The sequence below is a fragment of the Pinus tabuliformis genome, chromosome Q (assembly GCF_031772625.1).
Source record: "Pinus tabuliformis cultivar Carrire ecotype Pingquan chromosome Q, CPIR1, whole genome shotgun sequence".
In the NCBI taxonomy this organism is placed as follows: Eukaryota; Viridiplantae; Streptophyta; class Pinopsida; order Pinales; family Pinaceae; genus Pinus; species Pinus tabuliformis.
Window position 1 is genome coordinate 115,658,672 of NC_142296.1, and position 144,179 is coordinate 115,802,850.

The 144,179-nt window shown below is 38.6% G+C and overlaps 1 pseudogene; it reads left to right on the forward strand.

Moving 5' to 3' along the window:
* The first annotated feature begins 12,710 nt into the window (after positions 1-12,710).
* LOC149218505 (AAA-ATPase ASD, mitochondrial pseudogene) lies at positions 12,711-15,024 on the forward strand (annotated as a pseudogene).
* The last annotated feature ends 129,155 nt before the right edge of the window (positions 15,025-144,179 follow it).

Sequence of the window (144,179 nt, forward strand, 5' to 3'; positions counted from 1 at the left end):
AAGGGACAATTTTTTTTCGAGAGAAAAGCCATCGATACCATACAAACTGATTTGGTTCCAAATATAAAGTTGCAATGCGTACCTTTTGTGTGATTTGCACAGTACGAAGATTGAAATATTGCTCCATCCATAGTATCCATGTTACGGGATCCTTGCCATCAAACTTCCTCATATCGATCTTTGGAACATGGTGCATCTTCAATCCAATGTTAGAGTCTATGAAATCATGATTAACATTTAATTTGTTCTCATCATGAGTTTCCTTTACTATCATTTCACCATTAGTAAGTATTTCTTGTAGCAACTTTGTCAAATTTGTCTTCAAATCTTCCATGTTGCCTTTAAGTTTTTCTTATATACCATCCATCTTCGCTTCCAGGTCTTTCTTTAAACCATCCATCTTAGCTTCCACTCCATCCATCTTAGCTTCCACGCCTTTCTTTAAACCATCCATCTTAGCTTCTGTTACTTTTTGTGAGAGTGAATTTTGTTGCACTTGGTCTCGTAATTTTGATATATCATGTTGCATTTCTTCCTCTTCTTCATGAGTCATTGTAGAGCTTTCAGGTTGCTTACTAGGTGCTTCCATTTTATTTCTTTAAGACATCAATTAATGATAATTATGCTTCACTATGCCCTTTGAATTCCTTCAAACTAATTTTTAAAACCAAACTTATGCAAAATTTTAAAAGAACTACACACTTTTTTTCACTTTGTAGGAGCTCGATATTGAATCTGTTGTATTTCTATAATTTCAGATCTCCAAAATTTAAAATTATGTGTTGCAGTAGCCCTTGGAGTCCTCTTTCCAACCCCGTAAGTCTTATCAATATTGGATTCTCCAAGGGACAGTTATGTCAAATCTCCCACGATGACCTGATTATAGACTGGTTCAATAGAGCGAACTTGTATGAAGTTCCATGTGTCACTGTTTTGATCTTAGGACCAAAAATCGATACAAAAAAAAGCTACAGGCTGTCCTCTTTCTGTAACGTTTTACAAAATTTTAATCTGATGCTCAGAGAGAAATTTATGATGATTTTCCCAAGGTCACCTATTTGGGATGTAATTCGGGAGTCGGCAAAAGCCCTAAATTCCTTGGACCATATCGCCGAAAATATAGTGACACAAGATTTGAAATGTAGGCCTGAGCTTCATTAATATTTTGTCTCAAATGGATTTTAATTTTAGTGTCTAAACCTTCATAGAAATCCAATTATAGCAAAAATTCCATAATAACATATTTGATATGGAATTTGGATCTTGAAAAAACCCTAAATTCCTCAAATCATATCTCCGCAAATATAGCGAGCAAAGATTTGAAATCAGGACCTGAGGTTCAGAACGTTTTCTTCTCAAATGGGTTTTTGTTTTAGCTTTTGAAACTTCGTAGACAAAAAAGTATATCAAAAATTCCACGATGGCCTGTTTGAAGCAGCTAAACCCTAGAATCCAAAGCTCTGATACCAAACGTTATGGAACCAGCTCACAAAAAGATAGAAAATATAGATTAATTACTTCAAAATCAGCCTCTTTGAGGGGGAAACCTCCTTTACATTAAACAAATAAACAATTCTTTGATGATACAAATGACAAGACCTCCTTTCTATATATAGGAGTCTAAGGGGTCCTAATACAATCAGAGCCTACATAACAATAATATTGTAGGGGCCAACAATAACAATAGTGGGCTTCTATGGGACATAATAATAACAACATGGGGACTATATGGGCATAATAATACATTAAGGGGGTTTCACTAATCATAATAAGGGGTTACACTAGTAGTATAGGGACTTAACATGATTGCTTATTATGTCATTTTGATGACGTTGATTCCTTGCATGATGTGATGTTCATAATATCAAGTATGTGACTAACTAATCACATCATTCCTTGTAAGGTTACATCAGAAATTTTATGTTAATATGCTACAATAGTGGTTGTTAATGGTTATGTAATTTACTATTCCATTACTAAAGTTACTCTATGTAATGATGAAGATTATATCTAATGGTTAATGAAGAATCTAGAATAGTAATTTGGATAGTTACTTGTGGGTAAATTGTGTAAAAAAAATCCAACTCCATACATTTTCATGCGAGGTTACTGAGGATGTTACAAGTGGTATCAAAGTTGAAGGTTGTAGCACTAACGCCTTTTGAGAATTGGTAAGCGGAAAAGAAATTCAAGGTATGATACTAGTGGGCGACCACTAAGGTATTATTCTAAAAGATTACATATTGATACATGCAGTAGACTCCTTTTGACCTTAGATGCATGATGCATGTTTATAACCTCATTGAAGAGTAGTAAGTAATAAAGATTGTTGCAAAAATATGTTCATGCCGTTTGAATATTGATGATCATAAAAGACAATAAAACCTCTATTTCACCTATGAACAATCCTGAGTACTCACTAGTGAAAGTGAAAATTGACTACTAACCTTTGCAAATATGAAAATATTAATGATACATTTAATGAACATGACTAAAGTTTCAATGCACTACTTTTAATGCATGAATGCAAAATATGGGGAATTTCCTTGAAGAGGACAATAGATTGTTTTAAAAGGACTTTCAAAGAACCTCTTTAGATGTTAAAAATAAACAATGAGTCAAGTAGTGAGACTTGACTATAATAGCTAGTTGTTGATTTAGTCTTGGCATCGTTGCATTAAGATGGTTGGTAGCATTGATTATTTAGTGTTGCATGACTAACTATTAAAACTTATATGCATGAATTGGATTTTATTAAATCTTGTTGCAAGTTGTAAAAAAGTGATTATGGTGGTTACTTCATGTGTTGGTCTATTGGTAACAGTACACAGTGGGAAATTGGAAATGTTTGGACTGTTACCCTAACTATTATTGACATTTACACATTAATGAATATTTTTATATACATTTATGCATAACAGTATTGTATGCATGAAACTAAAATGATTGGGAAAGTGAATACTTGTTTAAACAATGCAATTTATGAGTAACGTTGTTGATGGGATTAAGCAGGGGTAGCTTAATGGAAATATGAGAACCTATGAAGGTAAACGTTGCAATGCAAATTGCAACCATAAATGAGAAATTATAATGTTATGATATGCATGATTATGTTATTTGAAAAATCATAATGTACACCACCTGTATATTAGTTATGTTTCATGTCAATCTAGATATTGTGTACACATGCTGAGGGTCAACTATGAATGTATGATGTACAAAAAAGAAAAAAAAAACTTTATTGATAATTTGCATATGGTTCATTATGTAAATTACTGTGGGAAAGAGTGTTAAGAGGTAATCTCACATGTTAGATAGTTGTGAAAGGCCAAGAGGCCTTAGGTTGATGGTGGTTGCCTGCCCAGAGGGGTTGATGGCACTTTCCTGGCTAGATTTCTTCTCCTTAGAGATAAATGATCTCAGTACGGGAGAACAATTGGCCAAAATGGTGAGAGGGGAAAAATCCTGAGGAAAATCTGTTGATTTTTGGGGCCTGTTGGAGGAGGGCCAAAATTCCTCATAGACGAGACGTTGTCGGTGGAATAGGCAGGACATTGCTAAGAGGAATCTTATATTGGACCCTGTGTAGTCATTGGAATTCCTGAGCTAATTGGCCATTGGAATTCCATAATGGACCCAGTATGGTCTCAGTCATAGAAATGTCTAGATTTTAAAATGGCTCGATCTGGTTGTGGAAACTAGTTCCGATTGGTTGGGAGGAGCATTCTTTTTCCCACTGTCATTCTCATAAAGGAACAAGTTAACTAATCAGTTATGTGTTGTATTAAAATGAATTATCTATATGATTCTGTAAATATTTATGTAAATCTTGACAGAAAAGGAGACTAGTGCTTGGAAAGGAATTACTGGAGGTATAAGTTCTTTTATTGTATTGCTAATCTTTTCAGTGTCTTAGCAGGGGCTAGGACAGTATGAAGTTGGTGAATTTATTGATCATTTAGATTATTAGAGAGTTAGGTTTTCTCTGAGTAATTTTAGAACCATTGTGTGGATGTATTTAGTGGGAGCTAAGACAATGTGCACATGGTGTAGTGATTTATCATTTTGATGATTAGAGCGTTGGTGCTCTATAAATACTTGTAGAAGTACTGCGATTGAAATATCACCTGACATTACATAATTGATTGATAGTTAAAAGTATTTCATTTCATTTAAAGTGTTGTGACTAATATGATTATCTTGGATTTGTTAGTCATATATTACAGGTTGCTTGCCATGGAGTGTGGATGGGTTATCAAAACATTCTTAGAAAACTTGCATAAAAGTGACCATGACTTTCAAGAGTAATTGGTAAGTAATGGTAAGTTGATATAGAGAAATTTTTTTTTTTATATTTTTTTTTTGTATTTTATGAATTTGAATAATGAGTATGTGATGGAAAGTGGAACTTGCATATTTTTGCAGTTGTAAATGCTTATGACTATTGATAAACATTAGTTTTTTTTGGCTTATGGATATTGCCCAAAAATAAGATCCTTCATTTTAAAGGATTTTTTTTCTCTTTTAATCGTTTATATCATTATATCATGAGTAAAATTTAATGATAAACACCGAGGATGATGTTTACTTCAAGGGGGGAGTATGTAATATCCCTATAAACTGCATTTATGTTGACATTCACAATGGAAAAGATTATTTTTACCATGTTTAACGAAATGGTTGAAAACAAGAACCATTATGATTTAGTTGGCAACTAATTTGAATCAAATAAAGAAAATGATAACTCATTGGGATAAAGAAAGTTTTACAGGTTCTTTAAATTCATTCTTAAATTGGAAAAACAACTTTCATCTTCATCTACTAGAGTTTTCATCATGTGAAGTCTCAAGGCATTGATCATCACAACTTTGGTGAGGAATGTTGTGGCTCCAACGAAAGGTATTCCTGAACATGAGGTATGCACATGGGACTTCATGGTTATTGCGCAAAAAAGATAAGTAACCATGACTTTCTTTGGAAAGAAATTGCATGTGTTTTGTGCAAGGAATTATAGGTTACTTTATTAATTTGAATTATTTGTCTAGACTCTTGAATGTTGCAGGGATTTTTGTGTAGAGGAATTAATTATTTCATTGGAAGGTTCTGCATGGTTTCTATGCAATAATTTATAAAAACATGCATGACAACTTTACATATCAAAATTAAAGAAACCATGATTTTTTTATTAAAAAAATATATTGCAGGGACATTGTTTCTCTTGAAAAGAGAATGCACATGAATCATGCAAATAAAAAGATTTAAGAAGTCATGCTACTTTTCATAAAGAATGCATGTTAACTTTCCATGGTAAAATAAAAAGAAACCATATTTCTTTTTTGAAAGAAAATTGCATGGTAAAAGATAAAGAATTCATATTACTTTACTGAAAGAAAAATTGCATGGTAAAAGATAAATTAGGGATGTTGTTTTTTGGGAAAGAAAACACAAGTGAAACCTGCACACAAAATATTAAAGAAATCATGATATTTTTCATGAAAAAATGTATGTAAACTTTTCTAGTGAAAAGAGAAAGAAAATAAATTATATCATTAAAGAAAAGATTGCCAGAAAATTATGAGAGAAAATTAGATTATTAACTTTCTTGGAGATATTAGCATGATTGCTATATACTCTTAATAGAAATATGTGCTCAATGATAATATCCATTATACTGGAATTCTTGAAATAAATTTCTATGTTAATTCTTGAAAAGAAAATATTAATTGCATGCATCATTGTATTGGATTTCGAAGTGAAATGCCTTATACATTATCAGATTCTTGGAAAAGATAGATTAATTTTCTTGGAAGGGTTTCATGATCTATATGCATATATTACCCATGTTGTTTTTTTAAAGAATGCAAGGATTTGAGTGAAAAAAGACTTGCATAGGATTTTTGAGCATGAATTGATGAAAAATAAATATTTTTTTCTTAAAAGATGCATATGAAACTTGTTCATAAAATAACAAGAATGCATTCGTGTTTCTTAAAAGAATATGAATTACATGCACAAAAACCATAGTAATGTGTTGGTTTCCTTGGAATCTCTCTCTCTCTCTCTCTCTCTCTCTCTCTCTCTATATATATATATATATATATATATATATATATATAATGTTGGTATAGTCTTTGGAAAAGAAGACATGTATTTGTATGCTTTATTGCATTAGTTTTATGGAAAAGAAAACATGTTTTTGCATGCCCTATTATGCTATATTTCCTTGAAAAGGAAACATGTGTTTGCATGCTCTATTCTGTTAAGCATTCTTTTGGAAAGTATATGCATTTACATGCATAGGAACAACATTCGTTGTGTTAGCTTTATTTACGTATTTTCATGCACCAAAAGTAATACTTGAAGGGCTAGTTATTTTGATAAAGTTGATGTAATTCGCATGCACGAAGATCATAACTTATGCGTTAGTTTCCTTTAAATGAATGTGTGGACAGTTGTAGTGCTTTGTCTTTCAAGAATGTGTGCTTATGCGAGGGGAATATTAGTTAATGTGGTATTTGTTTATAGAAATGCATTAATAGTTATACGCTTATAACTAATTCATATGTAGTGTTGTTAATGGAAAGATGTCGTGATATTTTGTTTGCATTTCATGAATGTACATGAATAAATGGGGAAGCACCACTAGTATAGATTTATAGATTGGTTTGATTAATACTTGATTTAATAATGATATCAAAGGTTGCTAACAATAGAAGTTGCATAAAAAGGTTGCGACATATAAAGATAGATTAAGTTACCATTATGGCAGACAATAAGTTAGTGCTCTATGTAGATTGAAGGAATCCCAATTGTAGGATAATCCATTGATGAAAAGAACCAGGCCCTAAAGACACAATGCTCAAGGGTTTGTGGATAAATGATATCTTGATGATTGTAATAGCTTATAACAAGTTATGTTGTTTTTGAGATGATATTCTTTGTAATATTTTATGAAAATGGTCAAAGGATGGACTCCTTTATAGCCATTGATGAGGGGTGAATACCCTCATGAACATTTAATAATAAAATTAAACGTTTTTTGGTTTTGTCCCTACTGGGTTTCAGGGTATATCGGTGTTCAAAGATGTGATTGTTTATTGTGTCATTTTGATGAGGTTGATTCCTTGCATGGTGTGATGTTCATAATATCAAGTATGTGACTAACTAATCCGGTTAAAGGTGTTGTATCCCCCAGAGAAAGCCTTGGATTGCTTCAAGACCAGTGCCTGGGCACATCTAAAATGGTGTGTCTCAAAAGATTTGGATATGTTGGAGACATCACCTATGGTTCTATAGGTTTATATGTATATAGGAAATAGGTTGGTTCCTTAATCCAAAGGAATGAGACATGGATTTCAAATACCTTTTCACAAATTCAGATCCCGAAAATAATCATCAAAAGAGTGGAAGGCAAGAGCTTCTAGGTCTTACAGCTTAATAATATTCTACAGAGTGGGTGAAAGAGAATACTAGAGGAGAGAAACTCATCACACAGAGCTTAAGACCTCAAGAATTCAATGTTGAACACAAAGAGCTCGAGGCCATAAGGATTTCTACGTTATTTGGGTTACAAGAGGAAATGAGGTTTAAAGGGAGAACTGAAGGTTATGATTCATATGTTGCACATTTAAAGATATAATCGCAATGATCCTCACATGCTTATACATAAACAATGTCAAGACAAATGAATTTGTGGGATAGTAACAGGCATTTGCATTAACATACAACTTACCAACGAATCTATAAGAGAGCTTGAAACATATCTAGCAACAATAACTTGTATTAAAGAATCACTCTAGGGCTTCCATGAAGTAGGGTAGGGCTAGTAAAGGTTTGGTTAGTTCCTCTCCCTCCACAACATCCATCAAGAATGAGATAGGGAACATGTTGGAGGATTTCAAGAGTGCAATGTTGCATACCTTTTCATTGCAAATGGATATCATGCAAATCAAAAGAAATGAGGAGGAAGTATAAAGGTCACTAGCTATTTTCTGCCCTAGATGCACCAAAAGACATCATAGGAATGAATTCCCATTGAATGTCATAAAAGTCTACCTAGTCTATGAAGAAAATCATGCAACACAAAAATGTCCTTCTTTTCCAGGACTAAAAGTTTATACCAAGGGGAAAAAGGTGGGTCAGAGCAAATTTGCTTCATTAATCAAAGAAGACCTCAAGGACCTCGACCATATCAACAAGGCATGCAAGGTGCACACTACTCTTATTACAATCCAAATCAGAATGCACCTTTGCAACCTTGGTACTCTTCCACTCATCCATCCTAGCCCACACCTCCTTCTTGGCCTTATGCTCGTCCATATCCTCTTCAACCTATCAACCATCCTTTTTAGCCATATCGACCCCAATCTTCTCAATGGGGCAACCCATCACAAGGGTGGGGGCCTTAACTCAACCAACCTCCCGCTTTAATGCCTCTACCCCAACCTTAACCACAACTCACTCATCCTACACCTAAGCAACCTCAAATGGTTGCTCAACCCAATATGAACCCAAACAACATGCAAGAACAATAGGTCTATAGTGGAGAGACATCCTATCCTGCTTATTCTTGAAGATAACCACCCACCTTCTCCACCTGAAGAGCTTGAAGAAGATAAGGAAGAGAGTGTTCCTCAAGTCAATCCAACTCATTTTACTGAGAGGTTGATCCACCCGCTAACACACACCAAAAGAGGTTGAACTTATGGGAGAATTGAAGAAATTGTGTGTTAAGATACCCCTTCTCTAGGCCAATAAAGATAATCATATATGAATTCCCCTCTGATTTTTTTCTATTAGTGCCAAATCAGGTCCAACGCCATACTGATGCAAATTTTTATCTCTAGAATCCCAACAATTCAATTGTACGTTTTGAGAATTGAAATGAGGTAAGAAGGTAATGAAGGTATTTAGGATGGTAGTTTTAAGGTTTCTATAGGTTAGATTTAAAAAATAAATAAAAAAAATCTGATTTTTTACCTAGGCCACACTGGCAAGCTGAGGTGTCTACTTGACAATGACTTGTTCAAGTCAACACCTAACTTGATTTTTTCAATGAAGTAGGGCCTAACTTGGTCGAAGCACTTACAATTTTACACACACAAATATACATGAAACCACAAACATTCTTAATACAACTAATCAATGGTCAATCAATGTGCCCCTTGATGTTATGAGAAAATTGTTGGGGGCACTTACATGTGGAATAGAGAGGAAATTTTCTTAAGGCATGCAGTATAGGCTAAAAATGATTGCAAGCTTACCTGATGAAGTTAGAAAAAAATCTCCTTGAAATCAGTTGCATAAGCAAAGCTAGCAAAAAGTTTGTCTTGATGATTATCAAACTTAAGATATAATCAATGCATGAAATGAAGACACATCATTAGAGAAATTTTTGAGGTCTAAAATGGGCATCCTAAAGGATATTATAAATAATAGTGGAAATAATAAAATAAGATTAGATTACCTCATTAAGTTTTGGAGGAAAAAGGAAAAAAACTATTTTTTAAACTCATATTTTCAACTTATCTCCCCATGATTTTACTCAAATTTCGAGCGAGAGAACTCATTGGATGAAAAACTTAATCTAAATCCAAGGAGTACCCATGTTGCATACTTTTGATGGACCCTACTGCACGAAAAATGTGAAATACATGAAAAATGTGACTGCAATCACGTTTTTCATGTATATCACATTTTTTGTGTAGTAGTGTCCATCAAAACTATGCAACATTGGTAGTCCTTGGATGCAAAATTAAATTCTGCATATAATGAGTGTTCCCGCTTGAAATTTGAGTAAAATCATAAGGAGATAAGTTGAAAAATAAGTAGTTTTTTTTTCCCATCTTTTTACTCCAAAAATGGTGAATCATCCCCCATGGTTGACATCATCATATTGAATCCTATTGGTTCTTATAAGGTTGATTTTTGTTGTACATTTTTGTTTTGAGACCCATTTTTTACCTCAAAATTTATCTAATGAAAGTGACATTATAGAAAAAGAAACAGTTCAATAATTTGTCACTGTAGTATAAAAGTGTTTTCCTTGAACCAAAGGGTTTCCCCCAATAAGAACAATTCAACATGAGATTGACCTCATGCCTAAGTCTTATGGCTAAACATTGATCTATATAGAACATTACTATTGTAAAGTTAGAAAATTAAGTAGCAAGTGAAAGACATCCTTAACCAACACTTCATCAAACCTAGTGCCTCTCCTTGTGGATCAACTATGCTTATAGCACCATAAAAGGATTAACTTTGTGAATGAATGGAAATCCAAGATTTAACAAAACTACAATAAAAAGTAGGTATCCTCTGTGAGGATTGATCATCTGCTTGTTCATCTTTAGGATGTATAACACACCACTAAATTGGATATTTTTACGGTAGACAAAAGATACTTTAAGGATGTACTAATTTCTTTGGAATGTGCTACTTAGATATCTGGAGCAATAGTTGGGAAACATTTATGTACTTACCTGAGAATATTTCGGAAGAGAGTTAAATGGTATAATGAGCGGGTGATGCTACTCAATTCGTAAGGCTCAAATCTGTGTCCTGAACAACTCGAGGTGCTCGTTTGCAGTTGTTTCTCCTCCTAGTTTGAGCAAAGTGAAGCTAGATATGAATATGACCAAATTCAAAAGCGGATATGAATCTGGAATCAAGATGCCCCTGTTACTGGTTTCAACTACATGAAAAAAACCCATGAAAGCCCCTTATTGCCACTAATGATCGACCTCCTCCTGTCAATAGTCAACTTCCTCCAAAAAAAACCATTTGAAACCCTTTGTAGTCATTTACAATCTCTCTTTCACGTATTTAAATCTTGTAAAAACAATTAACTCAATCTATGATACATCATTTGTTTTTCATAGTTTCATTTAAAATTATAATAATAGAAAAATGACCTAAAGTGTTTCATATTCTTGTTATACATAGCTCAATGTTCTTGTCCACTCAACATTTGAAAATGATGTGTATTGTTTCTTTCAAAAAACATGAAGATTGTGTAAGGATGTGTTGTTTCTTTCAAAAAATATGAAAATGACAATAATACTACTTTATTCAAAAAATGTAAAATGGATTTTATTATGAGTATTTTACTTTATCAGTGTAAAAGTATTTATAACACTACCATGATTAACTATGAGTTTTTATCTGTCGCTAAGAATGTGACAAGTAAGTACCTTTAACTCAAGTAATGTTGTCTCAAATTGCACTTTATGATGTTCTTATTACTGGTTTAGGGGCAATCGCTAATTATAAGTTGTTAGCACTTCAGAGAATGAGTGGTAAGTAAGTAGACTATAACGAAAATAAGAATTTCAAAATTCACTATTTCTTTGCTACTCTAATTTCAAAATTAAAAAACAAGCATACTTCAAGTGCACGTAAAATTGGAATACTTCAAGTGCACGTAAAATTCACGACAGACGAAATGAATTTAATGAAATATCTCAATAATTTAATGAAATATCCAAACAAAATGGGAGGAAAATGACAATTAAATCGATGTCCAAAGGAAATTTCCCTTTAAATTCTGGGTTCTTTCTTATTCTGCTGGAACAATAAAAGTCTGTGTATGTCGGTAAAATTTATTCTTTTTATTATTTTTATTTAAATTAATAATAATTTAAAAAGTATACATTTAAATTTAAAAAATAAAATGATTTATTCATTAAAAATATATTTTAAATAATATAATTACAGTTTCACTTAAAATTATATTATTATATTTAAACAAAAACAATAAACACATATTTTAAATAATATAATTACAATTTCACTTAAAATTATATTATTATATTTAAACAATAAAAACAACTTTAACCGGCCTGGAGTATGCCGTAAAACTGCTTTTGCTTGGCTAAGAGCTTGTCTTCCTCGGACGTAAGGAAACAGGTTAACGGCCCAAGACCCAGAGGCATCTGGCAGGAGTGAGAGCCTGCTCCCGATTACGGACCACCAGCAGGGTTATGCCAGGTGGCGTGGTTTTCCTATTTAACAGTGATGAGTCAAACCCAGCGTTCGCGGATAGCAGCCAGAGATGGCTGTCCTCACTGTTGGTTTGACACCTGAGTTGATAGGTTTTACCACCTTCGGAAAAAAAAAAAAAAAACCAAACTTTAAGTACACAATTTATTATTTCGTTTTTGAAATTGTGATACTCTCTCTTTTGACTGAACCAAAAAGGGCGTTGGCCGGAAATTGGAACCCAATCTCACTTCTGAGTTTTCTTATATACTGACTTTGTAGGACAATAGCATGCTTGTGAACTGAACGACGGGGTGGTCGAATTTGATTAGGCCCCTCTTTAAATAAAGACGTCCACTTGTGAGAGCCGTCCATTTCTTAAACTGAGAGCCGTCCACTTGTGAGAGCCGTCCATTTCTTAAACTGAGAGTCGTCCACTTGTGAGAGCCGTCCATTTATAATTTGGCTTTGCTTTTAGCTGTGTATTTGCGTGTTATAAAATGGTCCATAAATCTTAGTGGGACCACGCATGACAGAAGTGGTGATCATTTTCAACACAATTGTGTGAATGGTTTATTTTATAAAATATAAAAATGGTGGGACCAAGCATGACAGAACTGCTGATCATTTTCAACAAAGTGTGTGAATATTAAAATAAAATATAAAAATAGTGGGACCAAGCATGACAAAACCACATGGTAGTAATTAACCAATGAAAATGAATCCATGGTGAAAGAAGAAATTTCAATGCAGTTTCTGAGCTCTTTTATATTCCACTAACCAATGAAAATGAATCCATGGTCCAAGAAGAAATTTCAATGCACTTTCTGAGCTCTTTTATATTCCACTAACCAATGAAAATGAATCCATGGTCCAAGAAGAAATTTCAATGCACTTTCTGAGCTCTTAGCTCTTTTATATTCCACTCGAAGGCTATTCAAAATGGCCAGGCGGAGTTCATCTGATTAAGAGGCTCGAGTTGGTTGGCGTTTAATATCTCTTTTGGGGGTTTCCTGGTTTCCGGAAAATGGAGATCTGGTCGAATTTGGGGTCGATCATGGCTTCTGTGATATTCATACGTACCATAGCCAAGCAATACCTGCCTCCAGAATTCTACGATATGTTTTCAAAATGGATGCGCAAGGTCATAGGGATACTGTCTTCTTACATCTCAGTTGTGATAGAGGAAAACGATGGCATAAAGGTGAGCGAAGTTTATGAGGCAGTGCAGACTTACCTGAGCGTAAGGTCGTCTTCTGCTGCAAAGAGATTAAAACTGAAGAAGCCTCAGAATAAGAAGGAGTTTACGTTCAGCATGGATAGAAACGAGCAGATCGAAGATGAATATGAGGGCATCAAACTGTGGTGGGTGTTCCACAGCAGCGAGCGCAAACAGCAGCTGATGTTCCGCTGGAACTCTTCCGATGAGAAACGCTCTTACGAATTGACGTTTCACAAGAAACACAAGCAAAAGATATTCGATGAGTATCTTCCCCGCATCATGGACGAAGCCAAAGCGCTGGAGATTAGAAGCCGCTACAGAAAGATTTACATCAATCAATCCAGTTACCAGGACTATGAATATCGAAAGAGGCCGTGGACACCTGTTGTATTCGATCATCCAGCCACTTTCGATACTCTGGCTCTGGAAGCAGATCTGAAGCAGGACATTGTGGAAGACCTCCAAAGATTCTCGAGGAGAGAGATGTACTACAGGCAAGTTGGGAGGGCGTGGAAACGAGGTTATTTGCTCTATGGCCCCCCTGGAACGGGCAAGTCGAGCATGATTGCAGCCATGGCTAACTTTCTGGATTACGACATCTACGACCTGGAGCTGACCCAAGTGAAGAACAACACGGAACTGAGGAAGCTTCTCATCGCCACCACCAACAAATCGATAATCGTGATAGAAGACATCGACTGTTCTCTCGATCTCTCGGACCGCAAGAAGAAGAAGAAGAAGGCGGCAGAGACAGATGAGGAGAAGGACAAAAAAGCGTTGGAGCCGGATGAGAAGGAAAACGAGGAGAGCAAAGTGACCCTTTCCGGGGTTTTGAACTTCACAGACGGTTTGTGGTCGTGTTGCGGAAGCGAGAGATTGTTCGTCTTCACCACCAACCACATCGACAGGCTCGACCCGGCGCTTCTCCGTTCTGGTCGCATGGACAAACACATTCTCCTCTCATTCTGCACTTTTGGGGCATTCAAGATTCTCGCCAGCACCTATCTCTCCATTGCAGACCACGAGCTCTTTCCCGACATCCAAGATTTAATGGAGGCCGCTCAGATGACACCTGCGGATGTAACCGAACATCTCATGAAGAACGCTGACCATCCCACCACTGCCCTCCGGGACCTAATTCAAGCTCTTCGCGAGGCCAAAAAAAGGATAGCTAGTGGCCCTTTGAAGGGCATATCAGAAGAAAATGCTTCTGCAACAGAGGACCAAGTGTAATGTCAGCAAAGTAGGTGAGCACATCAATATTTGCTTCGAATTCGGATATCCAGTAGAGGTTATCAACAGCAGGGCAGAATTCTTCAGAAGATACTTGCAATTCTCATATTTATTACTTGAAGTCAAATTCATATTGTACTCCGTTTTTCTCTGTTTTACTTTCGACTGAATTACAATTTATGGATGCATGGGGATTAATTTATGCACCGACCAACATCGCAGGTCGAAAATTAATCCCAAATCATCCCTAGATTGTGGCCTTAGCCAAAATGCTCAAGATAATCCTGTCCTCGGGCAGTAAGCGTTAATGGAGTCCCACCTCCACATCTTTAGAGCCTCCAAAAGATAAGTGGTCGGACTCCTGTAGCCTTCCTAATATCTATCTTCGGTGGAGTCCGTGAGTGAACATATATTATACACGTGATCTACTGTTGGAGGCATGGTCAACCTCACCTTGAGTTCGACCACATTACTTCCTTCGAGATTTATTTGTTTCGTAGAGCCACCTAAAGTAAAGATGTGACAGGATATGTATTCTGTATTTATTTATTGTACTTTTTTTTACATGTGAATAAAGTCTTTTTTAACCAAGTTAAATCAAATTATTGTACTTTTTTAAGATGTGAATAAAGTCTTTTTTAACCAAGTTAAATTTTGATTTGATTTAACTTTTGTATTTGCCGTCAAAGATTAAATATTTATAGATATTATATGAATGTAGGATGAAAATCGAGGGGATCTTAATAATTTATTAAAATGGTTGAGTAATCTAACGATTATTAATATTTAAAAATGGTATTGAAATTAAAATTTTTCAAATTATATTAACAAAAATTAAATTAATCATTTAACCATTATAAATATTTTTATAATAATCAACCTTCTCATTTGCTTTATTTTTCCCCACTCTCTCGAATCTTACACTCTTGAAAACTATTATATGCTTTATTTTTTCCCACACTCTCGAATCTTACACTCTTGAAAACTATAATATTCATGGATTGATTTTTTTTAATAAATATAAAATATGTACGGATCGTGTGTGATAATGTTTTTTTATTTTATAGGGGAAATGTGGGTAGGTTGTGATGAGGTTACGAGAGTAAATAATTTTTAGATAAAGAAAAAGATATTATTATTTAAAATTTAAATTAATAATATTTAAATTATTTATTTTTAAATTCAATTTAATTTTAAATTTAGCTGAAAATTATATTTAAAGTTAGAATTTCATTTGCCTCGAATAAGGTGACGTTTTTGGAAGAACAATGTGGGTTGCTAGAGGGGTGATAGGATGCAACTACTCCATCTAGCACATTGGCTGGGTAACATGGCATCTCACCTTTAGGGAGTTTTAATAGCACACACTGGAGATGTCAGTCTGCAAAACATGGCCTAAGCAAATTGTCCTTAGGAGGAGGCAAACGAGCTCGCCAAGAAACCTAAGTGCATGATGGGCGTTATTTTGTGCTTCAAATATGATGGAGAACACATGATGATGATTGACGCTATGTGATTTATTTCACTAGTTTCAATCCCACTTCTTCACCCCTGTGAGAATCACTCGATGAAATGAGTGTTAAGTGGACTATTCAAAAATCATGAGAAATTAGTCAGTTACGACTACCTCTCATGGAAATGGTCATAGATGAATGACTTACTTAACATAGTTGAATCCCAAAAAATGATATCTAATAGGAGATATCCTTCATTGTTAATAGAGGAAAGGAGACCTAAATAAGCTTTCATAGAGTGTGGCTTCTATAGAAAAGATGTATAACCAGAGAGGAGTGACCCATAATTTAGAAAAGTACTTACATATAAACAATTCAAAATTAAAAAACCATAATTGGGGAATAGAAATAACACAATGAAGATGGAGAAACCCCAAGGCCTTTGCTACCCAAGCTAGGACGAGGTTGACCACTCTTGCAACCTCAAGACAATAACTTCCATCATCCAACAGAGGAAATTAAATTTGATATTGATTTTCATATCACCAAGAACCAAAATATAGCTATTAATCAATGTAATCACTCCAAGAATGGAGTGACAGAGAATAATCAAACTTGTAAATTCCCACGAGGGGCACTGAGGATGTGACCAACCATTTCTCCCATTCTCTCCTAAATGAGCTCATTCCCACCATCTCATTATAATTAAATGTCACCTCAAGTGCCCAAATCTTGGCTTCCCATAGCTCTAAATCATCTAGCTTATGCCACAGGGGGCTTCACTCAATCAAACTCTGACATAGCACATGCATTCATGACATCCTAAAAAATACCCTTAATTTTACTACATATTGGAAAAAAACTCTAAAAATTACATTATTTAACCCCTTACCAATACAAACCCAATACACCTTCCAAATTTTAAAATCCCATACTTTCACTACATACTATAGGTATCAATTTTTTCATCAACATTTTTTATTCCCCTTTATATTTTTTCATTAACTTTGAGCTTCGTTTTTTATACTTGCCAATATAAAAACCCTTTACCCCCTATTATATGGTCAATATATTATGTCAATTTTTCCTCAATATATATCCCTCAATATGAATGCATGTGGTATGCTATTGCTGCCCCAGTGAAGCCCCCATGGCTTATGCCAAAGGTTAGCTAAGATCATTATGTTTAGGTTGCACAGAGGAACCTTGCACTCCCAGCTACACGGATTCATTTCTACACCAATATTCTTTTCATCCCATCCTCTGCAAAACTTCAAATTTCCATGCACAACCATGCACTAATGTAATCTACATAGAGACTCGCTATCCTTTTCCTCACTAAACCGGGAGGAATGTGGACAGTGCAAGTGGCAACCTCTCAAAAAGATTGACCTCCTTCATCATCAATTTTTGCTAATTTTCCTACGAAACACCCTTTTCTAGAGAGAGGCTTATTCTGCGATAGGGTGATAGCTTCTCTTCTCATTTATAAATAATGACCCCCCTCAATACTAATTTCCTTGTTTTCCATGTGATCCCCATGTCATTATTGTGTCAGAGAGTATAATAACAATTAAACTCTTTAACTGCCCAAGAAGAGATTTGATGCAAAGGAAAATTAAATTGAGGTGTATGCCTCTAGGGTTAGTGTCATTCTGAAGGTGGCCTATAATAATTTTTGAATCACTGACAATTGTTATCTTTGTAATTCCTTTATCTCGGTCCAAATAAAGGACTTGAAAGAGACCATATACTTCTGCTTGGTTTTTTGGGGGACACTCCAAACTCCAAGTAAAACAAAAATCCATTTGTCATTCTGGGTAAAAAAAATATAGCTTTCTCCCCACCTCTACCCACTTACAACCCCTATATAGTAAAAACATATTATAGACCTCACCAAAAATACTGCAAAGAATTACCAATTACATAATAAATCTTTAGTTAAAAAGTTACATATCTTTATAACTTAATATTAGAACTAATATTTAAAATTAGTAAATTATAAATTTTTAAATAAAATTTTAAAAATATGATAACTTAATAATATATTATTAACAAAAATAAAACATATTATACTAACATAAAAAATTAAAATAATAATAAGATTTTAAATTTCTTTATTAACGAATTACTTTTTTGTATCAAGTAAGAGTGGAACCTTCCATTAATCTAAACAAAAAACATATTGTACGCTTCTTTAATGGAGCTGAGCAAGGCAAACACCAGCTCTATGAAACTTCAACAGACAACTCGGATGGCAAAACCCCAAACCGAATTCTAATCAAGACTACAAAAAAACTAGGACAAGATAATCCGCCTTACAAAGAGTGTAAAGAATCCGAAATAAACCCAAATAGTTCGCTCTATATGACCAACGAATTAAAAAACCTCCTTATCAACCCTTGATGTTGGGCCCACTGATTTGAAGGCCCAAAACTATGCCACAAATGACCCAAGCAACATCCTTAACTTTCGTTTAACTATCAAACCCAAAGACCGTGCGATCCCGCCCTCGAAGATCTAACGTCCCTGATTTGATTTTGGGCCTAAACCTCGCCCACACTTTAACCTGTCTTGCGGACCCGAAGAGAATATATGCCGCTGCACTAAACTATTTTGGGTCCGAATGACGAATTAACCGTCGATCAATTTCTCTGCCTGAAATCCATAGGATCGGGGAGTTCCAAAGTGATCACGCCAACAAGCCCACGTTTTAACCTGTCTTATGGACCCGAAGAGTTTATAAGCCACCATACAATAATTTTTTGGGTTCGTTTGGAGAATTATTTCTCATGCAGCTTTCTGCCCAAAATCTATGGGATGAGGGATTTCTTACGAGATCTCAACAACTTGGTCACTCTTTACCATTTCTTACAGACCCGAAAATTAGATAGGCCACCGCTTTATAATAATTTAGTTCCAATTGGAAGATTAACCTTCGTGCATTTCTCCGCCCGAAATGCATAGGATGAAGGATTTTAGGGCAATCTATGGTAAGACGCCTACCAACCTGCTCGCAATTTATCACTTGCTTCTACCCTATGATTGGTCCACTACCTATTGTTTCCATTGGTCTTCTCTCTATTCATTTCTCATTCTTTGAAAGTGCTCCTTGTCTTCGATAACCTGCCTGTGGTAGTCCTCATGCAATTGCCCTAAAGGCATCCTCATCCAGGCATATTTTCTGTTGTTTTTTGAACATAGTACTCCTTCGTTCGCCAGACGATCCCCTAACGTGTTAGCTGTTCTGCAAATGTGAAAAAATTGGAGTGTTCTCAGGGCTCTCATGTGGGATTGAATACGTTGATAGACCTGCAATAACCGCCAGTGTTTTGACACTTTTTCTGGTGTTGTCCCATTTCATATCTTCTTGACCAACTTAATTATCATTTCAGAGTCTGCTTCTACAATAAAATTGTGTAAATCTGACTGAGTCAATATTTATAGGCATTGCTCTAAGGCCATGAGTTTCGCCATATTGTTAGTGGCATTCCCCAAATGATTGTGAAAGATGATTTGTATGTATCCTTTCTCATCTCTTATGACTCTGCCATAACCAGGCACTCCAGGGTTTCCTTTAGAGGCTCCATCTATATTGAATTTCATAAAACCATGTGGAGGAGGTTGCCAGAAATCCTTACCCGCCGTTATATAGCTTGTGTTCTTTCTTATGCCCTGGGGGATCAACAACTGGAGACCCAATTGCACAAGTATATGTGCATCCTTGTTTAGAGGAGGGTTTTCGGGGGGTTGCTTAAGACAGGTACTTACAGTTTCTTTGAGCTGTCTTATAATCTGATCTATGATGCTCTGTGTCGAGCCAATTCTATTCTTGAAAATTCTATTATTGCGTTCTTTCCAGACATCCCAGATAAAGAAACCTAGAATTAGAGTCCATGCTTTGTTGACTATTTCATTTTCTGAGAAATCTTTCCGCCAATTATTTAAAGTGCCAGTAATGCTGGATGTTCCCTGTCAATTTTCCTGAAGATTGAGGCTACCCAATTCCACAAGGTAGAGGTGAATGAGCAGAGGTTGAGTAGGTGATCCATCATTTCTTCTTGTAGACCACACAACTGGCATCTAGATGGACCAACTAGATCTCTTTTTCGAAGATTCTCCCAAGTAAGAATCTCTTTATGATGCACCAACCACATGAACAATTCAATTTTCATCCAGTGTGAGTTCTGCCATAGGTCCTTCCATATCTTATCAGGGTTTGGAAAGTCAAGCCCAATGGAAATTCTTTTGGCTTCTTTGAGGTTGAAGTTTCCTTCATTGTTTCTTCCCCATCTTAGTTGGTCAGACAATGTTGATGTTAATATCTTTCTTTGTTCCAAGATGACTGCAAGAGCTTCTGCTTGAGCCTTCAAAGGGGTTTCTTCACTGTATCCTAGGTTCTTCCATGTTCTCCATTTATCCTTGTATATTGTTTGATCCCAGAAATCACTTACTTTGAGTAAACCTTTATTGTCAGTGTCATCCTTAAGATTGGCTAATTCTTCTCTACACAGGTTAGGTTCTTGCTGCCAGTTATCCTCCCAAAACCATGCTAGGTTTCCATCTCTGATCTCCCAGAAACTGTGCTTCTGAATTATGGCTCTATTCTTCCAAGCACTGTTCCAAATGTGGGAGCCATTGATGTGCCTAGAAATCCGAATATGATCCCTTTCTTGCCAATTTTTTGCATACTTATGTTTCCAAAGCGTGGTCCATGGGGTTGCCGACTCCTTTAGCCATCTCCACCAAATTTTTTCCCCCAAGACTTTGCTAAGGGTTTTAGGGTCATGAAGTCCCAGACCCCCATGGTTCTTAAGTTTACATAGCTTATCCCAAGCTACCAAAGCCCATTTATTTTTCTCTTCCCCTTTGCCCCAAAGAAAATCTCTTTGAATGTTTCTAATGAGTTGCAAAACTCCTTTAGGAGCAGGAAGAGCTGAAAACATGAAGGTGGGAATAGTTTGCAGGACAACCTTTGTAAGCACTAGTTGTCTAGCTAAATTCAAAGATCTGCTTGTCCATTTCCTGATTCCATCCTGCATTCTATTAGTCACTAGCTCCCAAATTTCCTTGCTTAGAGGTTTATCAGTGAGAGGTATTCCCAGATATTTGGATGGTAACTGATCTCTTTGAAAGCCAAGAATTCTGGAGAGGTTTCTATGAATAGCAATGTCAGTATCAAAAAAGAAATTTTTTGATTTGGTGAGGTTTACCTTTGTACCAGCGGCCATAGCAAAGTCGTTTAGGATTTGTTTGAATGCTTTAGCTTCCTTGACCGTGGGTCTACCTTGCAGCATAGTGTCATCCACAAATTGTTCATGAGTCCAAGCACCCCCATTCGGGGTGAGTTTGAGACCCTGGATTCTTCCTTCTATGTTGGCAGATTTAATGGCTCTGCCTAATCCTTCCATCATGAGAATAAAGAGGAAGGGGGAGACCGGATCTCCTTGTTAGAGGCCTCTCGAAGGCCTAAAGGTTCTGGATGGAGAGCCATTAAGCGGGATTGAAAAATTAGCTGTAGTAACCAGGGCCATTATCCATCTTATCCAGTTGTTATCAAAGCCGTATGCTATTAGTACTTCCCTTATGTACGACTAGTTGAGCTTGTCATAAGCTTTCGCTAGGTCAAGCTGTATGATCATCCCCGCTTGCTTATTGCTCTTAAGAGAATGAACCACCTCGTGAGCTTGAATTATGTTGTTTAGAATCTGCCTTCCTTCCACATAACCAGTTTTCCCCTCAGACACAAGCATTGGAAGTAGGGGCTTGAGTCTGTTTGCAATTACTTTGGAAATAATTTTGTACACCACATTGCATAAAGTTATGGGTCTAAATTTGTATGGTGTCATAGCTTTTTCCTCCTTTGGAATCAAAGCTATGAAAGAATTATTAAGCACCCTCAAAACGGTTTTGGATCTTCTCGAGTCCTCCACAGCTTCAAGGATATATTGTTTGACTATTTCCCAACATGCTTTGAAGAAGTCAACATTGAACCCATTTGATCCTAGAGCTTTCCCAGTTGCATTTATTTAATAACTTTAGTAACTTCCTCTTCAGTCACTAGCCTGTTAAGATTGTAATTGTCTTCCCTGTTTAAAAGCTTTGGAATATACTTTGTGAATTTCTTGATAAATTGTGATCTGAATATACTGTTGTTTTTTGAACATAGTACTCCTTCGTTCGCCAGACGATCCACTAACGTGTTAGCTGTTTCGCGAACATGAACAAATTGGAGTGTTCTCAGGGTTCTCAGGTGGGATTGAATGCATTGATAGACTTGCAATAACTGCCAGTGTTTTGACACTTTTTCTGGTGTTGTCCATTGCATATCTTCTTGACCAAGTTAATTATCATTTCAGAGTCTTCTTCTACAGTAACATTGTGTAAATATGACTCAATCAATATTTCTAGGCATTGCTCTAAGGCCATGAGTTCCGCCATATTGTTAGTGGCATTCCCCAAATGACTGTGAAAGATGATTTGTATGTATCCTTGCTCATCTCTTATGACTCTGCCATAACCAGGCACTCTAGGGTTTCCTTTAGAGGCTCCATCTATATTGAATTTCATAAAACCATGTGGAGGAGGTTGCCAAAAATCCTTACCCGTTGTTGTATAGCTTGTGTTCTTTCTTATTCCCTGGGGGATCAACAACTGGAGACCCAATTGTACCAGTATATGTGCATCCTTGTTTAGAGGAGGGTTTTCGGGGGGTTGCTTAAGACAGGTACTTACAGTTTCTTTAAGCTGTCTTATAATCTGATCTATGATGCTCTATGTCGAGCCAATTATGTTCTTGAAAATTTTGTTATTCCGTTCTTTCCAGACATCCAAGATCAAAAAACCCGGAATTAGAGTCCATGTTTTGTTGACTATTTCATTTTCTGAGAAATCTTTCCGCCAATTCTTTAAAGTGCCAGTAATGCTAGAAGTTCCCTGTCAATTTGCTTGAAGATTGAGGCTACCCAATTCCACAAGGTAGAGGTGAATGAGCAGAGGTTGAGTAGGTGATCCATCATTTCCTCTTGTAGACCACACAATTGGCGTCTAGATGGACGAACTAGACCTATTTTCCGAAGATTTTCCCAACTAAGGATCTTTTTATGATGCACCAACCACATGAATAGTTTAATTTTCATCCAGTGTGAGTTTTGCCATAGCTCCTTCCATATCTTATCAGGGTTTGGAAAGTCAAGCCCAATGGAAATTCTTTTGGCTTCTTTGAGGTTGAAGTTGCCTTCATTGTTTCTTCCCCATCTTAGTTGGTCAGACAATGCTGATGTTAATATCTTTCTTTGTTCCAAGATGACTGCAAGAGCTTCTGCTTGGGCCTTCAAAGGGGTTTCTTCACTGTATCCTAGGTTCTTCCATGTTCTCCATTTATCCTTGTCTCTTGTTTGATCCCAGAAATCACTTACTCTGAGTAAACCTTTATTGTCAATGTCATCCTTAAGATTGGCTAGTTATTCTCTACACAAGTTAGGTTCCTGCTGCCAGTTATCCTCCCAAAACCATGCTAGGTTTCCATCTCTGATCTCTCAGAAACTGTGCTTCTGAACTATGGCTCTATTCTTCCAAGCATTGTTCCAAATGTGGGAGCCTTTGATGTGCCTAGACATCCAAATATTATGCCTTTCTTGCCAATTGTTTCCATACTTCTGTTTCCAGAGCTTGGCCCATCGGGTTTCCAACTCCTTTAGCCATCTCCACCAAAGTTTTTCCCCCAAGACTTTGCTAAGGGTTTTAGGGTCATGAAGTCCCAGACCCCCATGGTTCTTAGGTTTACATAGCTTATCCCAAGCTACCAAAGCCCATTTATTTTTCTCTTCCCCTTTGCCCTAAAGAAAATCTCTTTGAATGTTTCTAATTAGTTGCAAAACTCCTTTAGGAGCAGGAAGAGCTAAAAACATGAAGGTGGGAATAGTTTGCAGGACAGCCTTTATAAGCACTAGTTGTCTAGCTAAATTGAAAGATCTGCTTGTCCATTTCCTGATTCCATCCTGCATTCTATTAGTCACTGGCTCCCAAATTTCCTTGCTCATAGGTTTATCAGTGAGAGGTATTCCCAGATATTTGGATGGTAACTGATTTCTTTGAAAGTCGAGAATTCTGGAGAGGTTTCTCTAAATAGCAATGTCAATATTAAAAAAGAAAAATTTTGATTTGGTGAGGTTTACCTCTGTATCAGCTTCCATAGCAAAGTCGTTTAGGATTTGCTTGAACGCTTTAGCTTCCTTGACCATGGGTCTACCTTGTAGCATAGTGTCATCCACAAATTGTTGATGAGTCCAGGCATCCCCATTCGAGGTGAGTTTGAGACCCTGGATTCTTCCTTCTATGTTGGCGGATATAATGGCTCTGCCTAATCCTTCCATCATGAGAATAAAGAGGAAGGGGGAGAGCGGATCTCCTTGTCAGAGGCCTCTCGAAGGCCTAAAGTTTCTGGATGGAGAGCCATTAAGTAGGATTGAAAAATTAGCTATAGTAACCAGGGCCATTATCCATCTTATCCAGTTGTTGTCGAAGCCGTATGCTATTAGTACTTCCCTTATGTAGGACTAGTTTAGTTTGTCATAAGCTTTTGCTAGGTCAAGATGTATGATCATCCCCGCTTGCTTATTGCCCTTAAGAGAATGAACCACCTCGTGAGCTTGAATTATGTTGTTTAGAATCTGCCTTCCTTCCACATAACCAGTTTTCTCCTCAGACACAAGCGTTGGAAGTAGGGGCTTGAGTCTGTTTGCAATTACTTTGGAAATAATTTTGTACACCACATTGCATAAAGCTATGGGTCTAAATCTGTATGGTGTCATAGATTTTTCCTCCTTTGGAATCAAAGCTATGAAAGAAGTATTAAGTGCCCTCAAAATGGTTTTGGATCTTCTTAAGTCCTCCACAACTTCAAGGATATATTGTTTGACTATTTCCCAACATGCTTTGAAGAAGTCAACATTGAACCCATCCGATCCCGGAGCTTTCCCATTTTGCATTTCTTTAATAACTTTAGTAACTTCCTCTTCAGTCACTAGCCTGTTAAGATTGTAATTGTCTTCCCTGTTTAAAAGCTTTGGAATATACTTTGTGAATTTCTTGATAAATTGTGATCTGTCTCTGAGAGGCTCCTCTGCTATGCTTTGGAAATGTTGTACGAGAGCACATTCCATTTCTTTGTGGGTGCTGAGCTCTTTCCCTTGACTGTCTCTAAGTTTTGAAATCCTGTTATGTGCTCTGTTATCCATGGTTGACTTGTGAAAAAACTTGTTTCGGTCCCCTTCTTTAAGCCATTGCACTCTCAATTTTTGCCTCCAGAAGATCTCCTCTCGCTGGCATCTCTCATCCCATTCTGGTTGAAGAGTGTCAACATGCATTTTTCTTTCCTCGATAAAGCCATCTGTGATAAGGATCTGATTGATTCCTTGATGTTTTTGTTCAACCTCTCTTTTATCTTTGAAAATGTTGCCAAACTCCTTTTTGTTCCATTCTTTAAGCCTGAGTTTGATGTGTTTCAGTCTCAGTTTTAGGAGAAACATATTAGTTCCTTGAACGGGAAAATCTTCCATCCACCATTTACCAATATTACTAATGAAGTTAGGGTGAGTGAGCTAGATATTTTCAAACCTGAAAGGTCTGTTCCTCGGAGTACCTATAAAAGAAGCTTCAAGTTGGATAGGCCAGTGATCTGAGCCTCCAAAAGGAAGGATTGATGCAGTCAAGTCAGGGCTAGTGAGAAAGAGGTCCTCTGAGATTATAAATCTATCTAGTTTAGAGGCAACTTGAGAAGCCCCTCCCCTCTTATTGTTCCATGTGAAAGTACCATTTATTGTCTCTGTTTCCACTAGCCTCATGTCGATTAGGAAGTTCTGGAAGGCAATGGAGTCTCTACCTAGTATTCTGGTCCTGCCTTTTTTTTTGTAAGAGATATGATCATATTAAAATCCCCTCCCAGAATCTAGGGCATAACAGGATCTCTCCCTCTCAACTCCTCCAGTGAGGTGAGAAGCCTAAGTTTATCTTCTAGTTTTTGAGGACCATAGATATTTGTGATCATATATATTTCCTTATCACCCAAAGGTTGGATCACCATTGAAAGGTAGCTCTTGGATGCCTCAGCATCCAGGATTCCAATTTTTTGGGGAATCCAGTCTGCCGTGTTGTTTGCTTTCACTTCTAGATACTCATACTTAATGAGCCATTAGCTATGTATCTCTCTAATTTTATCTATTGAATATTTTGTCTCTTGGATAAACAACATGTTTGGTTTTTCTTCTTTTATTCTATTGCTAAGATTTCTTTGTTTCCTTTTGCTTCCTAGACCCCTAATGTTCTAGGTTGTGAGCTTCATTATGAAATATTTGTAAATGAGTAACTAGTAAGATATTTCATCTTACCTGAGTTAATCATGAGTGTCCCAAACTCTGTCAGCAACTCATTTTGTCTTTTCCTTCCTCTTTTCCCGCCTGGGTTCTTGGAAGAGTGTCCTAATGTTGCCTCCGTTGTTTTAACCCCTATATTTTCCTGGTTGTCATGGTTTCTTTGATTCCAGAACCCTTTGCTTGAGATCTCCAGAGGAAGAGCTATTATACTCTGTCAAACTCCTCTTGTGGTAGAGAATCAACCCCTTTGGTGGTTCCCTGCTCCAAGAACTTTTCTAGATCGAGATTCTCCCTCTCAAGAATCTCCTGTAGTTCATGGTCCTCTGTTCCAACTTCACTTGGGGTCATCTCATGGTCCCTGCCAAGTTCCATGATGTTTAGCATATCTTCCTTTAGTTTTCTGTTCTCAGGTACATCCTCCATGCTAGCATCTTTTTCCTTCTCTACAGGATTATCCTCCAATGCTTGGTTCATCGCATTGTTCCCATCTTCTTCTTCTAAAATCTTGAAACTGCGACGACTTGGGTGTTTATCCTCGCTAGTTTTCCTTTAGTACTTTTTTCCTCCTTTCCCTTTGCCTCCCGTCTTGGTAAAACCTTCGGGGTATTTGCCTTTGTTGGTTTTCATATTGTCCTCCAATTTGTTTAAACGACAATCTCTAATGAGGTGCTCGTGCTCATGACATTTGCGGCATCCGAATGGGACATGTTCATAGTCCACCACCTGCACCCATTCTTCATCATAAACTTCTAGAATGATTTCATCCGGAAGTGCTCCTGATAGGTCCATTTTTACACATATGCGCGCAAAGGAGGTGTATTTTCCGCGCAGAGTCGCCTCTGATATTTTTAAAAAATAACCTAATTTATTGCCTATGGCCTTTAAGGATTTAGGAAGCCAGTAATCTAAAGGTAGGGAGTAGATTCGTATCCATACCGGTACTGATGTGAATGTTTCTTGTTCCAGGACAAAATTCATCACCCATGGTCGCATGTAGAGGCTAGCCGCAGCATATAAGTATGGTCCTCCTTCGAACACTCAGTCTTTGTCCTCTAGGTTTGTGAATACCACTGTGAAGAAAGCCTTGGACCCAAGATCGAGGGTTATTTCCCCTTTAGGTTTCAATTGGTTTCTTATCCACACCTGCAACGCCTTCTCCATTGACCATATCCCCATGAATTTACATATAACTGTGTATGTCGCCATGTGATCCTTGTGCTCTTGTAGCACCAGATTATTTAAAACAACTCGGGGTTTAATGGCTGACCTGAGTTTGCAGAGTTTTGTCACACTCATGTTCTCAGCTTTCTGACTACTGCCTTCTGTTCTCTTCTGTCCTCTAACCTCCTCATGATTCTTTTCCTGCTCATGAGAACTGTTGTTTTCCGGATTTTCTGTGTTGATCCTCTCCATCCCTGCCTCCATTGGCTTTTTGAAGTGATTTGAACCCGCTTTCTTGTTCCTGTTCGCCACTACATGGCCGTAGGAGGGAGTAGAACTCCCCCCTCCTCGTCCTTCCATGGTTACCAGCAATCCCCTATTGGTCCAAACCCTCGTTCTGTGCTTTCCCCTGCAGCATCGTAACATCTCTCGTTTACAACCCTCTTTGTTAACGAATTACATAATAAAAACCTTAATATAAATATTATTGAATATTATATTTAAAATTACTAAATTATAAAATTGTAAAAATATAATAACTTAAAAATATATTAGCGTGGAAAGGCACTTTATATATATATATATATATATATATATATATATATATATATATATAACGTGCTTAGATCTATCCATCTTAACTATATCTAGCAAGGGAAGATAGGGCTCAAATCTCTTGAGGAGAAATCTATTTTGAAGTGAAAAGAGATTTGATCCCTCTTATCGCATAGTAGATCCAGAGGATCCAGAGTTAAGATTAATCTAGACTAGTTATAGTAAAATTATAAACATTATTTTCTCAAAAAAATATAATATACATTTTACACTAAAATAAATTCATCATATATCAAAACTTCATGTTTAAATTTAATTAACAATTATATAAAAACTCAATACTTATACTAAACTTTTTTTCTAAGTTATATATATATATATATATATATATATATATATATATATATATATATATATCTATCTCAGAATATAAATAAAATTATTCTACCTTATAAATTAAAATAATAATAATTCATATTCATAATCATAATAATTTAGAAATTTATCTTTAAATATAGTTTATGTGTGTGTTATGCATATCATATTAAAATATTCATTTTTTTTTTCTATAAAACATGTAATATAAATAATATTATAAATAACCAATATAGATCCACTTTAATTTCAGATTTACCAAATGTCAAGTGGATCAAATTTCTAAAAATACAAACATTTCTTCAATTTTTTCTCTAAAAAGAAATTTGTATTTTGAGATTTTTTATTGCTCTTAAAGTCACTTGGTAAATCTAAAATTAAGATAAATCTATATTAACATTTTTTAATTTGAATTAGAAAAAAAATAATAATCCTAACTCATAATTATTTTGTAAGCTTATTTATTTTTATTATGTGAACTACTTTGAGCTCTATTTATATAACATCTTTTAAAATTTACATATTTTCACCTTCCATGAATTTTTTTTAGCCTGGATGAAAAGTCTATATATATATAATTAATTAATTTACCTACCATTTCATTTTCGGATGGATTAAAAGACACACCACTGAAAATTAATTCATAATGGTATAGGTTGGACTTTATTTATTAAGTTATTTTATCTTTATCTGAAACAAAGACTTGCATATTCTTTAGTAAACCATTTGTTAAAAAATACTTATTTTAAGTAAGTTTTATGTTAAACTTTCCATCTATATATTCTATAATATCTTTTAAAACATATTGAGAATGTGAGACATATATGTTGGAGTTAAATCCTTATGAATCTCTATCAATGGACTTAGCTAAGATCTCATTAGATTTTTCAAATTTTGAGAATAAATAGATCTTAGGTGAGTACATGATGGAGTGTGTTGCATAGACATAAACTTTTGACATGATGTGATATGTCATGAGAAATAATTGTTTAAATTAATGTGATATGTCATGGTCATATGTGTTTTAGGTGCAATAAGCATTGTGTCAAAGTGACTAAATACATTTTTTCGTTTATGTTTCCATTAGGTTTGAGAGACTTCCTTTGTAATTTGAGTTCACTTGGGTAGTCTATGCATCCACCATCCATACATTGGAAATTGAGGCTGGTAGTTCACACATGAGACTCATCTTAAGGATGGGGGTTTTCACTTTGTCATGTGGCTTCATTAGCTTTAAGAGATCACCTTTCCAAGTCGCGTCTATCTAGCAGTCCACACCCTACATAAATCCAATGTGAAATTTAGATTTATTCGTTCACTCACTCAAATATTTAGCCCCAATAGTCACCTTCCATATGGCCATTAGAGCATACTTTGCATTTTTTGGTTGTTCCATTTCTTAGTAAAGTATAGAGTTCTGGATGGATGAAAGGCGCAGTTCCAAGGGGAAAAGATAGAGGCACAAAAAATCAAGGGTTCGAAATCCTACTAGCCATAGTTATCCATGGTCAAACCATATTTACCATTGTGAACCATATTCAAACATTTATGACCATACTTAACCAAGGTTGTCCATGTTTATCTATAATGAACATAATCATACACAATTTACCATAATTAACCCTGATAAAACATTATTAATCATAGTAGAACATCGTCAACCATCATTAATTATTGTTTAAAAATGGCAACCATTGATGGAGGCTATGATGCAACATATTCATTGAAGAATGTAGGGATTCAATCATAGTCAAGCATAATCAACCATCGTGATAGATGGTCAACCATAATTAACCATAATTAATCTTAGTGAAACATGATTAATCATTGTCAACTTAGTCAAACATGGTCAATTGTGGTTAATAATGGTAAAACATAAATGGTCGTAGTCAAACCATCATCAAACATGGTTAACCATATGTCGACGGTGATGGACCCGCCAACATTCAGGGGATCTCCCCGATATGAAGTCCCAACTAGACCTCACACTATTTGGTGTAGGATTCCCATCTGGTATGATGGCCCAGTTTCCATTATCTTAAAGATTTTCCTTAGCTCTTGCTTGTCAGTATGTGAGACTGGTTTACTTTGTCTTCAAACAACGAGGTTCTTGTGCTTGGTGAGTGCTTAGTTTTGCTTGTGTCAAAGTTATTTCACTGCAGAGGGAAAGGGTGAGAGTGAGTCTCAGGTTGAAAGGGAATAGTCCCAACTCCGCTAGAGAAACACAACACAACAGGACAAGCGCAACTTCTGGTGGAGTAGTCCACACGGATGCTGCAGTCACAAACACAAGGTGAGAAGATAGAACATAAAACACCCAGCGGAATAGTCCACACGAGTGCCACGATCGTTATAACAAGTTTACGAGAATGAATCTGTTGAGTGTCTGACGAAATAGTCCACACGAGTGAGACAGTGTTAATAACTGATACAACACATTTCCAATAGCATATGTACTAAAACAACCGAAATAGTTCAACTGTCTTAATACAGGCTAAAGCAACATGCATTATAAGCATCCAAAGAATAGTCTTACAAACGAATACAATACATGTGTGAAAACGTGATGGCTTGTTAACAGGCTTCTGAATTAAGCGAAAGTTTCAAGACACATCCGTGCACCATTACATCACTAACCTCGATAGCAAGGCATTTGAGACACTACTCACTCTTCAATGAAAATATTACAAACTCTCAAGACTATGTGGGAGGACCAAGGTGAAAAGTATTTTGCATGTACAAATGAGGGTCATATATAGCCAAGGGTGAAAATGACCGTTGTGATTGTTTGACTTCCCTCGTGACTATTTGACTTACATGACTCTTCAACTTTACATGTGGGTCTCTAGGAATTCCACATTGCATGACATTGATTACAATAATATGGCCCACAATAGTGATGTGGCCGAGATGACTCATGACATGAATTAACACGACATTGCTGGTATTTTCATGCTGATAGTGGTGTCCATGTCCAACTGCAGTGCTACTGAGTGATGAGTGTGCTCTTGGTGTATCATAGATTCACCTCCGCATGGGAAGATGTGTGAAGTCTACTATGGTCTTGGTGTTCTCTTGATGCTGCATGCATGTGCATATGTCTCCTTTAGCTTGCTACTTGGTATGCTTTGTCTGTTCGTCCAACCACGATAAAGTCTTCTAGCATGCAATCCTTGTTCATCTCATTCGTTGTCGCGCCATGTCTCATCCATGTACTAGTATCTGCATTCACTCATGATGAGACAACATCAGGTGCAGGTGACCAGGAGAGAGGACAAGTCTTTGAAACTGCGCAGAGCACATTTTAGGTTGGGATGCAGGCTCCAGGGCACTATCAAGGAACATTGTGCAGAGGCCACTGGAAGGCTGAGATGGGCAGTCCAGATAGCAGTGACCATCTACGGGATCTGTTTTGGCTAAAGGATAGAATTGCGCAAATTTTCTAGGGAGGCAGTGCAAGAAACAGGGAGGACACTGGAAGTGAAAACTGCGCAGATTCTCCTGGGAGGTTGGCAGCGGGTTGCGGGAGCTTGCTAACCAAAACTGCACAGAACTGGGAGGCTGTCCTGTAGGAAAAATCTGCACAGTTTCTGGGTTGAGCAGGGTGTCGGGAAGCTAGAGGACAACCCAAGAAAAAATGCAAAGTTTTCAGGAGGAGCAACAAGCCAACTAATAGGTGAAATGGCTGAAAGAACTGCACAAATTTTGAGGATATTATAGTGAAAAGAACCGGGTTCCTGTCCTTCATGTCTGCGAAAATTTCTTCAGTCAGTGGAGGTGGCCTTGCTAACAGCTTCTGCCCAATTTCTTAGAGGAGTGAAGCCCGGGGTCATTGCTCAGTCAAACTCTCTGGTTGACCAATGGGACGCTTGATAGTTTTACTTGCGGGCATCGCAGATTGAGATGACTTGCTATGTAGCTTCTGTGTTGTTTTGGATGACAGGAAGTTGGGTTGATTCCAGGATTGCACAGTGCAGACTTCCTGGGAGGCAACCTTAATCTCTGTGCAATTCTGGGTAGCAGTACATGATCACTTAGGGTTGAGACTACACAGTGCAGCCCAGTAGAGGCCTAACTATTGGAGGGTGGTCCAGTTGAAAGAGTTTCATCAAAATGACTAAGTGTGTGAGCAAGTGAACTTGTGCATGCATGACCTTGTGAACACACACTTAACACGATGCGATGACAAGACACCTCGAACTAACAAGACAACATGCTAAGTGTGACTGACCAACAGGTGTGGGCGACAAGCGCGACACTTGTGATAGATCTTTGAATGACTGCAATGACACTTGCACGACATTTCATACAACTTCATGTGTGAGTGCGACAAATTGTTACATAGCAAATACAACTTGTACACACGAAGACGGACATGAACATAGCCAGAACATGACTGCAAACATGACATTGCAATCAACATGCCAAAGATGACAGCTGCTAAAACAAGCAAAAGAAAGCAAGACATGTAGAAGAAACACGTGAGATGACTTTTTTGCATTTGTGTACATGCATGATATTGAGGATAAGATGATATGACAATGACAAGCAGTCCTGCAAACCCAACTAAGAGGTGTACTTCGAAAGGTGTTCTTTACTTACCATACTTACCCTCGAGATGATCATGCATCCGGTGGAGTTTCCATGTGGTCCTGATATTTTCCATTACTTAGTCTCTTGGTCCTTCTCCTCAACTCCTTGGGAGTGATCTCAACATGTCACCTTTTCCTATAGTCATTGGGCGATGGATCAATGTGGTTTCAGCGGGAGGTGACTGCTACTAGAATGAGGCCATGGGAGGCCCATCTGTGTAGTTTGGAGGCACATGACATTGCTATAGGATGGGGGTCCCGGGAGGAGACCCTTTTTCAATTTCTGAATGGAGGGTAGTTGGATTGCTTTGTGCATTTCTGGAGAGCAGTGTTGGATGCCTGACTGCTCTACGCATTTCTAGAGAGTAGTGTTGGCTAGGGTCTCTACAGGTTGCAGGGTTTCAACAGGCAAGGGAGGAAGCATGATGGTTGTAGAAACAAAGTGCAAAGTTCCAGGAAGCTGAATGAGGCTAGGTTGCTTGGGAAATGGCCAAGTGTGAGATCAGTGATCAGACTCGACTGTGATCACACACGAACACTTAGTGACACAATGTAGACCATCCAGAATGCATAAGACATACTTTTATTGATGCAACAACCTTCCTGACAAGAGTGCATGAAGTGAGTGTGAAACATGTCTATGTGAGGACAACCACTCATGAGCACATGCTTTCCCTTAAAGAAAAACACCATTCCATTTGCATGACAAACAACAACCCCTATGCCCAAAGATGACACATGATGCATAAATATGAGAACATAGACAACTCTGAAGATCAAGGAGGGGAGCTTGAAATCGTCATCTTACCAACAAGTGATCAAGGATGATTGATTGTAGGATCCAAGGTAGGCTCCAAAATTTGCATGCGAGCCAAAATTTTGGAGGTGGTTGTAGCCGCTACAACACTTGGCAACACACTAGTACAAATCAATCTCTTTGAATGGACCTTGTTTCATTAAAAGCGAGTCTAATCCTTCCAGAAGTATTGTTCTTTTCTTTGGCCATCATTGTTTCCACACTTGTTTGATTGAAAGATGTATCACCTACCATGATTTTGATCGGTCAACACACATTCCAAGAAAAGTCAACTCAGTTGTTTCGATTGGGGATGAGGGGTATATTGGTGCACAAGTAATATGACTATCAGAGTTTAAGTTTCATCTCTAGTGTTGCTTCGATTCCAACAGGCCTAGACAGTACCCCAACGGAGTCAAGCAGGAACACAAGCATCGCTCCACTTTTAGCAAGCCTAGTCAATTCCTCGGTTGAGTTACTTGTATCACCTCTCTGCGCAAGAAGCCTTTGTCTTATTTTGCCTCATTCAATTTTCATTTTTTTTCATAGAACTATGCATAGGCACTTATTTATTTCAGAGGCGGAAGAGGGATCCAAACTTATAGAGAGTAGGAGAGGTTGTTACTTCAGAGAAGTATGTTATATATAACACTGACATACTTGTTAATGTTTTTCCCCCTTAGCTTATTCGACTTGAATGAGCTGACAAGGGTTAATCCAAAAGAACTGATTAGAGTAGGTGGTACTAGTTAATAGTACAAGCTTTGTGTTTTCACCAAGAATCACTCTGAAAAAAAACATATTTTCCATCAAGGCATCATCAACTGAAGACAACAAGTTCTTCATAAGGAAAGAGGACAACAGATAACCAGATGTTGATAGTTGTAAAAGTATTCTTAGATTTTCCTAGCTTGTATCAAGAGCCAAACATGATTACATGAGAGGCTAACCTACGGGTACAAGCAAGCAAAGAAAGCAAAAATAAAAAAGCATAAGTAAAGTGAAATAAAAAAAAGTAAGCAAAGCCAATAAGCAAGAAAACCAAACCAAGTAAGCAAGCAATCAAACATACAAACCAAAAAGAAAAGCAAAGCAAAGAAGCAAAAACTACTCCTACTGCTATGCTAAACAATGCATGGGCCTAGTCACGTGAAGTAATATTTCCAATGCAACCACCGGTGCATTGGCTAGCCCAGGTTGGTGAAGGCATGGTTCGCGAAAAACACAGTCAAGCGAACCAGCAAACATGAAAGATATAAAAATGAAGACCAACACACTCCGAGTTTAAATGCATCCACAAAATAGAAAAGAGTGAAAGCACAAGAAAAACACTCTGTGGACTTACCATGGTGTTGTGACACACTGCGTACAGATGATAAGCATATGCACTCTCTCGACTATGACAAATATGAAAACATGAGAAAAAGAGACAACTTACACATTGCCTGTGTGCTTGCTATGCATGATTCGTCGAGTGCATAAGTGATGGGATCATGTGATTCCGGTGGAGGAAGTGAAATCTGTGTGTTGGATTGATCTTTAGTGCATAGAGATGAGTGATGAGGAACCTTGGGTGTTTCACAATTTTTTTGATCGGAAGTGGAACTAACCTCAGGACAACGAGAGCCTGACATAACCATTAACTTGGGTTGAAGTGCCTCAACAGCTTGCGGTGTTTCCACTTCGTCAATAGATAGATCATCAGAGACCAGCGACTTAGAAATATTAACAGTGAGTGAATCAACATCGTGATCAAATTAAGAAGTACAAAGATCACGAAAACCATGACCAGAAAATTCAGGATGTTTTTCGGCATCCTCATGATTTCATGAATCATATAGAGGGGTAGATGAGAAGCAAGAATGTTCACCCTCTATGTTTCCAGAAAAAGTGGATGAAATTCATGTGGATTCTCAATGAATATTTGTCCTCTCTGCTATCAAATGATGGACTGACATCAAGTGTGTTCTACGAATGATTGGAAGTAGATTTATCTGTGGATGGATTTACACAAGGAAAATCAGAGATACCATAATCATCAAAGATGTCAGGAAAAAATGAAGGAGGCACGAACAAAAGGAGGTCATCCGTCACCGTGAGTTCATGCCCAGATGCTTGGTCATACTTTTCATTAATAACAACGTAGGTTGGCTATGTAGCATCAACTTTGCCAATAGCTTTAACCCCGTTCACAACAAGTGTAGAGTTCGGAACAAAAGAACACAAGACAATGAAATCTAAAGGATCAACCGAACGTGGGGTTGGAGGTTGAGGTAACAAGTGCATATGAAAACCCATGGACTTCCAAACCAAATCTGCATAGAAATTAAGAGTAGTGAGGGTGGGAGCATGTACTGGTTGAACAATCGTGTGTGCACACTCTCTCACATCAATCTGCGGGGGTGGAGCTGTTTGATGAGGGGAAGGTAGATAGTCACTTGTGACAGTAACTGTGTTCACTTGTGATTGCGCAGCTCCATCATCGAAGTATGCTGAGTGGGGTTTAATCTTTTTCTTCACTTTGGGACAGAGTGATTTGTGAAGCCAATATTCAAATCTTTCCATGAGATATTGAAATTTCACCTGACTTTTTGGAGCTTCAAACATGAGAAGAAGGAAGTGCTTTCAAAAATCCATAGATAATTCATGTGGGGCCTTCCATTGTTTTAACATTTTTTTTTCAAGATCTTTAGGATCAAAATGATGGAAAACAGATTTGACTAGATCATTGAACTTCTTAAATGAGTGCACACGATTGTGAGGAAGGTTGCGGCACCATCATTCTGGGGATTCGTGAAGTGTGTATGCAAGCAGTGTGTTGTCCTCTACATCATCAAACTCTTCCTCATCTCCCGAGAATGCAAGGAAGTCATGTAATTTGTTAGGCTAGGCTAGTTCACCTTCACCATCATACGTGTGTTTGTATAAGTCATCAAGAAACTCCTTCTTGACTTCAAAGGAATGATCATTGGATAGAAATCGCAGAGGTTAACTACAGAGATATCCATGATAGATGTGCAAAGATTCAAAATAGGATGTGAGGACTCAGTTTGTCATTTGGCCCTCCTTCTAGAGCCATAAATGTTGACGGTGTTGGACCCGCCAAAATTCAGGGGATATCTCGGGTATGAAGTCCCAACTAGACCTCACACTGTTTGGTGTAGGAGTCCCATCCGATATGATGGCCTGGTTTCCATTATCTTAAATATTTTCCTTAGATCTTGCTTGTTAGCATGTGAGAGTGCTTTACTTTGTCTTCAAACAATGAGGTTTGTGTGCCTGGTGAGTGCTTAGTGTCACTTGTGTCAAAGTTCTTTCACTGCATAGGGAGAGGGTGAGAGTGAGTCTCAGGTTGAAAGGGAATAGTCCCAACTCTGCTAGAGACACACAACACAATAAGACATGAACAACTTTCAGTGGAGTAGTCCACGCGAATGCGACATTCACAAACATAAGGTGAGAAGATAGCACATACAACACCCAACGGTATAGTCCACACAAGTGCGATGGTTGTTATAACAAGTTTATGAGAATGAATCTGTCGAGTGTCCGATGGAAAAGTCCACACAGGAAAGACATCGTTAACAACTAATAAAACAAATTTCCAATAGCATATGTACTAAAACAAGCGAAATAGTTCAATTGTCTTAATACATGTTAAAGCAACATGCATTACAAGCATCCAAAGAATAGTCTTACAAATGAATACAATACATGTGTGAAAATGTGATGGCTTGTTAACAGGATTATGAAGTAAGCGAAAGTTCCAAGACACATCTGTATACCATTACATCACTAACCCCGATAGCGGGGCGTTGGAGCCAATTCTCGCTCCTCAAAGAAAAGATTACAGACTCTCAAGGCTATGTGGGAGGAGCAAAGGTGAAAATTATTTTGCATGTACAAATGAGGGGTATATATAGCCAAGGGTGAAATTGACCCTTGTGACTATTTGACTTCCCTCATGACTATTTGACTTACATGACTCTTCAACTTTACATGTGGGTCTCTTGGAATTCCACATTACATTACATTGATTACAACAATATGGCCCACAATAGTGATGTGGCCAAGATGACTCATGACATGACTTGACACGACACTGCTGGTACGCTCATGTTGATGGTGGTGTCCATGTCAACCTGCAGTGATACTAAGTGATGAGTGTGCTCTTGGTGTATCATATCTTCACCTCCACATAGGAAGGTGTGCGAAGTCTTCGATGGTCTTGGTGTTCGCTTGATGTTGCATGCATGCACATGTGTCTCCTTTGCTTACTACTTGGTATGCTTCATCTATTCGTCCAACCACGAGCAAGTCTTCTAGCATGCACTCCTTGTTCATCTCATTCGTCATCATGCCATGTCTCATCCATTTACCAGTATCTGTAGTCACTCATGATGAGATGACATCAAATCTAGAAATATCCTAGTCTATCATGATGCATCATCTTTCGTTCTGAGTGTGGGTGGCCGGGAGAGAGGACAAGGCTTTGAAACTGCGTAAACATTTCAGGCCGGGATGCAGACTCTGGGGCACTATCAAGGAACATTGTGCAGAGGTCACTAGGAGGCTGAGATGGGTAGTCCAGAAAGCAGTGACCATCTTCGGGATCTTGCTCGGCTGGAGGACATAACTATGCAAATTTTCCAAGGAGGCAGTGCAGGAAACAGGGAGGACACTGGCTGTGAAAACTCCATAGATTCTCCAGAGAGGTTGGCAATGGGCTGTGGGAGCTTGCTGGCCAAAATTGCACAAAACTGGGAGGCTGGCTTGTAGGACATCTCTGTGTAATTTCTAGGTTGAGTGGGTTGTCGGGAAACTGGAGGAAAACCCAAGAAAACTGTGAAGTTTTCAAGAGAAGCAGCAAGCCAGCTGACAAGTGAAATTGCTGACAGAACTGTGCAAATTTCATGGAAAGTGTAGTGATAGGCACTGGGTTACCGTCCTTAATGTCTATGCAATTTTTCCAATCAGCAGAGGCAGTATTACTAGCAGCTTCTACACAATTTCTTGGAGGAGTGAAGCCCGGGGTCACTGCCCGATCAAACTCTTTGGTTGACCAACGGTAGGCTTGATAGATTTTCTTGCGGGCATTGCAAATTGAGATGACTTGATGAGAAACTTCTGCATTGTTCTTGGTGACAGGTAGTCAGGTTGATTCCAAGATTGTATAGTGCATATTGACTAGGAGGCAGCCTCAGTCTCTATGCAATTTTGGGCAGCAGTACATGATCACTGAGGGCTGAGACTGCGCAGTGGAACTCAATAGAGGCCTGACATTGGAGGGTGGTGCAGTTGACAGATTTTTAGTAAAATGACTAAGTGCGTGAGCGAGTGAACTTGCGCATGCATTTCCTTACGAACACACACTCAACTCAACTCGATGATAAAACACCTCGAACCAACAAGGCAACATGCTCAGTGTGACTGACCAATGGGTGCGGGCGACAAGCACGACACTTGTGATAGATCGTTGAACGACCACGATGACACTTTCGCGACATTGCATCCAACTTCGTGTGTAATTGCAACAAATTCTTACATAGTGAATACAACTTGTACAAACGAAGATATATGTGAACATAGCCAAAACATGACTGCAATCATGACATTGCAATCAACATGTCGAAGACGATATTTGGTCAAACAAGCAAAAGAAAGCAAGACATGTAGAGGAAACACGTCAAATGACTTTTTTGCATTTGTGTACATGCATGTTACTAAGGATAGGATGATATGACAATGACAAGCAGTCATGTAAACCCAACTAATAGGTGTACTTCAAAAGGTGTTATTTACTTACCATACTAACCCTCGAGATGATCATGCATTTGACGGAGTTTGCATGCGATCCGGATATTTTCCATTACTCGGTCTCTTGGTCCTTCTCCTCAACTCCTTGGGAGTGATCTCAGCATGTCACCTTTTCTTGTAGTCATTGGGCAATGGATCAACATAGTTTCAATGGGAAGTGACTGCTGCAGGGATGAGGCCATGAGAGGCCCATCTGCGTATTATCGTCATGCAAGAATGATAGGACACTTGGACAACCCTACGCAGTTTGGAAGCACAAGACACTACTGTAAGATGGGGGTCCTAGGAGGACACCTCTGTGCAATTTCTGAATGGAGGGTAGCTGCGCTGCTCTGCACATTTCTAGAGATCAGTGTTGGTTGCTTGACTACTCTACGCATTTCTAGAGAGTAGTGTTGGCTGGGGTATCTTTGGGTTGTGGGGTTTCAACAGTCAAGGGAGGAAGCTTGATGGTTGTAGAAGCAAAGTGAAAAGTTCTAGGAAGATGAATGAAGCTAGGTTTCTTGGGAAATAGCTAAGTGTAAGATTAGTGACATAGATGTAAACAGTGACCGGACTTGACTGTGATCGCACACGGACACTTAGTGACACAATGTAGACCATCTAGAATACATAAGACATACTTTTCTTGATGAAACAACCTTAGTGACAAGAGTGCGTGAAGCGAGTGTGAAACATGTCTATGTGATGACAACCACTCATGTGCACATGCTTTCCCTTGAAGCAAAACACCATTCCCTTTGCATGAGAAAAAACAACTCCTATAAGCAAAGATGACACATGTTGCCTAAATATGAGAACACAGACAACTATTAAGATCAAGGAGGGTAGCTTGAAATCATCATCTTACCAACAATTGACCAAGGATGATCGATCGCAGGATCCAAGGTAGGCTCCGAAATCTGCATGCAAACCAAACTTTTGGAGGGTGGTTGTAGCCACTACAACACCATAGTAGAACATTATCGAACATAATCAATCATGGCCAAAGATGGTCAACCACAATGAACCATTATAACCATAGCCAAATATGGTTAATCATAATAAACCATGGTTAAACATTGGAAACCATTTTCAACCATGATGAATTGACAATTATGGTTAACCATGGTCAACTATGTCCAACCATAGTTAACCATGGTCAAACATGACTAACCATGGTAAACCATGTCCAAATATTGTGTGTGAAATTGGAATACCCTAGTGTGAAATTGCACATTTTTTCTTTCATTTTTGCAAAAACAATTCCCCCTCAATTGTGGGGGGGCTAAGTTGTGTATGGGTGTTAATCTGCTCTGGGTGACATCACCTTTTTCATAAGATTTTGTTTCGTCCTTTCTTTCTTCTTGTTAAATTTGGGTTGTATGCATAGATTGATTGTTGAATTTGAAAAGACACTTTCACATTATAGTTAAAGTTTTTGTGGTTTCTTTTTGTCAGCAATCAAGTTGCATCCATATGTTTCTTTGCATTTGAAACATTAAAAGAAAAGGAAATAGAAATCTTATGCATCATGCATTGCATATAGGGCTTTGATTTTGATTGGAAAAGTGAAGTTATAGAGATCGATGGTTGCATCATTTGTTTGTTGCATTGTTGATTGATTTCTTATTCCCCTACTTAGTTAGGCCTTTCATTGTTAAAAAGAAAATGAAAAAGGTTCTTTTTGTCATATTAGTTGCATTATAGGTGTGTTCAGGTGACATCAAGTTTTGAGCCTTGAAATCAAAACCTAATCAAATATAAACTTTAAAGCATTTTGAATCAACCTAAGGAGCATTTCACATTAACGCAAACATTTAGAGGTCTAGGCTAGAGATGTGTTCTGATGTCTTTAAATGTAGGAGTTGTCATTTTTTGTCCGCGTTACAATCTGGGGGTGATATCCTGTTCCACGTATGTAATTGTATTAGATCTTTCTCCATGTACATTCGATTATATTGAGTGGCACTCCATGCATGATAACTATATGGGAATACTCTCATTGAATGGTTACGCATTAGACAACACTACTACGGATTGCACTTCCATGTATGATCAAGTATATTTTGGAAGTCCACCATAGGTTTCTATCCTCGCCATAGGTAACCGTGTCGGTCACCTTGTATACCATGATACACCAAACACAACATTCAGGGATATTTCCTACATGTACTTTAAGTCCTTCGTTTGCCAAGGTGTATATTGCAGTTCACGGTTGCTTGGTAAACTCATTTGCCTAGTTACCCCTTTGTTTTATTTTGTGCTGTTAATTTATAAAATCAATTAATTGACTGCAAAATAACATCCTCCCCATGGAACAACTCCTTAGTAGATCCTAGGTTGAGACTAATGGAAATAATTCCTGAGTCTACCAATCAAGGAAACCCCTATGATGGGAATCCTAGTCCTTTTCCTCCTTTTGGAAATATTGTTTCTCCTTATATGGAAACGGTGTTCCTTCTTGGATTTACAATTAGTTTTCCAGTTTGGTTTTTTTTACCCCTATGGTTCTGAATGTCCAAACTTCTTCTCAACTAGGTTCTCCTCCACCCGAACGATATCAACCTCAAGATGATCCTAAATTTGACCCTTTTCCTTCTTCACCTGTTGTTTCTTCATCTCTTTCTTTCTCCTCGCTTGGTGAAATTATTGATTCTAGTAACCAGGAAATTAATAAGAAGAAGAAAGGGAAGAAGAAGAAGAAGAAACAAAATAAGCAGGGGGGAAACTAAGAAATCATTTCTGTGAATGAAACTAATATGGAGGGACCTTCCAATCAACCCTGCAAATTTAAATTCCCTTGCATACTTTGTAAGGGTGATCAACTTCTTAGAGATTGTCCAGGTATTCCCAAGGTATTAGAAGTGTCATCCACAGGCTCACATCGAGCTTTGTCATCAGCCTTTGGAGATCATGTTGGTGATAAACCATCCACTAGTGATAGTAAGGTAAATGGGAAAAAGGGTAAAGTCAAGTTTCCCAGTATGTTATGTGAGGGGAATCCTCTTATTCACCTTTATCCTTATATGGATGAAGCCTCAAAAGTGTTGGAAAACCTTACAGCTTCTCAGCCTCTTCTTCTAGTTGGTTATAAAAATCTTTCCCCCAATCCTCCACTAGTTGATGAAGTGATTGATTAGAATCCATCCCCAGGAAATCCCACTCTGTTGAATGTGAATCCATAATTGCATTCCTGACAAACCATCAATTGAGAAAATGGTTGAGTTGATTACACCTTTAGTTGATCGTACCTCTCCCGTAGAGATTGAACTTAATATTGCTCAGGTTCTTCTCGTTTCTTTAGGTTCCAATGAATAGGGGGACAATCCTCCCATTCCCACAACACAGGGGGGGAATCCTCCCGTTCCCATAGAACAAGGGGGAAGTTCTCCTATTATCTCAACACCCCTTCTAAGTAGTATGGTCATGTCCTTTGATTGGAGTTGACTGGTAGGATATCATCTTCCTCCTTCCATGCCCTTCGAGATCATAGTACAGGCTTATAATGTGGTCGTACCTAGAAAAACCATAGATTAAGGTACACATGTTAGTATTATGTACTCAACTACTTGGAAAGATTTAGGTTCTCTGTAGCTTGTGTATGTTACCCAGAATATGTTGGCTTTTAATAGAGGAATGAGTCAACTGTTAGGGATCCTTCCTAAGTTGCCTATTAATTTGGGAGGAAAAACTATCTATATTGATGTGATGGTAGTCCAAGGCCCTTTGGATTTTAATTTACTCCTTGGGCATGATTATGTTTATGTCATGGGAGCTCTTGTCTCTTCACTCTTTCATGTCATGTGTTTCCCGCATGAAGGAAGAATCGTGACTATCGATCAAATTTCATTTGTTGGTCCTAATTTGACTCCCAATCAACCAACTTCCCTAAATGGTCCTTATATGAAAGTGGTATCTCCCCTGCCACAGATTAATTATGTGGAAACTTGTTCCATGCTCACGTCTACTGATGATCTAGTAGGTGATGTAGTGCATCATTTACTAGGAGAATTGGAGTATGATATTTCCATTGGATCCTTTGATACCTTCTAGAGCATTGTTCTCCCAACTGATGACAATCTCTTGGAAGCCATGGTCTCTTGGAGGCCATGATATGATCTTAGAGTAGAGTTCCTTTTCTTGTGTCAAGCTCGTTAAAAAATGAAACAAGGTCCGGAGTAGAGTTTCTTTTCTTGTGTCAAGCTCATTAAAAAATGAAACAAGGTCTTGAGCAAAGTTCCTTTTCTTGTGTCAAGCTCATTAAAAATGAAACAAGGTCTTGATCATATTTATTATTCTATGTCAATATCATTAAAAAATGAAACATATCCCCTTACAATTTGAGTCTTTGATTACATCTCGTAAATTCCAAGTCAAGTCTTTCACTTGATCTCGTAAATGAACCTTCATTCCATCCACCCTGTAACCAGTAGTCTACTTAGGTGAATGAAATGAAGCTTGGGGTCATGTACCTCGAATTGAGTCATTATTGTCGGGGAATGCAAACTTATTTCAAGCATAGTTTTTCTCTATTTCAAACTCGTGGAAAAATGAAACCACTCTCAAGAATAGTTTTTCTCATGTTTCAAGCTTGTGAAAAAATGAAACTATCTTCAAGTATTTTCAAGCATAGTTTCCCATGTTTCAAGCTTGTGTAAAACTGAAACCATTCTCAACCTATTCTTGTGATTTCCATTTTTATCATCTTGTTTTTGCCAGATGAGCCTTGGTTTTCTCATTCCATCATCACCATCTTCTTGGCCGATTATATGTTTTCACTTGGTTGTTTTACCCTTTCCTAAGGAACAGATATAGTGAGTGGTCTCATTAGCCAGCCTCTTGACCTTTGCATTTTTTGAGTAGTTCCATTATTACCAGAACTAGTTGCTACCCTCTATACCACTAATTCCTCCAAGAGGAGTCCTCTTTCAACTCTTTTCAGAATCCCAAGATATGAAAAGATTGTCAATCACTTTCCTTTTCAAACTCGTTAAAGTAAATGAAAAGATGTCTACTCAGTATAAGTTTAACCCTTTTTTGGATTGAGATAAACTACTTATGAAAAAGGAATACCTTAGTCGAACATGGCTAAGAGGATGTCTTGGGTATTATTTTCTTCCTTTTCAGAGTCAAGGGATTATTTATGAAAATGAACATCCGAAGTTTTTTTTTCGCCTCTCTTTCAAACTCTCTAAATATGAAAAGAATGTCATGTTTTCACCTTCACTAGACTTGTAAAAACATCAAACAATGATGGAATCATCATTCATGATGGGACTCAACTGCTACTTCACTGGGTTCGTTAAATATTATCGAAGGGATTCATCCGAAGGATGAAATTACAAATCGAGCATATGTTATCCTCTTCAATCTTTTTAATAAATAAATAGGTACTGACCAGTATGGTTTGGGAAATTGGGAAAATAGGGTACTCCATTTTGTTAATGGTAGCAAGTCTCTCTTGAACACGATACTCTTCCACTTCATCTCCGTGGTTGTTGGGTTGGGAAATCTTATTTTCTTTTGGTTAATCATACTATTTCAAAGCCTGCATTTTTTGTTTTGGGTCAATGCTGCCAACTCCATTCAGTATCGTCGTTACGTTCAAGAGAAGTCATTCAGTTAATATTTGATATAATACTCTTAAGCCTTCATTTCATGTCTACCTTTCCTGATCGAATTTTGTATCAACATCATTTTGATCATTCAATCTCAAATCATAATACTTGTTTCATGTCATTGATGGGGGATACATCAAGTCCCTCCTGCGATGGGTAAATTCCTATCATCATCAGCTCATTATCCAGGAAGTTTACTTAGAAACACTCCTTCGGTGCCTTGGTGCTTGCATAAATTAGTGGCAAGTTTCCTCTCTCTTGACGACAGGTTTTCATCATTTCCCTTTGACTGAAATATTCTATGTGGTGTTCAAAATCAAATCATTTATTCACACCATACGGATTGTACTGCAGTACCCTGAGGTCCATTAACATCATCGGTGGTTTCTATCGCATATTTTAATTAATTACATCATTGGGCAGTAATCAGATGATGTCTACCATGTTCAACCTCAGCTCATTGATTCACATGGTTAGACTTTTACATTGGTTATCGTGTGAATGAGATGGAAGACCCCAGATCTAGTTTCATCCATCCAAGTTACGATTTCAGGAGTAATACAAGATCACAATGTATGATGGCTATGATCGTACAAGCATACATCCATTCATGAGTCCACCATTTGTCATATGTGGGCATGTCTTTTCATCATTGTACATGTAATTCTAGCTTATGTGTTGAGTATGGGTATGCCTCCCTAAGAAAGGATGTCACGATGTAAATGTATTGTAATAGATGATGCTCTCGCCATTTTTTCTTGATCCTAACTTGTCATAATGTAAAGCCCTTTAGTCACCAGTTGTCTTTTCTAACTTTGTACCTTAGGGGAAAATCTTTTATAGGCCATTTTGTCACATTTGGTCAATAGGCCTACAAATTGGATGAATCAAGATCCTTTTACCCCTTTTCATCATCCTTTCACAAAACCCTAAGTATGAATCTTTCTAATCCCTGATTTTATGCCTGAAACTGCTTCATTTCAATGATTTTAATGCCCAATTCTCCCTCCATAACTAAGGAACTACGTTACAATGCAGTCTCTCCTTCTCTCAGGGTGCTATGCAGTGCACCCTCCATAATTTTGGGGGTGCACTAATTCTAGAAATTCAGAAAAAAATAAAAATAATATCAAAGATTCCTCTTCCAAAAGCTTCCAAGATCTGTTGTAACTATTTACCTTAGATAAAAGTCTCGAATCCTATCCTATCATATCTTGGAGTTTTCATCCCTTATCCCTTGAGCTCATCCTCCCATCAAGAGTGGATCTCAAGCCCAGATTGCTGAAAGGATAAGGATTTATGAACTACCTCCTTCACCTATATATTTACTGCCATCCATAAGAAAGGGGTTCTCTTTTGGAGAGTGATTCTACCCTTATGCTACTGATGAGAGAGATATTATTCCATGCATTAGGGTGACTAGAGGTGCAATTTGTGGCAAGGAAAGGACAAGTCAACTTGGAGGATCTCTTCTACAAGATGATCACCTATTTTTGGTTGTAACTCACCCTATTTGTATTAATGCAAAGAGTTATTTGTTTTCCTATATATGATGTTATGATTTCATTTATTTCAATACCATGTTGATCTATTGAATTAGTGATTAAATGATGCTATATAGATCTCGCATATCATTGGCTTGTGTTGTCTAATTGTGCAGGTTCTAATTATACCAGTTTGAGCTAGGATTGGAGCATACAAGCTAAGGAAGGTGTTGTATCTTTTTCTATCACCTGTAGCACAAGTGCTTCAAGAAATAAAGAAGCCTCCTAGAGACAACCTCTAGGTTGAAATAAGACCAGTGCCTAGGATATCTTAAGAGAAGAGTGCTTTTGAATATTATGAGTATTGATTTTTGCTGCACTCCAATTGTCACTTAGTTTGAAAAAGATAATAAAGGGGGCTTGGTTCAATAGTCCTTTATCAAGTTATGCTCGAGAAAATACATGGATCTGGATACGCAGGGGGTAGATCTAGTAAATCTCAAGAGAAATGTTTGATTCTGGTGGTCGACACAAAACAATAGGCAACCTTAATATTGGCATTGTAGTAACATGAAGAAGAGGAACGAAAGAAGGGAATTTGATGCAAAGGGCTAGATACAAAGCAAAATCCTGAGCATCAAGCTCAACCACAAGTATGAAAGAACAAGGAGGTGGAATGGCAGGAATTGTGGAGCACGAATTGTTTCATACTCTATACCTCATGGACACACTTGTCACTAATCAACATAAGTAAATTTGTGCTAATAAAGGTACTATAAGCTATCAAATAACACATTTAAATATTTAATTAACACAGGACTATTACTACTCAGCAGCATAGATATAACCATGAGAGAGTGAAATCAGTAGCTACATTACATAATTTCAGTAGAACAGAAACATACATGAAGTGAAATAAAAAGAGGAAAACATACTGCTCATTTATCTCATAGGAATCAATAGACTAGTTTCATTAATCCTCAAAGATTGAGTCCAAATCGCCAGTCTATATACATTCAAAATTTATCGCTCAAATCACTCATGAATGGGAAAATAGAACCAATGTGGAACCACTGAATTCGAGCCTCTTTCTTGCAGAATTCGGGAACCTTTATCAATTGTTTCTTCCATCTTTTTATAAGGAGAGGGAAAGCTTTGAAAATGGTTACAAAAATATCTTAGCTTAAGCTCTAGTTGTCTGATCAATTAGATGTCTCAGCATGTTAAGGCTTTGTTTCCCAAATCATTGCAACAGAATGATTACTTTCTTTAAAATACAACATAACAAAAGAACAACAAACCATGGGAAAAATTGAATGATAATTATAGCTAAATATATCCACGCCACTTCCTGCGATGGTCTCTGACCAAGACATGTATTTTCCACAATGTTCCTATTTCGTTACTCGACCGGTCTCCCTATCGCTTTCCACCTAAACTGAATGAACTTCCCACTTTCTAGAATTGGGAGCGATTAACAGTGGTGGCCTCTGCGTTTCTTAGTAATCGTAGTTATCAACTCATCCATCCCTATAAACTTCCTGTATAACACTATCAGAGCATGATATTCCCAATAAAACTACCATATTTTTATTTGGGAGCTTTGGCTTCATCGAGACTTTTACTCTAAAATACGTTACAAAATAGTGAGATTCAATGCTTCTTGGCCCCCCTTTTGTTTATCTCCTTTCAGCCTTTTCCTTCATAGGACCGAGGGTCGTGACCAAAGGCTTGGCCTTAAGGTGCTAAGGCCTTTTGTTCTTGTCTATGGGCCTTTTTACTTTGTAAATAGCTTAACACCCCTTTCATTTAATTTCCTCTAGCGATCGTGTGTTGGCTAAATATCGAAGCCTCTCAATTGTGCAGTTTCCAATCTAGATTTTTACTCTCGAGTCATGAAATTTCAATTTATCCTATCATTGATAGCCCTTTTTTCTTTTCCCCAACCCCATGCCCTTGGTTCTTTGACTCTTTTCATGGCTGCATGTTAGCCCTTATATCACAGCCCCCTTATCTGCATTTTTTAAGTGTGCACTTATTTAAAGTGTCCACATCCATCAACCTCTGATTTGTGATCTCTAATGTGATGTCATCCTTGCCACGTGGCACTTCCTGAGTGGTGACATGTGCCACCCAAATGTTCCCTCATAGGCCCTCTCAAAATTCCAAAACGGATTGCCACGTGTCATTATGTATCGCTACATCAAACTAACGTCAGTTGCCATGTGTCCTTATCAAAACCAATCTTGTGCCACCACACCTCATTATCGAATCCAATCCTATGATGCCACATGTATCTTATTAGGACCAACCAGATATTTCCACGTCTTACTGGAGGAGAGAGGAAAGGGCTCATCTGCCCTTGGTTTTGCGGGAAAATCCTTTGTAAATTTATTTTTGGGTCCCTCGATAATTTTACACTATATTAAAACCTTCTACGATATCGCAAATTTAAAAGGATTGTTACCTATTCAAAAGTTCTAATATTTGATTGCGATGCACTGATCCCTTGATGCTCTGATTCCTTGGATCTTTGATGTGTGATTTTCCATATGTGATCATCGATTCGATTGACATCGCTGATGTGAAATCACCAATATGCGGCATGGCTCTGACTGTGAACACCGATCTCCGATGTTGCTTATCCTCTGATATATTGAAGCTCTAATATGTGATGCACCGATATGCCATGTTACTAAACCTCTGATATGCAATCTCTAATGTTGGTTGTCTGACATTCCTTCTTTCCTTGAGGCTTTAATCCTTGAACTTCAAAAGGCAATAACTTTTGATTCAGGAGTCCATTTTTGGACTTCCACATATTGTTGGAAATCTTGTTTAGAGAACTTTCCAATGGGGAGGGTATGGTTTAGACTTAGATTCCTTTTGAGGCTTGGAAAATGACTACAAAATTATCTTCTCTTTTGCACTCTTTTGACATCTGAAAACATACTTTGCATTAGGTGACAACAAAAGGAGCGAAGCATACGAGAAATTCTAGGTAGGATTCTTCTCATTATCTATTTACTTTAAGGAAAACATTAGTCCCTTTGTCTTTCTATTGTTCTAGGTCAGTCCACTAGGCCTAGGGAAGATACTTCTGTCTGTAGTTGTAGATTCTGTATAACACCTATTATTTGATGCCACAACATAATATTTTCTCCAGAAGTTGTAGGAGTTTTCCCCTCTTCTACTCTACTATAAGGAAAAAAATAACTATTGCACACATCATTAACAATGCTTCCCAACAACTTATACAACTTATACAAAGTTATAATTCAAGCTCCCCTTAAAAATAACATTGATCCTCCAACCATCTTGTAGGTATCCTTTTCAAACACTATTTTTACACCTACATGACCCATATTTCTTATATAAATCAAATTTCTGACTAATCCTGGGATCTGTAGAACACTAGGGCATGTCTTAATCCTTCCACCCATGAGATTCAACTTAACTTTTCCTTATCACATGATTCTAGTTATTGAGTCATTCCTAACAAAACATCCCCACCATCAAATATTTCACACTTATAAAACCATTCCCTTTGAGGAGTCATGATCCAGGAGGATCTCGTCAAACCATTTGCATAGGTTCATCGTCAGTGTTTAGTGTCGTCGTTAGCAATTCAATCCGGTGTCATTTAGTTTCAATAATATTGTTTATGGTTTAGGTTTTTCAGGTGATGTCTATGGTTTTTCATGGTGTTCAGTTGATATGGTTTTGTACCTGGATGTCGACATGTGTTTGTTGTCAGTTCCACTAGGATTTTGTCATTCGCCTCGGAAGATTTGGGTTATCAACATGAGGTTGTCATCCACTTCATAGGTTTTGATGTCGACAGGTTTGTTGTCATGTGACAAATGTTGCTAATTTCGCCTTGTAACATTAGGTCATAAATGAGTATTTTAAAAACCTAATGTAAAACATTCAAAATGCATTAGAAAACCATTAAAACCTATGCTAAAAGGGGCAAACCCTCATCCTATACCTATCAGCCCTCATTGTATTACAAACTATGTGTTAAAATACCTACACACCTAAGTCTAAACCTATCGAATTTCACCACAATACAAAACTATGACATATAACCCTAAGTTATACCTCTCGTGCTATGCAAATACATAAAACATTACAAAATGAACCATGAAAGTCCTAAATCGGTAGACTGACCGCGCGGGGTTCTAAACCACAGAGTATACATGTTATTGGATGAGATCGTCGGGTTACGTAACCATGGCTTGGAGTTCACTGCGGAGTTCACAGTTAACCGTGATCTCAAAACCGCAGCAGAACTATATTCATGTGAACAAAAGGGTTAACAGCTAACGGAGTACATCTCAGTTCCTAACCACAATCTTAACCACGGAAGAGACCGCATGCCATGTGAATGGTTGGTGGTTAGCCATCAGGTTAGTGCCAGGAGTTAACCATTCGAAACAAGCCTAAATCGTAGTTGCATCGTAAATTGTTGACATGTGAACGGTAATATGTAACCATCAGAGCGTTGGTAGCCAGAACCGTCGGGGAAGGCTGCGGAGGTGGCAGTTGGAGGTCAGACCGCAGCCTATTCACATGGGTGGTCAACCTCCTCTGCCTGGTCAATAAGATGCCAACAATTGCAGTTATAATATAAAGTCTTTTTATGGGTTTTTGTTGAGGTTTTTGTGTTTATTAATAAACCACCATGTAACCTCTCACCCTAGGTGTCAACTAAGCATAAGACTGATTTTCTACCTATCCAAATCAAACCCATTCATGCTTATCTTAGCCATGGGAGTTTGAATGCATCTGGTGGGTGTTAAAAGGCAGTTTGTTCATTGAATGAAGGAGGAGAGTGATTTTGGTTTTTGTATGCAGATTTTGGAGGTTTGAGGCTGTTTTTGTTTTCAGTGTAATAGGAGCATCCAGAGTGGGAATTAGGAACCTTGAGAGGCGTTAGAAAGATGCTTTAGAGAGATATCGCTTGACAATGACCAGAAGTGCTTGCACGCACATTCAATTTGGTCAAATCTCTATGTAATCAAGCTCTTCTGTTTCAATCCTAATAAAGTGGTCGGCCATCTTGAAAGCAGACCCAGAGACGTAGTCCATCAGGGACGAACTCCGTAATCAATCTTGTTGTCTGGTATCGCTGTGTATTTTCTATTTTTAGTATTGTTTTTCATCTTACTTATTTTTAATCAGCTGTCATAAAGTATTTCTTCTTAATCAATTCTCTCGATTTCCGCACTTTCACCTAACATTCAATTCATTAATGGCTAATCAATTCTACGTAAGTTTTAACTTATGATCATTTCAGATCATATAATTTGGTATCAGAGTAGGTTGTGTTTGTATAATTTTCCATTGAATATTAACCAGGTGAAAGTCGCAACGTGGAGAAGGAATCGTTGAGAATATTGATCGAGAGATTGGAAAGCGATGAGTCGTTCATGAGTTGACCATGACAGGATCTGATGCAGGTGAAAACAATGAAACTAAGATGAGTGATGAACAGTTTCAGCAAGCATTCTTGACTATGCAACAGATGTTGGGAGAACTGTATGAAGACAAGAAGGCAAGAGATGCAGCTTCTTCTTCAAAGACATCGAAGAAGGACAAAGGTAAAGGCAAGGTTGATAAACCACCTTCACCTCCATCATCTCCATCATCATGTTCTTCTTCTTCTTCTTCCAGTGCAAAATATGAAATAGAAAAGAAACCTAAAAAAACATCTCTTTTAAAACTTGATGTAAAATTTGAGTTACCTATTTATGATGGCGAAATGAATCCTGAAAAGCTACATAATTGGATTAAGAAGTTAGAAGTGCATTGTCGCATTCAGAACATTTATGATGATAAAACGAAAATTTAGTTAGATACACTTAGAATGGGGGAACAAATTTAATCTGGTGGGAAATTAAAACTCAGATAGATGTAAAGCGAAAGGAAAAGTTATCTCTTCATGGACTAAGTTTTTAAAAGCTCTTAGGAAACAATTCTATCCTTTAGGATACATTCAACAAGCTATTATTGATTGGCAACATCTGAGGCAAGGTAAAGGGTAGAGTGTTCAGGGGTTCAAAAAGAAAGCATTGGCGCTTGGTATTTCATTGGATAGACGTGAAACTTTATTAAAATACATCAGCAATTTACATTCATATTTGCAGCATACATTATTGATGTTTAATCTTGATGATTTTGATGAAGTGTGTGTTCAGGCCATACATATTGAATCAGGTGGCAGACCATTCAAGTTTTCATCATAGTCATCCAAAGAGTTGGAAATCAAAGATTCCAATGGCAGTAAAGGGAAGAATAATTCGAAGAGAAAGAAATCAGTGATAGCTTAGAAGGAAAGACCCACCTGTTCTCATTGCCAGAGAATCAGGCATGATGAATCTAAGTGTTGGAAACTTCATTCAGAAATTAAGCCCAAAAAGTTCCTTAAGGATAAGGATGAAAATAAGGCATTTGCAGTAGTCCAACAAGATCTAGGTTTAGATTCAGGTGATGAAAGGAAGATAATTGTTATGGTTAAGACCGGTAAAACTTTTGACACTGGTTCAAGTTCGAAAACTATTGCATCTTCATCAAACATAAATCCTTCAAATGAGGATAAAAGAGTTGAATTGTTTAACATAAGGATAACTTCTAAGCATACAAAGATATGTACAATGTTTGACATTAGATCACAGGCGAATTTAATATCTGGATATTTAGTTAAGAGTTTGGGTTTGGAAACATAGAATCATCCAAGACCTTACCCATTAGGATGGCTAAATAAATCAACTCAGATAAAAGTCACCAAATAGTTGTTAGATGATCCAAAAATAAAATATTATCATAGGTTGGAATAAAATAATTATTAATTTAAGATATTAAATTAATAATTATTATTCTAGAATATTTGATTATTTAATGGAGACATTTAGAATTAGTATATTGTTGTAACAAGATATGACTCTCCAAATGTGTCGTATCTTAGGCTCTATTTTAGGAGATTTGTTATCTAGTTGTTTTGAATAGCATTTATTGTAAATGGACACTTGTTAGTTAATAAGTGATCCATAATTAGAGGTAGTTAGGACATTGAGCTTATAAATAGCTCATTGCAAGAGTGTTTTGTTGTTCAGGTGTAAACTCTTGCAAAACCAAATATGTAATTATTTTTTTCTGATTAATAAAATTATATGTCTGAGGACACTTTTGCCATTATTGTGGTATCAGAGCTCCAGTAACACTGCAGTGAATAGGAGGAGGAGATTCCAGCTCTACAAATTTTTTGGAAAATCTCCATTGAATTGATCAACAAATGATTGGTATGGCATTTGTCCAATTTTTTTTTGCTTTTTTTAAAAGGAACATAAATTTTATTAATGATTGAACAACCCTTTCAGAAGAAATAAAAGTTTTGTACTACGATTTCTGGCCTGGCGATGGAGGATTTAAAATCTTGCGTGGGTTCTTGGGTCTGACGTTTCGATTCATTTGAATTGTTTCGGTAAATTCTTGAGATGCACGTTCGGTCCCTTGTTAAATTCCAGCGGTGTAAATAGGATGGAGTAGGAAATAAGAAGATTTATGTTCATAGAAGTGAATCCGTGCCCCACAAAATTGGCATACCCCACACAATTATATTTTTATTTTTCAATAGTGGCATTTATTTACGGGAATACCATTTGCAACATGTGTTTATTTTTTGTTTTGAGTACATAAGCACTTTGCGTGAAAAGTTTGCAGGCTCCCATCCATCAACGGATATACCACAAGTTTCACCCAGCCCATCATTGCTCCGATAAAGCTTTGACTTTATAATTGGATAGAGCAGTTCAAGAAAGAAATATGTAACAGAGCTGTGAGAGAATAGAGGAAAAAACCCAGAAGCGAAAAGTAGTTGTGAGTACTTGCGTGTTTCAACTTGACTGAAACTTGGTCACCAATCCAGATGTCAGACTTACGAAAACAAATCACAGTGTCGGAGTTGTGGAGAATTATGAGGAGGGTGAGCAGTATGCTGAGCACTGTCTTTGAAATTTCCTCCGCCGCAGAGATTTTGGACGACTTCTTTGAATTTTAAAGTGTTGCATTTCATAGTCTTCAGTGTTATGAACCTGTTGAGGAGCATTGTAACCTACGGGTACCTGGAAAGTGTCGTTGTCTATGGGCATATCCACCGATGCCTTCAGCCAATGTACATATCTACTGGTAATCCCTGCTTTTAGCTGACATACAAGCATTTAACAAACCCACCAATACAAACATCAAGAATAACGTTTTGTTTGGTGCTGTTCCATCCATTTTGAAGCCCAAACAAAACTCTCCATAGATCTGAAATTCAGTGTGTAGGCTCTGTGAACCGATTTTTTTTGCAGTGAAACCAGTAGCAAGAAGCTAGCCAGGGTGAGTAGCAAGAAGCCAGTGTGAGCCATCCTGCCAGCAAGAAGCCAACGTGGATTTCTAAAAGCACGCACCGTAAATTATTTTAAATGGTCAAAGGATCTGGTTTTTTAAAAGCATGATGTATGCTTTAAAGTTCACGTAAATTTCACCTTATTTTTTAATGGGAGTTTTAAAAGATCATAAAGTTTTTTTGTAATGGAGAAATAAGGTGGATCATAAAGTTTTTTTTGTAATGGAGAAATAAGGTGGATCATAAAGTTTTTTTGTAATGGAGAAATAAGTTGAGTTGTGTAATTTCTCAAAGAAGAGTTTTTTATTTTTTATTTTAATTTGTAAATTTGGGTTCATCACATTGTAACTCAAACTATTTTTACTTTGAGGGGGTACCTTTTTTTTACCAAGTTTTGCAAGAGCATTGTTGTAAAAGTAAAATTTTGAAAGTTACCTTGTAAATATTTGAGAAATTGACTAGAACCAAGTGCAAAGCTCGGTCATTTTTCTCCCGCTTCAACGACTATACGAGGGTCAAGGCCAAGCCCCGATAGATCATTTTTTATTGCATTGTGTGTTGCATGTTGTGTTTCCCATCTTGATATTTTTCTTCTAAGTTTGATTCTTGATTTGAAGCTTCAACACTACAATGTCAAAGTTGATTAATTTGTTCTCTGGTCCCGACAAACTTGAAGGAACAAAATCCTATAAAACATGGCACCGCCTCATCGAAAGCACTCTCATTTATAATGAATTATGGCAGGGTATATGTGATGGTGATATTAAGCCAAATAAACCCACAGATGCAGCTGCACTAGCAAAATGAAAAGTTAAGAATGCCAAAGCCTTAGCTCTTATTAAATCTTTCGTCAATGATGAAATGTATGTCCATATAGAAAATGCTACAGATGCATGGTTTGCTTTGAAAACTTTTAAAGACCTCTTTGATACTTAACCTGAATCAAAGAAAGTTGATCTACAATTAAAATTGTTGCAACAAAAATTGACTAAAGGAGGTGATGTTCTTGAATATATCTCAAGACTTAAGAATATTAGGCAGGAAATCATTAATGATGGTTTTCCAACAATAGATGATAGTTTTATGGTCACCATTGTAATTGCTGGACTTCCTTCTTGCTACACACATTTTTTGGAGACTCTACAATTAACTGGGAAATTAGAGAAACTAAATTTTGATGAGCTTTGCGAAATGTTGACCCAACATGATAAAACCTTTGGGAAGAAGAAGAAAGTTGGTGAAGATGTTTTTTTGCAGAGGCCAACACTAGTAAATCATCAACAGACAATTCTCGAGGCAGAGGCAGAGGTAATTTCAATCAAAATTAAGCAGCACATAATGTACAAAGTTGAGGTTGAAGCCAAAGCAGAGGAAACAACTTTAATAGGGGCAACAATTTAGGAAGGAGTAATTCTCAAGGTAGAGGAAACAACCAAGGAAGAGGAAATTTTCAAGGACAAGGAAATAATAATCAAGGTAGAGGACAATCTCAAAATAGAAGTCAAAGCAGAGGCAGAGGACAATCTTTAGGAAGAGGAAGAGACTTAAGTCAAATTGTGTGTCGAAGATGTAATAAAGTTGGCCATTATGCTGAAGATTGTCGAACCTCTCTTAATAAAATTCCCAAGTTTCATCAGCACTCAGCTCAATTTGCAAATGATCAAGATGATGATAACTCAGAATATGTTTTTACTTCCTCGCCAGCATCACAATTTTTATCTCATCTTAGAAGTGATTATGAAGATGCATGGACCTTGGATTCAAGGGCAACTCAACACATGACTTGTCGACATGATTTTTTTTGGAATTTTCAAGATTACCAACTTAATTCCAATTTTCTTGCAGACGATACAAGACATACTCCTTATGGAAAAGGAGCAGTTAAAGTTTTTCTCCCTGGCATTCGAGAAAAAATGATTTCTAATGTATGGTATGTATCAACTTTTAGGAAAAATTTGCTCTCTTTACTCATGATTCGACAAGCAGGACATCAGGTAATTTTGGAATATGGTTTAGTCAAGATTAATTAAGTCAAACAAAGCTTGAAAACTGTCATGACAAGTTATGAAGATGGAAAACTGTTACGGATGGAAGGGACAGTTATTCCAAGGCATTCTGATTTTGCAGGGGCAGCGACTACAGGTATTTCACCTGTAAGACTATGGCATGTAAGATATGGACATTTAAATTTTGAGAGTCTTTCTCAAAGAAACAAGGAATGGTTAAAGGAATTCCCACTTTCAAAAGGGAAAATGCAAAATGTGAAGCTTGCATTTATGGCAAACAAAGTCGAGAAAGTTTTCCAACAAGTTCATGGCATGCAAATAGGCGGCTACAACTAGTTCACAGTGATGTTTGTGGACCACTACAAACTTCATTTGGTGGTTGCAAATATTTCTTACTATTCATTGATGATTTCAGTGGAATGACTTGGGTTTACTTCTTGAAGAACAAGTCAGAAGCATTTGAGAAGTTTAAAATTTTTCACCAACTTGTTGAAAATGAAGTCAAAGAAGAGATAGGTACTCTTAGGACAAATAATGGGGGGGAATTCACTTCAAATGAATTCAAAACTTATTGCAGTGAAAATGGCATAAGACGACATCTTACCAATGTTTACACTCCATAGGAAAATGGAGTAGTCGAAAGAATGAATCGCAACTTGTTAGGAATGGCGAGATCCATGTTAACTTTCAAGAGGTTAAGTCCAACGTATTGGGCAGAAGCAATACATACAGCTGCCTACTTAAGAAACAGATCTCCAACTACTTCTTTAGATGGAATCACACCTTATGAAGCATGGTTGGGTTTCAAACCTCGACTTAAACATCTTCGAGTTTTTGGATCAGTATGTTATGCCTTAGTTCCGAAAGAAAAACAAACTAAGATTGACTCAAGAAGTTTAAAATGCAGAATGATTGGCTATTCTGATGAGAAGAAAGGGTATCGTCTTTTGACCAATGAAAAATTTATTGTGAGCAGGGATGTAATATTTGATGAAATAGAAAGTAAGAGTGTTGAAGAAATTGAAAGTCTTCTTCAAAAGTTAGAAACTAAGGGCAGTAAAAGAAAAGGAAAAATACAAAGTCAACCAACTTCACCAAATTGGTATGAACTTGATTTTCCTTCCTCTGAAGATGAGTCATCCAATCCATCTACTTCAACAACATCATCTTGGTCTTCTAGCAGTTCATCCACATCTCCAAGCAGCAACAGTTCTTCTGACAGTGATTCTCCAGACTCTTCACCTGAACAAAGAACACCAGTTTATATTTATCCTCTTTACAATGATGGAGACTTTTCAGAATTGCAAACAAGTGAGCACCAACTACCAAAATGGACAATTCAACTTTTGAAAGATGTAAAGCCTGATGAGCAGAATAAAGCGGGCACCAGAAGGGCACATAGAAGTGAAGGCAATTTTTCCTTTATAGCAAATCATTTTACTGAACCTTCCACATACAAAGAAGCAGTAAAACATAAAGAATGGCAAAAGGCTATGGTTGAAGAATATCAAGCAGTAATTGATAACAACACTTCGAAACTTTTTGATTGTCCATCAAATGTTAAACCCATAGAATGCAAATGGGTTTACAGAATTAAGTATAATCAAAAGGGAGAACTTGAAAAGTATAAAGCAGGACTTGTGGCAAAAGGTTTTGTGAAATAGGAAGGCATTGATTATGAGGAAACGTTTGCTCCAGCAGCTAAATGGAACACCATCCGATTAACACTTGCATTGACTGCTCATAAAGGATGGAAAGTTCATCAAATGGATGTGAAAAGTGCTTTTCTCAATGGGGATTTACAGGACGAAGTGTATATGACACAACCACCAGTTTTTGAAATTGAAGGGCAAGAACATAAAGTCTGTAGATTGATTAAGGCTTTATATGGATTAAAACAAGCTCCCCGAGCTTGGTACGAAAAGATGGATGAATACCTTAAGAAAGTTGGTTTTCAACGAAGTGAATCTAATGATACTTTGTATGTGTGACAACAGGGAAAATATCTGGTAATTCTTGTTATGTATGTATATGATTTGATCATTACTGGCAACCATGATGATCATATTGTACAAGTGAAAAAGGAGTTACATGCACGTTTTAAGATGAAAGATTTGGGATTACTTCACTACTATCTTGGAGTTGAAGTCTTCCAATGTCCACATCATATTTTCATTTCTCAAAGTAAGTATGCAGCAAAGGTTCTTCAACTATTTGGCATGCAGGATTGCAAGCCCGTTCTTACCCCCATGGAGCAAAACTTAAAACTTTCAAAATTTGAAGGGGGGGAAACGTGGACAATACTACTTATAGACAGTTGATTGGCAACTTGATTTATTTGACAAATACTCGCCCTGATCTATCTTATGCAGTTAGTATTCTTTCATGTTTTATGCAGGAACCACGAGACAAGCACTGGAATGTAGCCAAAAGAGTTCTTCGATATATCCAAGGAACAAGATATTTTGGTCTTCTTTACACAAAGACTAAAAACTTTGTACTTGGTGGATATTCCAATGCCGACTTTGCTGGAAGTATTGATGATCAGGCATCAACATCAGGTTATTTAATGAACATGGGGTCAGCAGCAGTATCTTGGAGTTGTAAGAAACAAGCTACAGTGGCCACTTCTTCAGCAGAAGCAGAGTACATTTCAGCATGGAAAGCAGCATGTGAAATTGTTTGGTTTTGCAGAATTTTGTAGGACTTGGGCATTTCTTAGGCAGAAGCTACATCATTATTCATTCACAGCCAGTTAGCCATCAAACTTGCCAAGAACTTAGTTTTTCATTGAATGACAAAGCATGTGGACACCAAGTATCATCATATCAGATCTCTCATTGCCAAAGATGTCCTCAAGCCAATTTATTGTCCTTTCGAACATCAAATCTTCGACATTTTCACAAAACCACTTGGAAGAATACAATTTACTAAGTTCAGGGATGAACTTGGTATCTGTTGTAATGTATCTTTGGATCATAGGGGGGAATGTTAGATGATCCAAAAATAAAATATTATCATAGGTTGTAATAAAATAATTATTAATTTAAGATATTAAATTAATAATTATTATTCTAGAATATTTAATTATTTAATGGAGACATTTAGAATTAGTATATTGTTGTAACAAGATATGACTCTCCAAATGTGTTGTATCTTAGGCTCTATTTTAGGAGATTTGTTAGCTAGTTGTTTTGAATAACATTTATTGTAAATGGACACTTGTTATTTAACAAGTGATCCATAATTAGAGGTAGTTAGGACATTGAGCTTATAAATAGCTCATTGCAAGAGTGTTTTGTTGTAATTTTTTATTTTTTATTTTTTTTAATATTTTAATATTTTAATTTTATTTATTTTTTTTTAATTTTTTAATTTTATTTATATATTTATATATTTTATTTTATTTTTATTTATTTATTTATTTTTATTTTTATTTATTTATTTATTTTTATTTTTATTTTTTTTTCTCATTAATTAAATTACGTGTCTCAGGACACTTCTGCCATTAATAGTTTTGATTAAGATTTGCCATTACAGCTAATTACATTGATGAAGTGGAATTAGATGTGGTTCCAATAGACATATGTGGAGTTGTCTTAGGAAGTCCTTATATTTATGATCGTGATGCAATATTTTACAGGAGAGAGCATAAATATCACCTTAAGAAAGATGGGGTTGAATTTATTGTCAGGGCACATCAAAACAAAAATCACTTGAATTTAGTTGTTTCTAATCAGATGAAGCGATTAATAAGTTAAAATAAGAGATTTGGAATCATGTGTGTAAAGGAACAAAATAAAAATCAACATGATGTTTGTTTAGGTTATGAGTCTCAACTTAAAGATAGTTTGATCAAAGAGATAGAAACTATTCCAGTTCTATGTAAAACCAAACATCTTACTCATAAGCAGGGAATACAACATGAATTACAGTTTGTGCCTAAAGCTCCTCTTCCTAATGTCAGAATGAATCAATTCAGTCCAAGTTTGGAAATTAACTGTTACAGGGATACAGGTCAGTATTGGGGAAAGTGAGTGTTAAATTTCTCTTATATTCTGTCACCATTTCATGTTTCAAACAGTTTGGAGGCCTCTTTTCAAGTGGAGATGAAACCTATTTGTTTTCATCTCAAAGCCTTTTCTAAAGCAGTGTCAAAGTATCTAAGGGAAAGTTATGCATCAGGGGAAAGTGCTAATCAAAGGAAACATCATTTAATAAATGAAGAAATAGTGATTCAAACAAATCAACAACTAATTCAATACTTTCAAAGATGAACTAAGTTGCAACAATTTTCACCTTACAGTTTGATGGGTTTAATGCAGCAAGTTCACTTAGTAATCAGGAAGTAGGAAAGTATGGCAAGTCAAGTAGCTGGTCTGAGGTCAAAAACATCTTTGATTGTCTCTGTTATTCCGCAAAATAGATTGTTAATACATGTCATTAGTATTGAATAGTATACTATAGATACTGTTTTCAAAGATGATTATGAATCACTAACTCATGGTATTTCATGGAAATAAATCAATTGCCATGTTCATAACAACTTGTTTGAGCGTCATCGCAAGTTGTTCATACTGCATATGGAAGGAACAGGTCACCAAATCAAAATGTACCATGGTCAACATCATTAGGGTCATCACTTGCGGTGATTGATCAAATGTATTGGTACATCATCAGGACAAGGTGGAAAGAGAGGGAGCTCTACCCTCATCGACTGTTTGTTTAGTCAAACTTTTGTGGTCCAAAGGCTTTCAAGTGGAGAGGATTTATCCAAGAGGATCTTGTCAGATCAGTTGCACAGGTTCATCGTCGGTGTTCAGTGTCGTCGTCAGCAATTCAGTCTAATGTCATTTAGTTTCAACAGTATTGTTTATGTTTCAGGTTGTTCAGGTGATGTCTATGGTTTTTCATGGTGTTCAGTTGATATGGTTTTGTACCTGGATGTCGACATGTGCTTGTCGTTAGTTCCACCAGGATTTGGTCGATGACATGTGTTTGTTGTTTGCCTCACAGGATTTGGGTTGTCGACATGAGGTTGTCATCCACTTCACAGGTTTTGATGTCGATGGGTTTGTCGTCATGTGACAAATGTTGCTAATGTCGCCTTGTGACATTAGGTCATAAATGGGTATTTTAAAAACCTAATGTAAAACCATAAACCTAAAAGCTAATGTAAAACATTCAAAATGCATTATAAAACCATTAAAAGCTATGCTAATAGGGCCAAACCCTCATCCTATACATATTGGCCCTCATTGTATTACAAACTATGGGTTAAAATACCTACACACCTAAGTCTAAACCTATCAAACTTCACCACAATACAAAACTATGACATATAACCCTAAGTTATACCTCTCGGGATATGCAAATACAAAAAACATTACAAAATGAACCATGATAGTCCTAAACAACCAGATTGACCGCGCGAGGGTTCTAAACCATGGAGTATACATGTGATCGAATGAGACCATCAGGTTATGTAACCATGGCTTGGAGTTCACCACAGAGTTCACAGTTAACTGAGCTCTCAAAACCGCAAAAAAACTTTATTCATGTGAATAGAAGGGTTAACGGTTAGCAGAGTACATCTCAGTTCCTACCCACAGTCTTAACCGTGGAGGAGACTGCATGCCATGTGAATGGTTGGTGGTTATCCGTCGGGTTAGTGATGGGAGTTAACCATTCAGAACAAGCCTAAACCGTAGCCGCGTTGGAAACTGTTGACATGTGAACAATAATATGTAACCGTCAGAGCGTTGGTAGCCAGAACCACCGGGGAAGACTGCGGAGGCAGCAGTTGGAGGTTAGACCGCAACCTATTCACATGGGCAGTCAACCTCCTCCACCTGGTTAGTAAGCCGCCAATAGTTTCAGTTATAATATGAAGGGTTTTTATGGGTTTTTGTTGAGGTTTTTGTATTTATTAATAAACCACCATGTGACCTCTCACCCTAGGTGTCAACTAAGCATAAGATCAATTTTCTACCTATTGAAATCAAACCCATTCATGCTTATCTTAGCCATGGGAGTTAAAATGCATCTAGTGGGTGTTAGAAGGCAATTTTTTCATTGAACAAAGGAGGAGAGTGATTTTGGTTTTTGTATGCAGATTCTGGAGGTTAGAGGCTACTTTTGTTTTCAGCATAACATGAGCATCCAGAGTCGAAATTGGGAACCATGATAGGTGCTAGAAAGCTGGTTCAGAGAACTATCCTTTGATAGTGACCAGAAGTGCCTTTGAGCATGTTCAGTTTGGTCAAATCTTTGTGTAATCGACCTCTTCTGTTTCAATCCTAATAAAGCGGTTGCCCATCTTGAAAGTGAACCTGAAGACGTAGTCCATCAGGGACAAACTCCGTAATCAATCTTGCTATCTGTTATCGCTATGTATTTGTTGTTTTTAGTACTATTTTGCATCTTACTTATGTTTTATTAGTTGTCATAAAGTCTTTCTTCTCAAGCAATTCTCTCAATTTCTGCACTTTCAGAGAACATTCAATTCGTTAATGGCTAATCAATTCTACATCAGTTTTAACTTATGATCATTTCTGATCAATTCATATGAATGGATACACCTAAGTCGACCAATCATGCAAAGTACACATCCCGTCCTTCATCTGAGGAGGTTCTTTCTATTGCAATTCAAGTCCTTTCCCTTTCTCAACAATTTTGGATATACAATCTTTCTTATAATTCCATTCTTTTCCACATCTCCAACATGCCTTTACGAACTTTCCTAAATATTTAGATCTCCATCTAAATTTAGATCTCCCACTTGAGGACTCATTTTTATTTCTATTCTTTGAGCGTCCTCTTATAGAAAAGACATATATATTTTAGCTTTCCATGTTTTTATGTCTCATGTCCTCTGATAAAAAGGATGAGACTATTTCCATCAAACCTTCAATCAGTTTCATTGCTAGCTATGGAAACAACTAAACTATCATAGGAGTCTAGTAGATAACATAATAAACCAATCCATTTTAATTCATTTAAAATCTTAATATCAACATATAATATTTACACTACCAAAATATTGAAGGTGTTCATATGATCTGTAACTAAGTCTCCATCTCTCATCTTGAATTTATATAACTTCTTTGTAGGAACAATTTGTTCACGAGGGACTTAGACTGATACAAAGCCCCTATCTTCTTGCAACAAAGGATTTTTTGTAGCTTCCCTTAAAACATTGAATGATACTAAATCTAAGAGACATAATCATATTGCGATCTTTTCCTTTTGATCCAACTTGGTCTAATCTTTTGTTGACATCCATGTTTGTGAAGTACCTAGAACCACAATGATCCACTTCATAGATAGTTTTAGTGGCTATATTCATAGGTGGGCTAATCTTCCATGCTTTTTCAAAAAATTATATTCACTAAAATTCCATTTTTTTCTAAAAATGATTCATCCAAATTTTATATTATAAAATTATTTTACTTTAAAAATCTCCAATATTTGATATAAGAAATATAAAAACATTAGAAAATTCAATACTCTTACAAAAATATTTCCACACATTTTACAATTTTCATATTATGGATTAGTAATATTCATCAAGGTTTCTAAACTTTAAGGTAAATTTCCTTCCTTAGAAAATTCCTTGGTCCACTTATCTCCATCCTCCAACAAATATTCCATTTTGTGATTGTACAACTGAAAACTATGCCCATTGAATTTCTCAATCTCTATTATTAAACTGCTCACCATTTAATTTTCACCACTACAATCACTTCTGCAAATATCTAATTGTAACAGGGTATATCACTGCTCCAATCCAAACCCCTTAGCCACAAAGGCATCCTTTTAAAGCCAAAATTTCTTTGATTCCAAATGTAGGTTTTAACCCTATACAATTAATTGTTGTAAAAATATCCTTAATAAAATAGAAATGATGCAATAAAAAACACACACATAAACACAATGATTTTATTGTGGAAATATATATATATATATATATATATATATATATATATATATATATATATATATCTTATGTGCATTGTTATAATACAATATATATATCTTCTAAAATCCATGAATTTCCAATCCATTTACATTAGATTAGAATAAAATTGTTGTTCCTTAACCAAAACTACAAACCATGTGTAAAACCACCATGTGCGAAAAATCCACTTTTAATAAAATTGTATGCCAAAAACCGCTAAAAACATATGCAATACACCACCCAAGTCTTTTTTTAGGGACCTCCCCCTATGAATCCCCCTATGACGCCCTCCTCATTTTGCATCATACATTGTACCAGGCATGGGGATAGTCATGGAAGGAATATAACGTATGTTTATTATTTTAGGGTATATTTATTAATAAAAACATATAATATATGATTACTTTTGGGAGGTGAAAATTCCTTGTGCCAGTTATTGCTTGATATTGACTTTTTCTAACATTCAATTTTGGTTTTTGACCCATATTTGTGTGGCTTTTGAATTTTTTGGGAGTTTCCCCTTTCTCTTCCACATCTATCTTTTTTATCCATTTGAATTGGATCAAGTTTCTTGTCATTGTCCTCAGATGATGAATCACACTTACTAGTTCGAAAGTTTGACCAAAATTACTCAATGTGTTGGATCTGGAAGAATCACATCAAATAATTTTGAATCATATAAGCCTAAACTTAGAAATATAACCCATACCCAAGAAATGTAACATATTTTTATGAGTGAATAAACATTATCGACATGGTAGAATTGGCGTGCACTTTTATATGATGATCTATATGTGGCTTGCTAGATTGAATGGTTTCAAAGAACCTTATATCTACAAGAAAAATATGGATTAATGTCACTTAGAACCCAACATTATAGAGGGAGCTCATCCACACTAAAGGAGCAAAAAAAATGAATAAGGAGGTTGTCCACTGCATTTATGGGGTTTTAACTTAGACTCCCAAGGTAGTAACTAAGTGTTAGATAAGGAAACAAAAAATAGGACATTAGAAATTTCTAATTATTGAGGTAGGCACCCAAATAAGTAACTCATTTAGTTGGAGAGTCAATCTAGATGTCTAACCCACTTATTTTCCTCTTTGGGGAAATTTATTGGGCTGGAGGTATAAGGAAGCATATAAATATGCTCAAGGCTTGGTAGCCTGTAAACCTAGTTATCCATCTTTCTTAAGGATAATCATCAAGTTTTAAGGTTTGTTAGCCTTTGAACTCAACTATTTAGCATCTTTAGTAAAAAATAACAAATTTAGTCTCTTGTCTAGACACTATTTATGGAAAACTTCACCTAGTTCAACACCTATGGGCTAAATCACTAAATTTGGGATTTTGTTGCCTCTCAAGTCAACATTTCAGTTTTATTTAGGTAAATCAATGGGTGGGCAACCAAAAAACTCCAAAACTCAATTAGTTTCCTTTTGACTCATTTAACAATGTTGAAACTTGAAAGAAAACACTATAAATATCCTAGACTCTCATTTCTCAATTGATCACTATAGATTATCTCCTTCATGTGCTAATTTTCAAGTCAAAAGAGATGTTGAGTAGGTGAGAGGATTATGTAGCTCATAATTACCATGTCAAGTCTCCAAGATGATATTTCCTTCACAACCTTTTGTCAATCCATATTAGATCATCATATTATTTTATATCTATCTTGATGATTTCAAAGCAAAAAAATTGAAAGAATTAGAATATAGTGTCATTCAACGATAGGTCCTAGTTTGAAATTTTGGGGTTTGAAACCTTGTAGAGTCATTTTGTAGCATCAAATGGATTTTTTGGGGGCCAAAACATCTCTTTCTTATGCAAGGACAACCCACTCTTGATCTCTACTTAGAGACCTTTCCAATGACGCAAGAATTGCGTCAATTGGAGTTCATAAGCAAAAGATATACCTTCCACATGTGGAACTACTATGTTGATCCCCCTCATATGAGTGGATGCCAAAACCCTCGTTACTCACACATATGAAGCTAGCCACAATTGAAGTTTCAAGAATATTTTAGAAGGTCCAAAATCGTAACTCTAATTAATGGTTGAAGAAGTCAAAACCTTATCCCTAGCTAGATATTGGGAAATGTTAAATACCAAGCTACTAAGAGAGAAAGGGGTTTCATTATTCACTGGGAGTGGGAAGTTAGAAAGAAAAATAGAGGGGATAATATTCTATAACAACTTTATAATCCACAAGCCTCATATCTATGTGATGAATTGTTCCAACGGAATACCATGCAAATTTACAAATCATCTACACGTCAAGATAAGGCCAAAATATTTCTAATTGAAGGTTTATTTCTATCTTTCAACCTAAATCTCATAGTGTGGATTCAAAATTACCCAGAGATATCTCATTAAAAGATTAAAAATAATTAAAGCGAGCACCAATAGAACACCATTACTTTTAAATTCCATAAAGACAGTGCATTCATCTTCGCTCATATTGTCAAATTTTCAAATGTATGGCAAAGATGATAATATTTCTTGTGAGTGATCAAATGCCCCATTTTAGTTTCATGTTAATGCCTCTCAAATACTAGGAAACTATAATGACCTATTTGATGGGAAATTTTTACTTTCTGATTTTGTACTTGTGGAACTCATAATCAAGTTCTATCAATTGCATTTTGATTGTAGACCCCCTTAAAAAATGATCTATTCTAGAGTTCCAATACTAATTTGGCTAGATCTCAAAAATAAATGTAAACAAGCCTCGAAGGTAAAAGTTTAGCTCTTATTTGGGACTTTTATTTACCAAAATTGACCACTCTCGATACAATAATTACCTATGTTATATTATTTCCAATTTGGCTTACTAACATATTTGAAATTATCACACAGTAAACTTATATTAATCAACAATTAGTCACTCCTCTAAGAAACCCAAGGCACCCATCACACTCCAACAAAAAGGGAAAGGCTTGTTATAGGAAGAAAAGAAAATGCTTCAGGAAGAGCATAAAATGCTACAGGAAGAGAAGAAGGGGAAGAAAGAGGGTAAAGAGGCAACACAATAGTTAAAAGAGGGGACAACTCCTCCAAGAAGATTTGAGAGAGATTTTCTAGAGTTGCATGAGCCTATTCCATAGCCCAATTTGAGCTCCTATTACAAGTTCATCGAAATAGGTCGAGTGATACCACAAAAATTTTTAGTCCCTCTCTTCTTTAAACTTGAGGTAGAAAGAGGAAGGACACACAGATGGATGCAAATTGACAAATCCGAGAAAGTGGAAGATGAGGGCCTTATGGAGGAAAAGCTCTTAGAAATGGGAAAGGAGTTGAGTGAGTCAAGGGATATAGAGTACGCAATGAGAACATAGTTGAAGGTAGAAAACACATGGTTGAGGAAGAAATTGTAAGAATAGGAGACTCGATTAGCCACAATGGCAAGCCTCTCCATGGAGGCACTTCAATGTAGTATTGCACCCAAATCCTATGCACTTTTCCTCAAATACCAATGGATGTAGTTCCATATTAAGACATTAGCACAATATGGGACCATGCCATTCCATTAGTATAAGCAATTCATTGAGTTGTGTGATAAGAGTAGCCCTGAAGACAGAGCCAAATTAGTTGAATTCTACCTACACAAGATCACCTTAATTGACATGAATGTTTGGGATCCCAATGCCAAGTTGGGAGACTTGGAGATGATGGCCCTTGCATCTTGGATGAGACATGAGGAGGCCAGGGATGTGGAGGTGAAGAGATTATTGATAAAAGAAGAAAGAGAACCCCTCTACTTCAGGGCATAGAAAATAAATTCCATGGTTGTAATCAGTAATCACAACATCATTTCCAATCATTCTAAGTTGGCACCTAGATACCTTGCCACCCAAGAGAAGACCATCTCCCATTTTGAGGACACTCTAACACTGTTGGGGGCAGAGAGCCAACAAGCATGTTAGAGAAGATGGAATACCCTGTGACAAAGTCTTCAAGTCCAGGAGTATCACTCTCCTGAGAGATTGAGAAATGCATTGGATAGAACACCTTTGTATAAGAAGGCAATGTAGAGACTGAAGATTAACTGGACTGGACTTAAACTTAGTCCACCTTTGCTGCCAGGTTTACAGGAGGGAAGGAAGGAAGAAGAGGAAAGTAATAAATGGGAATCAATAGAGAAGAATGAAGGATCTTATCCTCAGGAAGAGACACCATCTACAAAAGCTTGGGATATCGGAGAGGACACCAGGGAAGGATATGAACATAGATGACTAGGTTGCTCAGAGGACGAGAAACAATTTTAGTAGGGGGCTGATGAGGAGGCTCATCAATAGGTAATTTATATGGGTCACAATTCCATCCTCCAACTTATTAATTTATCTTTTTTCTCACATTTATCAACAAATTTTGTTATATTATGCTTAATGTGAGTAGTAAAGATGGGTTACTATGTCATGTGGCCTAATGTGTGTTAAATGCAAGTATTTGAGCACTTTTGAGATTATTTGAATGCAGGAAATTGGAGTAAACAAGAAAGAGAGATTCTAGGAGATGATCCACCTCTTTAATTTCTCAAATCAGTCGAGGATCCCCCACTCTATCTCATCAATTCAATGTCATTAGGAGCCAAGCAGGCCGAGTTCATTCGTAGCCGAGCTAGTGCAAGTCAAGGAAGAGTTAGATTCACATATTATCGATTTAGGGAGGAAAATATCCCTATTTTATAGGGAGCTGTTGGTAGCTCCATTTTTTTATAAATAAACCAGCTAAGGGAGTGATTAGGATTCAAAGTTTTATTCTAGCCAAGAGGCCATTAAGCTGAAGCACATTTGAATGTTATTGTTATGATGTATTTGCCACTTTTTTTAATGTTATTGTCATGATGTATTTGCCACTTCTTTGAATGATAATGAGAAGTTCTATTGTGATCCAACACTGAGTTGAGTTAGAGGGCTAAAGCTCTTGAGTTAGGGCCCAACCCTAGCAGCAAAAGTTCCTCTCTTGTATCTATATTCTTATTCTAGAATGTTGATTAGTTGTTGCAGTTTATTTATGTCTCTTTTAGCTTAAAATATTGATTAAGTTGTTTTTTACTCATTCTTTCATTAGCTTACAGGATAAATTAGTTGTTTTAGTGAAATAGAGTAAAATACCTCAAAATTTTTGTGACGTGACCATATCTCATTGTTGGCTACGTGGGGCCTGACCCAGGTTCAGCAGTGAGTTTAGCCAAGCAAATACCGATACTACTGGCCCTTTCGGAAACAGTCTGCGGAGCACAGACTGAGGTATCACCCGAAGTAGTATGGGAGGGTGCTAGAACCAGGTTTCTGGACCCTAGGGATTTCTTGATGAGGGTTGTGGAGGTTTGCGATCCTATTCTACACGTTGCGCTACTCCGCGCAACTTTCTATTCTTCAAAACCCATGCACACCTTTGTCAATATCGTATTATTCTGATCCGATCCTTACGGTGCTATTATATTAGTGCTTAACTTAGTTTTTGCGGGCCCAATATTCTTATTACTTGTTCAACTTTCAGATTAGCGCATGTAATTGAAAACAATATAAATGCATAAAGATAACCAGAACATAGAAATACAGATCTACAAACAGACGCACAATATTATGAATCAATCTTATCTTTATTAATACTCAAGTTTAGTTACAAACCTAACTCCGCCCTGCGCACTCAGCTGCATGTGTTCACGCACTTAACTGCAGACTCTACTAGGCCTCTGCGCACTCAGCTGCAAAGCCTCTATCTACCACTACGACTCAATACCTTCAGATCCACTTCTTTCTTCTAACCATTCCTTCACATCTATTTATTACTTTTCAGAACTTCAAACCCCCTTTACACTTAGAGCCTTTCTCTATTTATACAATCCCATGGTCCGTGGACCATGGGTAGGCCAACATACTATACATTAAATTACATTATTTTAGGGCGGACAACCCTAGACTCTTGCACTCTGCACCCGCACTTCGCGGGGTCTTTACATTACACTTGACCAAAACTCGAGCTTCAAGCCCCAAAAACATGCTATGGGGGAATCCGCTACCTAACAGGCCCCCAACGCAATCAACGTGACTCGTCCCGAGTCAATCTGCTGGTGCGGCGATGTTTGCGTGGAGTTCTTCCAACTATGTCTGGGTTGTGCGAAGGTCCGCAGCGCATTGCTCTGCATCTGCTAGATCCGCTCTGCTCACTCGGCTGAATGCTCAATGTCAGGGTCAAATCCTTGTCTTAGGTCATGCATCACTTTCATTAGTGCGAGTTTTCCTTCGATGTCGGCCGTGATGAGGAAGCCTCATCAATACAAGGGTAGATGCGTGCTTTAAGTATTGCCTCTTTTTGGCATGTTGCGTCCACTTGCTCCTTCAATGCCTTCACCTGTTGTAGCCTCGCGAGCTGCTGAGTTAGGAATATTTTCTGCACCATCCTGCGCACACTATCATATTGCATTTGAAGCTCCTGTGCCTTTGTTTCCAACCGCTGTATGGTGGGGTCCTCCTGTAAGGTTGTGAGGACCCCGAAGGATTCTTCCAACAAAGTGGTACGGCTCTGCATTGTCTGTTCAATTTTTTCTAGCCCTTTTCGGACATCGCTGGTGCGCTGTTCTCAAACTTCTGGCGGCGTGGAGGGCTATGCCTTTAATCTTAGTTCAGCAATTTGTAGGTTGAGGTCTAGCTAGATCATCATAGCTTCCTCCTTTACCTCGTAGAATCCACTGGCCAATTTGTGGATCCGCATTCCTATTGGTAGATCTGTCGAAATTTCCAGTTCTGGGACACGACGACATGCTTCCTCTACGATCTTCTCCAACTGTTGGTTTTGCACCACCGCTTCATCGTGTTGTAGGCTAAGCCATTCGATGTTGATTCGCTCTTCACTTAGCATTTGCACTGGACGTCCCTCCCTAGCGTGGAGTTCTGCTATTGCTCCATCTTGTAGCTGGTATAAAATATCCCTCGGAAGGGCAACCAAGTTTAGGCTGAGTCCCTTGATCCATCCTACCGCGTCTCTATCCTCCATGTTGTCCACTGTCAATGATCCTTCTGGAAGTGTGACGTTGTTGGCCATTTTGGCCCGCAACAACTGCTCGGTTGCCGATGCTCCCGTGGCACCGTAGACAGCTACCTTTCCTTCTTGTGGGAGTCACACCTGAAGTCCCTGTAGTTGTGCCCTGAGTACCCCCAACACATTCTACTACTCCGTCATTGCTTCTTGGAGCGCTTCCTTGGTGACCTCATGAACTGTGTCTCCGATGTCGTATAGATCACCCTCTGTCAGTGTAATAGGTTCCCCATCCAATTTTGAAGCCTTGGTCTTCTTCCGGGGCCCAGTTCGTTTTGTACCATGCGGCCGTTTCAGCTGTGTCAATGATGTGTTTGGGCCCGTGCCTATTGCTATGTCATCTTTCCCCTGTCCTGTGGTCAGGACCGTGCCTCTTCCCTCCTGCGTCATGGTTGGCCTCGTTGCTACTTTTTCCCCAGCCTTGGTCTGCTCCGCGACGGCCTTCGCTGCTTCGTGGGAAGCCCTTACCTCCTTGGCGAATTTCTCATTCTGCTTCTGTTGTGCCAACAGCTTGGCGGCATCCTTCTGTCTTTGAATCACCGTCTCATCGTGCACTGCCAGATCCAGGGCACGCCATTTGGGTGGCCATGAGTCGAGCACCACGAAAACAACGTCATCAATCACGATGAAGGGGAGTTTGGTCCATTTCTGCTCCAGATCCTTCTGCGCCCTGATATACACATTGTGCATATCGACCTTAAAGTCTGCAAAGCTCCACATACTGTCATATACCGTGGGGGATAGGCACATCCATTTGTTGATTCACATCCGTATGCCCGCCTCCATGAGTATCCAAAATATCTTGATCTTGCGGATTCCCGCGGTGTGCCTTGTCACCCAGAGCGATGCGTATTTCACTGCCTCAGGCAAGTCCTAGTCAAGAGGAGGAAACGGAATGTCCTCCGACAATTCCCCTACAACCAAAAATATGGATAAGAGCAACCACGTGTAATGGAAGGTCTTACCCTGCTCCTAGGCCTCCTTACAGTTCGTTGGGAACTCCTCGCAGAGGAACTGTGCTTAGTTGAACTGTACTCCCTCGGCACATTGTTTGGCCAGCGCGATGACCATTGTTGGTACCTCGTTGCCATGGCATTTTCTCATCACTTTTCCTACCAGCAGCTGGGTGGCTATGCGCACCCCTTTGTCTTGAATACTAGTAATGACATAGCCCCTCTACTTCTTCTCTAACCTGTATTTTTTTCTTCATGGATTCTACGAGCGCCAAGTCTCCGCTTTGGCCAGGTATTTCCTTGGGGTCCTGTTGATGCCCCGAAAATCGTTGTATCAACATTGGGGGATAACCACCCAGTCCGGACCTTCATATAGCTCATTTTCTGTTTGGAATGGTGGCTTTGACTGGATATAATGGGACCAGTTTCCCAATAATGAATAAAAGGGGATGGATGAGTAATTGATTTCTAATAAATGATAATGAATGGATGACTTAATCTATCAGTGAAAATATAAATAACTATTCTATCCCGGGAGACTTCTATTCTTTGAAGTGCAATGTTTGATGATCTCTGTTCATTGATAGGCATATAGATGACTCTAAGCAATAAACATAGACATTCCTTTACTTAATGATTACTTTGTTCAAATAGTTGAACAAAGTGATTAATACATTGTTACACCTATCCTTTTATATTACCAATACATGTATGATTAAAAGAAAAGCATGTTGTAAACATCCAGTAGTGGAAAGTGTAAAGAATGTTGTTAAAACACATGCATATATCTGATAATAGCAAGAGCGATCAAACAACAATTCACATAAAAGGAATGAAATCAGACATAGATAGTAGTACCATATGAGCTGTGAATCACTCCCAATATCAATCACTATTTGGATTCCTTCTTCCGATGCAGAAACACTTTTAAATAAAGGCAGTAGTGCACATTCACATAAAAGCTTCGTTATAAAAATTGGAATAATTGGTCCAGTCTTTATAAAAGAATATGCCTGAAGTACAATAGTGCAACTTCAGGTTTAAGTCATATACAAAAACTTACGACCCTTTCTAAATACATGAAAGGGTCTATAAATACTTGATTAAAACTAACTAACTATGAAACTAAAATCCTACTTAATTGGTACAGCTTGATTCGGAATATCTTCCACACGACAATCTGGCAGTCGGCAACATGATTCATCACTTAGGTTGTTTGCCTTTAGACCTGAGCTACCATATTGCAAGCATTGGTTCCACTTCGGGTGGTCGGTTGAGACAAGAATTGAGTTGGGTAGCATAGGTGGCATCTTGTATATCGGGAATGATACACCTGATTGCATCTGTGAGGCACTTGAGGGCGGCTCTCTGGCTGTATGGTTTGACTAAGAACAACCAATAGGTGTCCCATGTCAAACTGTTAATTCCTACGATTAATCTCCCATTTTTCTCTAGCTCTTGATAAGATGACTGCTCCAATGTTTTAGCCGATAGCAATTTACCTGGGGTACATTGAGAGATCATGTTAGATAAGTAGAGAGTATCATTAATCAATTCACCCAAATTACTTGTGGTTAACTTGCATTTGGAAACTGCTCTCTCTGCTTTCATTAACTGGGACTGCCATTCCATAAATAATATTTCTTTATGTGATTCTAGGATTTTTGGAAAATTAGCTGCCTGTCCCTCATCAGTATCTTGCCACTCAAGAAAATTAGTCAAGGTCTCAGCGGCCTGTTCTAAGTATGTTCTAGCATCAGCCGATTTATCACTTATTGATGCTGTTAAGTCACATAAAGGTTCTGCTTGGGCAATTTGTTGACATAACAACCTTATCTGTGTCACCAATGCCTTGTTTATATGTAATGCCTCTGCTCTGAATTCATTTGGCTGTGGAAGATTCTTGGTTTTCTCTATTTGGGCTGATAGTTGAGCAATTTGCTCATCTTTCGACTTCAGCATTTGTTCATTCATCGCTTTTAGTTTTGCCAATGCTTCCGACAACTCTTTCTACTTTTGAACTGCACTCGAATCAATTCTCTGTTTCTCTTCCTGCAATTTTTTATTCAATTGATTATTTATTTGTTGTTGTGTAAACAATTGTCGTTCTACTTGTTCTGCCTTTTGTTGTGCCTCCGATTGTTGTGCTTGTAGCAAAATGATTTCCTGGTCTTTTCCTTTTAATAGATTACTCACCTCTGATGCCTTGTCTATGGTGGCTGCCGAATAGGCTCCAGCATATTGGGACAGTTTAGTTAGGTCATCAGAGGGATCAAACTCCTCCTTCCAAACCACATTGCTCGTCACTGTTTGTTCAGGGAATAGGGAAGGTTGATCAGTCCTTCTCCTTTTCCGCTGTTGTTTTACTACAGCCTTGTGCTTTGGGCTGTAAAAGACATCCAAGGGAGGAATTTCTTCTACTTGCAAAACAACCTGATCGGAGGGATCCTTAGGAATTATCTCTATTCCTGTAGAACTGGGTAGACCGCTGGTTCCACTTGGAACCTGTTTAGATGTTGTCTCCTGTGTGTCAGTCACTTTTGATGTTTCGGCTTTCTTTGAGCTCTCAAGATTGCTTATGATTGAGTCGAATTGTTGCCATTCCTGGAGCAATTTCGGGTCAATCTGGGAATCTACATTCACCTCTGTGTTGCTCTGTTCCTGCTCTTTTCCCTGGGTTTCTTCTTGCTCTTTTCTCTGGGTTTCCTCTTGCTCTTTTCTCTGGGTTTCCTCTTGCTCTTTTGCATGCACTTCCTCCTACTCTTTTGATGTAGCAGGAGGTTCCTTAGTGATTCACTGCTCAGGCTCACTTGATTCTGTTGCTAGGGTCGTTGCTAACAGATCTAGAGGCAGAGTTTGCAACCTCTGTTCTCTAAGTCTGTTAAAATCAACTAACCCATCATCCTGATATTTCATTCTGGCCAGCGACTTAACTTGGAATATTGACTCGGCTGAGGAGAACAGGTCATCAAACATATCTTCTTTATGATCAAATTTAGTTAATTTTGCCTGTTCAAGTGCATTATAGGCAACTTTGTTTGGATCAAATCGCCTATTAGGAAGAGTGGCTAGACTTAGTGCCTTGATTTTATCAGCTTCTTTCTCTGCATGTTTAAAGTCATGCAGAGCGTAGACACCGCATCTTAGAGGAAAAGGAGGCCAAACCTGCTTCTTTTTGCTCTTCAGAGTCTGTGTAACTCCTTCGGATGTAATCTGATAGGCTACCTCCCTGGCTAACAGTTTATCAGGTATGTACAAAGGGAGGACATGAGGTTTGGCTTGGCTACCGAAAACTCTTACATAGGTGAATTTTTCTTCTCCGAACCATCTTCCTACAGATGTCAAGTCAACCCCCGCTTGGTAGGAAATCTTAGGAGCAGGTTTATCAAAAATGGAATAGTGAATGGGTAACATAAAACCGTTGCAAACTTGATATAAATGGTGCTTATAGTGAGCTTTCCATAACTTCTGATGGTATATATGAATGGGCATGGGGTCTTGTGGAGTCCATCTCCATCCAAGCACAGGAAATTCAGAATTAAAACACAGGGTGTCCAAGATATAGGCACTATAGTAGAATGGGGGAATGACCCTTTCAGTAATGCGGGATTTGTTTCTAAACTCAAGGACTGCGGTCACTAGCTTATCAGACAATATAGTTGCCCAATCCATTATTTCACTATTACATGCTGCCTCCATCAAAGGAACCATCTCTATAGTGAAATTTGTGGAATTATGTAACCCCCATAATCTACACATCATTATCTCGGCATAACAATAAGGAGAACACAAAGAATCGACAGAGTACTTACCCAAAGACTCATGCTTGTGTTTTGCTCGGCTTTTGCCTCCAATCTCGAATGGGTTCAGATTCAGCTTCGTTCTCATTCCTGAATTTCTCTAAGAAGGCCTTGTTGTACTTCTTCTCCGGTACAGGCAAATGGTACATTTGCCTCAAATCATTAGGTTGAAATGAACCGAAGATTCTCCCATCCATGGTGCAAAATGTTCTGTTTGTGATTGGGATTTCTTCAATTGCCCACTTCACCACATCTGTATATGGGAGAATTTATTCCCAGGCTGCTATCCGATGAAGGAACGAGTCAGCTAAATCCTTTAGAGTAGCATCAGATTTCCGAGTCGTGTCGGCTGTGGCTTGCACTGTTGTTACCTCAGGCCCTTCGGCCTCAATTAAATTATAGGTGCTTAGCCAAGTAGTTTTGCCGAGTCCTAGACATGTAGTGTCGGATATCAGTCCTTTTCTGTTTGTTCCTGGATCGGTGGTGGGTTGCCCTGTAGCTGGCGAAGCGGAAGCTGTTGCGGTCTTCTTAGATTTCTTCCCCATTTTGCTTGAATTTACTGCTTCGGAAGAGCTCTGCACAGGAGTGAAAATGAACATAATGTGGAGAATTGATAGCACAAACCAAAGAAGAACGAGATACATGAATGGAGGATTTAAATTAAGGTGGCCACGAATGCGATCTCCGAAGAGATTTTAGACTTACTGTTTCATTAAATGGCTGTTTAAACCTGTCAATCCTTTAAATGCTCATTATGTCGTTTATTAGCCAAATGATTCACTTAATCATGGCTTCGATGTTTTGGCAGTTGAGTGCAAGTCAATCGCTATCGGGAAAAGAAAAGCCATTAATACTAAATAACCATAAAATATCCTGGCTTTACCAATCATTTTTGAAATCTGCGCTTTAGCTTTATTGCAATCGGCGATCGGGAGAAAGCTTAAGTTGTTATAATGGTTCCTTTCGGAATCCCTGATTGTCGATAGCGATATCACCAAGTCACATCGGGAGTTTTAAATGAGGGCTTTGAAATGCATGCATGGTACATCCCCGATTGCCGATAGCAATATCGCATCGCATCGGAGCGAAAAGGGACTTTTGTTATGATAGCTTGCCATTGCCGATATCCGATAACCATTCGTGTATTGTCGCATTGGGGAAAACTTAATGGGCCTTTAGTTATGCATCCTTTGTTATTTCGATATGCGATCTTGCGATCACTTTATCGAAATAATAAGGGATTATTCATTTTTTATTATAAGACCACTTATGTGATTTATCAAAAGGTTTATAATGTTTTATTTATTTTCAGACCTTTTGAAAAATACTAATTTGATACCAATTTAATTCTAAAAGGGACCCATTTCATATTATAGTTATTTTCATAACTATAATATGAAATGGGGGGTTGTTGTAGAGCACAACAAGTCCCTTCCCATATAGGGAAGGTGAGAAATCCTATGAATAAGCTCCTCCGTGATGCGATTCGGCTCCTCCAGCCACAAGTACCCATCATGTACTAGGCAAAGTAGTTGCCTCATGACGAATATCGTGATTGGTGCCCGGTGAAAGTGTGGAATCCATAATAGGTGGAGTAGCCTGACCTCCTCCACCCTGCACAACCATTTCCATGGCTGTAGCGCTGTAAATGACCCCTCCTTGCTTTGTTTCATAAGTTGGCTAGTCTCCCAATGTGGGAACTTTTTGCTGTCCGCAAGGTCCCAATCTTCAAATTTCATCATGGGCATGCGGCCCAGGACTGAACCCTCAAATAGAATTCCATCTGGGAGGAGTGGGGTTTCAAGTGCGCTCTTAATGACATCCACATCCTTGGGTACTTTTGCTTTCCCTCTCCTTGGGGGGAAATATTAGGGCAGTTTTGCTGCAGCGCGCACTGGCTGAATGCCTTCCTCCATTTCTTCATCTGGTTCAATCTCTTCTATGAAGGCCTAGAGATCCTTCTCCTCATCATCTATCTCAATATTAACCCTCTTGCCCTTGTCTTCCATGGATAGTTTACCAAACCGCAGATTTCGCGGCAACATGCGCACTGGTCCTGCTGCTTGTGGATCCTTTTTCGGCCTCGGCGTCTGGGGTGATTTTGGAATTTCCGGTGCCTCCCCCACCTGTAGCAAAGGGCTCTACATGACTTCTTTGGCAGTACTTTCAAAAAAACCCACACCTCTCCTGGTAGTTGTCATCTTGTTCGAGCTGTCTATAGTTGTTTGCAACTTTGGAGGCTCAAACATCGCTTGGCGCTCAACACTGTGGGCTCTCTTTAACATCTCAAATCTCAAACAAACAAGTGTTGTCTTGTGGCCCATGTTGGTAGTTTTATATCGTCCTTTGAATTTGAATTTGACCGTTCCCCCCATTTCTGAGTCAATAATGCATTTTTGGCGGCAAATCATCCCAAATCTAGTTCTGACTCCGTCTCTTAATTGCTGTCGTCTGCTCCTCATTGCCTTAAATTGGACATCTTGTCATGAATAATGACACCAACACTCATCTTTTCATGAATAATGACACCAACCCTCACTTCCCAGCCTACCCACGCAGTAGTGCAATCTCCTGTGCACGGACGCGACCCGTGTGTCATACTGATCTTGCGCACAACTTCCTTATTGCGCAGCTACACTACAGACTCTTTTATAGTCTCGCGGTCTCTTTCAACTGCTTGGAATGCTGAGACTGTTCTTACTATGGATAGTCAGGTGGTTGCACCACCGGTGCAAGGCTTCAAGTCCCCTTTCAACCCAGTCCGTGGGCCTTCCTTAGTTACCCTTGCGCCAGTCAGAGCCTCACGTTCTTCCCTATGTGATGCACTTCCCTGGTTACTTTTTTTGATAGGGCACGGTCACAACCATGGTAACAGGGTCACAACTTCTTCTAATGCAGTAGTATGGCTAGCTATACCTTGTCCCATCGTCCTTAGTTTCTTGGCGCAGCATGCTTGCGTGACTTTGGTTTCCAGTTTGTTGATTTCTTCGTCTAATACCATGCTTTTCTTTCTCAACCGTACCAAATCTTCTTCGAGTTTGCAAAGTTGCAAGTTCCCTCACCGCATGGCTTCTTGAATCTGCATACGTTCGTCCTCATGCGGCTACATAATCCCTTTGTTATAGTCCTCGCGTGCTATCCCAATTATGGGAGTTATTGTGTGAGGATTCTTTTCCAAAACTATGGCCCTGACTCTGCTCGTCGTCTTCGGAATTCTTTCCACGCTCAGGTTCTTGTGCATGGCCTTCTAAGCCCATCGGACCACTGGTACACGTAGGTCCCAATCAGTTCATCCCTCCTGGTAAACCCTATTCAAGATTTTTCATACCTTCTTGAATGCTTCTACATGGAACCTCTATGGGGCGCATCATTTTTCCTGTTGTTGTGTCCTGTTCTGCTTTTCGATTCTTAGTTTGGGGTGTGTTTGTTTGGACTACACGACACCCATCTGCACCCATCGACACAGGTGGCTGCGCAAGCTGCTTCGTCCTAGCTGCCTGACTCTTGTTTGACGTTGGGGGCTTCCAAATCATAAGCGCATATACCTTCTACATTCGTGCCAGTTTACAATGGTCTTCTAGTGTGTACTCCACCATTGTGAGGGTGTTGCGTGCAATGCCCATTCTAGTGCATCAAACCGTTGCTGTTTTGGTACTCCGCTTTCAAATTTGTCTAGGAATTCATCCACCATTGTCACTCCATCATATGTTGGCAGATCCCTTGTCTCTATCATCACGCAACGCAATGATCTATTCATCATGTTTCAATTCAGCGTTGTCACTTCGTGCAACCGGTTCTGCCAACGTTCTACTTCTTCATCTAAATTTGAAGTACAGGAGTTGTCGCACTCCCACGAGATTCTCCCATCTGTAGTCGGGTTCACACGATCCTGGTCTTGCACTATTATCTGGTAAATACAAACCAGCTCATCATTGCGTAGTGGTTTAGTGTAGCGTGCTCCTTCGGCTGGGTCTAGCGGAACTACTACACATAGGGACTTTTTCTTGAATATCATCTTCCGCTTCTTCAGGTTGATGACTCCATTCATATCAGTGGCCCAGTCTATTCCTAGCAATGTGAGATAAAGATTGTTGTCATCGACAATCTCTATTACTTCAAAGTTCATCTATGTGCTCGCGCCTTCAATATCAATTGTTACCCCTTGCAACCTCTCCATGGGTAAAATCTTCTGTTGGTTTTCCATTCGCAATTGAATAGGGGACCGCTATAACGTGAGCCTGCCCATACGTTCCCATGTTTGCTTCGGCAATACATTCGCGTCTGAACACAAGTCTAGGATTACCTGTTCCATTTCATATTCGCCAATCTACGCCGTCAATCTCATTTCCCTCCTGGTGCGTAATGCATGCTTTCCCAGTTTCCGGACTACGCGCGGTTCCCCTGAACCTGCACACCTGGTGATCAACTCCTTTAGTCCCTTAACTACCTTATTGTCGCGCAGCAGTTTCATGCATGTCTTAAAAAATGTAATAAGCATAGAAGGATCCATCCCTGGCTCTGGTTGATCCTTACTACCTAAAGTGGAGGCCTCCATGAAGCTCTTCTTAGCTTCCATGAACGTCTCCTTTGCGCGTTCTAAGTCAAACTCAGGTTCCTTTGTAAGAGCCTTGCGAACCCATGTATCTTCCTTGGGCTGCTTCCCCTTATCCTCCCCTGTGGTCGCACCACTTCTAAGCACCATGTTCACATTTGGGTCTTCTTCATGCGGTTCAGACCTCATCATTTGGATATTTTGAGTCGGAGGAGGTTGGAGTACCCCTTTCTTGCGCATCTGTGCGATCAACGTAGGAAAATCTACCATTTCATGATCAAACTGAGCACAGTATGAACAAGATATTCTTGTCGGGTTGGTACAATCGCGGGTGTAGTGCCCTAGTCCTATGCAATTGTAACAAATTAACTATTCGCGTCCCCCTCCTGGTCCCATTCCTCCTCGTCCTCAACCTCGCCCCTGAAATCTAGCGTGCGCCATCCCCGCAGCTAGGTTGAGGGCTTGCGTTTCTATCTGCATCCTATATGCTAGGGTCCGGTCCATCATTAACTCATAATTGTGACAAGTGTGCTCGTCCTGGCCTACTAACCTGCAGAAATTACAAAACAACTGCTGGGGAGTCTGCGTATACTTTTGCAACAAATGACAATTATCCATCGCGTGTTTTCCTCCTATCTGACAGACCACGCACCATAACGTGGGTGTCGTACTTGGCCTTGCATGTGCCTCTGGTCTCAATGGCATTGGCCCCCCTCCTGCCAAGTAGTTCGTGAATACTGGATAGTGGTCCTTGTCATGGCCCTGGCCTTTGCATTTTACACACCATACTTCCTCGCGCGCTTCTGGCCGCGGTGTCCTATCTTACTTCAAGCTTTGCATTTCCAGGAAGAGATTCTGTAGTTGCTCGTGGATTTGTCGAACTTCCAACCCTCGATCTTGTATCGGTGTCTCATGTAACCTCATCGCCATTTCCAGTGCTTCAACCTAGGTGGAAAGTTTCTATTGTGATAGCGTCGTGCTCAAGTGAGGTGTTAGAGATGCCACAAACCATGCGCAATGCTATGCATCCATGAGCGTCATATTAGCCTTGCGGATCGTACTCTTCAGTCACTGAGCCAGATCCCAGGGGCTCTTGCTTGGAAGCATCACAATTTCTTTAAACCCGATGATTGATTCTATCTCTGATTTTGGCCGGCTGAATTCTTTGTTCAACGCATTCTGGATCTCTGTTATCCCTACATTTGGGTGGTCATTAGAGTGCTTGATATACCATGTCAACACACGATCCTGTAGCGCTCTCACCAATGTAGCCATTTTAATGTTGTCATCCGTGACCCTTTGCGCTTCCCACACCGCTCTTACCACAAACCAGAACTAGTCCAGATCCTCATTCCCTAATCCTATGAATACGGGTAGCTTGATCGTGCTCACCATGCTGAACTATGGGGTTGGTGGAGGTGGAGTGGGTGGAGATGGAGGTGAAGGAGGTGAAGCAGGTGGTGGCATGGGTGGAGGTGGTAACTGCGTAATGCACTGCCTTATCAGATTGACCACACTTCTTGGAGAGACCCGAGCGAGCTCTTCTTCACTTTCTCGGGAAGGTGAAATTAAGGGACCTTTTCTTAATCCCCCGCTACCTTTGTAGATCTTTCCGCTCCACGTCATTCTAAACATTAATGTATTCGCATAACTCGCTTTTCACATAACAACATCTTAATCTAGGTATTCAGAGATTTAATGTACTTACCTCGCGGTCCCTTGAGAAAACGTCATTCTGCTTCACTGTAGCTCACGGTCGTGTCTACTACAAACTCAATGATAAATTCCCCTACTAGCTGGTCGAGCCAATGGTCCACAACTCATGTTATCTTATCTTCTGATGCCTCTAGTCTATGCACTAATTTCGGAGTCCACAGTATCGATTGGTCAAGCTTACACCTTCCCTGGCTATCAGCTAACCTCGCGATCCAGTCATACAGTTCAGAAGGAAAAGATGTGAAGAATATCTCGTGGATTTCCATATACACGTAGTGCTCCAACCACCTTTTCTCAGATACCTGCGAAGTTTTATTTTCTTGCGTTACGAACTCGTGAATCTTCTTGTCCAACAACTCTTCAATTTCCTTCTTTGTTGGGTTCCAGTGGCACGACATCAGACATCCCTTAGGCAAATCCCGATCTCGGTAATGGAACCATTTGTTGGCTACGTGGGGCCTGACCCAGGTTCAGTAGTGAGTTTAGCCAAACAAATCTTGGTACTACTGGCCCTTTCGGCAACAGTCCATGGAGTGTGAACTAAGGTCTCACCCGAAGTAGTATGGGAGGGTGCTGGAACCAGGTTTCTGCACCCTAGGGATGTCTTGATGAGGGTTCTGGAGGTTCGCGATCCTATTCTGTGCGCTGCGCTGCTCCGTGCAACTTTCTATTCTTCGCAACCCATGCGCACCTTTGTGAATACCGTATTATTCTGATCTGATCCTTACTATGCTATTATATTAATGCTTAACTTAGTTTGTGCGGGGCCAATATTCTTATTACGTGTTCAACTTTCAGATTAGCACATGTACTTGAAAACAATATAAATGCATTAAGATAACCAGAACATAGAAATACAAATCTACAAACTGATGCACAATATTCTGAATCAATCTTATCTTTATTAATACTCAAGTTTAGTTACAGACCCAACTCCACCCTACGCACTTAGCTGCAAGGGTCTACACACTTAGTTGTGGACTCTACTAGGCCTCTGCACACTCAGCTGTAGAGCCTCTATCTACCATTACGACCTAATACCTTCAGATCCATTTCTATCTTCTAACCATGCCTTCACATCTATTTATTATTTTTCATAACTTCAAACCCCCTTTACACTTAGAGCCTCGCTCTATTTATACAATCCCATGGTCTGCGGACCATGGGTATGCTGACATACTATGCATTAAATTACATTATTTTAGGGTGGACAACCCTAGACTCTTGTGCTCCGCGCCCATACTTCGCGGGGTCTTTACGTTACACTTGTGCAAAACTCGGGCTTCAAGCCCCAAAAACATGCTATGGGGGGATCCACTACCCAACACTCATCTCCCTCATTGGATCATGATTAGAGGACCCCACTCTCATAGCCAAAAGACATAGTTTAATTTCTTGTTGATTGCATAGATCAAGTTTTAGCATTAGTTAGATAGTTTTTTATGATTTCTTGGAAAGCGTTACACTTGTAAAAAAATTTCTCCTGATTTTTGTGGCTTAGAAGATATTTCAGTTCAAAAATAAAGTTCTTAGCAATAATTAGATTATATTTTCCAAATTCAATTGATATTTTTCATATTGACAGGAAACAACTTGCAAATGAAAAGGAATAAGTGCAGGTATTATGCTAGGATTTTTGATCTACAGGAAATGACCCTTTCCACCAGCTCCATTTACATCCTCTCCCCCTTTTATTGATGCATGCCAACCCATGTAGTAAACCTTTGTTTTCAGGTCAATGTGAGCAAACCTTCTTAGATAGACCCAACCTTCTTTAAGTAATAGGATTCTCCAAGGGTGGATATCACCTTCCCCACACTTTCCCCACTTGTCATACACCCTTCCAACACTTCATATCACCATTTTTACTCTCCAAAACCTCTCAGCCAAATTCCTGTAGAATTTCAGGATATCTTGTGGTAGTACAGGAGATCCTATAGGAACAACCTATAGCTCACCTGTAGCAGCTTGTTTTTACCCTGCTTTGACCTTCAATGATAGCCTAGCCTAGTTTAGGAGTAGCTTCACCCCTCAGTTTGTACTCCATGACCAGAATTGCCGCCTAGACCAGTCCTTTCACTCCTTTTTCCTTTCCTGCGAGATTCAATAGCATTAGTTCTTTTTTGTTTCCAAACTTAGCAATTAGAATTTCTTTACTTTGCAAGTGTGAATTAGGTAGACAATGTATGAAATTTTGAATTATGAAATGATAAAGTACTCTGATGTTTTCAAGCAACCCTAATAACCAGATGATTGAGTGAAATATAACATAGTTTCCTTTCTGGAACCTAGCATAAGATTGTATCCTTTGGTGGCATTCACAAGTTGATAGCTTTCATCTTCTGAGTATAAAAGCATTTACTTTCTCTCCACAAGGACTAGACTTCACATTCTGCTTTCAGTAGTTATACTCCTTTCAGTTCAGTAGAGGAATGGTCTAGAACCCTAATGATCAAGTGACCCAGTTGAGGGTGGCATCAATAGAATAATGCATCTACTGTGTATACAACACTTTCACCTATAAATTTCTACTAAACCGAGGGTTGATAAAGTAAAGTTAGTAGCCTTGGCAGTTTCAACACTCTTTTTGCAATATTGGGGCTTATCACTACTAATGGTAGTTTCTAATGTACATATAGGTAGGATGATGAGAGGTTCAAAGGGTCCTCTTCTTCTTCTTCCTCCTCTACCCATGTTGGAAAGTCATCATCAACCAAAGGTTGAGTTAGTGGGTATAAGAAAAAATCATTTCTTGATTTCCCAATAGTGATGATCATGTTCCCAACCCTTCAAATTATGTATGGATCAACAATGGCTAACCAAGGGATTCCAAATATGAGTGGGTAGGCATTAAACTTGCTCTTGGGCTTAAGGACTAGGAAAATAATGGTATATTCCTAATAATAAATAAATACCATTACATCTTCTATGGTACCTTCAAGTTCTACCGTGGATTTATCAGTGAGTCATAACAAAATAGAAGTCTTCCTTAGAGATCCTTGGAGGTTAAGTTTGAGAATGGTTTCTCTTTTAATGAAATTTATTGTAGATCCTAAATCAATGAGAGTGTTTGGAACTACAATTTCATTGATGTGCACATCTACTACTAGGATTCTAGGATCTAAGTACTTGGGTATGATTACTCTAAGCATAAGATAAACTAGTTTCCCTATGAAATTAATAATATGGGAATCATTTTTACTTCTCCCATGACTTCTAAGACATTCCTCCTTAATGAAATTGTAGTAGATAGGAACATATTTGAAAACTTTAAGGAGAGGGATCTTGACACACAAATTCTTCAGTTCTCCTAGAAGTTCAACTTCTTCAGGGGTGTGTGCTTGGAAGGTTGTTAATCTTTCAGGATAGGGAGTTTTTGGTTGGGTGACTTGAGGTATAGGTTATTCCTTCTATTCCTCGATATTATCTATTAGAGGTATTGGATGAAAATTTGGAAGGACCTTCTTAGACCTAATGTTGATTTCCTAGATTTCTACAACATAAGCTTGGTAGGTATTTTTCCACTGTAGACTGGTTGAGATTACTTATTGTGGGATTTAAATTTGGTTGGGAAGGAATTTGTGGTTTCTAGGAGGAATGTTTTTGGGATGCTTGATATTATTGAGGAGGAATTATGGTAGGTAGTTGATTAATCTAAGGCCTCCATCCTAATGATGGATTACCCCATTATAAAGGTTAAATAGGGTACATATGAAATCAAGGAGTAGCATTTTGAGGAGGATATGGTCAAGGAGAGGGAATAGGCCAAGTTAAAGGGTTAGGAGGATACAAATTTTGATAACGAGCATTATAATTAGTATTGAAAGGAGAGGGAAATTTCATACCTTGGTTGTACTACCTAGTGGCTTATGGCCTCTTTTGGTTGACAAATCATAGATACTTGATGTTCCCTTCTACTCATTGGTAGACAACCTTAAAACCTAGAAATGATGGAAACTTATCAATGGAATTTTTTTCCTTACATACATAACATATTTCTATGATATTCAAAGGACATTCATTCCTAGGATTCCTTTTAGTGCATTTAGGACATACTATGGCTGAAGCATTTTTTGCCTCCTCCTATTTTCTGTTGATCTATAGGGTGTCCATCTGCATGGAAAATGCATGTAATATTTTGATCTTCATATACTCTAGTATACCTCCTATTTTATTTTTAGTAATAAAGGAGAAGGAAGAGGGACTTATCAAACTTTTTTTACTCTACCTATTTTTCCTAGAAGCCCTCAAATGATTGTTAAATACCATTTTGATATCATCATAACTAAGATGATATATGTCTCCATTTGCTACTAGCTTGAGTGTTTTCATTAATTCTTCCTTGAATCCTCGTAATAGAACTAACTTGATATAGCATGGATCTAAGGTGTAACTATGTGCCCTTCTATAACTTAACTGAAATCGTTCCTCAAAATCTTCTAGAGACTTATTGTCTCCTTGGACCATAATAAATATCTTGTCTCTGGTATCCCTTGCTGTACAATAACCCCAATACTTGTAGTTGAAGATTTGTTGCATTTTTTCCCATGTGGTGATGTTGTCTCAGGCTTCTAGGCTCATGAACCATCAAATTGATGCATCCTTTAGAGTGAATGGGTGTTAGAAACCTTAAGCACTACTATGAGGGGGGTGAAACAATAGTTTTTCTTATGTACATTTTTTATCAATTTTAATATTCAATTGATTCATAGATAAATTAACCAACAACCCATTAAACATTAACAAATCATAACATGTGAATCATATGGAGATAAACTAAAACAACCATAAGTAGAAACATAAATAATATAACAATGCACAATCAAATCATCACACATGAGGAAACAAATATATATGGTGGAAACCCTTCCATGAGAAAAAACACCGCTGTTGTTCTTGCGGTGCTATAAATCTTCTATTATGTCAAGTAATTTTTGTCTTTTACCTAGATTTCCAGCTACCACTAGCTAGGAGACTCAGCCATGTATACAAATAGCTATCCACTACCAAATAGGAGACTTGATCCCAAGAATACTGTGAGTTGGTGACCACCAACTATTCTATCACCCACTAGGCAGAAGCGACCATTTCTACAACATTGTTACTAGAATCCACTAGTAATGAATCACTCCTCCTAGTTTGCAAGCACCCACTTGCCAGAGGCCACTCCTCCACAACTCTATGTGGACCTTAATTTCATTCATTTTCAAACTGGATCACCAAGACACTATGCTTAAAAAGAATCAACTGTGCTATCAAACCCCAACAACAAGAAAATATCAATAAAATTAACATAAACAACCATCAACCTGAATCTCCAAACCACACACCAATCCTCTTGCATGCTCACTCTCAAGACATCTTTAGAAAAGCAAACAAATCTGAATACAATATTTCAACCATTAACACTAATCTACAACAACAGGCTTAAAACCAATCTCTCATCAACATAAACAACGAAAAATAAAATTCTCATCCATTACAATCATCAATGAAGCTACACATAACCACATAAATCACCATCAATACAACATCAAAATACATCAAACCCTCAGTAAATCAGCTACATATAAACAATATGGCATTTTCCCATATCCACTAGCAACCCTACAAAACAAATATTAGACAATATAGATGCACTCCTTTATCCATCCACTGCAATCAAAACTCTAAACCAACACATTCTACATTTGATTTGTCTCTACCACAATTCTAATATGCAAATTGATAATCTCCTTCAGTACTCTGCTATAGGCTTTACATCTACTCACTCTGATTCCATTTGCACTCATAAACTACGATATCTTTACTCACCAATATATCTGAAGCAATCTTCCTTTCTGTAGAACTCCTACACTCTCAATCACTCTAACCAATCATATCTTAGCTCCAAAATGAGATATTTGTAAAGTGTTGGGAAAATTCCGCTTTTGGACTAAGTTCATAGGTGCACAAATTTGAGAAAATCCATCCATAACCATCACTACTTGTGCACTAAAGGACTTCACACCCAAAGTAGGACTTATTCAACCACTTTCTACCTAATCTAATTAATTTTGAAGCTTGTAGGAATTACCAAGTTGAAACACTTCTAAAATGTGCGAGGAATGCAAAGGAAATTTTGTTTTGGGCCACATCCGTAGGGACAACACAAGCAATTTTCGGTTATAGACATAAGGATAACACAAGAAATTCTTAGCTAAAGGCTTACAATTTCACCCATGACACTCCTTCCCAGTGGTTGTGGTAGAGCATAGGAGAAAACAAGGGACCTTCAACTCAAAACTACCTCCAACTTCTTACACTTCTTCATCAACAGTTGTACACACCTCCAAACCTATTCCAAGCTTCGTGACACTTCAACACAATGGGCTAGCATCACAACCAAGTGTCATCACCAAGTTGACCTAGAAGGCAACAAACCAAGGGTTGACATGAGTGCCAATAACCATCTACTCTCCTCAGACACCTGCACAACTTACAACACCTTTTCACAAATCTGTAGTACCTCTACAAGTAGACCAAATGGGCTAGGACATCAACTTATCAACTAGGCCAAGCACCTCTGTAAAAATTCATGAATGGAAAAACATAGTTTTCCAAACTCATAAACATGGAGCACAAACATCTCCAACACCTCTAAATCTTTCTCCAACTCCTCTTCTCATAGAAAACACATCAATTCCATCATCTAGACCATCACAAGGCATCACAAGGTTCACTTCAATGCATCATATAGAAAATCATATGGTTGACATCAATTCCAACACAAAAAAGTTGCAACCATGAAAACAATGGAAACACAATCTAGCTGCAATCATGAAAACCATAATTCAAACAATCTCCTCCTTTAGCATTTATGAAACCACACACAAACTCCATACCAATCTTATCTTCTGTCACTCCTCCTTTGACATCAATGAAAAATGATCAACTCCATTTGATAAGGAAACAAGAACTATGTAGCACAAGCATAAGCACTGGAGCATTTGATCTCTACATGGATGAATAGTAATGCATGATAACAAACTAATCATGAAGCAGTCTCCTATGAGAAACATATCAAACTAATCAACTCTAGTAGCAACAACAATATGCACATAAGGCAACCAAACATAGCACCAATGATCAACATCATAATGAACAAAAATGTGGCATCTATGAGCAACATCAATCACAATATGCAAAAATAACCACATGAGGCCCCAACTTATACTCTTCATAGCAACAAACATGTTTCAGTATCACAAAATTATATATCAACACTTCTACAATAACTACCAACCATATCTGAATGCATATCTCTAATCAACAACATCAATGGGCAATCATCAACCTCTCTACCAATGTAATGAAATCAATAACCACAACAATCATAGCATATTTTGAGCCACATCATGAACACCTACAAGCAAACCATAATGCAAAAAATTGATGGCTTAATTAAAAATAGAAAATAAGATGCACCCCCTAAACAAGTGGCATCTCCAAAGTTATCTCCAAATTGTACTGAATCGCTTCCGCTGTAATCATTGCTTCCTTGCCACAAGAAAGAAGCACAATGTGGACCTAGATTCCATATGACCATGAATAATTGTCATATATGAATATAAAAACATGGATTTAGTACTGGCACAAGAAATCATGCATGACTATGACATGATTTCGTGACTCACTTTCCAACCCACTAGAATACCCAATGATAAGGACAATACAAGTACATGGCTTCATGAGCATTTTACATTTTTTTTATCAATGAAATACATTACTTCTATAATCATATCCTATGGAACAGTGAGCCAAAAACATAACATGACATGAATATTACAACATCATTAGCCCATACATATGGCTACAAGAAGACTCCATGAGACTCCTCCCAAAAACATGCCTACATCATGAAGACTCAACATAATAATGACTAAACACTCAATCAACATAAGATGATGAAACAATAGTAAATACATGGCTATAATAAGAGTGCATAACAACACACACATGGCTGGTCCATGTCTCAATTCACTCGATGCTTGGCCATCCCACAATGTCTCCATGCTCATGTTAGGGTAACTAAGTAATAATCAATGATAGCTCCAACAAGGTTGATATAACATGTCCTTTTACTTATAAACAATAAGTACACCAACTAAAATAAGTATGAGTGAAAAGAAATAAAAATATAAAGAACAAGTCTTGAAACCCTAAAAGTGAGCATAACTCTCCTTGAGCAAAATATACCTCAAATTGGCGTGTTGATCCTGCTGATCTAAAACATGCACATAAGTATTGGATCAAAACGCGTTGTTTTTAGTACTATTCAAGCTGCAACCACTCCCCTTGAGATCATGCCAGTCTCATATATACCTCTACAGTCAAGTAGATATATGATGCAATAATGGGCTATAATAGGGGTTGATATCACCTACACAGAATCTGATTTGGAAGATTCCTCACTTGGTCTCTTCTTTCTACTCACTCCTCCCTTTAACACATACACATTATCTGGTTTCTTGACAGCTTTAGCAATCAATATATTTGACCCTTTTTTCGGGATAAAACAACCTTTGGAGTTGAAGATCACTTCCTTGCCTCCATCAACCATTTGGCTCACACTCAAAATATTGTGCTTTAGGCCTTCAATGAGCCACATATCATCTGCATTTGTCCTCTTCTCACCAAGAGTGGCTTTACCACGTCTCAACACTTTTGCTGGTACATTTCCTTAAAAAACATGGCCAATCTTGGTTCCCTTTAGAAAGTGTAATATGCTCCTATCGCCTATCATATGGTGTGAGCATCTTCTATCAATATACCACTTTTCATCCTCATCACGAGAGCAAAGAGAAATACCACGACTTCCTAGCTTCCCCCCTTTCTTCCACACAGTTCTTGGTTGGATTCTTGGTTGAGGATTCTTCTTCTTCTGTTGCTTATGACCAAATGGCTTGAAATATCTAGGTTTCTAACCATATTTGGCCATGTGCCAAAAATTGTGCACACATAACACTCTATATGGCCAAGATATGAAGCCAAAGGATTTGATCTTTTGCTTCTTATATTGAATCTCCATCTCCTCATGCTAGATCTATAATCAATGAGATTATGGCCAAACAAGTTACAAGAAAATCATTAACGATTAAATGAACTTGTATACTTGAAGGTGGGTCCTCTTCTTGGTTGTCCAATCTACTGCATAAATGTGTACACTCTGCTCTTACATGAAATTTCCACAAGTCCATAATTATGACAATTGAAGCACTCAATCTCATCCATCAAGGGGGAGAAGTAGTTTTGAATCCTCCTCTAAAATATGACATTATCAACACCAGGAGAAAATGATCTTCAAGTCATGAAATCTCCTCTTGATTATATTCTTAGTTGTTGCTTATAAATCTACTTTATTTCTCCTTTCTTGCTACTATTGTTGAGAACAGTCTTCACTGCAAGCTTCTTTGGTTTTTCTTTGTTGTTATTTCCTACATGTGAACTGGACTCTCCCTTTGAAAACCAATACTAGATATGTCCAATAGTGATCTTTGGTTTTCAATCAAACCATCCAAGGATATGGTGCTCTTTACTTGCTTCAACTTATAGTCCTTTTCCTCAAGTTGCTTTCCCAATTTGACTATTACAACTTGTTGAGGCCCCGAAAATCGGGTCGACGACAAGGGGGATACCCACCCGGTCTGGACCTTGGTTGGCAGCTCCTTATCCGTTTGGTATAGCGGGTATGACTGGGGATAATGGGACCAGTTTCCCAATCTAAGGGGTGTGTGTGTGTGTGTAGAGTTGGATGATGCTGATCTAAGAGTATTTTAAGCTAATTTAATTCAAACTTCTAAACTAACTCTATGTTATTGTAATCTAATAAGAAACAACACATCTAATCTACGCTAACCCGGGGTGTATTTCTTCTATTATGCGATCTAAAGAGATTTCGAACAATAACTGGTAATAAAGATCATTCAGCTATCATAAGAATAGAAATCAATTAAGATAAACCATTCTGCATAAAAAGTTAAGCAAAACAGTTGTGAACAGCATATCGCATAATAAGTTATTCATATGTCAAACACAAATAAATGACTCCACCGTACAGAAGTGCCAAATGGTAACCCACACATTCATGCATTAACATATAAACAACTGAAAACTGCATATCACTTTAAGAATATAAGTAGAAATTGGTCAAGAGATAAAAGTACCATTTATGACTGGTTCCACTCATAAGCTTCAAGCAATAACGATTTATCTCTACTTGTTCTAACATCTACTAAGAGTACAAAAGTGCAACATCAGTAGCAGACATTAAATGCAAACATTGATAAATCTCGATCCATCCATTCATCAAAACCTCCCTCCGAGGGTGCAAAAGTGCATGTTCTGAGGACAAGTTTTTTGACAAATTTCCGGACCCTTCTCCAAATGCCTGAGAAGGGTTTAAATACTACTAACTAATTAATCTTAATTACATAAATTTAGGACACGGTTTCAAATGACCGCCCTTCTACTAAAGCAAATTTATTTCTAAAAATTGAATCTAATTTCTAACCGTTTCTGTATTTGCTCCTTAGTGTTGTAAGCAATGCAACATTCGCCTGGGAAGAGTCGGCTGGTTGTCTTCTCCTTTCGTTCGAGCGATGAAAATAGAAATAACAAGAGCTGGCACCACTTTCTGATAAACTAGAAGATAATTTCGAAAATCTTCCTCTGGCTTGGTGTATTCACTGTGTGTATACTTGGTATAACCCAAATTTCTTTCAAACTGATTGTGTTGTTGCTATTTCGGTTTCCGGCCGTGCGAATGACTGAATAAGTTAGGGACTTTGTTCTCTAAACAATTTTCTGTATTGAAAACTGCTTCCGTTCTTTGTTCCAGGCTTTTCTGGAGTGTCTTCCCTCTTTAGCGTTTTTCTTTTTGCGTTACCCAGTCTGAGCTTCAGGATCTTTTGTAAACATGCTGCTTTTGTGCGTCTTCGACTCTGAGTCTTGGATAGTCTATTTCCATCAGTATCTATTGAGTGATACTCTGGAATCCGCGGTCCTGTTGCATGCGGCATCCGTTTGCGAAGGCATCTCTTCTCTGTTCTCCGAGTATTGACGCTTTCCCCTTTTCCTTAGATGTTTCCTACACATTGATTTATATTAGTTGTTGCCTTACAGTTTACGCAAAGGAAAAGAGTAATGACGAAAAGATTGACATGAAAGCTTTAAGTTCTAATGAATGCATAATCACGACACTCATAATGAACTGACTCTTCGAAAAACACAACACAATCCTTCTTGGATACTTTGGCGTACAATCATTAATTTCTCTTAAGGCGCGCGCCCAATTTTGGTCTACAGACAACTTTCCTTGAACACTATGTCGAGGAAATTTTGCGATGAGTGATTTCTGCGATTCGCATCGCAGTATCGAGGATTGCGATGTCAAGATGTGTCATCGCAGGAATTGATGGTCGCATTCATCGCAGATCGCAAGATCGCAGATCGCGCTTAATCATCCAATCACTGTGTGTTGCTTATGCGATGTTGCGATATGCCACGTCGCATATCGGCCGTCGGCGATTCCTTAATTTTTCATTTAAGAGCGCTTCTCAATATATGCGATGCGATGAATTTCGCGTCGCTTCTTCGCAGCTTATTTATGCGCATAGGAAAATGCTTCACTCTCTCTTCACGATACGATACAGCTTTAGGGAGTTAAAATACAAAAATTTTGATAAAATGTTTTTTGGATTTTTTGTTAAGGGTCCCCATTTGCTTGGTGTTATTGCTAATACCAAACAAAGAGGGGGGTTGTCGGTGACCACAACAATGGCGATTCACTCTGAAGAACTAGTTATCTCTGCTTTTCTATTGAATTTCCACTTCCAAAGCAGAAAAATTTTCATATTTCTAAATTTTGTTATGGACAGATAGAGTACATTACTCCTTATCCTATCAATGATACTTTGTCTCAACCTTTTCATATTCCAATTGTTTGTTTCCTCAGGCTTAGTTCTTGTATTCACACCAGACATTACTTGGTCTTTTTTAAAGATAAAATAAGGTCTTCTCTGCGTGCTGGCTTTTAAAATATTCTCATTTGTCGTAGGTAGAGCCTCTGCTGCCCGCAAGCGTCCATAGCCTCGACAGGGTTACCTGTTATCCAACAATGATCCTTTATCCTGCTTGAGGTTATTTACGACATTTCAGAGAAAACACCTTTTTGACACTTTTTCCCTTTTTATTCTCTAAAGAACAATGTCTTGGTTTGGTGGCTAAATTATGACACAGTCATTCACTCGATTTACACTTTTGCTGAACAAGCTGGCTCATGATGAGACCCCTTGTCTTTTGATTGCAACAATCTTGAGTCGTTGCCCTGTTTTGGTAGACAGTATTGGCAAAGTCAGCAAGTTATAATATCTGTGATCATGATAAGCCGGCTCGTGATGAGACCTCTTATTCTTTGAGATATAGTGTTTTCTCAGATTGTTCCTCTGAGTGCTGCGATTTCCTTTAGCAGGGAGGAAGTCATTCTTTTTCCTTAAGAAAACTCTGGACGACAATAATAGAGTTTGAAAACAACAGCTTTACAGAGAATATTTGTTTTATTATTGATACCTTTCATTGTGCTGATATAAAACAATTTCTTACCAAAGGTTGCTTTCATCAAAGTTTTTGAAGTTGAAACTAGCATCATGTCTAGGCTAAAGTTAACTCTATCTGTCAATAATAAAAATCAGATTTTTCGAAAAATTTTGCTACTTGTACAAGCAAAAATCTCAAAATATGATAGAGAATTGGTGTCTTTTTCATGAACCCTTTTAGTGACCATCTACAACTGGTTTTATTTATAAGAAAGAGAAAAACAAATAAAAACTAAAACTTATCCTACAAAAATAGAAGAGTGATCTTCTATGGAAAATACATTTTAACAATATGTCCATTAACAGGAAAAGAATCTCTTCTACCTGCCAAATCCTGCAACACAAACGTTGATGGGCCTATGACTTCTACAATCTGAAAAGGACCAAGCCACAACTTCTGAAATTTCGTATGTTTGCCCTTTTCTTCATGAGCCTTATCCCATTTCAAAACTAAATCTCCCATCTGAAAGTTTTTTCTGGTCATTATGCTTGAGTCAAAAGAGGATTTTATCAGCGCTTGATGATGGGCATGGGTTTTCTTAGCTTGTTCTCGTTGTTCTTCTAATTTTATTATTTTCATTTGTCTTATTTGTATGGAGGAGGTAGATACCTCATCGATGTGTTGTACTAAAGACAAAGAGGGAATGACTAAGTGAGTTGGAAGAACCACTTCTTTCCCATAAACTAAATTAAAGGGAGAAGTGCCAATTGAAGCTTTCTTCGTTATTCTATCCGCCCATAAAGAATTTACCAACGCTTTGTGCCAATTCTTTTGGTTTTGGTCGACTGTTCTTTTAATAATCCTGATCAGGTTTTTGTTTGTTGATTAAGCCAATCCATTACCTTGCGGATAGTAGTTGGTCGAATATTTCAGTTTGAACCCTCTTTTAAGTGCAAACTCAGTCATTGTATTTCCAGAAAAGTATGAAGCATTATCAAACATTAAGGCCATTGGCAATCCAAACCTAGTGATTATAAATTGATCTATGAATTCAATAATGTTTTCAGAATTAGCTATCTTGAGAGGAACCGTCTCTACCCATTTAGTAAAATAATATGTTGCCGTGAGGATGTACCTATGCTGCTTAGAAGAGTGAGGAACGATCTCACCTATTATGTCCAAGCCCCACTGACTGAATGGTTTCTCGATGTTAACCGGCTGTAGTGGCATGGACGATTTCTTTTGTTTCCTTGCAGCAGTCTAGCAGACTTGGCATTTCCTCACGTAACTGTGTGAGTCTTTGAACAGCGTGGGCCAATAATATCCTGCACGTAAGATTTTATGTGCAGTAGCGTCTCCAGCATAGTGTCCGCCTGATGGTCCATCGTGGAGTTCCTGCAAAACCTTTTCGGCTTCAGTTTTCTCAAGACACCTAAGAAGCACAGAATCGTAATTCCTTTTAAACAGAACATCATTTATGAGCAGGTATTGTTTAGCTTTCAATCTCAGAGCTCTTTTCTTGGTGTGATCCAGGTGTGATGGAGCATACCCGTTCTTAAGATAATAAATGGTGTCAGCATATAATGATTCTGCGTCGTTTAGGCTCACCTCATACGTATGTACCTCTTCAGATGAGTTCTCAGGAATTTGCGATGCTCCAGCCAACATCTTGCAGAAGCCTTGACCTCTTACAATGTTTGCTGGTTTGATCTCAAGATCGTATTCTTGTAAAGCGCTGATCCAATTTGCTCTTTTTTCGCCCACATCCTTCTATATCAGCAGGTTTCTCACCACAGGAAATGGTACTATGACTCTGGTATGGGCTTTGAGTAAGAAAGGTCTGAAATACCTGATCGCTTTGAAAACAACATATGCCTATTTCTCCACGTCTGAATAGTTAAGTTCAGCACCTTGTAAGTTCGAGCTAAGAAATGCGATTGGAGCTTCCGCCTTCTCTTGGTTTGCTTGAGTTAGAATCGCGGCATAAGATTTCTCTGAGGCAAATGTGTATAAGATAAAAGATTCTAAAAAATTCGGGGTCGCTAAAGATGGAGCGTTAATGATAGCTTGTTTGATCAAGTTGAATGCTTCATGCTCATCTTGACCCCATTTAAAATTTGAATTCTTTGTAATCATATTTTGCAAAGGAGAAACAATACGTGAGAAGTCTGGGACAAATCTCTTCACAAAATTGATTTGACCAAGGAAAGATTGCATGGCTTTTTTGTTATGAGGCATGGATATTTCGGAAATTTCTTTGATTCTGTCAAGTTCAATGTGAATACCAGATTTTGACACTATGAATCCTAGCAGTTTTCCTTCACTTAATGCGAAAAAATATTTCTTTGGGTTAAGTGAAATCCCATACCTTAAACATCGTTAAAAGATTTGTTTTAAGTCTTTGAGATGGTCGCTTCGCTTCTTGGAGTACACTGTTATATCATCCAGGTAAATCACTACAGATTTATTGACTAAACCTTTAAATGCGATGTCCATGGTTCTCTGAAAGGTAGCGCCATCATTGATCAGACCAAATGGCATCTTCCAATATGCGTATGTGCCCCATTTAGTTCGAAATGTGGTTTTTAACTGATCATCGGGATGTACCAGCACTTGATTGTATCCTGAAAATCCATCCAAAAAAGACATTAATTCTGAGCCTGCTACTGCCTGTAATATCTGCTCCATAGGTGGGAGGGGAAAATTGTCTTTTTGACAGGCTTTGTTGAGATTCCGGAAATCGATACAGATTCTAATATCTCCGTTTTTCTTTCTAACGGGTACCATATTGGATACCCATTTGGAATGTCTGACGGGGAAAATTATTCTGGCTCTCAACAACATATTTAGCTCAGTTTTTATCTAATTTTCTAAATTGGGGTGGATTTTTCTGAGTTTCTGCTGGACAGGTTTTTCATTGTCAATCATAGGGATAGTGTGTTGAATGATAGAAGTGTCGTATGTCTTCAGCTCATCGTAATTCCAGGCAAAAACATTTTTGTATTGCCTCAAAAGACGGATATACGCTAATTTTTCTTCAGGGGCTAGGCCTTGGCCTAGATTAACGTTTTGTGGTTTCTCATCGGTTCCTAGGTTTACTAATTCATAGTTCAGAGTCAAACTATAGAGTTTAGAATTGGTAGACCTTTTAAACCGGCTTTTCAAATCATATAAGTCTTCTAACTTAACCACCGATTTAGGTATAGAATTATCAGTGCTATTTTGTTGTATTTGGTGATCATGATGGTCTTCGTCAATTATTTGATTTGAGTAGGATCCTTCAGAAGTGAGGAAATTTACAATGTCAGGATCGTCATTGAATACTCTCCAGTTTGTAATGTTGTCAGGGATGGATGGTCTAAAGATTAATTCTATTGAGAATCTATCTGGACTAAAATCTTCGGAGGGAATAAGTCTAGAGGCTACGTTAGCTAACAGGTCTGCGCTCGCATTTTGAAGTCTTGGGATTGATGAAATATTGAATGCTATGAAATGTGCAGTCAGATATTGTACTAAAGATTGATAGTGTTTCAAATGACTTGATAGGCAATGTATGGCGTTACGTACCTGTTTGACGACGATCTCAGAGTCTCCGAAGACTTGAAGGTACTTAACATTCAACCCGATTGCTTTGTATAGGCCTTGCACCAAGGCCTCGTATTCCGCTGTATTTTTTGTGCAATCGAATTCAAGTCCGTACGTAAGCATGGTCTTATTTCCGTCTGGGCTAATCAGAATGCATCCTGCTCCTGCTCCCTCGTTAGATTTAGAGCCATCAAAATATAATTTCCAAAACAAAGATGTATTTACAGGGTTATCTAAAAAATTAACACACTTTGAATTATCAGTTTGGGAAAAAATTTCGACTTGGGACAAAACTGAATTTTCTAAGTAAGGTGAGATATGAGCATTGAAATTGCCGAGGAAAGAATCTACCGAGTAATTGCCTATGATACTATTGTTGTATGCTATTGCTTCATTTTCTCCCTCCAATTCCGTCACTATGTACTTCTGGTGTAACTCTCGTTCAACCTTTATTTGATTCGGTTTACCATTGTAAGGTAACCACATGTGCGACCAGTCGGTTGAGAAGTATCCATGGAGTTTTTCGGACCAATCCCTGCTAAGAATTAAACCATAGAATTCAGGGATATCAGCTACTAGAATGTCAATAACCTGACATACCTTCGGGTTAGACGACAATCTTATGGTCACTTGATTAAGTTCACCAATCACCTCGACTTGAGATCGATCAAGCTAAACTATGCGCACCGCGGATTTTTGTGGTTGAACATTCAACTTGGCACATATTGATCTGGGTAAAATATTCGTTGAAGCATCAGAATCTACCAAACAATTGTGCACGTTTTTATTGAAAATTTCATAAGTGAGAAGAAAAGGGGGAGTGTGAGACCTTGATCTTCCTCCAATCAAGGCGATGTCATTTGGGTCAATCTTATTGATCGTGTTGGTTGGAGGTCTTCCCATGTTGTGGGAAGCTACAGCTGTAGGTAAAGATGTAGTAGGCACGACATGTAATTCTTTCATCATTATCTTCTGTTGATGTTTCAATTTGCTCAACTTGTAAAGAGTGATATTAGCCCTAGTCTTTTTTATGTCATCGATAATATTGTACTCCATTTCATCCGACATAATCAGTGTTCTTGATGGAGGTGTTTGATCTAATTGGACTGGGCTATATTGAGTCGCTTTAGCGGTTGTTTTCTTTGTTGTGACTTTATCTTTTGCTGCAGGGCTTACGCCCTTCTGCTTAGGGGTAGTTTCGGGAGGATCAAGTTGGTTTTTGCTTTGTGTGCTAACCAGAAATGCATCTTGATCTTCTTCTTGTGGGAGGATGAAATCCCACATTCCTTGTAGTTCCACAACTTCTTCATCATCGGTCTGCCCTTCAGTGGTATTCTCTTCTTCTTCCTCTTCTTCGGATTCGACGTTTGAGATAGCGTTGGGTGGTTTCACATCCATTGAAGGATTTATTTTAAAAGCTCTGTAGGGATTTTTTGAAGAAGTTTCTGCTACTTGTTTTTTTATGTCAATCATCTCATTGGACATGGTTTTTAACACTTTTTGTAATCCTTCCAAATCGAAAGGATATTTCGTTTGTTTCTTCTTGGGGTCTTCCTTGTAGGAGACTTTCTTAGATTTGCGTTCCTCTATCGCAGATCTTTTTTCCAGGGATACTACGCGTTTCTCTACTGCTATCGCCTCTGTCAAGTTTTCAACTAAGGTTGTCTTATTTTCCCTATCGACGAAGATTGCTAAGTTTGATGGTAAGGCTGTAATATACCATTCACATCTCACTTCTTCACTGGGCTGGGAAGCAGCGGGAATTTTGTTGAGGATTTTATTGAACCGTAAATTAAAATCTTTGATGGGTTCTCTAGCCTCGGCTTTAAGATTGGATAGGTCATTGATCAACGTCGCTATTGATCTGTCATCCCCAAACTTGGTAAGGAATTGACTTTGAAAAATGTCCCAACTTGTGATAGACCCGGAAGGTAGTGAAAAGCACCATGACCCGGCTGTCCCTTGCATTGTGTAGGGAAAAAGCCGGACGACAGCATCCTCGTTGGTAACTCCATTGAGATTAACAGAAAGCATGAAATTATTGATATGCTTTTTAGCTAGCATGCCTGTTTTTGGATTGAATTTGGGTAGCCATTTCTCAGGATGGGCCGGTATTGGGCTCAGGGGTGGAGGCATTAAAACCGCCCCAGGATTGTTCCATGGAGACTGGGCCATCGTTGAGCTGCTAGTGAATGAAAGTGCAGAGGATGATCCCTGATGCTGGGAAGATAAAGATATTATGATCTTTGATGATTGAAGAGGAGGGGCTGTGGAAGATGGATGAGTGGTTTGGAATGAAGACATGGGTGGTTGACTTCGTGGTGATGGAGTTGAAATGGACGACGTGGATGAAAGAGTCTCACTGTCAGACTCTGGTGGTGTCTTCCTTGCTTTTTTCCTGGTGGGGAGAGGGAATTCAGTTGGCTGGATGCCAAATTTTTCGCTCTTTAATCTGGTCAGGGGATGAGCAGGATTGTACTGCGAAGTCACACTGCTTTGAGATTTATCATACCTCTGAGTAAAAATAGAGAATCCCTGGAGTTTACGAATCAGAGTTTGAATCTCAGGGGGTTCAATGATAAATTGGTCTGAAATCTTAGGGTATGTAGCAGCGGTTGATACTCGAGTGACTTCTGACTCTGGATTTAAACGTACTGGGGAAGTCAGGGGAGTTGATGAGGGCGATTTACTCTCAGAATGGTATTTAGATTTTGATTTAGGTGCCATTCATAATTCGTGCCCTCCTTCTAGCGCCAAATATGTTGAAGCCCCGAAAATCGAGTCGACAACAAGGGGGATACCCACCGGTCCGGACCTTGGTTGGCAGCTCCTTATCCGTTTGGTATAGCGGGTCCGATTGGGGATAATGGGACCAGTTTCCCAATCTAAGGGGTGTGTGTGTGTGTAGAGTTGGATGATGTTGATCTAAGAGTATTTTAAGCTAATTTAATTCAAACTTCTAAACTAACTCTATGATATTGTAATCTAATAAGAAACAACACATCTAATCTACGCTAACCCGGGGTGTATTTCTTCTATTATGCGATCTAAAGAGATTTCGAGCAATAACTGGTAATAAAGATCATTCAGCTATCATAAGAATAGAAATCAATTAAGATAAACCATTCTGCATAAAAAGTTAAGCAAAACAGTTGTGAACAGCATATCGCATAATAAGTTATTCATATGTCAAACACAAATAAATGACTCCACCGTACAGAAGTGCCAAATGGTAACCCACACATTCATGCATTAACATATAAACAACTGAAAACTGCATATCACTTTAAGAATATAAGCAGAAATTGGTCAAGAGATAAAAGTACCATTTATGACTGGTTCCACTCATAAGCTTCAAGCAATAACGATTTATCTCTACTTGTTCTAACATCTACTAAGAGTACAAAAGTGCAACATCAGTAGCAGACATTAAATGAAAACATTGATAAATCTCGATCCATCCATTCATCAAAAACCCCCTCCGAGGGTGCAAAAGTGCATGTTCTGAGGACAAGTTTTTTGACAAATTTCCGGACCCTTCTCCAAATTCCTGAGAAGGGTTTAAATACTACTAACTAATTAATCTTAATTACATAAATTTAGGACACGGTTTCCAATGACTGCCCTTCTACTAAAGCAAATTTATTTCTAAAAATTGAATCTAATTTCTAACCGTTTCTGTATTTGCTCCTTAGCGCTGTAAGCAATGCAACATTCGCCTGGGAAGAGTCGGCTGGTTGTCTTCTCCTTTCATTTGAGCGATGAAAATATAAATAACAAGAGTTGGCACCACTTTTTGACAAACTAGAAGATATTTTCGAAAATCTTCCTCTGGCTTGGTGTATTCACTGTGTGTATACTTGGTATAACCCAAATTTCTTTCAAACTGATTGTGTTGTTGCTATTTCGGTTTCTGGCCGTGCGAATGACTGAATAAGTTAGGGACTTTGTTCTCTGAACAATTTTCTGTATTGAAAACTACTTCCGTTCTTTGTTCCAGGCTTTTCTGGAGCATCTTCCCTCTTTAGCATTTTTATTTTTGCTTTACCCAGTCTGAGCTTCAGGATCTTTTGTAAACATGCTGCTTTTGTGCGTCTTCGACTCTGAGTCTTGGATAGTCTATTTCCATCAGTATCTGTTGAGTGATACTCTAGAATCCGTGGTCCTGCTGCATGCGGCATCCATTTGCAAAGGCATCTCTTCTCTGTTCTCCGAGTATTGACGCTTTCCCCTTTTCCTTAGATGTTTCCTGCACATTGATTTATATTAGTTGTTGCCTTACAGTTTACGCAAAGGAAAAGAGTAATGACGAAAAGATTGACATGAAAGCTTTAAGCTCTAATGAATGCATAATCATGACACTCATAATGAACTGACTCTTCGAAAAACACAACACAATCCTTCTTGGATACTTTTCCGTACAATCATTAATTTCTCTTAAGGCGTGCGCCCAATTTTGGTCTACAGACAGCTTTCCTTGAACACTATGTCGAGGAAATTTTGCGATGAGTGATTTCTGCGATTCACATCGCAGTATCGAGGATTGCGATGTCAAGATGTGTCATCGCAGGAATTGATGGTTGCATTCATCGCAGATCGCAAATTGCAGATCGCAAGATCGCAGATCGCGCTTAATCATCCAATCACTGTGTGTTGCTTATGCGATGTTGCGATATGCGACGTCGCATATCGGCCGTCGGTGATTCCTTAATTTTTCATTTAAGATCACTTCTCAATATATGCGATGCGATGGATTTCGCGTCGCTTCTTCGCAGCTTATTTATGCGCATAGGAAAACGCTTCACTCTCTCTTCGCGATGCGATACAGCTTTAGGGAGTTAAAATACAAAAATTTTGATAAAATGTTTTTTGGATTTTTTGTTAAGGGTCCCCATTTGCTTGGTGTTATTGCTAATACCAAACAAAGAGGGGGGTTGTTGGTGACCACAACACAACTTCAAGTGCTTCAACGTAGTATTTTTTTATTTTTTTTGCTTGTTGAACATAACTTCTTCAATTCCTTTTGATTCTACTAGTTGGGTCCTCAAGGTAGTGATCTCCTCCTTAAGATTATTCTCATTTTCATTACCTATATGCAATATCTTATCATGCTCCCTAAATGCATCAATTATTCTACCAACTTCACTAGTAAGTTCTTCAATAACATCCATGGAAGATTCATATTTAGACTTAAGGAGCATAAAACTATGACCATCATCTTCTCGACTAATCAGATTTGAATCGTTATCATCACAACTATGTAAAACATAACTCAAAAGTAAATCATTACAACTTATACATTCAGAAAATAGAGAAATTTTGAGTTCTAAAATGGGCCTCCTAATGAATATTATAAAATAATAGTGGAAATGATAAAATTATATTAGATTACATCATCAAATTTTAGAGAGAGAAAAAATAAAAAAAACTATTTTTTTAACTCGTATTTTCAACTTATCTCCCTACAAGTTTACTCAAAATTCGAGAGGGAGCACTTGTTGGATGCATAATTTAATTCCTCATCCAAGGGGTACCCACGTTGCATACTTTCGATGGACCCTCCTACATGAAAAATGAGAAATACGTGAAAAAATATGATTGCAAATAAGTGAAGCTGTTGTTCCCTCACGTTATCTGAAGTAACTTAGCAGTGTTTGCTGGTGGCTAAGGGCCCGGCCTCTGGTGGATTCAAATTATTTTCTTGTGTCATGCATTTCCCATTCTCTCAAGTGTGATGGTTTGATAGTATTCTTGCTTTCTGTGATTTTATTGCCTCGCTGTTTATTATTTTCCAGTGTTGACAAAATCTCTTTGCTTTATATAATTTGCAATATTGTCATTGGTTCAGTTTACTTTCATTTCGGATCAAGTTACTTAGATAAATATTCCGCTTGATATAATCAACTGTAAAGAGTATTAACTATTGCTATTGAAACTCTCAAATTGATATCATTTGTTGTTTAGATTATTTATTGAAGACTGGGTTTGATTTAGATTAAATTAGTTAAAGAGGGATGAGTTATCACTACTGTACTCTCAACTGATGTTGTTGTTACTTTGATGAATGTAAGATTTGATTTCATTAAAGGATTGAGTTTTCTTTAATTGTAATTGGAATTTACTAGATGCATATGTTTACTCCTGTATTTAAAAGATCTATACTGCAATTTAGGAAACATTACTCTCTGAGTTAAATAGCAACCACATACTGTGTACACACTTGAAATAAGAATACTTGCCCAGATTGATAATTAATGTGAGGATAATTAGGAGTTTTAAAAAGCACCTTTTATCAACCAACACTACATACTTTGCTTGAGAAATAAAAATGCCATATTTTGTTTGCTTCACTTCTATGCCCAAAAAATATCTTAACAACTCCAAGTCAGTCATTTCAAATTCACTCTTCATGACTTCTTTGAAATCAACAATGAGGAAATCATCACTTCCTGTAAAACTCAAATCATCTACATATAAGACAATAATGAGAATCTTACCATCACTCTCTTTGATGTAGAGAGTAGGCTCACTATCACATTTGTCGAAACCATTGTCCAACAAGTAAGCATCTATCCTGCTATACCATGCACGTGATGCTTGCTTCAGCCCATAAAGAGCTTTCCTCAACCGACACACTTTGTCTTCTTGGCCTTCTACATCATAACCAAGCGGTTGTGCAACATACACTTTGTCTTTCATCACTCCATTCAAGAACGTTGATTTTACGTCGATTTCATACACTTTCCATTTATTTTGCACGACAATCACCACAATTGTACACAATGTCTCCATCCTTGCGACTGGTGCACGCGTCTCCGCATAATCTCTTCCATGCCACTGCTTGTGTCCTTTTACAAGCCTCACTTTATACCTTTCAATATTCCCATCGACATTTCTCTTGGTCTTATAGACCCACTTCACTCCCATGACTTATTTTCCTTGCGGAAGGTTCACTAACTCCCATGTGTCATTATTTTCTATTGCTTGTATTTCTTCCTCCATTGTTGCAACCCTTTTTCTTCTTTGAATGCATCCTCAAAATGGATTGGGTCATCTACATGACAAAATAATGCAAATAAGGAATTTAGACCAGAGCTACTATCAACTTCATCTTGCTCATGAATCTCATTTAAATTTATGAATATTGGTCCTCTTGTGCTCACTGAAGATGGGCTTGACATGTCATTTGGTGTTCCTCTTTGTGGTGTGCTTGGAGAAGCACTTGCTTGACTATGCGACGCTGTTCTATTATTTGTTAATGGTATTGCTTGTTGCCTACTTTGTTGCACTTGAATAGGAGTATAGGGAGTCACTGTTGAGGAATTGTTTGTTGCTATCAATTCCTCTTTGTCCTCATGTGGTATACATGCTTTCACATTGACTGTCTTCTCTAAAATTCCATCCCATACTTCCTCTTCTATGAACTGCACATCTATGTTGATTATGACTTTCTTAGTTGATGGACTGTAGAGCTTGTATGCCTTGTATTCATCACTATATCCAACAAATTTGCATCTCTCCCCCTTATTTTCCAGCTTCTTCCTCAACTCATCCAGGACTTGTGCATATGCGACACATCCAAAGACTCTCATGTGAGTGACACTATGCTTTCTCCCATTCCATGCCTCTTCAAGAACTACGTTCTGGAAGCTTTTGGTTGGACATCTATTCATGATATATGCTGCACAAGCGACAACGTCAGCCCAATAATCATTTAGCAAATGCTTTGCCTTCAACATACTCCTTTCCATCCCCATAATGGTCCTATTCTTCCTTTCTGCCACACCATTTTACTGAGGTGTATACCTTGTTGTAAATTTCTTGTGAATTCCATGCTCCCTACAAAATCGAAGGAAGTCATTTGAGATGTATTTGCCACCTCCGTCAGTCCTAGGGGCTTTGATGTAGTGTCCACTTTTCTTCTCAACAAGAGATTTGTATTGGCGAAAGCGCTCAAACACTTCACTTTTTTGTTTTAGGAGATAGACCCATGTATTCCTTGTGTAGTCATATATGAAGGTCAATAAATAATGGCTGCCACCAATTGATGGTGTTTGCATTGGTCCACATAAATCTGAATGGAAAATCTCCAAAGGTGCCTTTTCCCTTATTGACTTTCCTGCTGGAAATGTCTCTCTATGTTGCTTGCCCAAGATACATCCTTCACATAGGCTGTCTGATTTTTCTATGAGTGGAAATCCCTTCACCATGCCTTTCCTATGCAACAAATTCAAACCTCCAAAGTTGAGATGACCAAATCTCAAATGCCATAACCAATTTTCATCTTTGACCTCTGCTTGATAGTTTACTTGTGTGACAACTGCATCTTTTCTTCCATCCTCTTGTGAGTTCATTGATAGTTGTGCTTGTGCACCTTATTTATTCAAATATGATCTCATCTTTAGGGGAAACATTATATTTCTTGTCATCTAAAGCTTTGCAATCAACTATCTGCTTGGAGGCCTATCCAAAATTGTGCACTCATCATTTTTGAGAGGGCATTGTAGCCATTTTGCATGAATTGACCAATGCTTATGAGGTTATGCTTCAAACCGGGGACAAAGTAAACATCTAAGATGTACTTTTTCTCCCCTTTCTTGTTTAGGATATTAACTCTTCCTTTGTCCATGACAAAGACTTTGCTATCAATCCCTAAGGTCACTTCAGATTTCACACTTTCATCTAGATTGGAAAACATTTCTATGTTCCATAACATGTGGTTGCTACACCTTGACTCTAGATACCAAATATCACTTTGTTTTTCTTGTGCTACATTACAAGCTAAAACACATGCTATCATGGTTGTGGTTTTCTTTTGTGAAATTTACACTTGGTTTGTTACTAATGTCATATTGCTTCCTACATTCATTTGCATAATGACCATACTTCTTATAGTAATGACATTGAACTTGAGATTTATCATACCTCTGACCTTGTGCTTGATTTTAGCTTGGGCCTTGACTTGGATTTTGATTGCTTCCCCTTCCACTTGAGCTTGAAGGGTTGATTCTTCCACTTCTATGCGGGCTTCTTCCTCTTCCTCTAGTATATGATCTTCCTCTGCCTCTACCTTGACCAAATGAAACTTGTGTATTGAAGACATGCTCCAAAGAAGAGCTTGTTGCTCTATTCAGTCTATGTTCATGAGAAATCAGTGATCCATGAAGCTCATCTACTCAGAACTATGAGATATAATTTATCTCTTCGATGGCCACACAAATGGCATCAAACCTTGCTGGCAGACTTCTCATAACTTTCTCAATTATTCTCCTTTCCTCAAGTGTCTCACCATGAGGCATAATTTGAGTAACCAATCCAATTACATGTGTAAAAAATGAGTCTACATTCTCAGAATCTTTCATGCAAAGTGTTTCAAAATCTTTCCTAACATTTGTAGCTTTGTTGTCTTGACTTTTTCCATTTCTTAGTAGGTTGTCTAGAGGCTGTCCCATGTTTGCTTGGACTTCTTTGTTGCTGCAACCCTTGGGAAAATACTTTCAAGAACTGCTTGAAAAATGTAGAAGAGGGATTTTGCATCCTTCTTCCTGTTGTACCTCAACAAATACCTTTATGCTTGTGATAAGGCACTGTATGATCCTTGATGGCCCACAAATTGATGGTTGCTATCTCAGCAGTTTACATTGTTGTTAAAGGAGCAGCAATCATTTCTCTCTCAGCGAACTACAATGTTGTTACAAGAGGAAAAACAAATTATTGCTCTCACAACAAACTACAGTGATGTTACAAGAGGAGCAACAAATCATTTCTCTCACAACAAACTAAAGTGTTGTTACAGGAGGAAAAACAAATCATTCCTTTCACAGCAAACTACAATCTTGTTACAGGAGGAACAACAAATCATTTTTTCTAGCCATGTAGTCTGTAAAAACACAACTTAAAGATCCCTTCGTAACTCCCCAACCAAGGATATTTTTTGAAAATCACTCGTGAGTTACTAAACACACCCCGCTATGCACAAAACCCTGATACTAGAATTTTCAAATTTCATCTTCCTTTGATCAGAAATTAACCTACAAATTTTATGACGATTTTCCTTTACGAATTTTATTTCTTTTGTTGCCTTGATACAAAGTGCTCTGTATTCTCGAATCTGTAATATAAAATGACTCTTTCCAATACAAAATCTTGGATGAAAAGGTACTTGATTAGAAGATTAACTGAAATATGATTCTCCGGGTTCTCATTTAAATGTAAATAATAGAGAAAATACAGTGCAGGAATTCCTCATTCAACACAACAATTTAAAGACCAAATCAATTTCAATCTCCAGATATTAATATTATGGTTCACAAACCTCACAAACACATATGAAAATAATTGTCTCACACACACTTACAGATTCGATTTGTTGATACAAAAAGCTAGTGGTGTAAGAAATTCCGTTCAATTAACTTCAATCTCATACCAAAACTTCTAACACCTAAAAAAATGTTCCTCCTCTCTCCATAAAAACTAAAAACAACTGTCCAAGAAATGAGTTCATGGATGTGAACCAATTTCCCTTAGCCCTAACTACCTACTAGCTATAAAATATTTTCTTTTAACTAGATATTCCTAACTAATCTTAACTAAATATAAAAAAAAATTCACAAATAAACTTTAAATGTTCTAGCCTTTACATGTGATCAATCCATCACATGACTAGGCTCTTGGTATGACTTTAATAACTTATTATTTTTATGTGTTTGACCTAATGCACCTGCATTAGACTCCCCAAGAAAGAAAATTCTATGAGCTCCTGCTCATAAGATCTTCTATAGAATGACTTGATTTCTGTAGTGTTGCTTCATCCATCCAAGTATAATCGTCCATCAAGGGATCTTTCCACTTCACAAGATATTTCAAGTATTCTTGGCAACACGTGTATCCAAAATTTGTTCGGTCTCTAAACTCTTTTCCACGGGGATTTGCTTCAGCCACTGTTGTTGCTTTCCTTCATCGTGGTCAAGATTTCCAGAAGCTTGATCCGCATCACCAACTGTGTAGGGATACAAATCCGCTACATTAAAAATGGGTGAAATGCCAATTCCTGGAGGTAACTCCAGCTCATAAGCATTTGCTGAAAACTTACGAAGGATTTTACAAGGTCCTATCTTGTTCATTTTCAATTTATTATATTCTCCCCTTGGAAACCTATCCTTTCTTAGGTGAGGTAGGACCACATCCCCCACTTCAAAGTTCACCTCTTTCCTGTGTACATTTGCTCGTTGCTTGTAGTTGTTTCTTGTATCTTGTAATTTTTTCTTTACTTGCTTGTGCAACTCACTCATGGCTGTTGTAAGATCCTCTCCATCAGCACTTCTATGCTCAAGCTTTCCCAAGTCTCTTAGCTCACAAATTCCCCTTGGATGCATGCCATACAAGATCTGAAATGGAATTTTTCCTATGCTCCTATTTGGTGAGTCATCATATGAAAAATTAGCTTGGGTTAGCACATGATCCCACTACTTTGGTCGGTCACCTACTAAACTCCTCAACAAATTACCCAAACTCATGTTTAAAACCTTTGTTTGCCCATTAGACTGTGGGTCATAGACTGAGCTAAAATTTAGCTTAGTGAAAAGTTTCTTCCACAAGGTCCTCCAGAAATGTCCGGTGAATCTTGCATCCCTATGAAATATTATACTTTTTGGAAAACCATGCAACTGAAAAATCTCATCAAAAAATAAATTAGCCACATGTGTAGCATCACTAGTTTTGAAACACGGAATGAGATGAGCCATCTTAGTAAATCTATCCACAACTACACAGATTGAATCATTACCTCGTTGAGTTCTCGGTAAACCCATAACAAAGTCCATACCCACCGAATCCCAAGGTCTTTTAGGAATGGGTAATGGAATGTATAGTATAGCATTTTGACTTCTCCCTTTCGCATGTTGACATACCCTACACTTATTCATGCACCTTTTTGCATTTTCCTTCGGCCAAAAATAGAAGCGACTCAGCTTCCCAAGTGTTTTCTTCACACCAAAGTGTCCATTCAACCCGCCATTATGCTTTTCTTGGACCAAGTTTTCTCTCATTGAGCAATCGGGAATACAATGATAGCTGATTGTTATTGAACAATATCCCATCCTGCAACACAAAATCTTTACATGGACTGTTGTCCCTATTGATTAGATTTTCACACGCTGCTAAAGCTTCTTTAAAATCAACATCAATGTCATATAAGTCCTTCAAATAATCAAAGCCTAAAATTTGTATTTGACATTCTTGCATGATTAAGCATCTCCTAATCAAGGCATCAACAACCTTATTTTCCTTCCCACTAATGTGCTTCAAAAGAAAAATGAAATTTTGAAGGAACTCCACCTACTTTGCATGTTTATGATTTAAGTTATGTTGTTGCATAATGTATTATAAGGCAGAATTATCCATTTATAAAACAAACTCGTTAGGCATCAAGTAATGCCTCCAAGGCTTCAAAGCTTGAACCACCGCATAAAATTCTTTGTCGTAGGAAGAGTATTTATGTTTTGACTCGTTTAACTTCTCGCTGAAATATGCAACATGCTTATCTTGTTGGCTCGGTACAGCTCCAATGGGTATCCCGCTAGCATCACATCTCATTTGAAAGGGCTGATTGAATTCTGGAAACTTCAACACCGACTTCTCAGTGATCTTCTTCTTCAATAGTTGAATTTTTTTTAATTTTTAATTTTTAATTTTAATTTTATTTTTTATTTTTTTTCGCTATTGTTTTCCAATAAAATGACCGCCTATTCTTCTTGATGGTGTCAATGATAGGTGAAAAAATGCCACTATAATTCTGTTAGGATATTCCGACACATAGGAAATAGTTAAGTTCAACTTGGTCTAGTATAAAGTTAGGTATAGAGTTAGGTAAAGTGTGTTTCTTTACCGTTGTACATTTTGTAACTTACAATCCGACGGTCACGATATGTAGTGATCCGACGGTTCACTCTCTCCTCGGTATTACCGACACTTGATCCGTGGCTTGACACCCGATTGGTCCATGAGTTCTATTTAAAGCGCATGGAGGGTCATTGTTCGGGTAATCCGTCTATGAGAGAAAGCTTATGTAAATTTTCATTCTTTGATTAATAAATTGCCTGAAGTTGCCACGTTGGCTCAGGCCGTGGACTGTTTCCCTCTTTGAGGGTTTTAACCACGTCAAAAATACTGGTGTATTGATTTGAGATCTGGTTGTGAGCGGTGTCCTTTTGGTGTTCTTTCTGAGGAACTTACCCTGTAAATTCCTACATGGTATCAGAGCTATTTGAGGGCCGCGTTCGTTGGTGATCCAAATCTGAAGCCGGTAGAACTGCATCCGACTGTCGTTTCCTAGATCTGCTATTTCTGACTACTTTCGGGCTCTGTTTTGTTCAGAGCATCTGTTCCAGTGAGGAACCCCTTTCGTTTCACGCGAAAAGGTTTCCGGTAGCCCTAGCTGCGTCATTTTTAAGATCTGGAGGTATACAGTCTTTATTTGCAGTTTACTGTTATTTTCTCTCTGCTTATTTCGATTTCGGTTTATTTACCTTTTTTTAACCGGATCTATACCTTTCATTTCTGTGTATGCTCTTTGCCCTGTGACTCTGTGCGATCTGGGCAAATCAGAAACAGAAAAGAAGGATTTTTCTCATGCGTAAGCTCTTTTCCCTGCACCTTAGTGTGATCTCGGAAAATCAGAAACATTGAGAAAAATATTTAGTTTTTCGGCTAAAGCTAACTTTGAGCCGCAAGGTTCAACTTTTGAAAATATTTAGTTTTTTGGGTAAAGCTAACTTCGAGCCATAAGGTTCGTTTTTCTTTGCATATTCGTGTTGGGTTTTGTGTTTTTGTTTTGTAGGAAAAAAGAGCTTTCTCAAGGCAAGCACGCAACCCAAGGCCCCCCCCCCCTTATCCGTTTATAAAACAAACTCGTTAGGCATCAAGTAATGCCTCCAAGGCTTCAAAGCTTGAACCACCGCATAAAATTCTTTGTCGTAGGAAGAGTATTTATGTTTTGACTCATTTAACTTCTCGCTGAAATATGCAACATGCTTATCTTGTTGGCTTGGTACAGCTCCAATGGGTATCCCGCTAGCATCACATCTCATTTGAAAGGGCTGACTGAAGTCTGGAAACTTCAACACCGACTTCTCAGTGATCTTCTTCTTCAATAGTTGAATTTTTTTTAATTTTTAATTTTTAATTTTAATTTTATTTTTTATTTTTTTTTCGCTATTGTTTTCCAATAAAATGACCGCCTATTCTTCTTGATGGTGTCAATGATAGGTGCACAAATTCCACTATAATTCTGTTAGGATATTCCGACACATAGGAAATAGTTAAGTTCAACTTGGTCTAGTATATAGTTAGGTAAAGTGTGTTTATTTACCATTGTACATTTTGTAACTTACAATCCAACGGTCACGATATGTAGTGATCCGACGGTTCACTCTCTCCTCGGTATTACCGACACTTGATCCGTGGCTTGACACCGATTGGTCCATGAGTTCTATTTAAAGTGCATGGAGGGTCATTGTTCGGGTAATCCGTCTATGAGAGAAAGCTTATGTAAATTTTCATTCTTTGATTAATAAATTGCCTGAAGTTGCCACGTTGGCTCAGGCCGTGGACTGTTTCCCTCTTTGAGGGTTTTAACCACGTCAAAAATACTGGTGTATTGATTTGAGATCTGGTTGTGAGCGGTGTCCTTTTGGTGTTCTTTCTGAGGAACTTACCCTGTAAATTCCTACATGGTATCAGAGCTATTTGAGGGCCGCGTCTGTTGGTGATCCAAATCTGAAGCTGGTAGAACTGCATCCGACTGTCGTTTCCTAGATCTGCTGTTTCTGACTGCTTTCGGGCCGAGAGGACTGCTCTGTTGTGTTCGGAGCATCTGTTCCAGTGAGGAACCCCTTTCGTTTCACACGAAAAGGTTTCCGGTAGCCCTAGCTGCGTCAGTTTTAAGATCTGGAGGTATACAGTCTTTATTTGCAGTTTACTGTTATTTTCTCTCTGCTTATTTCGGTTTCAGTTTATTTACCTTTTTTTAACCGGATCTATACCTTTCATTTCTGCGTATGCTCTTTTCCCTGTGACTCTGTGCGATCTGGGCAAATCAGAAACAGAAAGGAAGGATTTTTCTCATGCGTAAGCTCTTTTCCCTGCACCTTAGTGTGATCTCGGAAAATCAGAAACATTGAGAAAAATATTTAGTTTTTTGGCTAAAGCTAACTTTGAGCCGCAAGGTTCAACTTTTGAAAATATTTAGTTTTTTGGGTAAAGCTAACTTCGAGCCATAAGGTTCGTTTTTCTTTGCATATTCGTGTTGGGTTTTGTGTTTTTGTTTTGTAGGAAAAAAGAGCTTTCTCAAGGCAAGCACGCAACCCAAGGCCCCCCCCCCACTCTCTCTCTCTCTCTCTCTCTCTCTCTCTCAAATTTTTTGTATAGCTCAATTGGTTCAAAGCTATTTTAAGAGAGTAGAGGTCTTGAGTTCAAATCTCCATTTTGTGGGGGCATTTTTTTTCATTCCCGCACATTCGTGCACTTTGCCAGCAACTTCAACAATTGTTTTCAAAAAGCCATAACTTCTTCATCCGGAAGCCTTTTTCAGAACCGTTTTTTTTTAAACAACCTAATTTTTCAAGATCTATCCATTGGAACACTTACTTTCAGCATTTTCAGCTTCAGTTTTTTTAAAAAAAATGGAAAGTCCATGCCAAGTCATTCTTTACAGCACTAACTACTTCCAATGGATATCCTACATGGAAGATTTACTTAGAAGTAAAGGTCTCTACAGAATAGCCACAGGCCAAGAGAAGAAACCAAAAGATGAAGACAAGGCTGCAAAATGGGAAAATAGACAAGATCAAGCACGTGGTCTGATAGGGATGTCTATTTCTCCTGATCTTAGATTCCATATTGCAGAACTTGATACTCCTCATGAAGCATTGGAATAAATCACTAAAGTTTTTGGGATTAAAAATGAAATTAGAGCCCATCAACTTGAAAATGAGTTGCTTACATTGGATCCTAATAATTTTTCTTGCATTGAAGATTTCTTTTCCAAATTCAAGACCCTTAGATATCTCTTGGAAGGTGTTAAGGTTAAGAAAGAAGATAGTAACCTTATTTATTCCATCCTTACTAAGTTGGGACCAGCCTACTCTGTATTTGTTTCCACCTTCCATTCTACAAGGGAAGCTTTCATTTGTCAAGGAAAAGACTACAAGGCCCTTTCCTTTGACTCTTTTTGTGATTCTTTAATAAGAGAACAAGAAAAACTCTTACACCTTGGTCTTCTTAATCTTGGAAACTCTTCCAAGAAAGCGTTAGCCGCCCAACAGCAACCAAATTCAAAGAATCCTAAGAAGTCATATCCTAAAAAGAATGGTCCTAAACCAAACAAGGGTCCTAAGCAAACTCACCCTCAAAATGAAAGATCATTTCAGCAAAATGATAAGACCAATAAAAACAAATGGAAGAAGACTGATAGACATTGTAACTTTTGTAATCGAGATGGCCACTTAGAATCTAAATGCTTTAAGAAGATGGAAGCCTTGGAAGCCGCAATGAAGAAACATAACATCCATGTGGAGCATTCTTCAACTTCAACTTCAACTTCATCTTCAGGAATGGCACTTTCTGCATGTCGTTGTCAATCATCTCAGTCTGGTTATGCATTAAATGTATCTTCTTCTTCTCATTCTCATGAGTGGCTCATTGATTCTGGAGCCTCTTATCACATGGCCAAAAACAAAGCCATGTTTTCTTCTTTAAATGATTGTAACACCAAAAATATATATGTTGGTGATGATAGATCTCTTAATGTTGTAGGGACTGGAACTGTTCATCTAGAAAATGGTCAGTTTAATGATGTATTATGTGTTCCAACCTTATCCTGCAACCTTCTATCTGTATATCAGATAACTCATTTAGGTGAAGGTAAAATTGTTGAATTTTCACCTCATGATGTTGTAATCAAGGATCTAAGAGATCCTAAACAGATTCTAGCTACTGGTATTGCTGATGATTCCACAAGGTTGTATAAGTTTCACAACTTTGGGTCATCAAATCTTCCCTCAGTATTTGTTGCTCATAATGATGAAGTGAGCAAACTTTGGCATGAGCGATTTGGTTACTTAAACTATCGCTCCCTTCAACATCTATGTAAAGAAAATATGGTGACAGGTCTTCCTATGGTATCTTGCAGAGATGGTGTTTGTTCCAGATGTGTACTCGGAAAACATCATCGGGACAGTTTTGAAAAACGTGCCTCTTGGCACGCCTCAGCCCCTTTACAGCTTGTGCACAGTGATTTATGTGGTCCACTTCCTGTTGCTTCATTCTCTGGCTGCAAGTATTTCTTAACTTTCATTGATGATTTCTCCAGACGCACTTGGGTATACTTCTTAAAACTCAAGAGCGAAGTATTTAACACTTTTTTGGCCTTCAAAGCCTTTGTTGAAAAACAATCTGGACATCAAATTCTTAAGCTAAGAACTGATAATGGTGGAGAATATGTTAAAAACACATTCATCAACTTTTGCACCGAAAATGGAATTCAAATGCAACATACTGTTCCATACACTCCACAACAAAATGGTGTAGCTGAAAGGAAAAATTGCACCTTAAAGGAAATGGCTAATTGTATGCTGCAATCTAAAGGACTCAGTCTTAGTTTTTGGGCCGAAGCAATTAATTGTGCAAATTATATAATAAATCGCACTCCTACTAAGGCTCTAAAGAATATCACTCCAGAAGAAGCTTGGAGTTCCATTTAACCAGATGTAAGTCACTTTCGTGTTTTTGGAAGTGAAGCATGGGCCCATATTCCAGATGAAAAGCATAAAGCTTTAGAACCTAAGAGTGAGAAATGTACTTTTGTTGGATATTCTGAAGATGTAAAAGGTTATAGACTTATTCCATTTAAGTCCAAAAATGTTATCATTAGAAGAGATGTAAAATTTGATGAAAATAAATCGGCCTGCGAGCCTAGTCCGGCGGATGTGCCACCTCTTCCTATCTCTTCTACTTTTGAAAACATTTCCTCTTCAGATGATGAAAGTGAGGATGAAAATCCTTCCCCACCTTCTCAGGATCCTCAACTTCCAAGATGGGTCCGTGCTACTCGGGATGTAGCAGGTGATCTTGCCGGTGATCCTACAGATCAGCGACGTACACGTTCCCAGTTTGAAAGAGCCTCTTCTTTACTGGCTCAAGCACCAGTAAATCATGATCCTGACACTTTTGCAGAAGCTTCAGGCCATCCACATTGGGAAGCAGCTATGAATGAAGAATATCATTCATTGTTGGAAAATGATACATGGGATCTTGTTCCTCTACCAAAGGGACGCAAACTTGTTAGATGTAAATTGGTTTACAGAACCAAGTATGGACCAGATGGGAAAGTTGATAAACATAAAGCTCGTCTTGTTGCTAAGGGCTTTTCACAGGTTGAAGGCATTGACTACACTGAAACCTTCTCCCCTGTTGCCAAAATGAACTCTATCCGCCTTGTTCTTTCCCTTGCTGCCTCTTTAAAATGGGAAGTCCATCAGATGGATGTTAAATCTGCCTTCTTGCATGGGGACTTGCATGAAGAAATATATATGGAACAACCCATTGGCTTCATCCAAACAGACTCCAGCCTTGTATGTCGACTTAAGAAATCTCTTTATGGTCTCAAGCAAGCTCCTCGGGCTTGGTATGCCAAAATGGATAGCTTTCTTTTAGAATCTGGCTTTTCTAGGTGTTATTCTGACAATACTGTCTACACCAAGAAAGTGGGCAACTCTCTTATCATCCTTGTTCTTTATGTTGATGATCTTATTCTTACTGGTAGTGATCCCAACCTTATAAACCATGTGAAGTCCAGCCTTAAAAAGAAATTTGAAATGACAGACTTAGGACACTTACACTATTTTCTCGGTCTTCAAGTCTTGCAATCCAAGGAGGGTATTTCCCTTTCCCAGTCCAAGTATGCTTGTGATATTCTTCGTCATTTTCACATGGAAGACTGTAAGCCAGCCCCTTCTCCCTTTCAGTCTGGAGTCAAACTTTCAGTCTCTTGTACTTCTCCTGAAGTTGATGCTACCTTATATCATCAAATTGTAGGAAAACTCTTGTATTTAACCCATACTCGTCCTGACCTTTCCTTTGTTGTTGGCCTTGTTGCTCGTTTTATGCAAAACCCCCGTGAAAGTCATTGGAAAGCAGCTAAAAGAATACTTCGTTATGTTCGAGGTACATTTCAGTTTGGGATTCATTACAGTGCCAAAGCAGCTCCTCTATTAGTTGGTTTCACTGATTCTGATTGGGCTGGTGACCCTGATGATCGGAAGTCTACTGCCGGTTATGTCTTCACTCTTGGTTCAGGACCTATTACATGGGCTTGTAAGAAACAGGCTGCCATTTCTCTTTCGTCAGCAGAAGCAGAGTATCGTGGTGCCGTGGAAGCTAGTAAGGAAGCCTTGTGGCTTCGTCAGATCCTATCAGAGTTTGGCTTTGAGCAGCAGCATCCAACCACACTTTGGTGTGATAATCAAAGTGCCATTCAGCTATGCAAAGATCCAGTCCAGCATCAACGCAGCAAACACATTGAACTACACATGCACTTCATCAGAAAGCTCATTCATGACCATGTTCTTGAAGTGCAATATTGTTCAACAGATGATCAGGTTGCAGACATCTTCACAAAGGCTCTCACAGAGGCGAAGTTCACTAAACTTCGATATATGCTTGGAGTTCAGGAAGTTGTCACTAAGGGGGGATAGGCTCTAGTGCCTCCTTCCTTCTCCTATTGTGTCATATTTGTAAATCCTTCAATCCTATCCCAAGTTGTTCTTAAGGGGGGATGTTAGGATATTCCAACACATAGGAAATAGTTAAGTTCAACTTGGTCTAGTATAGAGTTAGGTATAGAGTTAGGTAAAGTGTGTTTCTTTACCGTTGTACATTTTGTAACTTACAATCCGACGGTCACGATATGTAGTGATCCGACGGTTCACTCTCTCCTCGGTATTACCGACACTTAATCCGTGGCTTGACACCCGATTGGTCCATGAGTTCTATTTAAAGCGCATGGAGGGTCATTGTTCGGGTAATCCGTCTATGAGAAAAAGCTTATGTAAATTTTCATTCTTTGATTAATAAATTGCCTGAAGTGGCCACGTTGGCTCAGGCCGTGGACTGTTTCCCTCTTTGAGGGTTTTAACAACGTCAAAAATACTGGTGTATTGATTTGAGATCTGGTTGTGAGCGGTGTCCTTTTGGTGTTCTTTCTGAGGAACTTACCCTGTAAATTCCTACAAATTCCTGATAAATTTTCAGTAGAAGTTGGCTAAGCCATGAAAACTTCTCACTTCAAAAATATTCTTAGGTGTGGGCCAATTTACAATTGTCCATTATAGGAAATTTCAGCCGAAAAGTGCCCAAGAAATTTTCATATAATTTCCATGTCATAATATGTAAACCAATAAAAATCCTTTAAATTTAAAAAGAGGTAGATGTAAATATTTTGGAGGGAAAAGAATAAAAACTGCTTTTTTTAATTGTACTTTTTGTTTACCTCCTTATAGGTTTACTCAAATTTTGAGTGTAGACACTCATTGGATATGGGATTAAATTTCACATCAAATGAGTACCCATTATGCATAGTTTTGAGAAGACCCACAATGAAAAAAATTGAAGATATATTAAAAAAATGTGTTTGACACACATTTTTAATATATATTCAATTTTTATCAGTGTGGGTCTTCTCAAAAGTATGCATAATGGGTACTCATTGGATTTGGAATTTAATTCTACATCCAATGAGTGCCTACACTTGAAATTTGAGTAAACCTATAAGGAGATAAGCCAAACATACAATTTAAAAAATAGTTTTCTTCTTTTTCTTCCAAAATTCATAGCTCTTATTTTATTATTTTAGATATTATTTTATTATTTTTCCTTACGAGGCCACTTTTAGGCTGAAATTTTCTCTAATGTCTATCTATTCTGGATCCATTTTCAAGCCATCCTTAGAAATGACAAAACCCAAATATACAAGCTCACACTTCATAAAAGAACACTTCTTCATGTTAATCAATAACTTTTCTTGCTTCAATCTCTTTAAAACATACTTCAAAGGTCTTAAGTGCTCTTCTTTAGTTTGACTGAAAATTAAAATGTCATCCAAGTAAACAATGACCAACTTACCAATGAACTCCTTCAAGACTTCATTAATCAGCCACATAAAGGTACTGGGTGCATTTGAAAAATGAAATGGAATGACCATCCACTCGTACAATCCTTCATTGGTTTTGAAAGTTGTCTTCCACTCGTCTCCTTCTTTGATCCGAATTTGATGATAACCACTTTTCAGGTCATTCTTTGAGAAGTAAGTTGCTCCACCCAAGCAATCCATCATATTATCCATCCATGGAAATGGAAACATGTAATGAATGGTGATCTTGTTTATTGCTCTAGAGTCAATGCACATTCTCCATTCTCCACCCTTCTTTGGACTTAGTATTGTAGATATGACACACAGACTCAAACTTTCTCTTATTAATCCTTTTTCCAACATTTCATGGATTTTCTATTTCACTTCCTCATTCTCTTTGGGTGTCATCCGATATGTAGCCTTGTTTGGAAGACTTTCTCCCAGTATCAAGTCTATGTCATGACTGACGCTTCTTTTGGGTGGAAACTAACTTTAAAATTCATCAACTACAATATCATGAAGCTCATGCAACAACTCCTGAACCTAAATAGGTAAATCTACAATTTCAATGTGCAGAAGTACTACCTTTGGCTTGTAAATCACTGCATAGCTTACCTCTTCTTCTTCCAACTATTGTAGAAATTCCTTTCCATTAAGAAGAAATGCTTTTGGGTTGCTTATTTCAGATGTACCTTCCTCTTTCAATGGTACAAGAGTGTGCTCGATGCCATATTTTTCGAACATATAAAAATTTCTCTCCCCCTCATGTGTCATTGTTGGGAACGAGATCCACCAATGACAGTTTTGGGGCTAAAAGCCCATGTTTTGGGTCGAATTTTGTAGTAAATTTGTAAAGTCTCCACATTTTTTGGTCGCGGAGCGCGAAAGTGTCATGAGTCATAAAGGGTTATTCACTCTTATTTTTGTAAAGTAAAGTCAACTGTAAAAGATCTACCCATGGTTTGCGGACCATGGGATTGTATAAAAAGAGCTAAGTAAGCTCTAAGTAGTTTTTTGGAGTTAGATAGTCATAGCTTTGAAGTAAGAAGTCTAAGTTTCGGGTCATAGCATAGGTAGAGGCTCTCGAACTGAGTGCATAGAGGACTAGGGTGGAAGTCTGCAATTGAGTGCGCGGACCCCTGCAGCTGTGTGTGCAAAGCAGATTGAGTCTGTAATCATTTGAAGATATCAATAAAGAGAATCATTCTACGAATTTTGTGTCTTTGTTTCTTGTTAATGCATCATGACATGCTATGTATGAATTTCAATTATAATGCTTATATGATGCACAAATGTATGTAATTACGTTGGTTAAGTGAACGCAAGTAAGAACATGTGTTTACGCTGTGCTAACTATGATTGTTTAATAAGATAACTAAGACACTTAAACTAATTTTGGAATCTGCACGGTACGCTGCCTTGGCAGCACGAAAATACCTAAGCCACAGGTTAGGGCTACACAAAGGTCAATCGTACCTTTTCGCGGAGGTATTGAAGGGCAGAATAAAGGGCTAGTCTAGCCAGTCCTAGAACTAAGTGACCTGCGCGAAAACAGGAATAGAAGGAATAAACTGACATCACAAACATCTCAGGGTGTGGAAACTTGGTTCCAACATCCCCCCATACTGCTTCGGGTGAGACTTCGGTCCAGGCTCCGTGGGTTGATGCCAAAAGGGCTAGTAGTGTAGAGATTTATTTGGCTAACTAAAATTGAACCTGTGTCAGGCCCCTCCAAGCCAACAAATGGTTCTGTTGTCGGGACCAGAATCTGCATAAGAGATGTGTGATGTCGTATCACTGGAATCCAAATAAGAAAGAGATCGGAGACTAGTTGGATAGGAAGATCCATGAATTCACGGCATAGGAGAACAGAAACCCGCGACTGATAAAGGAACAGTGGCTGGACAGGTACCTATTTACAGAGATCCACGAGATCTTTTTCTGTTCCTTTCCGGTTGAGCTATACAAGTGGATCGTGAAGTTAGCAGATAGCCAAGGAAGGTGGAGACTTGAGGGTCCTATTGTTTAGACCCCAGATCTAAAATAGAGATTGGAAGCATGTGAGGATAAGATCGCCCGTGCTGACTATCATTGGCTCGATCGTGTCATAGGAGGATTTGTAACGAAATTTGCGGTCGACACCTCAACTACAGCGAGGCGGAGCAATGCTTTTTCAAAGGTATGCGAGGTAAGTACTTGAAATCTATGAATACCTGGATTAAAATGTTATTGTGTGAAAAACAGGTTATGCAGCTACCTTGATCTTTAGAGCTACGTGAAGCAGAAAAACTTACATGAACGAAAGAAGAAAGGGTCCTGAATATAGTCCATTGATTTCACCTCTACAAAGTGACGAAGAGGGAATAGTGCAGACTTCTCTGCAAAGTGCTATTCAGTTAATAAGACAAGGATTCCTGTGACTGCCAACTCCACCTACACCACCTCCAACTTCACCACCATCGCCTGTGACTTCACCCGTACCAGCTCCACCTCCACCACAGTTAAAAATGGAAAATTTAGTCAAGTTGCCTTTGTTCAAAGGATTGGGAAATGAGGACCCAGACCAGCTCTGGTTCATCGTGAAAGCTGTATGGGAAGCTCAGGGTGTTACAGATGATCACATGAAGAAGGCAACACTGGTTAGTGCTCTGTAGGATCGCGTTCTAACCTGGTACATCAAGTACTCTAATGATAACCCAAATGTTGGAGTGGTAGACATCCAAATTGTGTTGAAAAAAGAGTTCAGTAGGCCTAAATTGTAGGCACACTCGGTTGCGGGGTTTAAGGAAATTGCGATGCAACCAGGTGAGACCCCTTGGGAACTAGATCAGAGGTTGAAGTGTAAAATCTGTGAAGCTAATATGAGCTTAACAGATGGACAGCACCGGAAATGTTTTGTGGCTTCGCTCCTACCACACCTAAGGGTTGCGCTATTAGAACAAAAGATAACGAATTAGACAAAGGCCTTGGATATTGCAATGAGACTGCATGAAACACTAATGCAAGATCCAAATCTAGGGGTTTAGCAGATCCATGCGCAGTTAAAAAATATTTTCCTAGAGATGCAAAGTTTGAAGAAAAGGACAGAAAAGTTCGACCAAAGGTGCATGAAGAGGTATGGTGCTTGAAATGAAAGGGTACGGGGAATGACAAAGACCATTTCCCGGTCTTTGTGAACTACATGGTAGGAGAAGGACTGATGCCTTTGAGGCCAAAAGCTCAAGTAGGACCAAGTGCGGGGCAATATGTCAGGTAGCAAGAAAATATGCCATAGATAACTGTCATTCGCTGTAGAAGTTTGTACAAATACTACAACAACTATTCTACAACTTTTGTAGGTCGGTAGGGCATGATGAGCACAACTACAGAAGCTATGAATTGATGATGGATAGAACACCCACCTATAGGGTACAGGCAGAAACACGGCCCCCTGACCAGAGTGTGGGGATGGCATGGATAGGCTTTTAGGGCCGCGGACAAGGCCAAGGCAGAGGAGGACCTAGCAGAGGTCGAGGACAGCTCATCTATTACAATTGTGGAGGACCAGGACACTAAGCTCGTGATTGCACTAACCCAACATGTCCGTCGTGCAAATATTGCACTCTGTTTGATCATGAAATGGAGGGCTATCCTATGTTGATAGAAAGGATACGTGACAAAGGGGCACTACCACCTCAGTTGACTCAGAACCTTCAAATGACGAGGTCTGAGCTGCGTGAAGAGGATCTGAACATGAATATAGTGCTCCGAAGTGGAATCACAACATGAGATGACAAGGGGAAACAACTTGAAGACAACGCATGGGTTTGCAAAGCACCAACGAAGGAGGCTGAATTTGATTTGTAGCACGCACACGAAACATTCATGGAAGCAAAGAGAGCTTCGCTGAGGCCTCCACCTCAAGGAGAAAGGATAAGCGTGATCAGGTGATGGACCCCTCTATGCTTACAACCTTCTTAGAGACCTACATGAAGTTACTGCGTGATAGCAAGGCTGTGAAGGGGTTACAAGAGCTCATAAATAGATGCATCGGAAACACTCCGGGTGAGTCGTGCATAGCATGAATATTGGTAAGCATAAAACAAGGACAGGACGGGAGATGAGTCTGACCACACAGACAAGAGAGTACGAAATGGATCAGGTTATTTTGGACCTGGGGTCAGATGCGAATTTCCTACCAAAGCAGACTTGGGAATGGATCGGAAGACCCACGTTGCAGTGGTCTTCGATTTAGCTAAGGATGGTGAATCAACAGAATATCATCCCCATGGGGTGGCTGCAGGGGGTGACTGTAGATATTGAAGGTGCGAGCGCGCTGGCTGACTTGGAAGTAATAAAAATTGTGGATGATAGGAACCCCTATCCTGCGCTCCTTGGCATTGATTGGGCTACTGATTTGAATGGGGTAATCAACCTAAAGAAGCGAAAGATGATGTTTGAGAAGAAATCGCTCTACGTAATAGTACCCCTAGATCCTACTGAAGGATTGCGCTATACTGAACCAGTCCGCGATTATGAGAGTGATGACAATCTGGACTATATCTATAAAATAACAGCACGAGACCAAGATTGGGTGAATCCAACAGTCAATGGATGAATTACATGGGATCGCGAGAGTTCCTACACCTCAGACTCTGATGAAGAATTAGAGCGCTAGAAGAATTGGTTACATGAAGTAACCACACTGAGCTGTACCATGATGACGCGGTCGCTACACTGTGTGTCGTTGGAGGTAAGAAATATTCCCACTTATGATGGCCTGAATGAGGTCGATATATTTTTGGATGCATTTGAGAGGGAGGTACTAGAGAAGTATAGCTTCTAGGTGTTGGAATAGGCACTACGCGCTATGCCCACAAGATGGTGAGGTACACACAAGAGTAGCTTTGATGATTGGCGCGAATGTAAGAGGATGATGAGAACATGGTTAGGGAAGTCGAAGGTACGAATAAAAGAAAAATATGATGGGTAGGATGATATGCATGTGCACTTGGCCAAGTGGGCTCAGGCTTATGGAGATAAGCCCCAACCTAAATGGGTGCACTTGTTCTGTCACACCCTAAATGACATTCCGATAAACTGGTACTTAGAAACAGAGCTCCGCCATGGTATAGGTGAATGGGATATTCTGCGTGAGGGATTCATAATGACATTCACCTTTGAAGATGGGTTTGACTGTATTAACGAGGCGCTACAAGAGGTGAAAGCAGAAATCTTTAGGATATCGTAGGATCCTTTGGACCTAATTCAACTTGATTTGGCTACTCAGCTGAGTCAAGAGCTGGAATGCTATAACATAATTGCTGAAGAAGAGTATGAGGATCCACGTTAACATCCCTAAAATAGAAGGTCACCATGAGGTTGAAGGACCACATATTGAGAATCCTTATATAACCGTGCCACTGAAAATGAGGTAAACATTGGTACAGAGGCAGAGCCTAAATTCGCGAAGATTGGAGATTACTGGGATGATGCAACAATGGATAAGGTCATTGAATTTCTCAACGAATATCAGGATTTGTTCCCTACCAAGTTTACGGATCTAAAAGGGATAGTAGGAGACCTAGGTGTTACAAAGATCACATTGAAGCCCAACACAAAGCTGGTTAAGCAAAGAGCTTACCGTCTCAATCCGAAGTATAAGGAGAAGGTCTGCTTAGAGCTAGACAAGATGCTTGTGGCAGGCATCATTGAGCCCATGGAAGAATCTGATTGGGTAAGCCCAATGGTGGTACAGGAAAAGAAGCAGAAGGATGAAATAAGGATATGTGTAGATCTCAGAAAGTTGAATGACGCTTGTGTACACGATCCTTTCCCGAATCCGTTCACTGATGAAGTGTTGGACAATGTAGGTGGCCAGGAAGCTTATTCCTTCATCGATGGGTTCTCTGGGTACCATCAGATCAAAATCGCGCCAGAGGATAGGAGCAAGACAACCTTTGCGACTGAAAGGGGTGTTTTTAGTACACTAAATTCCTTTCGGATTGAAGAATGCACATGTGGTTTTCTCGTGCGTAGTCGTTGCAGCGTTCAAGGAATTTATTCATAAGTTCCTGGAAGTATATTTTGATGACTGGACTGTGTTTGGGCTGGTGAAACACCATGTCACCAATTTACGCCTAATGCTAGATACTTTTCGTAGATACCGGATCATGGTCAATCTGAAGAAGTGTCTATTTTGTGTTCCTTTTGGGACCCTGTTGGTTCATGTGGTTTGCAGATAGGCACTGATGGTAGATCCCGTGAAGATCGCGGTGATACTAAACTTGGAAGTGCCGAGGAGTGTGAAACGGCTGCGCGCTACCTTAGGACATACAAGATATTAGAGAAAGTTTATTAGAGGCTATGCCCAGATCACCACACCCATGGAGAAGTTGTTGAAGAAGGATGTCACATTCTGCTGGAACGAGGGCTCTAAGAAGAGCATGGATGTACTGAAAGAAAAGATGGTCATCGCGTCGATTTTAGTCTTCCTGGATTGGAAGAAGGAGTTTCATGTACATGTTTATGTGTCATGTATAGCGCTGGGAGGAGTATTGACATAGGCTGGTGGAGGAGACTTAGACGATCGTATAGAATTCACAATCAGAAGGTTATCCAAGGTGAAGAAGAACTATTCCACCACCGAGCAAGAAGGGTTAGCCATGGTAGACGTGCTCCAGAAGTTTAGACACTATTTTCTGGGTGGCCATTTTAAGATGTATACAAATCATTCCACAGTGAAATACCTGGTCAATAAGCTTGTGTTGGGGGGAGAATCTGCAGGTGGTTATTGTTTCAGGAGTATGATTTTGAAGTTATTGTGAAGCCTGGACGACTGAACGTGGGACCAGACCATCTGTCGTGCATCGAGATAGGGGAAGAGCCCACTAATTTGGAAGAAGGATTGCCTGACACGTAACTATTTCTAGTGCATGTTGCGGATGGTCATTTTGAGGATATCATATGCTTCCTAATGATAGGAACTGCCTTGGAAGGATACACCATCTAGCAGAAGGAGTTCGTGGTACACGTGGCATATTTTTCTATCATTGTTGGGCATCTATAAAAAATGGGGTTAGATGAGATATTGCGACGATATGTACTATAGTTTGAAAGAAGAAGTATCCTCGTGGATGCTCATGGGGGCACCACGGGAGGACATTATGCAGGGAGAGCGACTGCGCAGAATATTCTACGCAGGGTTGTGGTGGCCAACCCTCCATCAGGATTCAAAAGCTTATTGAAAAGCATGTGATGTGTGTCAAAGGACTGGTAGGCCATCGCATAGGGATGAGATGCCTCTAAATCCACAGATGACATTACAACCCTTTGAGAAATGGACGATAGATTTTGTGGGACCCATCCAACCCCAAGGAAAGACGGGAGTGAGGTACATTATCATCGCGACGGAGTATTTGACTCGATGGGCAGAGGCATAGTCTATGAAGGATTGCACAGGTGCGACTTCTGCGAAGTTCCTCTTTGAGCATGTACTGACGTGATTTGGTTATCCAAATATTTTGATGAGTGATCGTGGTACGCACTTTCTGAATGAGACAATCAACGTGCTGACGGAGGAATTTCAGGTATATCACCAAAAGAGAACGCAATATCACCGACAAGTCCAAAAGCAGCGCGAAAAAGAAAGGCATGATCGACACATTAAGCTGCGCACCTTTAAGGTAAATGATCTAGTGTTGTTATATGGCAGCAAGTTTGATAAATTTCCAGGAAAATTCAGAATGCACTAGTTAGGGCCCTATGTCATTAAGGAGATTACAGCTAGTCAAATTGAATGGAGATCCCTTCCGAGGAAAGGTGAATGGCAGTGGATTGAAGCCATTCACTGGTAGTTCGGCTATGTGACTAGATGAAGGTAGCATAGTCTTAGTGCTCCAGGCAGCTGAAAGGAGGTGCGAGACTATAAACTACACTACCCAGGTTGGGGAGCTGCGCAATTGGAGGACTGTGCGAAGCAAGAAAGTTTCACAGGGTTCATGTTAGCGCGAAGGGAGCTACGCTACCCAGGAAGAAATCGGGCAGGTCGGCTAAAAGGTGACCGTTAAAGTCATTGTTCATGATTTGACGGTAGAAATGCGGCCAAATGGAGCGGGCAGCTAGAATTTAAGACAAAATTGTATGGGTAAGATCCTTAAAAATCAGTCACCAATCCGATATTAATGAACCGAATTTGGGGGGAACGGTCGAATTTGAATTCAAAATGCCCTATAAATTACAAGTGGTTGTCTAGCGAAAAACACTTGGCATTTTGAGAATTGAGTTGTTGAGCTCTCAAGGGTACTCCTGGGTTGTGTTATATTCTTTCCACGACTAGCCCACGTAGTTAACCGGGGGGTTAGAAGAGGGGCAGATCCCCCCCTTTGTTGTGGGGGGAGTCACAGGGGGTTTGAGGGATGCAGGTAACCCCACTCTATGGGGTCCAGGACAATACCCTGGAAGATTTTGTTTTTGGACCTTATATTAGGTTGGGTGGAACTACCTATGGTTTTGTGCATGATTTTTCGCACATGGTTTTGGACGCGATGGTTTTTGGTCCATGGTATTGGATGCTTCGACATGTATAAATATGTATTGTAACATTGGAAGGAACATAATGAAAAATCAAGCTGGTAGTCCCAGTTTTGGGATCCAGGGGAAGATCTCTGTGTATATGTGTTTTATGTGTTATGCTCTCGCATTGTTTATTTTTTGTGTTTTAGAATCCATATGCAAGTAATTTCTGTACAGGGTTAAAACCTATATTTGGTATCGGAGCAATTTTGGCTTCAAGGGGATGCCTTTGTTGCTGAGGGGTTTTGCTCAGGCCTGTGGTAGACCCTGTTCAGTGGGAGATTTGCAAGATCGATTCTAGTGGTGAAAGAAGATGGCGAGCAGTGGAAAGATAGAGATCGAGAAATTTAATGGTCAGAGTTTTGAGTTGTGGAAACTCAAGATGGAGGATCTGTTGGTGGATAAAGATCAGTGGATCGTGGTAGATTTGGGTACTAAACCAATGGGATTGTTCGATGAAGAATGGAAGAAGTTAGATCAGAAGGCAAAGAGCACAATACAATTGTGTGTCTCAGATTCAGTATTGCTGAATGTATCACGAGAAGCTACGACGAAGGCTTTGTGGGACAAGTTAGGGACTTTGTACCAATCTAAGTCTCTGGTGAATAAATTGTTCCTACAGAAAAAGTTGTATAACCTGAGGATGAAAGATGGAGACTCAATAACAGAGCATCTGAATGCATTTAATACTGTGTTAAGTCAGTGATCCTCTGTTGATATCAAAATTTCAGATGAAGATGAGTGCATTAGTTTGTTGTGTTATCTACCAGATTCATGGGATAGTCTGGTTATTGCAATAGGTAGCAATGCAACTGCCTTTCAGTTTGATGAAATAGTCTCATCCTTTTTGATGTAGGAGATGAGACAGAAAAATATGGAGAGCCAGAATGGTGATGCCTTTTCTGTACGAGTATGGTCCCACAAAAGAAACAAAAATAAGTCATCGAATGGGAGGTCTAAAACTAGAGGGAGATCTAAATTTCCAAGAAAACTTGTAAAGGCGGTGTGTTGGAAATTCGGAAAGGAAGGGCACTACAAAAGGGACTGTAAATCTAAAGCTCCTGATAAAGGAAATGGATCTGATGATGCTCCTTCTGCAGAGGTGAAAACCACCTCAGATGAAGGTGGGGATGTGTGCTTGGCTTCTTCAAGTACATATGTAGATCATGAGGCATGGTTGATTGACTCATGTGCATCCTTTCACTTCACTCCCCATAGACAGTGGTTCTGCAAGTATGAAAAATATGATGGTGGTGATGTCTTCTTGGGGGATGACAGGAAGGCTAGAATCGTTGGTTGTGGAAAATTAAAGTTGAAGTTGCAAGGTGGAAGGGTTAGAACACTTCTAGGTGTTCTGCATATTCCTGCATTAGCCAGAAATCTAATTTCTATAAGCAAGTTGGATGATGCAGGTGTAAAAATAGTGTTTGAGAAGGATACCTGCAAGATGGTTTGGGGGGCACTGATATTGATGCGGGGAGTTCAAATTAGAACTCTGTACAAGCTACAAGGTAGCACTGTTGTTGATGGGTGCGACAGTTATGTGGTTCCTGAAAGTGGAGCAGAAAATCTAATGGTCTCTGGAGAGAAGACCATCCTGTGCCAACAAAGGCTTGGACATATTGGAGAGAAGGGCCTTCGAATACTTCATGGTAAAGCTATGGTAGAAGGTATGAGTAATAGCTCTCTGGATTTTAATTTCTGTGAAAATTGTGTATATGGGAAGTAGAATCGGGTGAGTTTCCTCTCTAGTGATCAGATGGCGAAATATATATTAGAACTTTTGCACAGTGATGTGTTTGGACCTGTGAAGGTTCCATCAATTGGTAAGTCTATGTACTATGTATCATTTATAGATGACTTCTCAAGGAATACATGGATATATTTCCTTAAGAAGAAATTTCAAGTCTTTGACATGTTTAAAGAATTTAAGGCTCTGGTGGAAAACAAGATAGAGAAGAAGATAAAGGTGCGGAGGACAGACAATGGTGGAGATTTTTGTAGTAAGGAATTTGAAGAATTTTGTAAGAAGTGTGGTATAGCATGGTAGAATACTGCTCCATATACACCTCAGAAAAATGGAGTTGCAGAAAGAATGAGTAAGACGTTGATGGAAAGGGCAAGAAGCATGCTCAGTGGTGCCAGGTTAGAACATGAATTCTGGGTAGAGGCAGTGGAGACAACATTTTACCTGGTCAACAGATCACCTTCATCAACATTGGAGGATAAGACTCCACAAGAGGTATGGACTAGTAAGAAACCCTCTGTTTCACATCTGAAGGTATTTGGATGTGATGCATATGTACATGTTCCAAAGGAGAAATGAACCAAGTTGGATAGTAAATTTGAAAAGTGCATATTTATTGGGTATAAGGATGGTTTAAAGGGTTATAAGCTTTAGAAACCAGTAACAAGGAAGGTTGTGTACAACCGAGATGTGGTGTTTAGAGAGGAGAAAGATGTTATTAAACATGAAGTCCAACCAAAGGAACCTGAGTAGATAGAGTTTGAGCTAAAGGAGGAAGAATCAGACTCTACAACATAGGAGGAATCAGAAGATGAAGAGCCACAAAATCCGGGTGTGAGAAGATCAGTTCGAGAAAGAAGGCAGCCAGAAAGGTATAGTCCATCTGCTTTCTATTCAAATTTTTCTTTATCTATTATTGATGATGATCACCAAATTTTGAAGGAAGCAATAGATTCAGAGGATGGAAAACTCTAGAAAGAGGCCATGGTTGATGAAATGGCATCTTTGCACAAAAATGTGGCTTGGAATTTGGTGGAGTTGCTGGTTGGAAGGAAAACAATTGGCAGCAAATGGGTGTTCAAGAAGAAGACAAATGTAGAAGGAAGGGTGGATAAATACAAAGCTCGGTTGGTAACAAAAGGTTATTCCCAAGTGCCGGGAATTGATTTTGGTGATATTTTTTCTCCTGTTGCCAAGGTAGCTTCTACTAGATTACTTTTATCTGTTGCTGCTACTTTTGATTTTGAGGTAGAACAAATGGATGTGAAGACAACATTTCTTCACAGGGATCTGGAACAGGAGATCTACATGAAGCAACCTGAAGGCTTTGCGGTGAAGGGTAAGAAAGAACTGGTATGCAAGTTAAAGAAGTCTTTGTATGGGTTAAAACAGTCACCGAGGATGTGGTATCAGAAATTTGATACATTTATACGGGGACTTGGTTTCACCAGAAGCAAAGCAGATCACTGTGTGTATTTTAAATTAATTAGTGACCGTGTTATTTATTTGGTCTTGTATGTGGATGATATGTTGCTAGTTGGAAATGACAAAGAAATTATCCAGGATTTGAAGACCCAATTGTCCTCCAAATTTGACATGAAAGATCTTGGTGCTACAAACTATATTTTGGGCATGGAAATTAAAAGAGATCGGACAAAGAGGAAGATTTGGTTAAACCATAGGAAGTATGTTGAGACAATATTGCAGAGGTTTAATATTCAGGATAGTAAACTGGTGAACGTTCCTATTCCTGTAGGTGTAAAGTTATCTGTTGAACAATGCCCCAAGACATAAGAGGAGGAAGAGGACTTGTTTTGTGTTCCATATGAAAGTGCAGTCGGTAGCCTGATTTATGCGATGGTATGTACTAGACCAGAAATTACACATGCAGTGGGAGTATTGAGCAGGTTTATGTCAAAACCAGGGAAGGAGAACTAGACAACAGTGAAGCGGGTTTTCAGGTATTTGCGTGGCACTAGTGATTATGGTTTGTGCTACCAAGGAATACCAGGATTGGACAGAGTGTTGGATATTCGTGGCTTTGTTGATGCAGACTGGGCTGGAGATCTGGATCAGAGAAGATCTACAAGTGGGTATGTGTTTAACCTATTTGGAGGTGTAGTCAGTTGGATGAGTAAGAAACAATATGTAGTGGCACTATCAAAAATAGAGGTAGAATACATGGCAGCCACTCATGCAAGCAAGGAAGCAGTTTGGTTGCAGAGATTGTGTCCAAGTATGAGGTTAGTACAGGGAGCTATAAGGATAGATTGTGACAGCCAAAGTGCAATTTTCTTGGCAAAGAACCCTGCATATCATTCAAAGACAAAGCACATTGATGTTCAGTATCACTTTGTGAGGGATATGATAGAAGAGAAAAGGGTGTTGCTGGTAAAGGTAGACACTTTGAAGAATACTGTAGATGCATTGAAAAAATCTGTGAGCTCTGAGAATTTCTCTTGCTGTAGAGAAACAATGGGCGTTGCAGGGCTGGATAAATGACTAAGCTCTCTTCTGGCCCCCTATGGAAAGAAAACAACAAGTGGGAGAATGTTCTCTGTGTTATATTCTTTCCACGACTAGCCCATGTAGTTAATTAGGGGGTTAGAAGGGGGGCAGAGCCCCCCCTTCATTGTGGGGGTAGTCATAGGGGGTTTGAGGGGTGCAGGTAACCCCACTCTATGGGGTCCGGGGCAGCACCATGGAAAATTTTGTTTTTGGACCCTATACTAGGTTGGGCAGACCTACTTATGGTTTTGTGCATGATTTTTCACATATGGTTTTGGACGCGATGGTTTTCGGCCCATGGTATTGGATGCTTCGGCATGTATAAATATGTATTATAACATTGAAAGGAACATAATGAAAAATTGAGCGGGTAGTCCCGATTTTGGGATCCAGGGGAAATCTCTGTGTATATGTGTTTTATGTGTTATGCTCTCGCATTGTTTATTTTTTGTGTTTTAGAATTCATATGCAGGTAATATCTATACAGGGTTAAAACCTACATGCACATGAATCGCAAGCACTATGAACTTCTGATAGCCAGTTTAGTATTCGAGACATTGCCGAATGAGACACAGGAGTTCTTGCAGAACATCATGTCAGCACCCATAGAAGCTATAGATATCGAGGCAAAGGAGTTGGTACTGGAAATTGAGATGGAGGCAAAAGAAGTTGCTGTCGAAGTGGCCAAAGTACTAGCAAAAGTCCCTAAATCACCATGAATGCTGAGACCAAAGGCCACCCCAACCAAGGAGAGCACGAGGGATAAAAAGGGAAAGCACCCTACATTACGGGTGCGCACATCGCCAAGAAGAAACCCACCAAAAACCTACCGCACAGGAGAATGGCAAAGCCATCAATCTAAAGCTGAAGGAGGAAGAAATCGAAGACATCCCGATGGATGATAAGGATGCGGGAGTAGATGTGGAGGAGGTTGAAGCCCAGGGTGCTGACCCTATCACTCGGTTTCTTGAGTATGTCCCTCTGCGCAAGGGCAAGACTAAGGTGCCGAAATACATTGATGAAAGAAAGGTCCCCTTGCAAACCCCTCTACTGCGGATAAATTTTTTTTGAAGGATCATGCATGGGGTAGGTTCCTCTGCTAAAACTTGAAGACTGGGACTTTGCCAACCATAAGAAGTTCCCACACCTAACGATTGACTAGATGATGCATCGCATTAATGATACAACCACTGGAATGACCAGCTTGGAGCCACGGAGGTGGCTCAGAGGAGTAGATAAGGTAGGGTTGCTCAACCTGCTTTGGGTGTCGCACTACAACTGCACCCCGGTTAGAGTATTGGTCATCAAGCAACTACTATACTTGGTGCATGATGGGTGTTTATGGATGGAGGAGCCAATACCCATCACTAATAGATTGATCCACAGTATCACGTAGTTACCTTACACTGGAGAAAATCTAGCCATGATATTTGGCAGAAAAGGTGGTGAGAAAGCCCTCACGGAGGCCATGAAAGAAAAGTTTAAACTGGTGAAGAAGTCGTGTGGATATGCCATATCTAGCATCCTCAACCCTTCTGTAAAGGTAGCTGCCCAGATTTTAGTAGGGAAGGTGATGAGGAAGTGTCACACCAACACGGCGTTGGTGCCTGTCATCGTGCTAGCAGCCTAGTGAACCGAAGGAGTTCAGTTCAATTGGGTGGACTATCTACGTGGTGAGTTCCTTGTGAACTTCTGTGAAGCACAAGAGATCAACAAGACGTTCCACTACGTGTGGCTCTTGCTGTTGATTGTGTTGGTATCCTAGGAGCTACCAGAGGATAATCAATTCCCTTCGGTCGCGCTAGACCTACCAAAAGCAGTGAAGTACGCTTTGCTATGGGCAACCAAGGATGCACAACGCATCAAGGACAACAAGATCTTCTAGAACTTGATGGAGATGAACATCTGCATGGCCATCAATCACAAACCACGGTTTTTGCCTACAGTGTATGCAAACCTCTAGGGCTACACAAAGTTTAAAGCATACTTTCACCATGTGTCCATCAGGGCGCAAAAGGACCCTGTGTAGAAATGGTATGATTTTCCTTATCTCGCAATAGATGATGCCATTGATGTAGTACTTGATCGATGGCCGGTAGAATGGCGCACCACAGTAGACTTGGCGATGGGAGGAAGCAATTCTGCCGCAAAAAAGAAGAAGGAGGAGGCCAAGCTAAATATGACGCAGTTGGCCGAAAAGAGAAAGGAGGTCGTTGACAAGGCCTAGACGGAGTGCGATGCTGCTCAATAGACAAAGAAGCAAACATTGGAATAGAGCGAGTCTCTAACAAAAGCACGAGGTCACCTTCACCTAAGACAGAGGAGGAGACAGATGAGCAGACAGAACAGCACGACGTGGACCCATAGGCAACATCCACCCGCATCAAGTGTCCAAGGGAGTAGGAGAAAGGAAGGTCCAGGAAGAAATCAAAGGCTACTAAGACATAATTGGACCCAATCACACTAACAGAGGGTGATCTGCACGACATCGGTGACACAGTGCGGGATGTCATCACAGAGGCCCTACAACAATTTGAGTAGTAGCAACAAATAATCTTGGGGGCTATCCAGACAGGTTTGCAAGAGCTCCAGACCCGCTCATCACAAGCTCACACAATGTCTACCAGCTTTTCTATTAGCACTTTAGAAGCTGCCGAGATGCTGCGCGCAAAGGCCTCCAGTTGTCTGATGGAGCACTGACCACGGAGAACGAAGCTGACAGGCCCACTGTCAGCGCCCTAAAGGGAGTAGGGTTGAATCTGGCAGCACTCCCTAGTGAAGCGCTCCACCTCTTGTAGGATGGAGTGATTGCAGAATTGAGGGCCCATGAGCACCACGTCCTCCAAGTGATTAGTGAGCAGCAGATTAACAATGACCAGATGGCACTACAACGAGACTCTGCCATCGCCACTATGACCGAGGTGACTAACCAGAACAAATGTATAATGCATGTCATTAAGGAGGCCTGATGAATGGTCCCATATTTGGCCATTCCTAAGGAAGAACCAATCGAGGTGCGCATCTGCAAGTTGGACATGGGGGTGCACGACACTCGTATGGAAATGGTGAATGTTCAGTTGGAGTTGACCTTGTAAATCATAGAGTTACAGTTGAAGGCCCAACTTTCAACTCCACCACAAGTAAAGGAGTAGCGGGCCTGACAATCTTGCAAGAGGACCCCAATGTACAATGACTAGAGAAAGAAGCGCCTGAGCTACAACAACATTATGATGAGTTCAAAGGCACAATGTGAGCCGTCACGCTCACACAGAGACTAGCGAAGCTACAAGAGGCCAAGCAGCTGAAGGAACAGGTGGATGGAGCACTGAATAAGGAAGCAGTACTGAAGGCATGACTGAAGTCTTGGCTAGATGAGGCTTACATGGTGATAGGCTCTATTGAAGGAAAGCTTGTGACTCTGCAAGAAACTCAACAAATGCTTCAGGCCGACATCTCAGGAGTAGTGACTGAGCAGATGGTTGAAGATGCAAAGCAGGTGGCCGCACAGTGCACTGTTGAGGTTACGGTCATACGAGTCGAATTGGAAGGGCTTCACTCTAAGATCTCCCTGCCTGCCAAGTGACTCGAAGGGGAGTCACGATGTTTGTGTTTGGGGCCTATTGGGAACGAGATCCCCTAAGGACAGTTTTGGGGCTAAAAGCCCATGCTTTGGATCGAATTTTGTAGTAAAGTTGTAAAGTCTCCACATTTTGTGGTCGCGGAGCACGAAGGTGTCATGAGTCATAAAGGGTTATCTGCTCTTATTTTTGTAATGTAAAGTCGGCTGTGAAAGATTTACCCATGGTCCACGGACCATGAAAATGTATAAAAAGAGCTAAGTAAGTAAACTCTAAGTAGTTTTTTGGAGTTAGATATTCATAGCTTTGAAGTAAGAAGTTTAAGTTTTGGGTTGTAGTGTAGGTAGAGGCTTTGCCGCTGAGTGCACAGAGGCTTAGGGTGGAAGTCCACAGCTGAGTGTGAGGACCCCTGTAGCTGTGTGCGCAGGGCGGATATAGTCTGTAATCATTTGAAGATATCAATAAAGAAATGAATTCTATGAATTCTGTGTCTTTGTTTCCTGTTAATGCATCTTGACGTGCTATGTATGAATTTCAATTATAATTCTTATATGATGCGCGAATGTATGTAATTACGTTGGTTAAGTGAATGCAGGTAAGAACATCAATTTACATGTTGCTAACTATGATTGTTTAATAAGATAAGACACTTAAACTAGTTTGGGAATCTACACGGTACGCTTCCCTAGCAACACGAAAGTACCTAAGCCAGAGGTTAGGGCTACGCAAAGGTCAATCGTACCTTTTCGTGGAGGTACTAAAGTGTGCAATTAAGGGCTAGTTTGGTAAGCCCTAGAACTAAGTGGCCTATGCAAAAGCAGGAATAGAAGGAATAAACCGACATTACAACCATCTCAGGGTGTGGAAAAATGGTTTTTATTGTGGGTTCTTCGGTTACTAAGTTACAAGATATTAACCATAGAGGTCTTAAATCTCCCCTACTGCTTCTGGTGAGACTTCAGTCTGCACTTTGCGGGCTGATGCCGAAAGGGACAGTAGTGTAGGGATTTGCTTGGCTAACTAACGGTGAAGCTCGGTCAGGCCCCTCTAAGCCAAAAATCACCTTCCTATCAAACTTCCATGGGCGACCAAAAAGAATGTGACAAACATCCATTAGCATTACGTCATAGAGCACCTTGTCTTTATACCTACCTATCTGAAACTCAACTTCACTTTGTTCATGCACCAACAATTGGTGTCATTTTTGCAACCATGATACCTTATAAGGTGTGGGGTGCTTAATCTTTTTCAATCCCAATTTTTCCACCATTTCTTGGGAAAATAGATTGATTGTACTTTCGTTGTCAATCACCAATTTGCAGCATTTTCCTTTTGTCTTACACATTGTCTTGAATAACGATTTCCTTTGGACTAGTTCAACAGTCTCCTTTTCTGGTTTTAACAGGACTTTGTGCATCATCAACACCTCTCCAGTCTTTGGCACATTCTCCACCTTAGGTACTTGTGCCTCTATTGCTTTTTGTTTGAGCTATGTATGCACCTCATTGTCCTATATTTTCATTCTCAGGACATGCAAAAGATCGGTGACCCAATTTGTTACATATGTAACACCGGTAGACAGTCTCTCTTCATATTCCTCTACCTCTACCTCTGTGGTAAGGTCTTCCTGCTCTGCTTCCACCTTCTTTCTCTGACTGCCCTTGCTGATTTGAGTTTCCTTAACCATTCTTTTGCACAGGAAACTTTCCTCTTCCATTTTTCTATCATTTCCCTTTGGAAAAACCACGTCCTCTGCCAGATATTTGCTTCCCAGCGATCTTTTCTTCTGCCTTCAAAGCGCACTGGTATGCTTCCTCTATTGTCCTTGGAGAAAGTATGTTGATTTCATCTTGGATATCTAACCTCAAACCATTGATATACCTTGTTGTCTTCTCTGGGTTATCTTCTACATAACCTGCTCTCAAATTCACCTTGTAAAACTCTTCGGTGTGGTTCCTCACTATCATTATCTTTTGTTTAATATTTTGCATCTGTTTGTAAATATTTAGCTGGTAATCCTTTGACAAGAACTTAATCTTCTTCTTTTCCACCATTCTATCCCACCTTTTGATCAATGGTTTTTCCTTCTTCCTTATTTCAGCATGTACATTGTCCCACCATAGTGCAGCATGGCCTTTCAACCTTGTCACAACAAACTTGAATCTCTTCTCCTCATCAATTTCCTCGTACTCAAAATACTTGTCCATCTCACTGATCCAATCTAGTAGATTCTCATCTTTCAAACCACCATCATAAATAGAGATTTTAGGCTTTGTCCTTGAACTTGAGCCCAATACTGCTCTCAACGACTTCATCTCAGCAGCTTCTTCAACAGGTGTTGCTCCTTCTTCAAGTTCCTCTTTAGCCTCACTAAGATCTCCACTTTCAGGATCTCGTTCTCTCCCTACTTCCATGGCTTCTAACTGAATTTGCAGTCTCCTTATCTCTTCTCGGAGTTCTGCATTACCCGCAGGTCTGTCTCCATGACCTCATGCCCTTCTTGCTCGCCTATTCATCTCTTTATACTATAGAGACCAACAACGTTAAGGCTCTGATACCACAAATTGATGGCTGCTATCTCAGCGACTTACAATGCTTTTATAGGAGGAACAATAATCATTGCTCTCTCAGAAAACTACAATGTTTTTACAGGAAGAACAAAAAATTATTGCTCTCAAAGCAAACTATAGTCTTGTTACAGGAGGAAAAAAAAATCATTGCTCTCACAACAAACTACATTTTTGTTACAAGAGGAGCAACAAATCATTGCTCTCACAACAAACTACAGTGCTATTACAGGAGGAACAACAAATAGTTTTTTCCAACCACATAGTCTGTAAAACAATAGTTTAAAGATCCCTTCATAACACCCCAACCAAGGATCTTTTTGGAAAATCGCTCACTGGTTACAAAATAGACCCTGCTCTGCACAAAACCTAGATTCCAGAATTTCGTCTTCCTTAGATCAGAAATTGACCCACAAATTTGTGATGGTATTCCTTTACAAATTTTCTTTCTTTAGTTGGCTTGATACCGAGTGCTCTATATTCTCTAATCTGTAATGTAAAATGACTCTTTCCAATACACAATCTTGGATGACAAAGTATTGAATTAGAAGATTAATTGAAATATGATTCTCCAGGTTCTCATTTAAATGTAAATAACAGAGAAAATACAATGCAGGAATTCCTCATTGAACACAACAATTTAAAGATTTCAATCCCTAGATTTTAATATTATGGTTCACAAACCTCACAAACACATATGCAAATAACTGTCTCACACACACCTACAGATTCAATTTTTTGATACAAAAAGCTAGTGGTCTAAGAAATTTTATTCAATTAACTTCAATCTCACACCAAAACTTCCAGCAAAAAAAAGAAAAATGTTCCTCCTCTCTCCCCAAAAACTAAAAACCACTGTCCAAGAAATGAGTTCATGGATGTGAACCAATTTCCCTTGGTCCTAACTACCTACCAGCTATAAAATCATTTCTTTTAACTAGATATTACTAATTAATCTTAACTAAATATCAAAAACTTTTCACAAATAATTTTTAAATGTTCTAGCATTGACATGTGATCAATCCATCACATTGCTAGGCTCTTGGTATGAATTTAATAACTTATTATTTTATGTGCTCGGCCTAATGCACCTGCATAACTGATGCATTTGTTGGTTCTTGAAAACCATTCTCCACCAAATCCCAAATGTCTTGAGAAGAAAACATGGCCTTCATTGTAATAGCCCAATAGTCATAAATTTTCCCATTAAATTGAGGTATCTGAGGATTAGTCAAGCTTGTGCTTGATGTTATCATTTTTTAGTGTAATTTTTTTCCTACTTGCAGGTAAATACACTTCAAAAGGAAAAAACTATCTGCCCTCAAAACAATTTTTAATTGCCAGTAAAAACACTTGTTTTTACACTAACAATATTTAACCTGCTCTGATACCATGTTAGAAAAATTTCACAGGTGTAGAGGAGAGGAGTCTGGCTCAGAATTTTGTTGCGGCAAGGAAAATCTTATGTTGCGGCAAGGAAATCACAACTACACAGATGCTTAATTAAAACTGCAAGGAAATCACAACTACACAGAGGCTTAATTAAAAGACAGAACTCAAAGAATTCAGTTGCGGCAAGGCAAATCTTATGTTGCGGAAAGGAAATCGCAACTACACAGATGCTTAATTAAAAAGCAAATCTTATGTTGTGGAAAGGAAATCACTACACAGAGGCTTAATTAAAACATAGAACTGACAATATGTTGGGGAAAGGAAATCGCAACTACACAGAGGCTTAATTAAAACATAGAATTGACAGTAGAAAAACAGAGTAAAAGAAAAATGGTTGCGGTAAATCTACTTGTGAAAGTTTAAGACCACATCGTAACATAACATACTTCTGATTATATTTCAAAACATATGAAAATACATTCGCATGATAAATTGGTGGCTGGTGCTCCAAGTAAAACAAGAAATATCTTATTGTGATTTACGCTTCACCAGGGTTGCGAAGCAACACACAGTAAAACACAGTAACTGTTCTTTTCACGCGCCCACCAAAATTCGCTCCACGATTTCTCTTTACCTCTTAGAGTTTCACCCTCTCTCGCTCAACCTTGCAAATGACTTTTACATGCATATTTATCCAAGCATACAACTTTGACTCATTAATTTATGTCAGAGCAAATATTTAAGACATAGGATGGGCGATTATACAAAATGAGTGATTTCTTTAGCTTGCAGAGGTTGCAGACTGCAACTAAGAGTTGCACAGTAAATGTTTCACCAACGCATATTTTCCAACCCTCATTAAGTGCTTTAACTCTGTGGTGTATTGTGGAATGGTCTGCGTTGTACTTCTGCTCAGAGTTTAGTCCTTCCGCCTACAAACAAAATCGCAACCTGAAAAAGTACTTCTGACAAGTATGGTTGCTTTGAGAGTGCTTAGCGTCGTGATTAAGATTCATATTTCCAACAGTGAAAGTACCTGGAGCCTTTTACTCAAATGAGCTCGGCCTAGCTATTTCATGGGTCTCCATTGGAATATGAAGGAGCCAAGAATTTAGATAGAAATTTCTTGTTGGACAGGAATTTCATTTTCATGTATTCTTTACTACTTACCAGGAATAACCCTTGATGTGGATGCCATGTTGTTGTTGGGCCTATTGAACTCTATGGACTATTTCACAACGCAAATATAATGGTAACGCCAAAGTCAAGTTATAAATAAATTCCAAACATGAAAACCATTATGAACTCTTAGATTTGATTGGTTGCAATTGCTATATTAACTTGACTCTGTCGTGGAATTTTAAAGGGACATGGATTTTTTAAATCAGAAGAACAATCTAAGATCTACTTTTTTCCAGCATGTCCCATACTGCTTCGGGTGAGACTTCGGTCCGCGCTCCGTGGGCTGATGACAAAAGGGCCAGTAGTGTAGGGATTTGTTTGGCTAACTAACGGTGAAGCTCTGTTAGGCCCCTCTAAGCCAACAATCACCTTCCTATCAAACTTCAATGGTCGACCCAAAAGAATGTGACAAACATCCATTAGCATTACGTCATAGAGCACCTTGTCTTTATACCTGCCTATCTGAAACTCAACTTCACTTTGTTCATGCACCAACAATTGGTGTCCTTTTTGCAACCACAATACCTTATAAGGTGTGGGGTGCTTAATCTTTTTCAATCCCAATTTTTCCACCATTTCTTGGGAGACTAGATTGTCTGTACTTTCATTGTCAATCACCAATTTGCAACATTTTCCTTTTGCCTTACACATTGTCTTGAATAAGGATTTCCTTTGGACTGGTTCAACAGTCTCCTTTGCTAGTTTTAACAAGACTTTGTGCATCATCAACACCTCTCCAGTCTCTGGCACATTCTCTACCTTAGGTACTTGTGCCTCTATTGCTTCGGTTTGAGATATGTATGCACCTCGTTGTCCTGTATTTTCATTCTCAGGACATTCAAAAGATCGGTGACCCAATTTGTTACATCAGTAACAACGGTAGACAGTCTCTCTTCATATTCCTCTACCTCTACCTCTCTAGAAAGGTCTTCCTCCTCTACTTCCACCTTCTTTCTCTGATTGCCCTTGCTGATTTGAGTTTCCTTAACCATTCTTTTACATAGGAAACTTTCCTCTTCCATTTGTCTATCCTTTCCCTTTTGAAAAACCACATCCTCTACCAGATATTTGCTTCCTAGCAATCTTTTCTTCTTCCTTCAAAGCGCACTGGTATGCTTCCTCTATTGTCCTTGGAGAAAAAATGTTGATTTCCTCTTGGATATCTAACCTCAAACCATTGATATACCTTGTTGTCTTCTCCGGGGTATCTTCTACATTACCTGCTCTCAAATTCACCTTGTAAAACTCTTCGGTGTAGTTCCTCACTATCATTATCTTTTGTTTAATATTTTTCATATGTTTGTAAAGATTTAGCTGGTAATCCTTTGACAGGAACTTACTCTTTATCTTTGCCACCACTCTATCCCACCTTTTGATCAATAATTTTTCATTCTTCCTTCTTTCAGCGTGTACATTGTCCCACCATAGTGCAGCATGGCCTTTCAACCTTGTCACAAACAAACTTGAATATCTTATCCTCATCAATTTCCTCGTACTCAAATACTTTTCCATGTCACTGATCCAATCTAGTAGATTCTCATCTTTCTAACTGCCATCATAAATAGAGATTTTAGGCTTTGGCCTTGAACTTGAGCCCAATACTGCTCTCAACAACCTCATCTCAGCAGCTTCTTCAACAGGTGTTGCTCCTTCAAGTTCCTCTTCGGCCTCACTAACATCTCCACTTTCAGGATCCCGTTCTCTCCCTACTTCCATGGCTTCTAACTGAATTTGCAGTCTCCTTATCTCTTCTCGGAGTTTTTCATTACCTGCAGGTCTGTCTCCATGACCACATGCCCTTCCTGCTGGCCTATTCATCTCTCTATACTATAGAGACCAACAACGTTAAGGATGTGATACCACAAATGGATGGCTGTTATCTCAGAGACTTACAGTGCTTTTACAGGAGAAACAATAATCATTTCTCTCTCAGCAAACTACAGTGTTGTTACAGGAGGAACAACAAATTATTGCTCTCACAGCAAACTCTAGTGTTGTTACATGAGGAACAACAAATCGTTGTTCTCACAACAAACTACATTATTGTTACAGGAGAAGCAACAAATCATTGCTCTCACAACAAACTACAGTGCTATTACAGGGGGGACAACAAATTATTTTTTCCAACCACGTAGTCTGTAAAACAACAAATTAAAGATCCATTCATAACACCCCAACCAAGGATCGTTTTGGAAAATCGCTTGCTGGTTACAAAATAGACCCTGCTCTGCACAAAACC